The sequence below is a fragment of the Glandiceps talaboti genome, chromosome 14 (assembly GCF_964340395.1).
Source record: "Glandiceps talaboti chromosome 14, keGlaTala1.1, whole genome shotgun sequence".
Taxonomy (NCBI): Eukaryota; Metazoa; Hemichordata; class Enteropneusta; family Spengelidae; genus Glandiceps; species Glandiceps talaboti.
This window is the reverse complement of record NC_135562.1, coordinates 10,537,556-10,670,590: the sequence shown is the minus strand read 5'-3', so window position 1 is coordinate 10,670,590 and position 133,035 is coordinate 10,537,556. Positions and strand designations below refer to the sequence as shown.

Here is a 133,035-nt window from a genome sequence, read left to right as displayed (position 1 = left end):
TATGATTGTAAACAATAGATGTTTTCACTACGACAAAATTTTGCAATTTTAGTCTTCAGCTAGTTCTCAAAGACCAATTTTCACTAATTACCAGACTGGTACATTGTGTTCATGTACAAGAAGGCATTTTAGTCACTATTTATTTTTGCATTTTTTGGTTTTCCAGCGAAAATAGGTCTTAAGCGAAAATGTGCAGGTTTACAGTATATATTAGGATATCAGTTTTTCTAATTTCACATCATAGTACTTATTTGATAAATTGTCATGATGATACTCCTGTACAATGATTTACCCTCCCTTGACACAGACCTATATCGGCACAGACCTATATCGGCACACTGGCTCTCAACTTTAGCCTCATAGAATCAAACAAGCTGCGATGATTGAACCAGCAACATACACATTCCAAGCTGGCCACTCTAACCATATAGATATGGCACCATATAGATTTAAAAGCCAAAAACAAACATGTCCACCTGGCCTGGTGTTCTAAACAGTGGACTGATAACACTTTAGTTTGTTTTACACCCAAAATCATGACAATATTGCACATGATCACACCCCTTTATAATAATAATGGTTCTTGAAGAGTCACAAAATACACATTTCTCATAATTCTAATTGTCAAATACTGGATTAAGTGGGCCTGGATTAGCAGATTAGTTACTAATGGATTAGCAGATGCACTCTACTGTGGTCTTATAAGATCAACAACAGTCCATCTCACTATCATTCCCTCATCTCATTAGGTCAAAGGTCAATGGCATTCAGTGCAATAAATTCTAAGTAAGAGATTTAGGTAGAGATAAAGAGATTGTATTGGAAAACAGGTCAACAAAATCTGATCAGAAGATATTACAAAATATCCACCACCGACATTATTCCCCTATAGTTATTATAATTATATTGTCAGGGGTTATTATGAACGAAAAATTATTTTTTCACTTGTATATTAGTCAACATACTAGATTAATGTACAGTAACCTTGTATGGGGCCAGTGGTCTAAATTACTAGGTAAATGAACTTTTTTCATAAAACTTCTCTACAGGGTTTTGTTTTCCAACCTATTTGTTTATTTCTTTCTTTTACGACCAATCCCAGGGTGATACCTGTGGCCACCTTGGTAGGGGTGTGTGGCCAGTGCTGGAAACCCCAGGCCCATTTTCGACCCAGTTTGACCAAAAATCACTACCCCATTTTAGACCATTACAGGTTTTTTAAAAGATGGAAGTTTAGACAAAATACATTTTCCTTAGGACGCAAGATTTTGGGGCAATTAATGACAGTTATGATTTGGTAAAGGACAATGGACCACATTTTAGGCCAAGCAAAATAATAAATAATGCAAAGTGGACCCTGTTTTAGACTCTTCAGCTTGAAAAAACAGACCCTGCTTTAGACCAAAGGCCTAGAAAACGCACCCCAAAGGGTGGCACATACAAGTATTTGTATATTCAAATAAGGGGAGTAGCCCCCCCCCCCCCCCCCATGCCAATACCAATCTGATCTAGGAGATTGGTTGATTTCTTTGATTATCAACCGTATTTCATGTCTAATGGGTTACTCCTTTGCATTTACCCCCCCCCCCCCCCCCCCCCCCCCCCCTGTTGGGTATTAAAATGGTTTACGGACATTGCAATATTCCTTTTAAGAGCAAGAAAATACATGTTAGTTTGAAAATGGAGCCTGGTGCGTCAGTCTAGAAGCTATATCTATGGCTTTCGATTTCTCCTTCAGAAGAGATTTTTGAAAGCCTGGGGGCGAGTCGCTAGACTAGCTTTGTTACAGTTAATCTATTTCTAATGCAATTTAAAAGACATCGCAATGAACGTAACAAGTCAACCACTGTCTGATTAAAAAACTGATGAAGGAGAAATCTAATTTTCCAATTGTTACCGTCTTTCACATTTACTCTGTTTGCCCTTTACGTTCTCTTGTCTTTACATCAGGTGACTGCCTACCTCCTTAGAGCCATCAAATGAAGTATAAACAAAAATGTACAAGACAAGCACATAGTAGTGAAATACAACAGAGCATTGAACTGTTCTCCTTGATCAGATACTAATCAGAGTGAAGCAAACTATAAAAGGGAACATTCCCTAATTGGCTCTATTTGTAGGTCAGGGGTGGGAGGGGGTGTCTTGAATGGAATGAAGCGGGCAGATTTAGGGTTACCAACCTGTAAATAGGGTTGGGGTATAATCTTACTGGGGAGAATGCAATAACATAAATACTGCCCATTGCAGTTAAGTGTTCACTGTCTGTTTGATATAACCACACAGAAACTGGACATGCAACACTTTAAAGATTAAATGAAGCGTCTTGCTATATTTTGTCTAAATGAAATGAAGTAATGTGCCACCATGCACGTATAGTAGCACACGAGTGTCTGTGTTTAGTTACAGAACTTTAAATGGTTTATCTTGCGTAAACCAACTGTTGCATGAAATGGTAATCTTACTTCTTAGTGTGGAATGTGCCAATTTCTGCATGGTTGTATCAAACAGAGCCAGTGAACACTAACCTGCAATGAGTTATACAGGTTTTTGAAGACATTCAAGGGACTTGGAGCTAGGTAAGTAAAACTGATGAGTAGATGGGTATAGTCTGGGTAGGACTTCACTGCAAAGACTGGAGTGAAAACTGAGCTATAACACAGTGTGGGAACCAAATTTCTGTTTGTGTAAATTGATGAATAGAGGGGGTTGGAGTTTATTTATGTTTACAACACACAACATACAGGTACGCTACTTATTACAAACATGCCGATTAATTATTGTTATCTTGTAAATCATGAATCATAATCACCAGTGTCTGTATTTCACCATTTTCTATACCCCGTGATCTTAGTAAGGTTTGTATAAAATGGGCATAAAATGTAAATTTCTGTTTTGATGTGAATACATTTCCAGCAAATTGTAAATTTTTACATGCTACATTTGAGTCAACACATATACAGAAACATACAGAAATATACCAATACACTCCAAGATCATTTATTAAATCAACGTCTATTTTATTACTTCACCGCAGATTTGAAAAGTGAAAATTACATTTGAAGGTACTGATGTAAATAAAGTGTGATGGAGATCCTGTGTTAGTCTGTTACACAGTACCAACATTGTATTTGACATTTCTCGCTTCATCATCATCATCAGGTGGTTTTCTCACCATCACCACTAGAGGGCAGCAGACATCCAGCAAGCTGTCCTTGCACTAGAGTAGGATTTGCAAATTATACCCAGTATGTATGTGTATCTAAAAAGGTACATGAAATGTTACAAGTGAATTATTTTATCACATTATTACCCCCATAAAAATGCTGTACATTGTGGTTTTTAAGGGCCTTGACCCTGTACAGGCAAAACTACACTGTCCTTCAAGCTATTTTTAGTGCATTCCAGGTCAAAGGTCACATCGTAATGCTGCTTAGGGGAAAGACGCCTTTATCTAGTTCTATAGTGAATTAGAACATTGACTTAACACAAAAATGACCTTACATCACAGAATCAATGTGTAACACAATTTTATTGAACATTTTAGTAAATTTTATATCATTTTTTTTCATCAAGCTGAACAAAATGACTCAGCTATTAAGTAGCACACTCTCAAGGTCATTCGGAATAACTTCATTTCTTATCAAGTGCAAATCTACCACAAATGTTACCCCTTCTTGACTTTTTGAATCATTGAAAATATATAGGTACTTACACATACTGTGTACATCATGCCAGGTCCTCTCTCTATCTGTATTTTTTATCGGGACATTATTTGACAAACTTAATGGAATGTACAAGTAGAAAGATAATTGGCATGCATAGAGGTAGCGTTAGGATGACATGATGTGTTATCAGTTGTAATAATATACATGGGTGTTATCATTAGATGAAATTTATCAAGTAAACTATACACATATGTAGTACAGCAGCTGTAACAAGGATGTTAAAATATCACAGCACGTCATTGTCATTTTAACATGATATAATCTGGTGCATGATCATTGCATACAAATTATTCCTGTACTAGGAAAGTTCAATGTATGAGAAGCTTACGTATGGATTGGGAACTAGCGATGGAGGGGAAAAAAAAAAAAGAATGAACGTAGATTGAATAGGGAATGGCCCCGGCATTGGGAAAAGTACATTTTCTATGAGACTTCAACGTGCTTTTTCCAATACCCGAACCAGCCCCCTAGACTGCTACTCTTGAATCAATCAAAAGTTATGAATATTCATGAATGAATTTAAATATATTAATATTCATGAGTGGTGATGACCAGATGGGACGATTAGATGTCATTCATTGTGATGTTAATTAGGAAGACAGGCCAGGCATTGGGAAGAGTACATTTGAGACATTGTCATGGTTACAATGTGCTCTTCACAAACACCTGTACTATCTTCCTTACATATGCAGTCCCACATGGACAAAAACACTTAATTTACTGTAACTTATTCTGACGTGTCCAAGACGTTGTTCATCCATCACCATGGCAACCAGGTCATTTCTACGATGACAAATGGCAGAAAGTGACCCAGGCATTGGGAAGAGTACATTAGTGCCAGTCAAAATGTGCTATTCCAAATGTCTGCATCACCCCCTACAAGGAAGCAGGACTGCAATGACGTTCAATCATTGATCTTCAGTTTTCTGTAAAAATGAAAAAAAGAAAAGAAAATTAATTTATAAAGAGTTGACGATTCTAAAATGTCAAGAAGTTGGGGGGGGGGGGTTAATTTCATGATTCTTCCTACTTTTATAAGGCGTTCCCTTACCACAGTTACCTGTTACACAAGAGTGGACACTATAAATCAGTCTGAATTCCCCATTTTTCTATGACTCTAGGCTTCAACACACGGGGTAAAAAACAGATAATTTGAATTGACAAATATTAAGGTGATATTTAAGAATTGGGAAATTGTTAACATTCACAAATTATGATTAGTATTTTTTTTTGCTATGGTGTTAAAAGCCAGACTTGTAGAAGTGGGAAAAACCTGGTAAAATATATAAAGTTATTCCATAATTTCTGACTGAAACCATTATCAGATTGTGTAGTGAAGTTTTCAAATTTTACCTACTTGCTGTTCTTCATAGAAACACCCCCAGTTTACTAGGAAACCAACTTGAGAATTGACATGGTTCACTTTTCACAGTGTCCCCATATTTGTGTCAAGCACACAGCAATACATTACATACCTGACATACCCATTCCATGCATTCTATACACCATAACTACCCCATTCACACCACTGGTAACTTTGAGGTGGCAATCTGTGTACACTTTTTCGTTCACCATTTCATATCTCTATCACCATGGTAACAAACTAGTATTGCAAATACCCATACAGCTACCTTAATTAATTTGACTGGATTAACACAAGTTGATATTTCAACTTGACCTTTGACCTAAGTATTGATTAACATAAGATGATTAAAGTTAATTAAGTAATGTGTTATATCAGCTGCCTCATTGCATGTTTTCATTTCAAAATGACCTCCACTCACAACTGCCGTCTTTGTTCCAAAGTGTTAACATATTTCGTTCACAGTTTTATTTAGATTTCATTATAACTTCTGCCACTTTGTAACCTAAACTATAAACCATAGTTCACAAGGTAGCCAAATGAATTTTTTTGGCATGGTCACACTAAGTATATAATTAATTCACTGATATATATAACTTGATGATAAATCCCAGAGATAAATACAAAAGCACAATATATTTTTAAAAATAGCAATTCAAAAATTTCCACAGAAAAACTAATGATGTGGTTGACAAAATGGAAGCAACTGGCCTTGAAATATGATTTCATGAAAAAATGTAATTTGTTATCATGCTGTGTGGTTATGATATAGTTACACTGTTGCAGTTTTTGTTGTTATTAATCAGTACCACTGCAAGAAAACCTTTTTTGGAGAGCAACCAGTTACATTGTAACTGTTTGAGGATATTGAATAAGTTACAATGTAGCAGTTTTAAACAAACAAGGGAAATAGGTTACATTGTAGCAGTTTCCTGGGCTGAATGTTACATTGTAGCAGTTTTAGTAGGACATAGAATGATTAACAATTTTACCATTGGATTTATCACCTTGTATGACCTGTTGATCATAGTCACTTTGAACAATAGTTTTATGACAATATGCCACGGTTTGACAAATTTCTGGTCGCCTTTCTTCCACTCCTTTTATTCGGGTACAAATCACATGAATTGGGTCAATTTAGTTTAGTTTAAACATGGCTGACATAGATTGGGTAACTGAGAGTTTTGGAACGTGTGTGTAGATCTTTACATGACCAAGGCAACACTTTGATTTGAAATCATCACAAATATCCATTACATGACTGGATAAAAATAGAGATCAATAGAAATAAAAGATTGTATGCACTTTGTTGACCTTCTGTGTGAGTTGTTAGTTTCTACAATTCATAAATATTCATTGATGTGTAAGTTGCCTTGACCTGAGTCGGCATGCATGGTAAATATAACTTGCACTAGATGACAATGTACTTTTAGCACGGTAACTTTGTGCAACTCCAACTATAAGTAATACTACATAAAAATATATCCACTATTTACACTAAAATTAAAGTGTTCTTGTCTCAATGTTTCCATTTTTATCAGGCTGTCAATTCATGAAATGTAGTTTTTTGAATAGTCAGCCTAAAGTCACTGATGAGTCGCGCCTTTTTTTCCAGTCATCGATGATAAGTCATAGATGAATAGTGGCTTTTTCCTGTCAAGCTGTGTAACTGGGTTAGCTGTGTGAATTTATGTGTGTAATTGGGTTGGTTCTTATCTGGGTTTTATTTCATGATGACCCTGTCATGAAAGTTAGCAGTTATTTTTGTTCTTGTCAATGTGATTTGTTTTGTCATCAAATTGTTCACTTTACTGCATTAAGGTAGTGTTTTTGTGGAGTACGGTTTTATGTATACAAAATATTCCCGAATTCCTAAGAATTTTTCTAACATTTGTTGTCAACCAAATAAATAATACACTGAATAGAAACAAAAATATTTCAAGGTTTTTTCTTTTCTGATAATACATTCTGTTCAAAACCAGCATATTTTTTTTTGAAGAGTTGTAAATAGCAAAAATTCTTGCGACGTTCCTATTATTGTGTTTTTTAAAGGCTCCAGAAAATAAGGTTATATGTACACATTTTAAACAGATTTCATCTCAATAAAAAAAAGTAAAAAAAATAAAAAAATTACCAGTTAAATCTAAAACTGTAAATTTTCTCAACCCTTGTCATAAGGTTGTAAAAACCTTTGGAAATGCAGCGAGGAAATCTGGATGCCAACATGGTCTCTAACTAGTGAGTGGAGGTGTAAATTGTAACGATACCCGTAAAGGAACTAGACTAGCAGTGTGGTAAATGTCATCATGATATATCCATTCAGCTACACATATCTTTTACAACACTACATCACACAACATACGTCATACGGCCTTGTCATACATCACCCAATCTACAACTTAATAATTCTAGGTATTCCGTTGCCAGCAGTCAAAAAAGATCAGGTCAAAAAAATTATTATTTTAGTGCCGGAAAATTCCTATATTCCGGTTTACTTTGAATACAATCAAATCAAAAATAAAATTTTTTAAGTACATGTGTGTCACGACACGACAACATATTGAGCAGTCTGAGATCAGTTCTATAGGCATGCTGACAACGCCATTGAAATGTAGGAAGTCTAAGAGATTGTAACAATGGAGTTTACTGTCCCATGGTTTAGTGTTAAAAAAGACTTGATATAAAAGCCTTATTTATACATTGTATAGTAGAGTATAATCCACTCCATACTATAAAGATCTTAAAGTTGGTTACGACCATTAAAGGGGTCACTGCGTCAACTTTTTTTCTGAGTGAATTTAGTTTCATAAGATATTAAAGCTACTTATTAAAAGTGTGATAGATTGACCTGTTAATCATACCAAATTAGTTAACAATAACTTTTTTTCCCCTCAGTAAATTTGTTTTCATGAAATAAGTTACTTATAACATTACACTTTTGTGTGACCTGTTGAATTATCTCACATCTAGTATAGTAACTATACATGTGGTCGCTCTCTCTCCACGTATAGTCAAATGGACAAATTCTACTGAAAATCTAGCTAAATCTCCTGCTGGGAAAAGAGGAAACAACACATATCAGTAGTAATCCATCACACACTGACAGGCGGTTATAAATGGTTACTTTGTTCAGTTTACTGCAAACTCAACCTCCTGGCTTATAGTAAGTCACATGAGACCGCGATAACATCATCACGTTTATATCAATACTCCAATAGCATAAAACTACTACTGTCTGATAAGAACAGAATGTGACGGTGGAGAGAGAGATCATAGAAAATGAGCACATGTATCATTTTTTAGAGCAAGTAAATTCTGTCATTGAATATTGAATATGCTTTGTCTGAAGTACACTTTTGGGCAGTGATTAAGATGAAATGTGCCTCAGAAAATAAACTTTCAACTTCTGTTGTTACTTTGTTCTAAAAAATTCTAAGTGATTCTAAGTTAAAATCAAGAAAAGAAATCACAGGTCACCATACAAATTTTTGAAACAGAGGTCAAACTGATATCAAAATTAAACATTTAAAAATCCAAGATGGCCACCAAATCCAATATGGCCACTGAATACATGTTAACGCTACAGGCAACATACGGTTAATTTTCAAAAGAACCTGAAGCAAGATTCCATGTGGCAAACTTTGGAGAGATTTTAAAGTGGCCATATGGATGAGGATTGAGGATTTATTTTGGATTTTTAATTTATAAAACAATTTTATCATGGCTTCCTACTTGAAAAATAAATGTGAAACAACATTGACCAAGCAAGTCTGTGTTTGTAACTCAATACTTTGCAAAAAGCTGAAAAACGTGTAACAACTTTGTTATTATACGTACAATAACAAAGATTTTACATATTTATTAACTTTTTGCAATGAATTGAGATGCAAATAAGGACTTGGCAAATGTTATTTCATTCATTTTTCAAATAGAAAGCCATGATAAAATTGTTTTCCAAATTAAAAATCCAAAATAAATGCAAAATTGTCACCTATATGGCCACTTTAAGAATTTAGATTTTTTTTTAGTGAAATTCATCCCTGAGGCATTTTGCCTTTAACAGCTTAGCTCCTTTATAAGTAGGTAATACAATGTTATTACTTTATTGGAATAAACCATGAGAGATAAATACCAGGTGGCATTCCTTTGAAACTTTGGTAAACTATGAGTTTATTACAATAACTTGTCTTGACGTGTTAATTCCACTAATCTGAAACACAGGTACCAAAATTTATCTACATGGAACCACTTGTACCCCACCGTTGCAAACTACGGCCTGTTTTACAGCACCACTCTTAACGCACCATCCCACTGGCCCATGGATACATTTATCGAAGTGTAGCAGAAGAAATAACAGCTCTGGTGTGCGAGAATGCTTGTACCTTTGTTTGGAGTCTACAGTAAGGACAGACATTTTATTTCTGTTAACAAGTTTTTAAATATATCCAATGGATGTCAGAAACTAATTTTCATAGCCTTGTTCTATATTAAACCTTTTGAAAATAGTATGGTGAAAGCTCATCTGTGCAAAAGCTCAGTCTAAGTTCATCAATTTAACTTTGTATTGCACCTAATTTTTCACTTGACTCACCAAAGCTTTCGCCAGGTATCCACCATGGCTTTGTCATTGATTTCTGAAGTCACGCGACACATACATGACTTCAGACAACTGTCCCAAATTCTCGGAAGTTGGTAATGTCCCCCATCACTGTTCATAGATGGTTTTAAAGTCCAAATATGAATCGCTTCCTTAATCCCTCCCCTAATCCAGTCTGACTCATGATCCAAAATGGTTACATTAACAGGAAATACATTGTTTTGTAGATAGCATAAATTTCTAGTTGTACAGCATAACTTATCATGGATGGATTCTATGTTGTCCTAGCCTATCTGTATTCTTGAAGTACTTAGCATGAATACTATATTGTCCAAGCCTACCTGTATTCTTGAAGTACTTAGCATGAATTCTATATTGTCCTAGCCTAGACTACGGGTAGACTAATATTGTCTTGTTCTGTAGTATACTTAACAAAATAAAGTGAAACAGGACAATACTATAGCAACTCTCTGAAGAAACAACATGGCTGCCATTAAGGGTTCCTGACATATGTATGAATAGTTCTGATTTCCATAAAGAATGGGTACCAAGTCATTAAATAGTATATTGTTTAACTCCAAATATGGTGAATAAATCTAAACCCTTTGATTGGCTAAACCAACACCATGTGACCGATAGGTAGGTTGGCAATTCATTTTAATGACAAAGCAAGTATGTGTGTAAATCACTCAAATATACAATACTGTTTTATTGGCTTCTAAGTTTCCTTTTTCCTTTTATACATCTTCCTAACCAAACATGTTACTTTTTTCCTCAAAAAAAGTTGAAAATAAAGAAAGTCACAACAAGTTGATTTGTGATATTGTTTTAAAGTCATTTTTTAAAATTCTGGAAAGAAAATCTGACGTATCTGTTTAGATATGAACTATTAAAAGCATTTAAATTGTACAAGAAAATCATACTTTTTGGGAAGATACAGTAGCAAGGTGTAAGGTTGCAGTAATAAAACCACACGGCTACTTGTTGATAACTACTGATTTGAAGGAGTCATACACATGATACAGTGACAGAAGTTCATGAAACTAGGACATTATGGATCCAGGGTAAGGTACATCTATGAAAACCCATGTGACCCTTCATCCAACAGGGCGTGTAACCTTTTATGCTAATGTAGGACAAAACTAACCAGAGTGTAACTAGTACAAATCTGGAATCCATACATTCTTACTCTAACAAATCTATTATATGTAGTAAAACAGGAGGGCACGAATTTAAAGCTAGGAATCTTTACAAAATCCATGTAAAGCTCATACAACTGGTGTAAGCTTAGTGCAAATATTGGACATAGTCAAACATTAAAGGTGTGTCCGGATTTCTGGAATCTATGCTGTCCTGTTATGAGTACAAGCATTGTATGATCATACATACCACATCTAAGACAGATTAATAAGTAAAAAAAAATACATCTAAGTTCATGCTAGACTTCTATGTAAAAGTCATACAAATCTCCAACATTTAGTGTAATTTTTAGCGCAAATGTTGTATGCATTCAACAGTAAGAGGTGTCCTAACCTGGATGCCAATGTGGTATTGAATCATCTCGTTCAGTGAAGGATAGTAGTTAGACTAGATTTGTCCTAGCTATTCTATATTACAGTACCAGCAGTCTTCTGTAAGTTCCTTATGTACAATATCACAGCATTGCCACTCCCTGCTACACCTTGACTTCTTGTCCTATCCATGTAAATTTATGTACTGCAAATAGGACAACGCTAATCAAGCTAATCAAAGTTAACATTAATAAACTACTTTACATTGCTTTGACCTATCACCAAGTCAAGTATTTAACCACCATATGCCCTACAAACTTTTCTTACATGTTTGCTTCACAACATTTCATTTCTGCATTGTGTTGAGCAGAACAGAATAGACCCCATGTTAGTTATGATTTTATATGAAATGCTATTGCCATGGCAAATGATGACTGGGGGAATAGAGTGTGCTACTACCATAGTTGCAGTCCCTGAAATTTGAAAAGCATGCATGGTTGAACTTAGTTAAATTTCCTATACATGTGAACTTAATTCTGGACATATGTGGAATTTGAAGGTCGCCATTTAGCAAAACTTGTATTCCACTAAAGTCGTTCAACAGGAGTGTGAGACATCGAATTGGGCCATCAAGCTTGACTTTGATCAAAAAGTGATGAAAAGTTGTACCAGTCCATAAACTTGCTTGGATATATAAATTCATGTTAAATTTCATAAAGTTTTGAATTCAGTCAAGAGTTAGTCTGGAATCCTTGCAGATGGAGGTTTTGAATTCCTTCTTTTCCCCATCATCATGGGGTAATCAAAATTCAAAATCTCCACTTGCCTGGATTCGAAGTTATTCAAGAGTTGAAAAGTGGAATGACCTAGTTACACTTAATACAGCATTGGACAGCTTTGAAAAAAAAAATATATATGTTCAACTTAACTTTAGACAGTTAAATTTGAATTTGTTAATATATAAAGTGATTACTCAAACTTACTTTTTTTTTGAACCTTGGTGATTTGGAAAGCCTTGTGTACTTAGTACTTAAAATGTGTCCAGCAAATATAAACGTGGCTTCAATGGATCAGATGGACAGAGTTGAAATTTGAATGGAATGCTTAAACTTAGCATTGTATAAAGTCAATATGTAGATAGATATATCATAAGATAATGGCTTGTACTTTGCTCCTTATCAAGTCACTCAAACTACAGCACATTTTACAACATGTAATCTGACCACATTACAAAATACAATTTTTATAACTAATTGACTATCACTTTTAATCAACCTAAAACAAGTGTTTTTTAAAAGTAACATTATATGTGTAAATTTAGTCTTAATATGTGTGGGTACAAGGTGACTAGAATTGATATAATGGCCAATCATACATTGAACCTATGTAATTACTTTCTGAAGTACACATACTATTAACCTTTGTAAAAAAAAATCCACACTGTTGGCCATGTGCCATGTGGAATTTCCATCATACTCTAAGCACATACTGGTTTATAACACATGACATTCTACGTTGTTAGTTGCTTAGCACAAAAGTGAGTTGACCTCTGGTCAATGGTAGGCCACAAGGATTTGGGATGACCTAGATAGCTCAAAGAGATAGCTGTGGGAATTGTTCATATATACACAAAATGAACGTACCACGTGTTGATTCTGGGCGTCCTCTTGTACTTTGCTTAGATGAAGTTACTTGCTGTATGTACTGTGTGCCATCTCTACTCAGTTAGGACAGCTCTACTGAAGACACACCATACTGCCCATGACCAGTATCACCATCGCCACATGTAGCAATGAACTGTTGAAATCTGCATATAAAGTTAAAATATGACCAGGTTAAAGTAGTTAATATGGACTTGTAAACATACTTAACTACCTTGGCAGTATTGACATTACTGATAGCAGTTTCTACCACACCTATCTCAACTCCTGGGTCACCTAGATTATAAAGTATGGTGTGAATATACCAGCCAATGGTTGGAGGTCCATTGGTCAAGGTGGGCCATAATGACTAGATGACCACTGGTCAAGGGGGTTCACAATGGCAGATTATGTCCACCACAATGAGTATTTGACCACTGGTCAAAACAGGTTACAATTGCTGCACGACTTCTGGTCAAGACATTATAATTGTAAAATTACCACTTGTCAAGCATGAAGGACACTTTGGCTGAATTTGTGACCCCTGGTCAAGAAATGTCATAAAAAGGATTAAAATACACTGACTACACGGTAACACCAAATTGACCAGCATTTTGCTTGGCTAACTTTATGTTCTTGATTTTTTCTTGAACTGGGAGTCTTATTGGTTATGGTATGTATTGTTTTCTATAGCCTGGAAACCATGCAGATGGGGATTTTAAATTTTGGAGATTTTGCTTATGAGGGGGAAAGCAAAATTTAAAATACCCATCTGCATGGATTACAGGCTATTTTTTCTATGAACTTGCAATGAATTTTTTTTCAAAAATAGTTGCTTGGAGTCAGTATTTTGCTAGCCTACCTGTAGACTTAAGAACAGCTATCACTACACTATTCCACTATCCTAACTGACATTATGAATTTTTGGATCGCAAATTCAAAAATTCAAAATGGAAGTTAGGATAGCATACTAGTGTAGCAATAGCCATTCTCAAGTCTACAGGTAGGCTAGTGTTCTGCCTACTACGTAGAAAGTTAAAACCTGTGCCAACACCACTAGTCTAGAAGATCTAGGACTTGACATAATCATGAAATGATCATGAAACTAACATTAAACCACACTTAATCATGCATATACATGTACGTGCTGTTTTAACTACATATATATTATATTTTATATGTACTAGAAATATCCTCTTATCTGACTTTATACACATTTATGGCCCTCTTTAAAAAAGGATTAAAACATATAGTTGTGAAAAACGGGTGTCTGACAAAGCTATAGAAAACGTAGCCTAGAATGCATTCAGATTAGTCTAGTTCCTATACAGTATCGATACAGTTTATACCTTCACTCACTGTAGTTAGAACCACAGTTAGCATCTTGACTAATGCCAATGGGGGGTTTTGAATTTGCTGTGCATCAAAATTCAAAATCCGCAATCACCTAGATTTTAGGCAATAGAAAAAGTAGTCTGGTGTTATCCATCATCGAATCTTAAGATATCTCTTTCTTGGGTTTAGAGATGATTCGATACCATGTTGGCATCAAGACTATAGAAAAAAGTTTCCTATACATATCACTATGATCATCTCCATTTGGAGAAGGATAGTGATTGTTGAGAACGTAGACAGGTATACGATCTAGACTACAGTAAAAATTGGCGCAGAACAAAAAAATAATCCTAGGTAATCTTCACAGCTCTACAGTGATATGATAACACTAATGTGAGAACCTGGGATTGAAACCTTGGCCTTTAAAACACCATGTTCACATTCTAAGTTTCATAATCGTTGAACTGTATTTTAAATAACAGTCACATTGTCAAACACTGTTTGTTTTCTAGCTTCAGTATTTTTCATTATTATAGAATTACCGTAACAGAATTATGTTGGGAGCCATCCATGTCTAGATATCTAACGGCTAGCATTATTAATGTTTTCATCTACTTCATGTTAGCTAGGTACAAATGAAAATTTCAGAATCACGCAATTTTTGAAGTAAATCCCAAATCAGCAAAAATTGGGGATTTCCTCTAAAAAGTTAAACTATATGAATAGCAATTTTTCATTTTTGCATATTATTATATAATTTCCAAAATTTTGTTTTGTAACCTGGAACTATTTCAGACACAGGGACAAAGTGCCTGTTGCAAATTGTCTTTAACTTATAAGAGCCCCTTAGGTAATTAATTTTTTCTGCATGACAGTTGCAAATGTTGAAAAACATCAATGTCAAAGGTAAATCAACAAATCTACATTATAAAAATTTATCAAACTCTTGAATAGTATGAAGGTATGTGTGTATTTGTGTAAAAAAACCTGATATCAAATGATTTTTTAAATTGTCTAAGTTTTCTTATGTAGATTGATATTTTGCATAATCTATCTATTTCTTCAAGTCAATGTTTTGATTTTTTTAGTTTAAACATTAAATATTAATCGAAATAAAATTTCAGTCTGAATGTAAAGTAGTTTGCATGATTAATTCTTAATTAATATTTGTTGGTCTTTTGTTCCAGAAAATTGAATGATGATAAATAAAAGATGACTGACTGTATGGTTGGATTGATAAATTATGACTGTATGACTGTGTCGTTTTAAAATCTGTAAAACAGACACAAATAAGAGATATGACATAAATCAAGTGATTGATTAATCAATTGGTTCATGAATTATTTGACTTGGAGACGTTTGTATGAGCAAGTATTATGAAGTCTACATAGCTATTTGCCTCTCCTGTGAGACAGTATTTTATGTCAGCTCATCACTTCTAATACTCTTTGCAGCCGACACGTAAAACACAATATTTCGCTGATAATTTGAACAAAAACATTTCACAACAGTTTCTCTAAAAATTAGTGAAAAAAATGAAGGGTCACGTGCAAATGTGTGTGGAGGAAAGTTTCGACAATAAATTTAAAATGGCCGCCACTTTAAATTTGTCTTTTGATTTTCAAGGTAATGATTATGTTAATTTGCTTATGCTAATTTTCATTATGCTAGGTTCTTTCTCACTTTTTGTCAAGAACTTGGACCACGCACTATGGCAAAATTTTGAAACCTTGAATTACCTTGATTGTAAAAATGGAGAAGGAAAACCAATCTTTTTATCAATATCAAATCTGCCACTTGAGCTCCTTCGTGTGTTTTCCATATTTTTTTTAAAATTCACTGATCAAGATTAAAGAAATTCCACGAACGATAATCTTTTCCCTCATAATATGAATATTTTATAAGTACATTTACAATGGCCAATACTAACAGTATTTCTATTTTGTACGTTTATTTCTCAAGACCAAAACAACCCTAATTTTAAACCCCATCACTAGACTGAAAAATAATTTACATTTTTCACCAATTTTTTTAATTTGAAACTGACTTCTTCGCAATAATTTCTCCAAGGATGTGATTCAAACTAAAAGTGAGGCACATTGGGAATTTTATCATTCTTTTCTTCCTTTTTTTTGAAGTGACTTCCGGTTTGAATGATCATTTTGTAAGTATTTTAAGAAACAAAAAAAAAAAAGAAAGAAAAAAGTTGCCCGATGTGATATGTTGCTGTACGGATACATCATGTCACACCAGACTTCAACTTGTGACACATTAGGGCTAATATCTACGTAATTTAACACCAAGGACTTTATTTTTAGTCATCAAACTGACCTTGTACTTGCTACATTTCCTCCTAACCTTGATTGACTGTCTGCACTGAATAATTATTGTGTTCATACCATTAAAGGCCAACCATTAGTTATTTGCTACTCAGCAATACGTATTCTAACAACCCATATGTTCTAATTTATTCACAATTTAAACTAATCATAATTTCAAATTTTTACATATTTAAAACATTAATAGGTTGACAACTTGATGAGCTGCCCACTATTAATATAATCCAGAAAACCATTTTCATGTTGTTTTTCAGTGATACATTTTACATTTGTCCGTTTGTCGTTCAGCTATGTCCCAGTCCATTTATCACTCATGGCCACACAGCAGCCATTTTGTACACATGGCTGTACAGTTATGTTTTTAAACCCCAAAATGGAAACACTGTCATAAAAATAGCAACACTGTCACAAAATGGAAACATCTGTAGGCAACAAAGTTAACTAGTCACAATCAAGGAAACAGGTCTCTCTCGAATTAACACTTCTACAATCATCAAAAAAAATTCGCAACATTCAAATATTTTCAACAACAAAAATGCTGATTAGAACAAATGCTACAAATGATTTATTACATAACTATTAATGACAATCATTTCACTGACTTAGTTCAAGATGAAATTCTCAAAATAGAGTGTCTTCATTTGGAAAAAAACCCACATTTGTGTTAAAAAGACATACAATTCTAAGTTCATTTATTTTGTTGCAGTACACAATTATTTATAATTATTTGGCTCATTCAAATAAATACATGTATAAAATGTAAATTTACTAGCTTTATTAATTAGTTTGACGGCAGTTTTACACAATCCAAGACAAATATCACTTCTCATGGCCGTCTTCTTGTCACAGTCCTCTCATACTTTCTGCATTCTTTCTCTGTTCACTTTTCAGAACACCATTTCCTTTAATTTCATTTTGACCATCTTTTCACATTTCTCAATTTATTTCCTGCTTTATATTCCAAGGTAAAATGTTCAATGACAAGTATTAAACCTTGCAATGTAATAAATTTGTCTAATATTCCATTCCCAATCCATCTATAATACAATCTCATAGGTTCAAGGCCATTCTCTTCTAGTGCTATATTTGTAGCACGTATATTCGATCTGAGTCACAAGCCATGCCTTCCATTACTCATCGTGTGTGCTTTTTGAGGCCACTGCAATTTTAGCCTCATTTTTCTTCTTTTTTCCCCTTTTCTCTTCACAATATGTGTCCAATGTACCATCTTCCATAGGAGATATTTCAACTTAGTCAGGGATTTTTTCTTTCCATCGTTGTGCCCGTCTACAACTACAATGACTGCTGTTCAGCTAACTGCAGCCATCTTGCAAATTGGTGTCATACCTTAAGGTAGCCACATTCATGACTCTAACTTCCCACTGAACTACTCAGATTTTTAACGAATTCAAAAACAGATATATTTTAAATTTATGAGTAACTTTTTCAATATATATTGAAATGAACAAATGAGATCAAATAAATGCTGTAAATTTGTGATAATCTTTATTTGAAAAAAAATCTGTTTTTTTCCCTCAATCATGACTTTTTACAAAAGATAAAAAGGGAGGATTTTTTGAATTATTAACTTCGTAAACTATAGTTAACTTGATCTACTTGAACTTGTAGCCTTGTATGTGACCTCAACTATGCAGAACTTTGGAACCAAACTAACATGATTTATGGGGATACCAGTGTCACATAAAAACCCCGCATTTCATTCTGGAATGTTTAAAAATGCCACCTTGAACATGAATCAAATGTATCTCATAATAACATATTTATAACACATCATGATCAACTAAATCTTTTCATTGTAAAAATCACTCTATTACTCAGCAATTCTTAGGTATTCATGATGGGAAGTGACCCCGGCATAATTTCAAACACATTACAGATATATTTATATAAGATGGAAAAATGAAATATAAAACAATATTTGTCATATAAACATTTTGATGTTTCATTGACATTGATCATAAAAAGTGATTTATAAATGACTTAAGTTTAAGGTCACAATGAGGTCACGGGCCTTAGTAAGGCCATCATATATTAATATAATGGCCCCACTGGCCTCAATTCATATACACAATTTGACCTCCCATTTCAACAGCGTTTTTCACGACTTTTCTTGTCCATTTTTAACGCATGGAACTGGGTAAAGTTTCTCGATTCATCCAACTCGTCAGGTATTTCCAAGTGTACATGGTTTTCATGACGGAAAAATATTGACAATCTTGAGGAACGTGATCGTGAAATGATAAAGGCGTGAAATGTTGAGCAGCGTTACAAGGGCGCTTGGGCGTGGACACGCAACGAGCTAGTGTTGGGTGACCTTGTCGTTACAATCATAGTTAAACTCATCATCAATGTCGAGTTAGTCAAAAGAAAAAAGTAACTTTGGGGAGATACTGGGCACTACACTAACCGTACATGGAAAAAGTACAAAGTTAACAGGTGTAAGGGGGGGATCGGTGTGTATTAGCTGATCGGACAGACAGAACAGCGTTGCTCCGAGTTCTATGCCGTCCATGTCCTTGCATCGAAGTATTCAACAAATGACCTTAGAAAATGTACACTGCAAATACCGCACAACACCCCCGCCAAAGAGAGGGAAAAAATCTTATAAAAAATTATCGATCTAAGCAATTTTAAGTATAAATCGATTGAAAATAGTGATCAAAAGTGTATGACACGGCTATCGACATGTTACCTGTTCATACGTACGTGCTTTTAGCGGCAGTTTCTCCGTATGGATAGTTGGGCTGCACTCGCTCCGTGCCGACACACATGGTGATATGATGACCTCAACTCTGGGTTGATACACTTGTCATCTAACACCTCCTGATCACCTGACCTTACACTCACCCTCTAAATCATGGCTGTTCCGTCAACTGACCACTCGACTCATGACAACACTAATATCTGAATGTGAAGACGTGGCGTGCCCTACTATAAGTCTTCGAATACTGCCGTCCGTCGTCTACAGTTGTTCTCTGCAAACTGTAACACACATCTAATCTAGAAACCTGTGAGTCATGGCTTCTTCTGGGAACAAGTCACTACCGTACCACCGATCACTTCCCATTTCGAACATCCAAAACCATCTATTAAATACAGTAACTATCAAATGTCAGGAGAAAACAAAAAATAAACAAATGTTTTGTTCTTGTTTTTATTTTCATTGGACAAGACTGTGTTTCCTATATAAATTCTAATAACTCTCCCTTTTATCTGATTGGGTATCTTCAAAGACAGACTTTGATTGATGTCGCTTTCTTGTAATTGTTGTCGCTTTCATTTAGTATACATGAATCGCAATAACCACGATATAACAAAAGGTAATAGAGTTATCTTAATACTTCTACCTTAAGTTACATGTGAAGTGAGCGCCGGCTTTTGGAATAAATGAATTTCAATCGAATCTAACAATCAAAGTTACCGAGAAAAGTTAAGCTGATAATTTTTCGAAGCCACCTGTAGGCATAGAAAATACCGGGCATAGTGATAGAACACCTAGCTAGCTATGGAGTCGATGAATCCGCTTATTCTGTCACGCCGCCTATTAAAATGCGATATATTTTCCCCTACAAAATAAAATCCACAAGTGACGATGTATTTATATATTTGCAAAGTGTTATGGGGATTTCAAAAAGTTAAATTTTTAAATGAATTGTAAAAGGGGAAAAAATGTGTAAAAATTTAGACATACCTCCATAATATAATATCTGAAATGTTAAGTGGGATCATTCACTTATACCTACATTGTTTCCTCATTATTACTGAATAGACAATTGTCAATTGCATTATTGACTAAACAATTAGTGACAGACACACTAATGAAAAGACGTAACCGTATCTTTGCATGTAACATGTATCACGTTTCGACCGTCGGTGGCGTTTGTTCACATTCTTTTATTGTTGTTATGGTGATCACACAAGGGCAGATTCCCGGCCGATATTTGTGCTATAAGTTACATATACACCATATCGCATCTGATAGCATTAATTATGATCATAATGCTTTAGTAATTATTTATCAATTTAAATGTATAACTGTGTTTTTTGAAATTTTGTTTTTATATAAAATTGTACAACTGTTCGTAAAAGATACAAGTAAATCTAACTACGTCGGTGGCGGTGTATAAACGGAAAAAATCTTTCGGTATTATTCCTGAGTAAACTATATTATAGTAACTAATTCAGATAGTCGTGTCGTTCTTGTTAATTCAACAGTACAAAGACTATATCTGTACTTTTCACAGTTTTAAACAGAGATTTTCAAATTGGCCAAAACATGGAAGTAAACATTAAAATCACAGATGGGTGCTTGAGTCCACACATGGTTGTACAATTGTATTTTACAGGATATTATCGTCATTAAAATGACTATTTAGAAAAGCGGTGATTCCAAACAGCTTTTTTCCACATGATTTCCCAACATGAACATACCGTATTCCAAACACCACTGCGTCGGACACATTCGCGTGATTCGCATCGCATGACACGATAATATGAGAGGGACTTGTATAGCGCCATCTACGACAATAATAGTTCTTTCTAAAGTTCAGTGGTTGCTAGGTTACGTAATGTACTTCCTGTTACAGGATGAGTGCTTCATCGCGCCCTCCATTTCATTTTTGTATAACGACAAAAAGCCTTGATAAAAATCGTCCTTTTCATTTTTTTTTTCATTTTTTCACAGATTCCTAATAGTCTGTATTTCGTAGATGATATAAATACAAATCAACATATATTACAATAAAAAGTAATACTATTTATTTGAGCTTTCCCAGTCCTCCTTTCCAAATGAAAGAATTTACAATTGTTCTTAACTTTTTTTGACCTTGGAGTACATTTGTTTAGTAAATCATCCTCGAACAATGTATCAGGTTTAGGGATTATGTTTATAATGTTTGCATTACCCAAAAATGGCCTCATGCCATCGATAAATAAGTATTTCTCCAGAGGGAGCATTACCGCGGAAATATTACTTGGAACAGCCAAAGACTGCGCTTGCGTGGAAAGGTAAATGGCGGTACCAGCTAATGTATGTAAATTTTATGCAAATATAGGGCTGCGCTGACTCGTGACTGTAATGGCGCTTGTGATCTGCTGAAAAAACGGTGAGAAATTGGTTTTCAATTCGTATTTTTAACATCAAAACGTCACAAGTCTCAAACACAGTTACGTTTTGAGATGCAATAATAATTGTTCTTCACTTTCGCTGGTTTAGTTTCAAATGTTTTATGGGATTTTAATGATTTTTTCACGATATTGTGAGTTACAGCGTCCATCGTTGAGCTCTGTTTTTCTGAGCTAGCAGTACTTTTCGAAACCTCATAGAGTTCGAAAAACCTTCCAAAACACATGATATTTATTAGTTTTAACGTTCACATCTGGTCGAGACATACATAGAAAGCTAAAGAACGTGTTTATAATAGTTGATAGTCGCTACTGTCATTTAAGAACTTTTTCCTGTTTCGAAATGACGGACTTTTGGTTTCAGGAAATTTGGGGATTTTAGTTTTGAGTGAAGTGTGGCTAGAGTTCAACGGGGGTGCACACGTATAACTTCTTGCGCCATTATATTTTCATGATTTAAAGTAAATTGTGAGGACGTGGTCATACTTAATGAAAAGAACAGTATATAGGGGTATACTTTTATTAACTTCCTTTTGCTTGAATTCAGTTTAAAAGAATATTTTGGAAGTTTGAAGTGCGAGTGAAATAAAAGGTGTCGCTGGCTCCGCCATGTTTCTTTTCTTTCGCGCGACAGACAGACGCTAAAACTGAAAGAGGACGCGTTTTCTGAAACTGCATAAAGTATTGTATTGAGAGCTGTGCAGTCTTTAAAACGAGTGAGCTTGTCGCTCACTATATTTTCTGTCACTTTTCTTGAACATTCAACAAAGTCAAGCCCAACTTTCAAGTTTAATTTTGTAATTCAGAGCTTACCAGATGACCTTTCTGTGTGATGTATTGTCAACTTTTCCCATTTTAATGTATTTGCTTTGAACTTCTTGGTGATAGTTTAAATCACTTTTGATCGAAAGTGAACGACTTTTAGAGAGTGCTACATGTGGAAGTTAGTAGAAAAATTGTCTGTTTCAAATTTTTTCGGTTCTTCCGTATTATTTTTGAATCACATCTGTAAAAAGTTGATGTATTGTAAGAATAAAAGCAGCCTTTTTTCCACAGTGCTATATTTGCCCTTTGCAGCATACGTGTATAATTTGCATATTGGCAAGGATACAGATGATTCTTTGTGGGGGTGGACAGCTTCCAAGTGAGGGACAACAAGCTGTTTATACTACAGCCATGAGTGAATCAGCAAAAAGGGAAGAAAAAAAATATAAATTAAAAGAATCAACAATAAGAATTAAACTTTTTAATTTTTTTCCCGAAATTGATATTAAATTCAAGTAAAGCCCTTTGATGTTAAAGTCATGAGAAACCATTGCATTGTAATATGGTGAGATTATATTTTATGTTATATAATATGTACAGGCAAAGGCCTTTTTGTCTGGAATTTTAGACATTTCTAATTTTGTAGTTTGTAATCATTAACAGCAGTTTGTCACTTCTTCTGTGAGCTTTACTGATATTGTTTTACACTGTCAAAATAGAGTAGATTTTGACCAATGTAGTAAAAAGACACGCCCCTAAAAAGGGGAAAAATGGGTCAGCTTGTGAAATTGATGCAATGATATAGGAAATTTCCCAATGTGTATTCCTGTTAAGCTTTGAAAATGTAGTAGGTACTTATTCTTGGTAGTCAGAGAAACATTTGTCTTCAAACATATTGAAAAGCTGTTTTATGAGAAAAACAAATTTTTGTGGAATTAAAAAAAAATGTAATTAGAAAATTCTTGATGAAGGATATGATATTAGTTTAATATGAATATAGTTTGTTATTATTCGTGATCCATCAATGTCTGCAAATTAAAAAAAGAATCCTACCTGGCTTTTGAAGGTTTTTTCCCCCAATATGTATTGCCCTCAATCACAAACTTAAACAGAAATGCAAAGTGATCAGAGAAATAAAAAACAAACTGTAGAAAAGAGAGTAAAAATAATAATAGCGGTATCCCTTCATCAAATTTTGAAGTGGATTGAAATTGGATTGAAGTCGAATAGTCTCCTCACCCCCCCCCCCCCCCCATATGGACTAAAGCCAGTTTAAACTATCGAATCAGTTTGAAACTGATGCAAAAGCACAAGTAGTCTAGTTCCTATACGATACCATTATGATTTATACTAGTCTAGTCTGTATCGTTACGATTTACACCTCCACTTACAGTCTAGTGGTTTAGTTAGTAACCATGTTGCCATCCAGACTCAAGTAATGATTCAGTTTCTCAGTTTTCTTGGAACAGAAATCTGATTTAACGGAATCCATTCTGTTTGAATCAGTTTTGAACGGATTCAAGATGGGACAGGGCGTTATAAGTCCACTTACAACAATCATTGAACAAAGTTGAAATTGATATAGTTTTGATTATTTCAATAATTACCTAGTTCGTCTTTAAAAGATAAAAGTTTTATTAAAAATCTAGAAATTTGTTGAGGTTTTTCAGGCGATACAGAACAAACTTTATCAACTGAATCATCGAAAATATGATTTGATGTTGCTTGACTAAAAATTAATGAAAAAAACACAACTGTGGCTCAACATACTGAAAATAAAATATCGTACTGCTGGTTATCTTATTTTCCAGGATTTCATTTTTGTCTAAATCGATGTCAGGTTTTTTGTTACCAGTTTATTCTATTCTCGTTGAAATAAAAACAAGTACATTAAAAGAATAAATAAGAATTTATTTTCCTGTGACATTTCTGAAGAAGAAAAAAAGCTGGAAATGTTGAGACATTGTGTAAAACTAGTGTAGTATTTTGTAACTTACTGTACTAGATTTAAAAGTTGAGCCTTATAGTTCACAGTAAGCATTCTTGAAGTACATGTCAGTTATTGTTTGCTCTTTGTTACAGTACTGTTTCTACAAATAGAAGGAAGGAAATAGGATAAAATTTAGTTTCCTGCTTGTACTTATGCAGGGATTCCAGACCCCATAGTAACAGGGAGTTAGATATGTAGTAATATGTACACAGTTTTACATCTAAAGCCATGTTGTGTAAAGAGAACTTGATCCATGGTTTAACAGAGGGATGAAAAACTGTGGGTTTACTGAGGTGAATTGTACTTACTACAACCCTTACTTATAACAAAGATAACAATATTTATCACTTAATTGGATGTTCAACATAATCATTCTGTCCTCGCCTGACAAATGTAAGTTTTAGTTAGTATGAACACATACTTTTAGTTTTCTGTTTGGCACAGCAGTCTGGCCACTCAAGGTCACTCTTTTACAGAATTGTGATAAACATAATCTTTGGTGAGATGGTGTGATAGAATTTTAAAAAAAATATAAAATGCTAGCAGCCAGTAGGGAGGGGGGTGGAGAGGTGTTGCAATGGAAATGGTGTAAATGATTCATAATACTTGGTTTGTTTGCTGTGCCATATGTTTGTAGACCACTGTACTGATAGGGGTACTACAATGAATAGCTTGTGAAAGTGGCTTTGTTGGGGACTTAGAATTAAAAGTTACTAAAATTGCAGCCAGTTTACATGGTGTAGGAGATATAAGGGTGGTTTATCTATCGTAGGTGTCAGTTGCACTCATCCCAGGATCTTAATAGCAGAATCTGATTTTGTAAACTTGATACATTTTAATGATAGTTGATATTGTGTAATAATGTTGTCAGTGTATTTCGGAGAGGAAAGTTAGACAATGGTGCTAGTATAGCATGTACTATTTGTGGTTTGAGAAGAACAATGTATGTGAACAGTGTCACAAAGTCACTATAAATGTATAGTAAATTATTACAAAGTCTGTGGATGTACAGACAGTTTTAGTTTGTCAGCAAAAAAATGACTGAGCAGTGTTAAGGTGTGAAACTGTATATAAATTAGTGTGGCAGCTAGTATACATACTAATTTGGTTTAAATTAAGAACGAGCATTCTCACAAACCAGAGCTGTTATTTAATTCTTCCGTGACACTGCGAAATATTGAAAAGGTGTGTCTTGGATGGTGCCGTAAAAGAGGCTGTGGTTTACGACCATGAGAGTGAGATGAACAGAAGTGTCACTGTATGATTGGTGTCAAATTTTATTACACTGATGGATGTTTTAATAAATCCTGTCTTTTTTTTACCACATGATACAATTATAGGAATCTACTTACTAACAGTTCAATACAATAGTTGTATATTTGGAGGAGCTTATTTGTTTTACACCCTTTGTAAGGACAGTAAGTAGGTAAAAATCTATCTGGTTTCCTTTCATTTTACTGGAGGTTCTCATTCAAGTAGTTTGGATGCCAACGTTGTTTCTATCTAAGTGGAGGTGTAAATTGTAATGATACCATGTAGGGACTAGACTACATCCAAATTTGATGTTGAATGTACAGGAAATTATACTTTTCTTTTTTTGCTGACAAATTCCCAGTTAAAAATGTTGAATTATGTACAGGATACTTTGTAGAATTTACTAAGTTGCAAAAACTAGAATTCTCATTATTTAGTCTTCAACATTTGAGTGGACTTTCACCTGTAAATATGTATGGACATGTTAAACATAGTAACTGTGTTTGGAAAAAGTAAGTTGCTAAGACGGTAAACTATACCAGGAGTATAATTACTGGGATTCCTTACATTTCTTCATTCTAATACTGGGATTTCCCTTCTGGTACTTGGTTTCGACAACTTAGCAAAAAAAAAAAAAAAAAAAAAAAAATGCAAAAAAAAAACCCCCCACTGAGAGACATAAAAAACTACAAGTCAATTCATTAACATGCAGAACAAGTAATATTGTATGAGTAGATAGGGTATATTCTGAATTTCTTGTCATTTAATCTTTTTTGGTTTAACCGAATTAAACAGCTGTGAACAAAATCAGGGTACTTGTTTGGGGGGAAATGTTAACGCAGACAGTGTACTAGGTATTATGTCCAGGTTTTCAATCTAAAATTATGTAGAAATATGGTGAAAAGTTAAAGAAAAAGACATTTTTTGTAGTCTGGTTAAGACAGGAAGTAGTTGTTATTGAAAGGATTAATAGCTTTGTTTGTTGTACCAAAATATTTCATGTTATAGCGGTTACTCTATACTCAAACTTGTACAAAAGAGATTTTCAATAAGGTGCTTACTGAAACTACACAAAAAAGAGTGAAAATGAGAAACATGAAAGGTGTGATTGTTTAGTTTTGTTCTTGTTTAAATTACAATGTCAACACGAGTGAATACCCTCTAAAAAATTACTGATGATAATACTTGCAAAATATACTGATTATGATAATGATATACATATATGGAACATAGGTTTCAGTTTTAATTTACTGAACTGCTGTGAGACTGGTAAAAATAGCATCAGAGTCTAGCCATAAAATTGTAAATTTCTAGTCTTGAGTGTTATTTTCATCTTCATATTCTTTTTTTTGTCTACTTCATCACTATGATTTTTATTATCTTTTCATGAATTTTTCATTTTTTTCCCATTTTCAATGACGAGTCACACATTATTATTGTAGAATTTATTGACATCAGATTCAAGTTTGAATAATTTTATTTCCTTTTCATCTTTTCATTCAATGTCATTGTTAGTGTAGTCTGAAATTTGTAAAAATTGCGAAAAGTAGATTTCAGAAAAAAAACCTTGATTTGTAATTTCAAATACAATGTCAAATATCTTCCTAGTGTAACTGTTCCTTATTATTTGATAATATTTATAGTTTGTCCTTGTTGACATGTTTGACTCTCATTATGTTCAGAGTGGGGGTGTGGAAAGGGGGGGGGGGCAATGATTACGATCGTCATTTCCTGCCTTTAGAACTGAACTATTCCCCTCAACTGTAATGGAGATATATTCTTACATAGGGATGAAATTCTCCTTTTAAAATATTTAAACTGTTACAAATTTTATCGTTGTTATGCTTGGAAAATTGGGTCAAAATAATATTTTCTTTCCTTTTTGAAAAAGGTAAAGCCTCACTTCCCATAATATTATTATTTGTCATTAATCCCTACAACAAAATCTTTCCCCAAAACTGTAATGGAGATTTTGTATTTCTTACATAAATAGTCTTACTTTTATAGACGAGAAATTGTGACCATAGTTTTTACTATGCTTTGAAATTAAACAAGATTTGAAGTAGTTAAAAAAGACTTGTCTCTGGCTTTCAAATCAGGTGATCCACCATTAGAAATGATTTTCAGATTTGAAAGCAGGTAGTTGATTTACTTACATTTAAAGTCCTTGAAATTATTTGAATTATATATATCATAGATATTCCACCACTTCAGTGTTGAACTGTTATATTTCAAATGTGAGTTGAATATAAGTTCAAACATAGGACGGGCAGAACACCTTTTTTTTCTGAAGAATTTTTTTTATAATCATTATTTGATCAATACTCTACAACGTATGTATTGGTTGCGTGGTGATAAAATCCACCATTGCCAAATTGAGATCATTTGGAACAAAAAAACACTGTTTCCTTATTAAAAGATAAAATCTTTTGAAAACATACTTGATATATGTAGATCATGATCACAGATATTGTCTGTGTGATAAGAAAGTGTCCAATGTCAAAACTGACTTCTTGATTCCCATGGTGGTATTCTGTTACATAATTATCATCTGTTATACACCCAAGCAGAAGTCGTGTTTTTTAAACATTTTAATGTTAATTTAATAACTTTGTAAAGAGGTTGATGTTTTATTAACATTTGAGGAAATGCTAATCAGGTGAGATATTCCAACACTTAAGGAAAATTACTGGTATAATACTGCCTTCCTTCAGAAAACAGGAAGTCGACGGCCCTGTATGCAAGATAATGTGAATGTAATATTAATGAGTGGAGAGTGAAGTCTCAGGGTGCTTGATTTTACACAGAATGAAGTCATTCAAATATCAAATCGTGTGAAGGCAAAATCATTTTAAATATCAAGTTGTATTATGAAAAATTGACTTGGAACAAAAAGTAACGATGGTATGGTTTGTTTAGAGAGGAGTGCAGTGACAGCTTTTTTGATAAAAGAAATTTTAGTTAGTCAAATATTAAGTAGCATTCTTAATACTATGAAAGGTTACTTGGAAAGACATGAACAAAAATAAGTGTTTGCTATTTTGAATTGGACAGAGAAAGGAATATAGTGAAGAACATTATTAACAGAAAATTTCACTTCTGCTTGGTTTTATCAAGAGGTAAGAAAATAATGAATACGTGAAACAGTTCAAGGAAATATTCTGTCAACACAACGTCATCGACTCTAGTGTTCAACAGAAGAAATGTGACACAAAACCCACCCCGCTACATAAAATTGGATTTTTAACATTTTAAGAACGGACAATGATATTGGATTCCAAGTAATATCCTGAGAGGAAACAATAATTTAGAATTGATGGACATAAAAAAATGATGGACATAAAAAAAAAAGGACATTAAATGATCAAAAAGAGATTGATGTTGGATGTAATATGTGTAGTCTGTGTAAGGGTGTGGCCTACAGTAAAATTAGTCTGTGTCGGTCACCCTAAACCTGCCTGTGAAAGTGTCTGTTGAACACCTTCAGTCATGTGTGGTTTTTAATTTGTCTATTAAAAGCAATATATTGAAAGTCAGTTTGTAAGAAATTCATTTGTGATGAAATTTCAGAAGTAACGGTGTGAAAAGATTTGATCTTGCTGTTTCAATTATCTTTTCAAAGCAATTCTCGTTTTATTCGCGAGAAATTGTGTTCAAAGTCGACAAATGTACTATTCATATTTGAAAGTGTTTCATTTTACCGTTTCAATTATAATCTCAAAAGTGATATTTTTACAGCTATGATCAAATTCTGTAATGGCAGTGTCAAATAATATGAAAAATAAAGAAAATAGCAATATTTTTTAAGGCTTATTTTAATAAAATTATGTACTATGAAAATATTTGATTTTACAATTCCAATTCTATTTTTAACAATATTTGCAAAGCCATCTTTTAAGTCATCAAATTCTGTAATTTTAGTGTTGAATGCTTCAATAAGGATTCTAAAAAAACAACATGCTTGCATACTTTATATTACATGTTTGCGTATTTTTCTTCTACTTTGTTCTCCAGCAGGCCTTTATAAAATCAATTTTATTTCAAGGCATAACAGTTCTTGTGCTCCTTTAACCCTTTCATGACTAGAGACGAGTTTTAAGTGATATGGGGACCCAATTTATATGAATATTTTCATAATTACAATAATATTACTCTATTAGGAAGTAACATTTCTTTAATTCCAGTCTAAAATGAAGTTGATATATGCCAAAAACTTACATAAAACAAGAATTTTGTCCAAACAATTTTGGCGGGAATGTTTTCAGTATTGAAGGGGTTAATTTCTAAAGTGGTCTGTTTGTCTGCAGCTTGTCCTTTTAGAACACAGTAGTATTTGTGAAATTTTTAAATAAAAATGTTCATTTTGAACACAATTCTTAATGCTTTACTTAATATATACATGTAATGCAAGAAAGTCAAATGAATTTGAAATAAAACTATATCAAGCGTAAAAACCATAGTTTGTGATTTCTCACTTCATGTATGAATATCCTTGAGAACCACAGTGGAAAGAAGTTTGAATTAATTTCTTGAGTTGTCATCTGCAGTACTTTTAGATGTGTAGAAAAGTATGTGATGTTAGGGGTGTCCCAAAGTTATTATCAGGGACTGACATCCACAATTGGTTACTTAGCAGGGGAGGACCACATACTGAAATAGTTCATCTCCTAAACTAATTAAAAAATACAGGTTAGAAGCTTTTCTTCTGGGAAAGAAGACTTTCAAAGTTTAATTTTCCGAGCCATAAATATCACTTTTGTTTTCCCAAACCATTGATAAATTCCTTATCAATCGTAGGCTTTCTGACACTTGGCAAATGAAAGAAGTAACTATTAATATTGTACTATGAAAGACTAACCTTTAATATGTTATGACGTGGGATAATAGTCATAGCAAAATGTGTTTATTTATTTCAAACTATGTATGTATATGTATATATTTACATGTCAATAGTAACTTTAGTGGAATGGAGTGTAGGATGAACTTCTTGAAATTATTAATGTTGTTTCGATACTTCTATTGTAATCAAGTTCTGTGGCCAAGTAAATAAACTCTCTCAATCACAATCTTGTCGTAGGTTCAGCAATAAAACGACCTCAACCTCAACTTGCCAAGTGATCGACATTAATCATTCAGCGTATATGTTATATGTACAGTCTTCTGGCGAACACTCCCTGTTTTAGCTGTAAATGTATGATATGTTATGTACAGTCTTCTGGCAAACACTTCCAGTTTTAGCTGTAAATGTATGATATGTACAGTCGTCTGGTGATCTCTGTTTTAGCTGTAGTAAAACCATTGCAGAGTATGATAATGCTAGTATTATGTGAATTGAGAAGTTCCAGGGCTTGAAATTAACTTTTTTTCCTATGGTTGTCTCAGAGGGCTATCAAGTTCAGAAATTGGTAGCCCAAAGATGGTGACCAGTAGTCCCATATTCCTGAACTGAAATTTGAAAACAGAGTTCCTCTATTGGAAATGTGTGTGTTATTAAAATACTTTCATGTCTGTAAATGATCCATCCTTTGAATCATTGCATAATCAATGGCGTATTGTAGCCTGAGTGGGCTACCAGCTGCAAATTATGGTAGTCCCATGACAAGAATTGGTAGTCTGTGGACTTATAGTTAATTTTGAACCCTGAGAACGCAGGTATATCATCATGTATGGTTTATATTTCCTGTATCTTCACAGGGTTCTGTTATACAATTATAACCACTGATTTTTAATCATTATGAAGTCCCATTGAAAATAAAGTAGTGTATAATAGCATATTAGACTGCTGGTTTTATGTTTAGTCAGTGCAAGGATTACAAGTCTTATATGAATCATTTGTGGTTTCTGTGTGTGTGTGTGTGTCTGCGTGTGTTTGTGCGTGTGTGTGTATGTGTGTGTATTTGTATGTGTGTGTGTCTGCGTGTGTGTGTCTGCGTGCGTGCGTGTGTGATGTGTGTGTGTGCATGTGTGTGTGTGTGTGTGTGTGTGTGTGTGTGTGTACGTGTGTGTCGAGAGTTCTTCTATGGTGTAAACACTGTAATGCCTATATATAATGTACCCTCCATCACCTCAATTATTGTTGTCCTATGTTCTCTGTTATCTGTTCTCTAAGAGGAAACAAGGTCATTTTTGTCAGAAAATTAAGACAACAATAAGCATAGATAAAAATGTAGTCGATTTAATTTAAACTATAAACACAAGACATCGCACATTTTGAAATTGTTGCAATATTTGTAATATAATAATTGATTTGCATATTTGTTCTCTACTCTGTGGTTTAAGATGTCAAAAAAATCTTTCTTATAAAGGTTCTTGTCATCTGAGTAAGAGAAGATATCAATGTTGATTGAAATATAAAATTTAATTAAAATATGAAAATAATTCATGTTGATATTTTTGAAGTATGTATGCTAAATTTCAACAATGCTTGGATCTTTATTGTGTATTAATTGTTAACTTGTGGTTTTCTTTTTCTTTTGAAAATTGTGTTTGTACTAAAAAAAACTGAAAATATATTTTATAAACATAGAATTGTGGAAATCAGGAGACTAGAAGCATCAATTTAGAGTGAAATTTGTCAAATTTGAAACAATATTAATATAATTCGTTTTGATATTTTTGTGCCAAATTTCAGGTCCTTATTATGTGTCTGTTAATATCTAGTCTACAAATGTAGTTCCTATATGGTATTGTTACAATTTACACCTCCACTCACATGGTTTAGTTAGAAACCATGTTGGTATCCAGACTTGTTAATCTGTAACTTCTGGTTTTAAAAAACTCAAAAATATTTCTTTTTACACTGTAATAGCAATAACACGGAAGTCACCAGAATAGAGATATCAGTGTAGATAGAAATTTATGAAAACAAGTTACTTTCATCTTCACTAAATTTATGAATTTACATCATGGACATCAAATTTCGGTGATGGTTATTGTATGTCTGTTAATCATTACCATTTAGTGTGTCTGGTATTTACTTATAAAAAAAACTGGAAATGTTTTCCCACAAGGAAATGTAGAAGTGTTTTTCTGTTCACTTTGTCATGGATCAAATCAGAGAATCAAAAGCAAGAAAGAGGAAGACCATATTGGGTTCAAGGGTCACCGTGTCTTGTTTATCGAAGGAAGTGTATGATTCAGAATATTGTGACATCACACATTTAGTATGTTGGAATGACAAAAGGTCAAAGGTCGCTTCACAGGGCTTCAAAACTCCAAAATAAGTGAAAAATATTTTTCTGTGAAAGATTCTTTTTTGTGTTGTAGAGACAACAACTTATAAATATGTATTGATTTATTGCAATGTGGTACTTTGTACAAGATTCTCAAGTAATAATCTGGGAGACAGATTTTACCACAGACAGGGAAGAAATGTCTGTGATTTTACAGACAAATTATACTTTATAGAAAAAAATGCTGTTATTGTCATTAGTAGATGACGTAGATTAAGTTTATCAGTTTCTCTTCTAAAAGTGTTTATAATTTTTGACTTCTTTGAGATCTCTTTCTTGACTTTTATATATCAACATCAAAATTGGAAATATTTAGTGTATTTCTGTGTGTATGTATATTCTACAGATATGAGTTTTTTTTATGACAATTATGAAGTATAAAATCCTATGCAGTAGGAACCATTGAGAAATGACTACTTTGTTGAAAAGTCAAGTGACAGTTTAACAATTTGTCCTTTGAACATATGTTATGTTTAATACAAAGTGAAATGTGTTTTTAACACTTTTGCGAGTCAAACTTTAAGCATATTTTGCAATCAAAAGAGTGCTCAGAATTCAAGTTACCAACAGACACTGTATTTCCATATCACATTAACTTCACAATAAATGACCAATTCTTGTTCATTGATAAAAATGACCAGTCAACTTTGTCATAGTGATTGTACATGTGGTGGAAAGTACTGAAGGTCAAAGGTTATGCAGTTCTTAGCATTGGTGGCTCTTACATCAATATGTCATCCTCCCACTGGTAGATCAATAGCACATGGACTCACAAGCTCTCATTTTAATTCTGTTAGTGTCTGTACGACAATTATTATAATTATTAAAGATTAATATATGTGTATAAATAATATAGTTATCTCATGCCAAGTGACCTGTTTATTCATTATTATTGTACTTTTTTGTCGTTATCAGTAATTTTATGAGATATTTGCTGTGTAATGAGAAGTATTAAAATCCAGGAATATTCTGTGAAGTGTCATGACTTTTTAAGTGTCAGCTGTGAGATGGTGAAATTCTTTCAACAGAAAAATAGCATGCAAAATAAAACAGTACATTTATATAACCAAATATATAAATGGTACTAAAAAAAAAAACGAAAAGAAAAAAAATGTATGTCAATAGGATTATTTGTAAGATTTAATCCTGTCTGAAATTAAAAAAAAAAAGTCAGTGATTTTATTTGAGGCAAGAATTTTTTTTGTAAAATGATAGTGTACTATCTAGGGCTCCAAACCTTCCTGTGATTTCTGAGTTTTGTCTTGAAAGAATGAAAACCATAGACAATTTCATTTTTACACAAAAATGATATGAAAAAGTGCCTGCAGATCTAAGAATGTCCTTCGTGGTCCCCTACATATAAGTACTAAAGATGTTACTCACATGTGAGCAGTCTTGTGAAAACAGTTTTGAGAAAACAGTGAATTACATTTTCAGGCACAATATTTAATCAAGTTAGATGGCTTGTTCAAAAAAGCAACAAACAAAAGACTTCTTACTATCACGGGTTTTAGTGAGATTTGATCTGAAGGTGGTGGTGGTAATCTCCGTGTTAGAAAGGAATATAGTTGTCATGGCAACATTTCACCTTATATTTCATGGTACTGAAATGAGGCAGTTCGTGTCAAAATGGCAAAGTTGAGAATAAGAATATTTTGCACGTTTTAGATGTATATAGATTTACAAAACAAATTATTTATGACAAATTGTTGGGTTCATACAATATTTTCCAGGAAGAAAAATTACTTTGGAAGAGGAGCTATAGTTTTCACTGATGTTGCATCTGTGGGGAAATAAAGGCCATAAATAAATAATAAATAGTTGCATGCTTTAAATTTGATTGTAAACCCAAAAGTCCTGTAAGGTAGAAATATTGGGGAAAGTATTCAAAATGAATTTGAAATATTTTGAAAATATCATGTAAAAGAGTTCATCGCATGAAAATTAAATATTGTTATTTTGACAAGTAGCTATAAAAATCATAAATCTTTAGATCATGGGATTTCATGTGTAGTGAAAGATTGCATCCTCATTTGCATATCATTTGCATATCATTTGCATGCAGGTATGCACTAATGTTTTTGGTCTTGCACTGCACTGAAAATACCACTTGTGTATGCTACAGTGCATAGGTGATATAATACAAGGTATAAAATGTGTAAAAGTTACAACTTACATAGAGCTAAAGAAGTGACAGAACTAGGAGAGACTGTAATCCTTGATTTAAAATAAAAAAGTTTGGGCTAGCAAAATATGGCATTTAGATGATTACTCTCCAATATTTTTCTTTGTTCAGCCATGGAAAATATGAGTGACCTAAGGGGTCTTTGTCACATTGTGACAACCCTTAGATCAAGAGTATTTTCCTGCTGAATGAAGGAAAATATTGGAGAATAACATAATTATACCAACACCTGATTCCTATGGGCTATAAATGACATATCAAAGAAAAATCAGGGGAAAGTAACATTTAGCAATTTTGAAATATGTCAAACACAGCAGAACCAGTGACATAGACGCACGTTGTGACGTAGGGTGACCACAGTATATATTCCATATTTTTTGTTTACCTTGGTTCATGCATGGTATAATAGAAATTGTTTACCTTTACCACATATAGCTTGTGTCTAGTAATCTTCAGTCTTGCTGTCACAAGATAGTTAACCCTATAGGGACCAATTTGTTTAAAAACCTTTAAGTAGCTTGAATCACCCAAAACTTTGGTCACATGACAGTCTAGATATGGTCCCTGAATTCTTCTCTACACTACGATAGCAAATAAACTTTATGATGGTTTTCCCTGATTCCTTTGGGCTATACTAGAATGACGTGAGGTTTTCTTACATGAAATATTACTCACCTATTTCACTGTGCTAGGTCAAAAAACCCCACAGATTTCTTTATATATGCATGTTTGATCATTTGTTATTTTTGTGTATTGATGGTTGTGATTACAGCAAAGTTGAACTCTGATTGTATACTTGGTTTCATTGAACTTCATAATGTATGTTAAAAGTCAAACAGAATATACATGAAAAATGATAACGTTTTGGTGTTTTGCCTTTTGTTTCTCTTAAATTTCTATGTCCTGAAATGTATTTTCAACAGATCAAGTTTTATAAACATGTTGTCAATATCTCACAATATTGTAAGTGTCGTGAAATGGACATATTCCAACTTATACACTGTGATTTACAACCAGTAACACTGAAGTAAAGCACTTTCTCTATGGGCTACACTCATTTATAGCATTCATATTACAAAGAGTAACACTGAAGTAAAGCACTTTCTCTGTGCTACACTCTTTAATAGCATTCATATCAAGTGTAAAGGTATACTTTTTCATTTGGTTTATTTACAAGCCTAGCATGTGGCCTTTCTAATGTGATCAATTAGCAAATGAAACAGTATACTTTTACACTTGATGTGGATGGTATAAACGATTGTGGTATTATACAGAAAACTTTACTTTGGTGTTATGGGTTGTAAATCTCTCAGTATAGAGTGAAAAACCAGATGTTGTCATGACAACAAATTTTGGAAACGGATAAATAATTTGTTTATTTAGTACACATAATCAATCCCCTGGGGATATTATAAAGGTATAGGCATATATACACCAGGGTACATGGTCAACATTCAGATGCATTATGGGATCTGCTTACATGTAAGTCTTGCAGCAAGTTGCTTGTTGTAGTAGTTTAGTTCCTGTACAGTATCATTACGATTTATACCTTCACTCACTCCACTCTGTGGTTAGACCACAGTTGGCATTCAGACTGTGTTGCAGCAAATGTTTGGTTTGCTGTAAAGACATATACTTCATTTTGCAGTTTGTGAGAGGTACATAGACTTCTGCAAGCTGTGTTTTGGGCTTCTTGCAAACCGTTTAGTTTGCAGCAAATTTGCAGCAGAAATATTTTTTGTAAGGGAAAATAAATGAAAAAGAACAAAATTATAACCAAGAATTACAAATAGTGGTAAGCTAAATTCATAAAGTGGTAATTATTACGGACAAAATACAAACCAGGCAACTAAGGTAGAGATACAAACAAACATACATATATCAAAAGAAGTATGTAAGTATATATATTCAGAATAATTATATTCAGCACGCACTTGAAAAGTTAAGTTCCTCCTCATGATACATTTCTGTGTCTGTTATGTGATCGTTTTTTTTTTTTACTTTTTGTACATTGTAACTTTGGAGATCAGTAAATAAAAACAGTGCTCACAAAATTTGAAAGCCTCTAAAAAGTAATTGAAGCCACTTCAAGTGAGAAGAATTTGAAGTATCTGTAAAACTATGAATTTGAAACTTAGTATGCCCTCAGACTTTTACATAACTGGCATGCTGGTTAACTTGTATATATTATATATTCAGATGGTGTAGGGCCAAAGAATGTGTCAGATTAGAGGGTGTGGCTGAATTTGTACCATGTTGCCATGAAATCTTGTCCGTATACTTACTTAGAGTTATTTTAATACAGAGTAAAGGTCACCACAATGTCTAATAAATCAACATACACGTGTGCTACATGTTGTATACTATCATTTCTGTGTCACATACTGTCCTTTGCATTCCTGTAATGTATTTGGTTGGCAAAAGAAGAGAAATTGTGTGAGTTTTAAAAAAAAAATTGGGGGCTGGGAATTGCACCCAGGGATTTTCTTTTTATGCAGACAAATACGCATGTTTTTGACAAAGGCAGTAAAAGCAAGAAAGATCTACTCAGGTTCCCTAGTAATTTTACCACCTGGGCTACTCACAAAATTATGGTAGATTGTAAATTTGTATGGGATACTATGCAACTTTTTACCCCTTTCCTCCCATTTTGTTACAGGGGTTGTCAACTTTTAGCAAAAACACTGGATGAATTAGCATACCCAAACACCCCCAAAATTGTTGATAACTAACAAGTTCTAGTAAATCCAACTTTAAATAGTGTTATATATAATGACATGTTCCCATCAGTGACTGTTCTTTGTTTCAAGTCCAACTGGTCAAAATTAACATGCATGTAGTTTTCTTTCAAGTTACATAAACAGATTACAAATAGGTAAACACTGAAATTTGTTGTGTCACAAGAAATTCAACTTTACTTTACTGAGTTCGATAGCCTAGCAAGAATCCAGGCGACTGGGGATAGTGAATTTGGATTTCCTATCTCCGAGTTCATTCATGCAGTGACACAGCAACTTGGCTTAAAGTTAATGGGCTAATTTTTCATTGCTTTTGTCACAGCTAGCTTCAAGGTTCACGTGTACCGAGTCACCGTGCATCATTGTAAATGCAAGAAAATGTGTAAAATTTGTGAAATAATTCTGCCTGTTGGTAATAATTGAGTTAAAAACTTTGTAAAACATGATTGTGTCGACATTTGTCTGGATGCCAACGTGGTCTCTGAGAGTGATCTGAAAGATTCGATGAAGGGTAGTATTGCAAGCACTAGTAGAATATGGTGACATTGTAATTAACTTCAAAACAACATCACAAACTATTTTCAGTGCAAGTTATTGTTGTCAATCTTTATTCTTTAGTTGCAGTTACTTTAGTTTCAAAGTTCAAAAAGAGTTAGATTTTGTGAGTGAATTGTAAATCAATATTACAACAATTCCCTGTATTGTGTATGTTGAATTCTTACACAGGGCTGTATCCTTAGATATGCTAATTAAAGGAGTGTCAGGCAACAAAAGTCAATGAACTATTTTACAAGTTAAGTATACATGGAAGAAGTAGAAAATGTGGTCTTTTACACCATTGTATTGGATGTGATGGGGGATGGCTTGAATTTAATTGAACATTTGGTTCTCAGATTTAGCCATGAAAACTGTTTCAACTCATTTTCTGTTGATTTCCATTGGAACAGAGCAACCATTGGTAGTCTAGGTACAGTGTTTAGTAGTCTACATATGCATCCTGGACTACTGCTAATTTGGTAGTCTAGATACAATATTTAGTAGTCTATGTGTCCTGGACTACTGCTAATTTGGTAGTCTAGATACAATGTTTAGTAGTCTATGTGTCCTGGACTACTGCTAATTTGGTAGTCTAGATACAATGTTTAGTGGTCTGTGTCCTGGACTACTGCTAATTTGGTAGTCTAGATACAATGTTTAGTAGTCTATGTGTCCTGGACTACTGCTAATTTGGTAGTCTAGATACAATGTTTAGTGGTCTGTGTCCTGGACTACTGCTAATTTGGTAGTCTAGATACAATGTTTAGTAGTCTATGTGTCCTGGACTACTGCTAATTTGTTAGTTTAGATACAATGTTTAAAAACTGTGTGTTCTGGACTACTGCTGATTTAGTAGTCTAGCTACAATGTGTAGTGCCATGGACTACTGCTAATTTGTTAGTCTAGATACATTATGTTTAGAAATCTATGTGTTCTGGATTATGCTTAGTTGGTATACTCTACACGCAGATACAATATTTTGTACAGTTGTCTGCGTGATTTCTGGGCAACTGTTAAATTTCAAACTAATGTTCATTTTGGGTGATGCAGGGTTAGGGTAGCATGAACTCTTGTCTGTCATAATGTACAGTGTAAAATGATTTAACCCATATAACAAGACCTCAGCATATTATTTCCATAGCAAAATATTAAAGAAAGCAGCTAGGGCTTAAGTTGCCATCGATCAGTAAAATAATTTGATAGCTATAAATTCAAAAGGCTATAAATAACACGTCATGAAAATTAAAACATGTATGGATTTGTAGGTGTTTTGCAAAGCAACATTTTGGATGCCTTTTCATTTTAGTAAAAAGAACAATATTTGGGTCGTCGAACAATTTTTTGAGTGCATCAAATCTATCCAAATTTATTTCAATACTATTCTGAGTGACTATAGGAGTCAACTTTCTGAAAAACTGTTTTTTTTTCTTCCCAGTATGAGCTAGTTTTGTTATGCAGCAGAGTTCAGTCCAACTACACAATGATAGACTTGATATTTGACTTAATATTTGGTGTCTCTGAAAAAAAAAAGGAAGAAAAAAACCGTGACATTCTGGGTAATAATCTTGACTTTTAGAAGTCAAATTTATCTCTGTCATTATCATGAGTTGAGCTGCTTGTTAAATTTTAGTTTGATTTATTCAAATTTACAGAAAGTGGAAAGGACAAAATTCTCTAAAAAAAATGTTATAGACGCGAGAAAGCTTTCCTGATACAGTGACATATGATATAATTATGACTAGACTGTGTTTAATAGATCACAACAGGAGGTGATTTAGGAACAGAGGCAGTGTGTTCTCTAAGTCATTTGACATGCCACTGACACACACAATTTCTAGTTATGCACCAAAATTTGGTGTTCCCCTATCTCTTACTATGTGGTGACCAGTGTGCTCTCCAAGCCAATTTGACACACTACTGACACACACATTTTCTAGTGAACACCAAAACACCAAAATTTGGTGATCTCCTATCTCATACTATGTGGTAACTCTCAAAAAATGTGCGTTTTTATCATTTTGACTTTCAATAACAAAATTTGACTATCATTAGAGGACACACGGAACAGAGGTTCTAATTTTACAATTTTTTTCCACTTTTATCAACCTAGTTTGCAAATTAGATAACAAATTATAAAATATAAAAATTAAGAAAAATATGATCTTTAAATGGAACCCTTTCTATTTAAATAATTACTATTGTAAAAATTTATTCCTCAGTGGATTGTGGGAAAACATCATTGCAGTTAAATTTTTTAGCTGAATTTTGATACATAATATATTATTTTGGTCAACTGCCCTCACAAATCTGTGTATAAAGAATATTTTGAAAATCTGTTTCTATTTTTATATCGTCATTTAAGCTACACTTTGTATATTTTAATTTCATATTTTTCATTGACCAAACACTTTGTATATTTTAATTTCATAGTTTTCATAGACCAGACAGTCTTTTGATGTTACTGACAGTTTAGATGTATGAAATATAAATATTGATATTTCATGTATTGTTCATTGCAAGTGATCAGAAATATCACTGTCATTTTTTCTACATAGCCAGCGGCAAAGGTAACATTGTTTTCTTTGCAGTAAAATTATGCTTGTTTTCGCTTGATTGAATTCTTCTCGGTCAAGTTTGTTTTGTCATTTACGTGAATATATTTAATGTGACAAATTATCATGCTAATGAGGTAGATAATCAGGCATGCATAAAATGATGTGAAATTAGAATAATTATGGTATATTGTAGTAAAATGAATTATTTTGAATGTAAAATTACATACCAGCGTTATGAATTTCTGCAACTTTATTTTTAAAAATTATGTTTAAATATCTTATGTATTCTTAATCAGTAAAAGGACATAAGTCCTATTTTTATAGAGTGATTTACTACATCTTTCCCAAATATGGTACATGTATGTCCAAATATGGAATGTGTAATGTCCAAATATGGAAAATTACATGGTCAAATACATGTATATTTATCTATCTTCATCATGGTATAGCTTAGATTGAACAAATCATTTTGTGAACTGGTGTAAACTGGTGGTCCCCGGACCAGTGCCTTAAAAAATCCAGTGGTCCTGTTGAAAGAATTAGTGGGCCCAGGTCCCGCTAATGTGAAACATTAAACCTTGCCTATGAATCTGTATATTCAGATGACTTTTTAACATAGTTATTAACAGTAAGGTACTGGTCCGACGGACCAGACAAGGTAAAATTTGTGTGGTCCGCCCAAAAAAATCACTAGTCCCGGACCCAGGACCTGTGGATTTGTTTACCCCTGGATGGATAGATGCACAGACAGACAGACAGACAGACAGACAGACACACACACACACACACACATACACACACACACAAACACAGACACACACACACACACACACACACACACACACACACACACAAACACACATTTAGTATTGGCAGACAAGATGGACTATGGAATGGAAGGATGGCCAGAAAAAATAATACTGGACATATATTTGATGTAGAAAATTTACTTTTGTCCAAAAATAAAAGGAAAGTTGATCATTTATTGTATAAACAGTTTGTATATTGTAGTGAATTTAGACTCGAAGGGGTGGGATGGGAAAGGGAGGGTTCTGTCTTAATAGGATGACTCCATATATGAGAACAGTAAAGTGAGAGAACTTGAGATACAATTATGCTAATTAGTGTCTCCTACTCAGTGCAAGGCTGATAACCATGGTAACTGAGGCATAAACGAAACCATCTGTATTTTAATTAAAAAGTTTCATCAATTTGATGGTACCCTTACAAAATGACTGATTAGCTGTGTGTGAACTTTTACCTTCTCGTACACTTTGGTCACATGACTTAATCCCAGGTGCAGCTGTGTGAAATAATACGAGGAGGCTTTGCTAAGACCTCCAAAACACGAACTGTTTGTCACACCGCACATCCCAGTAATTTGAATAAAGGGGACCCTTTCTCATACCAACCGTGATATGTACAGACCTATGGTTTGACAGCTAAAATGTGATCAAAATATGTTTTTGAAAAATGAAATTCTACTCTCAATTAATTGTAAGAATTAGTTTGAAAATTATAGAAATATTCTGAGGTAAAATTGAAGCAAAATCTACCGGCCTATTTGGTCTAGGTTTTCCAAAATCTACCGACTCAGAAAAGTATACCCTTTTACATACCTTCTGACTGAGCACAAAAAAAATACCCCATTCCAGTGAACCCTCCCCTTATGGGAGTTCTCCCCCCCCCCCTCCCACTATATTAAAGTGTAGTGTTATGTATTGACATTCACCTTGTCATGTAGTAGTTACTTGACCATAATAGTAATAACAAGTTAGAGGAGGGAGTACACAGTTGGGGGGGGGGGGGGGCATCACACCCTCACTTATAATATGCCCCCCAAAAAGAAATGGGTTAACATGCTTGATAGTGAGATTTCTTAGTTTGTTGATTTAGGGTATCACTTATGAATCTTTCTTTTTGCTTTGTGGCTTTGTGAAGTACATTGAGACTTGTTACATAATGTGCTGATAGCCAAGAAAATGTCAACCTGCATGTACCTCCAAAAAAATAGAATGCCCCAACCAACCCCAGAACAAATTTTATCAGCCTCCTTATACAAAGTAGAATGCACCAACTCAGGCTCACTTCTCACCCGCTTGAAAAATGGAATGGCTGAGCCAATCCCTGGAAAAAATTATGAATGTCTCTGTGCATGTTGTTGAAAAAAAGCAGAATTATTGAGATGATCATGAATAAAAGACAAATATCACAGAAATGTTATGGGCTGTATTAGAAAAGGGGGAATTTAAGTGTAGTTCAAATGTTAAAAATGCATTAGAAATGTTTTAAAAATTCTATTTTATGTATATAATGCATGTCATTTCTATTTTTAAAAAGTAGAAGAGAAGTGAATTTGGCATTTATTTTTTAACAACAATCAGACATTCATTTGAGATTTGGTATAATTTCTTTTTGTTTCTCCTTTAGATCTTTGGTACTTCATTTGCATATCATTTAAATTCTTTGTTTCAATGTATGATCTTTGGTTCTTCATTTGCATAACTGGTGTAATTTCTTTGTTTCTACGTACGATCTTTGCTTCATTTGCATAACATGTCATTTCTTTGTTTCTATATTGTATATATGATATTTGGTTTTCATTTGCATATTAATTATTAATTTAAACATGTAATTTCTTTGTTTCTACTTTTGATCTTTGGTGCTTCGTTTGCATAACATTTAATTTCTTTGTTTCTACTTTTGATCTTTGGTGCTTCGTTTGCATAACATTTAATTTCTTTGTTTCTACATTTGATCTTTAGTTCTTCATTTGCATAATTGGTGTAATTTCTTTGTTTCTATGTATGATCGTTGGTGCTTCATTTGCATAATATGTAATTTCTTTGTTTCTATGTATGATCTTTGGCGCTTCATGTGCATAACAATGTAGTTTTTTGTTTCTATATATGATCTTTGGTGCTTCATTTTCAAAACTGGTATGATTTTTGATGTTTCATTTTCGTAATGGTTTTGTTTACATGAAATTTAAGAATGTCTTTACATTATATAAGTTCTCCAACTAAACATTCATTCCCCAAGGTCAATATAGACTGAAAGTGACTTTCCCACATCTAAAAATATTAAATGACTTACTAGACGACATGTAGTATTCTTCTAACAAAAACATTAAAAAAATAAATTAAATATTTGGCACTTAGCGACATTGAAATTGGGAAAATTGGAATGAAAACAACAATTCATCAAGGTCATTTTAAAATAAATACTTTGAACAAACCACTGAAGTGTTATTTTCAACAAAAATGCTTTGAAAATAAGGTTTGCTACAATATTACAACATAAAGTGTATTTTTTAATATCTGCTGGCAGTTGATAAAATTGACCTGGTTTCTTGGGAGCAATTTACCAACGTTCCCAACAAAATATATATAATTCATTGAAAAGGAAAAGAAGAATTTTTCCTACAATTTCTATGTGTGCTGGAGGTCAAACAACAAATTAACATTAAACAGCTTTAGTATTTAATTTTTTTTACAGATTTGTTCCCCTGTTGCTGGTATCCTTCCAGTCTAGAATAGTCACAATTAAACTTTAAAAAAAGCAATGAACTAAATAAATTTTATTACTTCTTGTTTTCAACATTAAACTAGTTGTAAAAATCATGACCAAAAATATAAATTTGAATAAATATGACGATTTTGAAATTTCTCTTTCTGTTTATAGTTCAAAATTGTTATTTCGCTTTTCTTCTCCTCTTGTGCATAAAAGTGTGAGTTCTTAGAGAAAGGAAACACTGGTTGGACAAAATTTATATTTAAAAAAAAATTAAATATGATTAATTTGAAAATTTCCGTGTTTGTTTTGTACTGGAGTTATAAAAAGTATACCCTTGAAATATTCAATATTTTCACTTCTGTTATGTGGATTTAGTAAGAGACAATTAGACAAAATATGTGTTTTTTAAAAATAAATATGATTGATTTGGAAATTTTCTGTCTGTTTGTTTAGTAACGGAGTTGTAAAAAGTGTAGCAGACTGTTGAAATACTGAATAATTTGAGTTCACTTCTCCATGTGTGATTGGAAGTCTAAAATCACTAAAAGCTACTATGGTTCTGTTGACGATAGTCCTCCATTTTGCAGACATTTTGACCCCAGAGGGTTAGTCATCTACAGTTAAAGTGAGTTGTGTGTGTGTGTTGTGATAATAATCTGACATCAAATCTCGGTATCGAAACAGTGTACGACAACACAGAGACTGGAGACAAAATAATGAATTCTTAAACCACAATTCTTTAACCACTGTATTTTTGATACAGCTTTGTAGATACATGTACACATGTATTATGAGAACAACATGGCCAAGTACTAAGGAAGAAACATGCTGATAGGAATTTTTTGAAAATCAGAAAGAAAAATGTTGAAACAATTTTTGTGCATTCATTTCTTGGCAACATGACTGATTACCACCTGCAGACTACAGCTCTCAACATATTTACAATAAACACCAAAAAAAAGGGGAAAAAATGATCAGAAAATCTGTACCAGTATATTTTATAAAAATAATTATATGATTTTGATATGCTATCGTTGCACATTGTTGATAAATTAAATAGAATTGTAAATCATACCCTGGAACTAGACGGATATTGTAATCCTAAGAAAATGAAGGACTTTTATTTAAAGTCTACAAATCACGCTAGATAGACAAAAAATAAACTTGCTATGAAATATACAAATGTAGTCCAATCTGTGTAGTCTATACACTTCGTTTAGAAAAATTGGAATAAACGTATATTGCAAAATAGACTTTGGTTAGAAAAATTGGAAAAAACGTACACTGCAAAATTGACTGAACATGTCTTGGTGTTCACCAAAGACTTATTTTATAAAAATAGAAAAAATTGTAAACTATAAAAGTGACCTGTTGTATTTCTTGTGTTTACAAAAGACATACACTACAAAATGGACAAGCTGTATGTATATCTAGGTATTTACAAAAATTCACATACATTTGTACACTATGTAATAAAGCCACCTGCAGCATTCTCACTCCATTTATCCCCCCCCCCCCAAAAAAAAAAATGTTAAAGTCGTTTGCTGTGAAAACAACCCAAGAATTAGTTTTCTTTCTGTGTTTCTATTTTGCTAACTACATGTTAGTGAGTAATACATATGAGTGATAAGACTTCATATCAAATCAGTTAAAGAAAAATGAAATTACTGAGATTCTTAGAACAGATCAGATCAAATACAAAATAAAATGTCCAACACTTTTATTCCATCATACTTTTAAAATATACTGTTCTAGAATTTTCCCTATGCTGAGTGTTGGATTGCATGATTTATACTGGTAACATTGTAGTGTCGGCTCATTGACATATTGACTTGGTTATTTGTCTCATACATTGAACATTTTACCTTTCACCCCCAGACATATGGAGTCAGAAATTTTGCCAATTTTTTTGCAAAAGTTCTTACTATTAGGCAAATATTTTGATAAAAATTTACCGATAATCAGTATTTCTGTAAATCCAGACAAAAATAAAGTTGTCATGTGACAAAAATTTCAGAAAAAAAAAGAATTTTGATCAAATAATTTGTCGAGTAATGGTAGCTGAATTTGTTACCAAGATTTGTGTACAAGTTCATACTTAAAAACTAAGAGTTTCACAATAATTTATAGTGTTTATTCCAGTGAATCAAAACCAAAGTGAAATAAGTTGCTATGTGACAAAAATTTATGAAAAATTGTAAATTTTTATCAAATCACTATCATGAGAAATATTGGTTTTCTTGGTAATTCTAAGTACCTAAAAGTGATGAACATTATTTTATTAACTACAACATATACATAGAGCCAGCCATAAAATCTCAAATGTAAGTAGATGACAATTTTATCGAATAAAAAATAACTGAAAAACAGCAAGATTATAGAAAGTATTCCTAAAATAGTGAAATAACATGAACATGATGAATAATGGTGGTAATTAGTTTATAACATTTGTTCATTATGCTTTTGTGCTTGCTTTCCAATTTGTGAAACCATATTGATCAACTTAGCCTTTCTCCATGTTTTATTAAAAAATATTGTCGAAGTGTTTTATAATAGAACTATAATTTTTTCCTTCTTTGTACAGGCTACATGCAAAATATATTTGTATGTTACGATGTTACAACAGAACAGCAGAAAATCTTGATTCATTATTGTCGTACCAATTTTTTTCCCACCAAAAATTTATTTGGCATATTTTTAGTTATTTTTAGATTTGAATCATGCATATTATCCTAATGATTATGTGATATAAATATTTTCATTTGAAAAAATTGATTTTTATGATTATTTTCGAAAATTGTTGGCTCAGTAAATTTCTTCCATTTCTGTGAAGAGGTTCCGGAATAGGGAAGGTATTGTGTACAACATTTCAACGGATGAAAACAATTTTACAATTCATATCACCTTGTACATGGTTTTGCCATCCTCATAAAAACGTCAAATGGGAACATAAAGATAAACTTTAAATAAATACGTAAAGAAAATTGTATATTTTTTCAACAAAGTGACATTGTTCTCGTGCAAAATGTATTCAATTTAACTATTACACTAAAATTTTGAATCTATCTTGAAAAAAAACTATAGTGATAAAATAATTTTGAAGATAAGCAATTTGAATTGGAGTTCTTTATATTGGGTTGAAAAACATGAAAAATGAATATTAGTATGAAATATTAAAACTAAGGCAATAAGGCACATTTTGTGTTTTATGGATAGTTTTGTTGAAGGTCAATGAACTTTTGTTGTAGACAAGTTTCCCTTAGTTCACACATGAGAGAATCGACATTGGATTAGACTTTTAGAGGATGATGCTAGAATTGACTCAAAAAACATGTAGCAAGGTAGTGTATATATCGTTGGTTTATTCAGCAGCATTCTACAGTATTACAAAGGGTGTGTGTGTCATTAACACATCTCACTTGAATTTTAATCTTACATTAGGCCAAATAAAATAAAAAAAGTTGTTTGGTTCTGGTTACCCAACACCACCTAGTTTTTCACGCTGACCCTAAACTTTTTTTACGTATTCGAGGAAAAATAATAATAAAATCATGAAAATCATGAAGTTTCACAAGAAATAGTGGGTGTGGAAACTGACATCAACTTAAAAAGACAATATAAAACTATTCTTCCAATCTGTAATGGCTGTACCTCTGATAGGAAGAAATAAACAACACAGAGACCATTTGGAAAATAATGGAAAACCTGAACTAGACACTCCCACATGAAAAAAATAATATAATAAAATAAAATATAAAATCTACCTACCCCACCTATTTTAAAATTGAATGTAATCAGAACCACACAATTCTTTTTCAGTAGGTCTTATTATTAGTTAAATTAAGTGAACATTAAAACGTGTGATTTGTTGAAAAATTCAACCAAAATCCAAAGAAGTTACATTTAATATTGTGGGTTTACTGAACATTTTACAGTATTGCAAAGCGTTTCACTGTGTACTTCATTTGAATTGGAATTATCATACCCAGCAAGTTAGTGAACATTGAATTATGCAATTTATGAAATTGAAAAATGAAAAATTGAAGTGCAATGATAAGTTTGAAAATAGCCTTAACGTAGTGTAAAAAAAATTAACTCAATGAACAAGGTTAAGTTAGTTGAAGGCTATTTCCATATCTATAGTTTATACTGTAGTTTTCAATATGTATCTTTGTGATAATAATTTAAAATAAAGGAAGCTAGGAGCCTTGATAATCAAATCCCAAAACCATATTACACTCACTGTATATTGAACCTTATAGGATATCTAAGTAGTTGAAAAAACTGATCATTGCATCTTGTGAAAAAGAACAGTAATTAGTTCTTGTACTACAGCTTGGGGTTCTAATTACTTAGGACTAATAGGAGCAATGTTTCGTTTGTTCAGGTCGATGGGGCTTTGTCAAACTATCCACCTAGTGGTAAAGCCAGGAAATGGCAGACAAAATGTTACCCGTAAGGCCTAACAATAAAAAAAATTGTGAGTTTCCAATGACACTCAATGTTAAAATAAGTGGGGTAGGTAGATTCTAGTTCAAGTTTTCCATTGTTTTCCAAATGGTCTCTGTGTTGTTTATTTCTTCTGTGCAGCCATTACAGATTGGAAGAATCGTTTTATTTGTCGTTTTAAGTTGATGTCAGTTTCCGCATCCACTATTTCTTGTTAGACTTCACAATTTTTGCGATTTTATTTTTTTTTCCTCGGATATGTAAAAAAAGTTTAGGGTCGGCAGTGAAAAGCTAGGTGGGGGTAGAGTAACTGGAACCAAACAATTAATTTTTTTAGGCCTAAGCAGTGTGCCCTCTACCCCAATTTGACATGCCAGTGATGCACACAATTTCTAGTGACACCAAAATTTGGTGTTCTCCTATCTCTTACTATGTGGTGACTAACAAGAAATGCCCGTTTTCTTATTTTTACTCACAACAACAAAATTTGGCTATCACTAGAGGGCACACTACCTGTAAGTAATTGGAACTCTTGGTTGTCATAAAAGAACTATATTTTACAGGACTTGATGAATTATTAAGGATAATATAGAAGTATACATTTGATTTATAACATTGAAATAATCGTTATCAGTTATCACAAAAATTTTATGTCTTTATGGTGGCCTAAACAAAGTTTTGAAGGTAGGTGTTTGGGATCACACACCACACATTATAAATTAGTGAACATTTAGTATATTGTAAACTTTTTGAAAATGTAATACATTTATTTGATACATATAGTATTGATAGTTTAACAAACTATACACATTCTACAAAGAGTTTTAAATTGTTTAGATATACACCTTACGCTAATGATTTATAGTGGTATGGGTTAAAATTGAATGGTGTTTCATAATGTACAGAAACATAGTCCATCAATGCTAACTAAATGAGTTGTGGCAATTCTTGGTACTTGAAATAAAATATTACTGCCTAGGTGCATCATAAAAATAATGAACATTTGATTTCGTGGTTGACATAATAACTTCCACTCCATTGCACTTCACATACATTACTATAGGCATGCATGAGAAGAAGTTGATCTTCTTGTTCTATTTTGACCCTCTAGCATCAAGTAAAATGGTATATTGCATGTACTGAGAGGAAGTCAACCTTCTTGTTCTATTTTGACCCTCTAGTATGAGGTAAAATGGTATATTGCATGTATCGAGAGGAAGTCAACCTTCTTGTTCTATTTTGACCCTCTAGTATGAGATAAAATGGTATATTGCATGTACTGAGAGTAAGTCAACCTTCTTGTTCTATTTTGACCCTCTAGTATGAGATAAAATGGTATATTGCATGTATGGAGAGGAAGTCAACCTTCTTGTTCTATTTTGACCCTCTAGTATGAGGTAAAATGGTATATTGCATGTATGGAGAGGAAGTCAACCTTCTTGTTCTATTTTGACCCTCTGGTATGAGGTAAAATGGTATATTGCATGTATGGAGAGGAAGTCAACCTTCTTGTTCTATTTTGACCATCTAGTATGAAGTAAAATGGTCTATTGTATGTACTGAGAGGAAGTCAACCTTCTTGTTCTATTTTGACCCTCTAGTATGAGGTAAAATGGTATATTGCATGTATCGAGAGGAAGTCAACCTTCTTGTTCTATTTTGACCCTCTAGTATGAGATAAAATGGTATATTGCATGCACTGAGAATAAGTCAACCTTCTTGTTCTATTTTGACCCTCTAGTATGAGATAAAATGGTATTGTCGGTAGAGAGAATTACTCATACAATTTGTCTGAAACCTTAGACAAGAACATAACTGTTTCACAGTATCACATGTACACATGAATTTGTGGTAGTTTACACATGTGTATTAGTTTCTTGCTGTGTTTGGCAAGGTTTGGGAATCTCAGTCACATAAAGGGAATGCAAATCAAATGAAAATAGCATTAATTCCCAAGTAACACAGTGAATCATAATTTTTGCTAAGCCCAGTTTATGGCTTGTGAACTCAGGTAGATTTTACAATGTACCTACCTTGTATTGATATTATACACAAAATGCTTCTTGAAAGGACCACTTTTAATTTCGAAAAATATAGTGATGTGTATTGATAATTGTTATAGAATGGAAAATATAAAATTCTGTTTAAAACAAATAATGTTTATATTGGTAACATCTGTTATTGTATTAACCAATCCATGGATGTCACTACATTCATTGCTAATGATAAGGCCTAAAAAAATATTTGTTTGGTTCTGGATACCAAACTGTTTTTAACCTAGCTTTTCACTGCCGACCTTAAACATTTTTTTTACTTTTTCGAGAAAAAAATAATAAAATCGCAAAAATTTTGAAGTTTGGCTGTGGAAACTGACATCAACTTTCTTAAAAAGACAATATAAAACTGTTCTTCCAATCTGTAATGGCTGTACATCTGATAGGAAGAAATAGATAATTCAGAGACCATTTGGAAAACAATGGAAAACCTGAACTAGACACTCACACATGAAAAAAAAATTAAAAGAAAATAAAATAAAAAATCTACCTATTCCACCTATTCTAAAATTGAGCGTAATTGGAACCAGAGAAATTTTTTTATTAGGCCTAACCAGCTGATTAGAAGAGCTATTATTCAGAAAACAAATGTTTTACAAATAATTAATTTAATCCAATAATTGAGCAAATATGATAAAATGTATTGAGATATTAATCATGGCGGCCAAGAGAACATTTTGTCTGGAGGAAAATTGAATTATTAATTATTCATTTCTTTTCTATACTTTTATTTTTACAGATTTACATAGAGTTAAGTGGTCTATACTAAATCTAGAGATCAATCACCATGGCAACAGTAAGTGTAGTTACAGACAGTAGCTTAGAGGGTCCACCTGTGAAAAAAGCCAAGTTGGAAGATGAGAATGAAAACACAACAACAGAGGCTATTGGTCGTAAGGAGAACGTAACAGCAGCAGCTATTGGTCGTAAGGAGAATGTAACAACAGCAGCTATTGGTAAAAAGGAGAATGTAACAACAGTTGCTATTGGTAAAAAGGAGAATGTAACAACAGTAGCGATTTGTAAACAGGAGAATGTAACAACAGCAGCTATTGGTAAAAAGGAGAATGTAACAACAGTACCTATTGGTCAAAAGGAGAATGTAACAACAGCAGCTATTGGTAAAAAGGAGAATGTAACAACAGCAGCTATTGGTCAAAAGGAGAATGTAACAACAGTACCTATTGGTCAAAAGGAGAATGTAACAACAGTACCTATTGGTCAAAAGGAGAATGTAACAACAAAGGCTATTGGTCAAAAGGAGAATGTAACAGCAAAGGCTATTGGTAGTAATGAGAAGATAGTTCTGTCTAATGGAGATGTCACTGAAGGTACTGTGAAAATGTCATCAATATTTTATAGCAGAGACGTCTTTTGTGCTAAACTGAAATTCTGCTAAAACTACTGTTTTGTTTTAGATAGATTAAGCTTAATATGATGGCTTATTGTAGAACAACACTGTAACTGAGTTTTTTAGAATTGCCAGTTTTTACTGTGTTCAGTTTACACATTTCATTGTTGGTTTACCACCCAGCATAGTTTTGCCAAGTTGTTGGTTTACCACTCTGCATGGTTTTGCCAAGTTGTTGGTACACCACCCTGCACAGATTTGTCAAGTTGTTGGTACACCAAACTGCACAATTTTGCCAAGTTGTTGGTACACCAAACTGCACAGTTTTGCCAAGTTGTTGGTACACCAAACTGCACAGTTTTGCCAAGTTGTTGGTATACCAAACTGCACAGTTTTGCCAAGTTGTTGGTACACCAAACTGCACAGTTTTGCCAAGTTGTTGGTATACCAAACTGCACAGTTTTGCCAAGTTGTTGGTACACCAAACTGCACAGTTTTGCCAAGTTGTTGGTACACCAAACTGCACAGTTTTGCCAAGTTGTTGGTACACCAAACTGCACAGTTTTGCCAAGTTGTTGGTACACCAAACTGCACAGTTTTGCCAAGTTGTTGGTACACCAAACTGCACAGTTTTGCCAAGTTGTTGGTACACCAAACTGCACAATTTTGCCAAGTTGTTGGTACACCAAACTGCACAATTTTGCCAAGTTGTTGGTACACCAAACTGCACAGTTTTGCCAAGTTGTTGGTACACCAAACTGCACAGTTTTGCCAAGTTGTTGGTACACCAAACTGCACAGTTTTGCCAAGTTGTTGGTACACCAAACTGCACAGTTTTGTCAAGTTGTTGGTACACCAAACTGCACAGTTTTGCCAAGTTGTTGGTACACCAAACTGCACAGTTTTGCCAAGTTGTTGGTACACCAAACTGCACAGTTTTGTCAAGTTGTTGGTTCACCAAACTGCACAGTTTTGCCAAGTTGTTGGTACACCAAACTGCACAGTTTTGTCAAGTTGTTGGTTCACCAAACTGCACAGTTTTGTCAAGTTGTTGGTACACCAAACTGCACAGTTTTGCCAAGTTGTTGGTACACCAAACTGCACAGTTTTGTCAAGTTGTTGGTTCACCAAACTGCACAGTTTTGCCAAGTTGTTGGTACACCAAACTGCACAGTTTTGTCAAGTTGTTGGTTCACCAAACTGCACAGTTTTGCCAAGTTGTTGGTACACCAAACTGCACAGTTTTGTCAAGTTGTTGGTTCACCACCCTGCACAGTTTTGTCAAGTTGTTGGTACACCACCCTGCACAATTTTGCCAAGTTGTTGGTTCACCACCCTGCACAGTTTTGTCAAGTTGTTGGTACACCACCCTGCACAGTTTTGCCAAGTTGTTGGTACACCACCCTGCACAATTTTGCCAAGTTGTTGGTACACCACCCTGCACAATTTTGCCAAGTTGTTGGTTCACCACCCTGCACAGTTTTGTCAAGTTGTTGGTACACCACCCTGCACAATTTTGCCAAGTTGTTGGTACACCACCCTGCACAATTTTGCCAAGTTGTTGGTACACCACCCTGCACAGTTTTGCCAAGTTGTTGGTACACCACCCTGCACAGTTTTGCCAAGTTGTTGGTTCACCACCCTGCACAGTTTTGCCAAGTTGTTGGTTCACCACCCTGCACAATTTTGTCAAGTTGTTGGTACACCACCCTGCACAATTTTGTCAAGTTGTTGGTACACCAAACTGCACAGTTTTGTCAAGTTGTTGGTACACCACCCTGCACAATTTTGTCAAGTTGTTGGTTCACCACCCTGCACAGTTTTGCCAAGTTGTTGGTACACCACCCTGCACAGTTTTGCCAAGTTGTTGGTTCACCACCCTGCACAGTTTTGCCAAGTTGTTGGTTCACCACCCTGCACAATTTTGCCAAGTTGTTGGTTTACCACCCTGCACAGTTTTGCCAAGTTGTTGGTACACCACCCTGCACAGATTTGTCAAGTTGTTGGTACACCACCCTGCACAATTTTGCCAAGTTGTTGGTACACCACCCTGCACAGTTTTGCCAAGTTGTTGGTACACCACCCTGCACAGTTTTGCCAAGTTGTTGGTACACCACCCTGCACAATTTTGCCAAGTTGTTGAGAATTACGAAAGGACTGCAATGTAGTTTTAAATATGATATTAGTTATATCGGGGATGAATTTACTAAACCAGATACTTTGTGTTTTCTCTGCGGTTCATTTTCATACCAGGTGCATTGACATGCTACTTTTAGTGTAAATTGTATTTCAGTAGAGTACTTGTGAAATGCAGAAGGAAAAGTTATAAGAATGTTGTAATAAAACACATAATACCACACTAAAGCCAAGATTATGTCTTTGAAAGGAACTATATACCCTGGCCATTCTATGTCACAACAACTTGTATCTACATTACTGATTCTGTGTTCCTTGAAATATAAGTCAAAATGCTCGTAAATGCAATTATTTTTCCCTGAGGAAGTATAAGTATATTATGCCCCAATATTTGTCTTCATTCAGACTGAAACTGCTTGTGACCTAAGGTTTTTGTCGTTACGAGTCGTAGACAAGGCACCTTACTACTTGTATTTTCCGTGGCTGAACAAGGAAAAATATTGAAGAATAAAATATTATTACTAAAAAAAATTGGAGCTACAACTCAACCCTTTGCATTATGTGAGAACGTTTCTGTACTGACTTGAAAGTGTACAATTCACTTCAGAATGTTTTATTTTAGTGTTGATATCTGTGTTCTTGGTTTACCAACAGAGCCAAAAAGTAAAGATGTTCCTAAGATAGCAGTACAGGAAAGTCAGAAAAAGGTGCAAGTTACCTTAAAACAACCTGACACAAAACTTCATGAAAGGAAAGATTGCATTCCCATGGACACATCTGAAAAGAAAGGCCCTGAACCCAAGAAAATGACAGAAGAAAAGGTGAAGGTGATAGAGAAGAAGACAGCTGAGAAAGAAAAGGTAGTCGAGAAAGAGAAGCCCAGTGATAAAATTGAAAACAAAGAAGACAAAACGGAGAATAATGATGAGGACAGTGGTGATAATTTTGATACATTTTCAATGATGGAATGGAAAGATGGTATTGCAACATTGCCAGGAAGTAACCTACAGGTAAGTTTTTTCGATGTTGTGTAAGAAGAGTGTATGGCTCAATAATTTATGAGATTGAATAATGTCAATAATAACAATAATAATAATAATAATAATAATAATAATAATAATAATAATAATAAAAGTTCAATGGTCACCTAGCAATCTTGTTACCTAGCAACAACATCCTGTGTAAGTTGGTCACTTAACAACTGTAGTTTAGAAGCCTGATAGGGATGAACAACACAACATATCTTACAGTAAACTAATAACTCCATCCTGCTATTCACTATCCCTAAGTTTGTCACTTAACAACCACATCCTATGAGGGTTGTTCACCTAGCAACCACATCTTATGTAAGTTGGTCACTTAGCAACTACGTACTATATATAAATACTAGGAATTGTTCTTCATATAAATGTGACAGGAATTGTTATAAAATATGTATTTGATGCATAGTTATGAAAAGACAAGTTGTTGTACATTCTTTGCTTATTAGTTCAAGATGAATGAATTTGGTGCGTTGGAGATAGTGAGTACAGTAGAAACAGATGGAGGGGAATCTGTGATGACTGTAACCAATGACAACCAGACTATGGTGTCATCACCAAGTACATCATCAGCAGCAACAGTTAGTAGTGACAACCAATCAGGGTCAGTGGCGTCAGTGAGTCTACCAATCATGCCACCATTGACCTCCATCTCTGCAATCACTGGTACTGCCACTACTACTTCTACAGTGCCTGCAGGACCTAGTGTTACAACTCATACTGCAGGATCTACTGCAACTGTAGCAACAGTTCTCAGCACCAGTCGACAACAAACTCCAAATCTTATCATAAAAAGTAAGTAGTGAACATGTATATTCATTTCATGTGTACATAAAACATGAAATGTCAAAAAAGTACATTGTAAGTAGGTACATGTATGTTCATTTCATGTGTACAAAAAACATGAAATCTTAGCATAACAAGTAGTTGCATGTATGTTCATTTCATGTGTACATAAAACATGAAATCTTAGCATAACAAGTAAGTAGGTACATGTATGTTCATTTCATTTGTACATAAAATATGAAATCTTAGCATAACAAGTAGTTGCATCTATGTTCATTTCATGTGTACAAAAAACATGAAATCTTAGCATAACAAGTAGGTACATGTATGTTCATTTCATGTGTACATAAAATATGAAATCATATCAAAAAGTAAGTAGTTACATGTATGTTCATTTCATGTGTACATAAAACATGAAATCTTATCAAAAAGTAAGTAGGTACATGTATGTTCATTTCATGTGTACATAAAACATGAAATCTTAGCATAACAAGTAAGTAGGCACATGTATGTTCATTTCATGTGTACATAAAACATGAAATCTTATCAAAAAGTAAGTAGGTACATGTATGTTCATTTCATGTGTACATAAAACATGAAATCTTAGCATAACAAGTAAGTAGGTACATGTATGTTCATTTCATGTGTACATAAAACATGAAATCTTAGCATAACAAGTAGTTGCATGTATGTTCATTTCATGTGTATATCTATAATTGCCGTGTAATTTCATGTATAAAAAATACTGATCAATTTATTTGTTTTGATTGTAGCTATGACAGATGGAGAATTAATTTGTTGCTGTGACAACTGTGGTCGCTATGGTCTGCAATCAGAATTTTGTAAATCGGGAAGATTTTGTAGTCAATCCTGTGTAGCCTTATTTGCCAACAAGTAAGTCAATCCTGTGTAACTTTATTGGCCAAGAGGTCCTCCTGTACATATACTGACAGCCATCTCAATCATTCTGTGTGAATGATTGAGATGAAGTGTTAATGTGTACATTCTTGTACTGACATGAACTGAAATGGGGTCTCAGTTTACAGACTGTGCCACTTTTAATTATATTCCAAAGTTTACAATAAAGCACATTGATCTCTAGGATCTCTAGTTTTCCAAGAAGGCTTTGTTATGGTACATTCCTTAGATAAGCCAGAAATTTGCAACAAAAAATTGTTTGTATAAACAGTCTAAATGTGAATGTAATCGTCTAATCATGCCCCCCCCCCCCCAAAAAAAAAAAAAAAAAAAAAAAAAATGTAAAGTTAACTGAACCCACAAAATATTTTGGTTACCATGGAAATAAAGCAATATCCTAATCTCATTGTTTTGCTACAGACAAGGACTAGCAAAGAAGGATGGAGAAAAGAAGACTACCATCACAAGTATCTTACATCTCAAGAAGCACAAAAAGAGGAAGATTGGTCACAAAGTAGGCGAGGAGGTAAGGCGGTATTTCCTGTCAACATTTTGTTTCTATTCTCAGGACAGTCAAAATATAATGGTGGCTTGGTTAAAGAAAATATTTTGTTGTGTTGGAACACAAAATGACAACGATTTGCTGTTTGTGTTCAACATTGCTGTCACTTATACCACAAGGTAGAACACAAACAACAACAACGAATCTCTCTGTAAGCATTAAAAGTACATTAAAAATCACATCAAGATGTCACCAGATGGGAATATCTACTCAAGTAGGTGTAGTTACAAATTGAAGTCAACTTGAGGAGCAGTTCAAAATGTCATGTGTGAAATATTTTGTCTTGCTATTACAGGAGAGACATGGCGATCTCAAAATGAAAATCCGAGTTAGTCGTGATGGTAAAGATGAAGACTATAAAATTGGTGATAAAACTGGACTGAAATATAGTAAGTTTATAATCCTGTCATTCAGATATACAATGTTATTTTTTGATAATGAGCTTAAAAAAGGACACAATATACGCTTTAGTGTATGTACATCTGTCAATACACATTATAGTGGCCATATTGAGTTGATAGGGTCATATTTGCCTGTAATCCTAGTAGTAGAATGAAGTATGTATTGACTGTGCTCTCACCTGACACAGAGGGCGCTGTTGTTAGATGACATCTAAAATGTATAACTAATATTTAACTTGTGTCCTTGCAGCAAAGAAGAAGGGATTTTCATGGCAGACTTACTTAGAACAGGAAAAGGCAATTGGTTCTCCTGTCAAATTGTTTAAAGATGTGAGTATTTTTGAAAGAATAATAACGACTTAACCTTGAAGATGAAACTTGAAAGCTGAAGTAAAGTACAGTAGAAAGGAGATGTCCTCAGTTAGGTTTTTCGTCAGTATGGAGTTTTATATCATTTTATTTATGGAAGTGTCCAAAGATAAAGAAAATGCTATATTTAATTTGAATTGGTTTTAACATTGAATCACAACAGATATAATCTAATTATAATCAATGGTTGTGCAATGCATCAATCCTGCCTGTAGAGGGCACTGTTACATGTCCATTATATATTGTCAGTGACTTGCCAAAACTGATTTCAGTATTGCTCACATGGACTGCAATTCTCCAGCATGTTTAGTGCAAAATTTGACCTTAGATTTGTTAAAATATTAATTCTTATTTAGCATATATATATGAAAGAAGACAATCTCAAAGCAATAATACAACCCCATGACCAAATCATCATCACAATCAATTATGTGTTTATACCTGAAATAAGTATTTATAAATACTAATACGCAATAAAAGTACTGGGACATGTCAGCTATTATTTATCGCTATGGTAACAGTGTTCACCTGTTGACTAGTATTAGATTATTTCTGAATTGAAGTGTGAGGTGTTGGTTTAATTTCAACTAACAGTAAAAGATTGTAGTTGCCGCTTGCAATGAGTAATATTTTTTTTTATTGACTTTTACAGTATTGATGGATGTATGTAGCTTGAGTTTTGATTTGATTTCTTTTTCCAGCCCTTTCCCTGTACTAAGAATGGATTTAAACAAGGAATGAAGTTAGAAGGCATAGACCCTAAGCACCCATCTATGTTTTGTGTGTTAAGCATTGCTGAAGTAAGGGGATATCGTATCAGACTACATTTTGATGGTTACTCGGAGTGTTATGATTTCTGGGTGAATGCTGACTGTCCTGACATTCACTCTGTCGGCTGGTGTGAAAAAAATGAACACAAACTTCACCCACCAAAAGGTAAGCTCAATTAGACTCAAATGTAACAACCATTACTGTTGGTCAATGATGTAACAGCCATTGCCATTGGTCAATGATGTAATATGCATTGGTGATTGGCCAATGATATAGCCATTGCTGATTGGTCAGTGATGTAACAGCCATTGCCATTGGTCAGTGATGTAATAGCCATTGCCGATTGGTCAATGATGTAATAGCCACTGCTGATTGGTCAGTGATGTAACAGCCATTGCTATTGGCCAATGACACTTACCTAGCTATTCATCAACCAATCAGAAACAGACATGTGTAGGCCATTAATTAAATACTGTATTTTGCAATGTTGATAAAACTTGTTACTTGAGAATTATTATTTACCAGAAGAGGTGAAAGATTTTTGTTCAGTATATAATATTAATGTCAAAAAAATGTGAAATTAAAACAAATTAAGAAAAAAAAATTGAACTATTTTTACATGCTAAATCTATCACATAATATAATTATTTGGCATTTTACAATCACATTTTGCTAACAAAGGAATATCCAGTTGGGGTAAGTTGACAATTTGTCAATTTCACTGGTGTCGATTACCATGGTAACTAAGGTACATTAGCATGTGGGATATTATGTAAAGTGTTCTTTCGATCTTGTGCTTTTACCTGTCACCACTCTTTATGTACCTGACTACCCTATCATGTAGTAGACTCACCCACTGAACAATAGGATCATTCCATTCTCTCAAATGTATAGGGTATATGAAGAAAACAAAGTATTGCTGTCGTACAGCAATAGAAAATGTTAGAAAAATAGTTTTCTATTTTTGAATTGATAAACCTTTCGTGTGACAACTCCATTTTTGAAAATATTCACATAGCCTCTTCCCAGAACTAAAAATAATTACTTCTTATTTGTTCATCCAACTGTATCCATCCCATGCAGTAGTCTAGAAATGTAATAATCTCAGTCCATCACATATCCAAAATAGTGATGTGGTCACTTCACCTATAGACCATTTCTGTTCTTTGTCAAGGGTTGTGTGTTTCTATAGCATGCAGTGTTTTATGTCTGGTTAGATCTGGATGCCAACGTGGTCTCTAACTAAACCACGTCTGGTCAAAGACCCTCAATCAGCACAAAAAGTTGTTCATCCAATCAGTGAACCCCAACTGTTACAGTGATGTAAACAGTGTATAAGTAGCATCCTGAGCTTACAAATATAACCATATTAATAACTGCCCCAATAAACACTAACTTTTTTATGAGGGACTGTGTTATTTTTTAGAATTCTGTGATTGATGAAAACTAAATAACTTCAAAGTTAGTCTGTATCTTGATCTAAATGTCAAGATGACCTTGAGGTCACCCTTACATTATTGACAACTTGGTGTTTCTACAAGTGTGATAACTATATATTACCTTTGCTTTGATTACAGGTTTTCCTCCAGAGACATTTACTTGGAGTAGTTATTTAAAGTTATCCCGGGCACAGGCTGCACCCAAACATCTCTTTAAATCTACTAAATTTGTAAGTATTATTCCACCATTTCTTTCATCCAATCTCTGACTATTAACCAACTAAAGCTTTAGTTTGTTGATGTGTTGTTTATTGCCTCCATCTCTATGACAACATCAGGTAGATACATTTGTCTGAAAGGTCCAGCAGATGGGCCACTTCGCAATCCCGACGTTGAGCGTATTATAAAAGTGGAAACAATACCTGAATCTTTAAGGCTGCCAGTCACTTGTCCTCAGTTCAGTACATGTTTGTGTTCGCTTGTTTCCGTTATCTCATTGACAATTTGAGACAGTCTAACAGCATGATTTCACTTTTTATTTTGTTTTCTGTCTCATTTACAATATTACATTCTCACACAGACTGATTTCAGTTTTAGTAATTTTACTGTTCCATCTCAATGTCAACAGGAAACAGTAACACCACATGGTTTCAGGAAAGGAATGAAACTAGAAGCTGTAGATCGGAAGAATCCATCTTTGATCTGTGTTGCCACGGTAGCAGATGTGATGGAAAACAGATTTTTAGTTCACTTTGATGCCTGGGATGATTCCTATGACTATTGGGCTGACGCTACATCACCATACATTCACCCAGTGGGTTGGTGTGAGGAGAACACGAAAGTACTAACACCACCAAATGGTAAGTTTTAAAATAATGTGCACTCCAATCACTTCAAGGTAGGCCTAACAAAAAGAAAATTTTGGTTCCGTTTACTTGACCCCATCTAGATTTCACGCCGACCGTAGTTTTTTTTTTTTATGTATCGATGTCATAATGTTTGAATTCATTTACTTCATATGTGTTTTCATGATATCTTCTAGATTATCCTGACCCAGAGACTTTTACGTGGGCTGAATATCTAGCAAAGACAAAGTCTGTTCCTGTACCAGCTAGAGCTTTTAAACCGGTAAGTCCGCAATGTTATCATCAAATCTATAGAAAATTGTGTTTTTATTTGTAAACAAAAATACTAAGTAAACATGTCATTCAACTATGGTATGCAAATTAGATGTTCTTTATTGCACTTCTATAGACTTACTGAAAATTAGATCAAATTTATAGTTTCATTTATGAATTATCACAGAATCCATAGTTCTGTTTCCATGCCAACAGAGTCAAGGAATTCATTTCTAGGTTTTTGTCACAAAATCACCTGTCAACCATTATTTCTGTTTCCATGCCAACACAAATAATGAAATGGTTTACAAGTGTTTGTCAATAAATCATCCCTTAATCATTGTTTCTGTTTCCATGCCAACAGAGACAAGGCGTTGGTTTCCAGGTTGGAATGAAAGTAGAGGTGGTCGATAAACGTAACCCAACGTTGATACGTGTAGCAACAGCAGTAATAGTTGATGGTCACCGTTTAAAATTACATTTTGATGGTTGGTCCGATGATTACGACTACTTTGTGGAGGATGACAGTCCTGATATTCATCCACCTGGTTGGTGTGCTAAGACAGGACATCCACTACAACCACCAATCAGTCCAGTAGACCTTCTTGTTACACCTGGGTAAGTAGCCAATCACATGTCAGTCCAGGTGATCTTGTAGTTTCACCTGGTTAAGTAACCAATCACATGTCAGTCCAGTAAGACCTTGTTGCACCTGGGTAGGTATAGCCAATCACAGATCAGTCCAGGTGATCTTGTAGATTCACCTTGGTAAATAGCCAATCACATGTCAGTCCAGGTGACCTTGTAGTTTCACCTGGGTAAGTATCCAATCACAGATCAGTCCAGGTGACCTAGTTACACCTGGGTAAGTATAGCCAATCATATATCTCATCAGTCCATCTAGGAGTCCATGTAAGGACAACACCTTGACACTACAGGTATCAAATCACATAGCCAGCCTCCTTGTAACACCAATCACACCTCGTCACACTTTGCTGATTAACCAATAACATACAACTGTTTCTTTAAGTCCACCTTGTATACATGGATGAATAACCAATCACATATCAGCCTATAAAACAGAAAAAGAATGGAAAATATAGTAATTTATCTGAACTTAATCAGTTGATATAAAGACCCTAAAGAATCCAACACACTTGTGTAAGAGAGAGAGAGAGAGGCAGTTGGAAAAATCAGAATCACTAGATGTATAGCCATGTATGTCATTTAGCACAGTACATTATTGTATTGTTTTGTTTTGTTTTGTTTACAGACAATCTGGTTGTCCCACACCAGGATGTAAAGGTATAGGGCACATCAAAGGTGCTAAATACATAGGCCATCACAGGTAAGCATTAACATTGCTTCCTATACCCAGCATGCACATCTCAGCCTATCCCGTTTACAACCTGTGAGGGCGCACTGCCCAGCGACCATCTCAGTATGCTTGAAACTCCTCCCATCTAGGATCAACGAAATAAATACGCCCAAATAATGTTGTGTTGTTATCACCAAGTAAATACAAGCGTTACACCAGTAATGAAATGAATGCAAAACACTTTAACTTATTGATAATTTCATCTGTAGTGAAGGGTACTGGAATATCACTACAATGAGTGACTATATAGTGATAACTGATAGGTGATTGTCTTCCATTACAGTGCATTTGGATGTCCATACTCTCAATCTAATATGAACAAGGAGTCAGCATTACAAGATCGTTTAGGAGTCAACCCTAAAAACCCTGATAACAATATAGAGAAGAAACCAATTTTACCCATACCACAATCACCAGAACTCAAGTAAGTTGGATATACTGTACACGCTGTTGATCTCAGTGTCTTTGTCTCTATCTCTCTCTGTCTCTCTGTCTCTCTGTCTCTCTCTCTGTCTCTGTCTCTGTCTCTCTCTGTCTCTGTCTCTCTGTCTCTGTCTCTCTCTCTCTCTCTCTCTCTCTCTCTCTCTCTCTCTCTCTCTCTCTCTCTCTCTCTCTCTCTCTCTCTCTCTCTCTCTCTCTCTCTCTCTCTCTCTCTCTCTCTCTCTCTCTCTCTCTCTCTCTCTCTCTCTCTCTCTCTCTCCCTCCCTACCAACCTATCTATCCATCCCATCCCATCCCATCCCATTTGATTCCTATGCACGAAGACAATAGTAAATCAACAAATAACAACCATCAAATGTTTGTATTATAGAAAATGTCCAACCCCAGGATGTGATGGGTCTGGTCATGTGACCGGTAAATACACAGCACATCATAGAATCTCTGGATGCCCATTGGCTGAGAAGAATGCTAATAAGATAAAGGGCAGAGATGATGAAGGACCAGTGAAAAATTTACCATCACAGAGTGTAGCTACAGGGAGAGGCAGACGATCCAAGTAAGTAATGATTTGATTGGCTGTTGCTCAGTCATGTGATTATGTACTCATAGACATGTATGTATGATCATTGGTAATGGCTTCAATTTGTCATGTGACTATTAAGAAACAAGACCATGATATTCTTTTCTGATTGGTTTATATTTATCATGTGATCATATATTTTAGTCATGTGACCATGCTATTCTTTTCTGATTGGTTTCAATACATCATAAGTTACTCACACTAATTACATTGTAATGTCATTGCATGAACCTTGTCTCATACCTGCTATACCACAAGCAAGCAAATACATCAATGTTTATTCACAGGTTGTAGCAGATTTGTTGTATATTTGAATCATTGATACACACAAGAGTTTTACCTGCATCACTAATGTGCATTCTTTTTCTCTTTTTTCTTGACCCTGTTCAGATTTAAAATTAGGTGAGTCTTTCATTGTTCATCCTTTATCAGTGACCATGTGCAGCTAATTTTGAAAGTAGTCAGTCAAACCTGAAAAGTTGGTAGTAATGTCTATGAACAAGACAAGTATGTATCTATGTATGTATGTATGTATGTGTATGTGTGTGTGTGTGTGTGTGTATGTATGTATGTATGTATGTATGTATGTATGTATGTATGTATATTTATATACATACATACACACATATATGTAAATATATATTCTTGCTACTAGTACTAGAAGTGGATTTCATTCTGGTATACAGAGATCATATGCTTTGATTTAACAACGAAGTCCTAGCACTGTATATCTCAGAGGTTGATGACTTAATGGTTCTTGTATTGTGAATTTCAGACACCACGGAGACAAAACAGTGCATTCATCTGATGATAAGATGTCTGATCAATCTAAAGGTAAATGTTGTGTTTTATGAGTTCTTACATTGATATGTTGGATTGGGCTGAAATGTGTTTGGTATTCATAGAAATTATACCCTCCTGGATAGTTTCTGGAAATCCTAGCATTCCTACCCACTTCTGGAAAAGTGACTTTTTTGTTTTCCAGTGTCCAGTGACAATCTAGTTGCTAGGCTACAAAACATTCCTAGAAAATGACACTAATGTGTTCTTGAATACTCAAGAAATTCTATGGTTTAAATTCCGCTGTGAATGCAGTGCAGTGCCCTCTAGTGTCAAACATTGAAACGGAAAAGTTTTGGTGACACACAAACGCTGTGAAACAATGTATTTTATGAAACACGGGACTAACAATTTGTTAGTAAAATATGTTTGAAATTATGTAGATGTGACATTAATTGACCACAAGAACTGGCTTGCAGTGTTGAAAATTTGAGTGAACTTAGCCCAATGAGCATCAACTTATGGTTTCTCTCCTGGCAAAATATAGTAAATAATGTGGTTATATTGTATCATTTATTTTCAGATGGTTCTCCGAACAATCTTCATCATCAGCTCCATCAATCTGTCTTTATGTCAGCTATGTCCCCCTATCCTGCCAAAGATTTGCCGCTCTGTTGGGAGCAGCATTCAAAACTCTTACCTGGGGTGTCTGGCATCTCAGCCAGTGAAGTAGCCAAGTGGACAACAGAACAAGTATCAGAATTTGTTGGCAAATTGCCAGGATGTGATGAACACGCCAAGAAATTTGCTGAGGAGGTGAGTAGAGCCAATCAGCTCGAAGGTTTCATCATTCATGTCCTGGATGTCATTTTTAATTCAGTTTCAGTTACTGTTGCTAATTGGTTGATTTATGAAAAATCTGGAGTTCATTGTCCTGTTGTCCAATCAGATCATGCGTATCATGTAAACAAAGTATAATTTGCTTGTTTGTTATTTATTTACTGTGCCATCTTTTTGTTTGCCTCGGTATGAGGTTCTCCTGTCTTCCATTCAATGAGACTAAAATATTCATTATTTTTTGGTGTCCATGTTAATTGAAGGAGTGGCAATTGTCTACAAAGTGTAAACAAGTGTTTATGTATGTTTCTATGACAACAGTATATCATGCACAATCCATGGTGAAATTAATTTTCATTTCCTTTCAAATCAAAATGAAATCTTCGTTTTTAAAATTGATTTCCTCTTTGGTTTGTTTACAGCAAATTGATGGTGAAGCATTCCTACTGCTAACACAGACTGACATTGTGAAGATTATGAGTATCAAGCTAGGACCTGCTTTGAAGATTTATAACGCTATACTTATACTAAAGAGTTCTGATGACACAGTCTAACATTTAGAAATCAAAACAATTTATCATATTAAATGTATATATATAAAGTGAATAATGTAATTGCTGGCAAACCAGTCATGTAGTCTGTCTGTTGGTATATATTTCAAATTATGTCTTGAGTTCACTTTTATTTGGGCAAGTGTAGCACAATGACCATTTGCTAGTGGGTCTAATCATGCTGACTCCCTAGCTTTAATACAAAATTTGTCTTTATATTTGTAATTGGTGGATGATACAAATTGACTTATGCTAGGGGGTCTAACCATATCCCAGACCCCCTAGCTTGAATACAAAATTTGTCTTTATATTTGTAATTGATGGATGATACAAATTGACTATGCTAGGGGGTCTAACCGTATCCCTGACCCCCTAGCTTGAATACAAAATTTGTCTTTATATTTGTAATCAATGGCTGATACAAATTGACCAGTCAATCCACTGTTCTGCAGTCCTGTTTTTGTGTCAGGAATTAAACTTGTATGCTGGAAATAACTCCAGTGTGTGTCACTGAGAATCTCAACATAATGGGAAGAACTCAAATATGTCCAGGATAACTACAAAATGTTGGGAATAATTCCAGCATATTGAGGAGAACTCATCTATGCTGGAAATAATTCCATATCTTCTGGGAATAAATCCAAAGTTATACGAATTTGAATCTTTTAGAAATATTGAAATTCTGTTTTGTCTGCCATAAACTTTTTCAAATGACTGTTCTGTAACATGGTCAGACCATGCTACAATTTACATTTATTTCATTCCCATGATGCAGTTCTTTGGTTGATAGGATGTTTACAAGTAGTCAAGTTCGATATTTCCATTTGGGGATTTTAGCATTTCAACATATATGAATTATTCATGACAAGAAGTGAACAATAGCTGAGATTCAATTATCCTGAAATGAATGGTGCATTGTGGGAAAATTGCTCATTGCTTTATGAGAATAGATCAAAAAGTATCTTGAATTTCATATGGATTTTAGTCGAGTGTCCAAGTCAGATTTTTTTGGCAACTTGACCACAAATATAGACATTATGGATATGTTTATACGTCTTAGCTTAATCGATTAGTTTCATAATCTGATGTGCTTTGACAGAGTACATTGTGTGGATTTATTACTAAGTTAAGGGGCCAAATGGACTGGCTAAACATCAGTCAATTCACTATGTGACCAAGGTAAGATTTCAGTAATTTAGCTTTTCAGTACTTTGGTTCACATGGAACTCTTCGTTCAGATTGAAAGGGGTGGGTAGGGTATATATGAGGTGAACTAGACAAGACAGGTCCATATACTACACATGGGAACTCTTCATTCAGATTGAAAGGGGTGGGCAGGGTATATATATATGAGGTGAACAAGAGAAGGCAAGCTCGTACAGTTTTGTGCTAATAGAAATACTTACAGTGCCAAATAGAATTATTTGTTCTTTAGCAGTCACCATCAGAGTGTAGAAATGTGTGTAGTAACTATTACCACTGTGGAGTTACTGGAAAGGATTTGACATATTCCTGTCATTTCAGAAAGTGACTTTTTGTTTAATTTTCCCGTCTATAAGTCAGCTATTAAGTGTTATTTATATAAACTGTATTGTTTTATACTTCTTTACTTGAAAAATTGTAAAAATGATTGTCGGAGAATGGAAATTTGAAGAGTTTGTGTGTGGGCATTGAATACAACATCTGTAGCTGTATTTCATATATTATGTATGAGAATAGGCCTTTTCACAATTTGCCATGGTGGCGCTCTACTTCCTGTCTGTGTGTACCTTGGTGGTATACATGGTATATAGGTTACTCAGTTAACCATAGAGCACTGCTGCTTTCTTCGATGTCTGAACAATACGAAAAACGTCCCTAATTTACACATCTACAGAATACCAAGGACAAAGCTCTTAAAAAACTCTACTTTGAGGTGATGATACCCCCCAATTTGAGTGAGGGCGCTGTATTCTCAATTTCCTGTTTGCAGTCTGGAATGACCTATTGTGCAAACTGTGTCTGCTTTTGTATCATATCAAGTGTGGTTTTGTGTGATTTTGATGACAGAAGGAAATGACAGTTTTAGAGATTTTATCAGATAAATAGCAAAATGTTGTGCTGAGTTGTCAGTGAATTCTTTTAAGTGGCATGGACTGAGGTTATATACGCCTTGTTTAATACACAGGTGAAAATACAGACATAAAGCCATGGTTAATCTCTACTGGTATGACGAAACATGTCTGCAAGGTTATAAAGTCATTTTTTGAAGGCATTATACTAAGGGTACCCTTTACGTTTTAGTAAAGCTACACTCACTGATTACATGTGTACCAGTAGTGATGACTTGCACCAGTGTTCATACAAGTGGTATTTGCACTGTACTACAACACCAAAAACATTACTGCATATCTACATGCATATGAGGGTACAATTATTCCTTGCACACAAAACCATGTGATTGCACAATATGTTTTTTTTACGGAAATTTGGTGGTTCAGACAAAGATATGTAAAAATAACAGAATCGCCATGCCATGTGAGAAACAGTGTGGGCACTCAGGGGTACTTGCACTCGCGCTTGCAGTATTTTCTGCTGCACTTTCATTCGATCACTACACAAAGTTTGTCTGCAGAGAACATTGCAGGCACTCGTGCAAATACCCCACCAAGTAGTCAAGCATCATAGGGTAATGTCATTGTATAATCAGGTTTGAATACCAGGTTTGCGTTCTAACAATAGCAAGTCATGGTATGCCTGAGTAAGATAGAATTCTACAAGTACCATTAAAATGCAGGAAGTATGTACCCCCAAACAGTTAATGTATAAACACAGCCTATGTCATTTCTATACACTGGACAACTGTAAAAGTTTCTTTCATTGTAATTCTGTACATATTCAATTATTGACTTTACCTGAGTGTCTAAATCAGAAGACCATAGTAATTAGTTTGTAGTGTTTTCAATATCGATGGTAGTAATGTGAAAGTACCTGGCTTTACATTGTGTTTACAATCCCTGGTACCAATCCCAGTGTGTCAAAAGCAATAAAACGGCTGAAATTATTAAAAAGATAACTTACTTTTTGAAATCCATATGTATTTACTTATACATGGAATTGTCTGCCAATTTTTAAAGTTGAACAAAAACTTAACAGATAGAAGTGCATGTGTACTAATACTTTAGTAGAAGTACAAAATATCATATATGTCTAGAATCATGATATCAATTTAGAACTTCTAGAGTTGTATTTTTTCAGTGTTAATGTGTACATTGTGATGTACTTTTCAAGACTCTCAATTGTTAAAATATTATTTTATGACATGATGTGTAAGATGCAACATAGACAGTAAGATACGTTGTATCGCCAGCTCTATGGTTGACTGATGTGTGAGGGCGCCCTTCACCGGCATACCTTACAGACTAGTTTACAGTATGGTTCAGCCATGAAGCTGAGATTTTCTATTATCAAATATGTGAAATACACTTTATCAAGTACTAGAGTAGAATTCATAATATTGTGGTGTACAGAAAGTTCAAAACCCACTAGTATACTAGAGAGTGCTGAATACACTTTTATCAAGTGCACTAAGGAGTTTTGAAATTTATCAATTATACTAGGGAGTTTGGAATACTCTTTATCAAGTGCACTAGGGAGTTTCGGATTTTATTAATTATACTAGGGAGTTTCAAAATATTCTGTCAAGTGCACTCGGGAGTTCAAAATACTTATTATCTAATGAACTAGGTGGTTCTGATACCCTTTCTTAAGTGTACGAGAGAGTTCAGAAAATGTGTTGGTATGTACTTGTGTCTTTTAGTTTACAAGTAATCATGTTTGTGCAATTTTTTTCTCCGATTTTATTTTACACACATATCAAAAAATTTAAAGTACCAACGCTTTTGTTTCTGTTTGGCATCGTTTAAAATCATGATTTTATCAAAGTTTCAAAGTGTTTTCTTTTTGTTGAAAGTGTTCAGTTTCTGAGAAGTTATGAGGCACATTGAGTAGTTTACCAGACAAAGGGACTTGGTGCTAACACAGCAATATCAAAAACCCCAATTCATAATCATGTATGTGAGATTTTATTCTAAACCAGCAATTATTTTCCAATGTTTTTTCTATTCATGAGAGATGTCCAGAAAGGCAGTTTTACTGGATTCACCCTAACTTTACGATAATGTATAACTTTAGTTCCACGGCTATTGTGCAAATGATAGCATTTGAGTATCTGTATGATCTATGACATTATACCATGCACAAGCCAAAAATATGGAATATATACTCTGGTCATTCTACGTCACAGCAACATGTGTCTATGTTATGACAACATGTGTCTATATATGTCACTGGTTCTTCTATGTTCAAAATATATAAGTCAAAGCATTCTATATTGCCATTACTTTCCCTAATTTTTCTTTGATATTACTGGTGCTGGTATAATTATGTTGTTCTCCAATATTTTCTTCATTCAGCCGGAAAATAATTTTGACCTAAGGGTTGTCACTATTCGTCTAGCGACTTGTAGTAACAAGGGCCCCTTAGGTTACTCATATTTTCCTTGACTGAATGAACACAATTATTGGGGAATAACATCTAATCATTATGTGGCAACCAGGGAACAGAACCTGTCCACTAGATTATCAGTTTATACTGAATCTCTCGTGTTAAACCTCAATTGTTAGGAGGATTCCATGCAGTTTTAATTTGTAATTAAAAGTTATTTTTTATTTTGTTTCATTTACATAAAGTATTAATTTCTGAACACACTCGTTGAAAGTCCTATTTATTTTCTGTTACTGATCACAGTTTTGTTCTACTGTGGGTTCACCAGCACTGTATCTATATTGGCTTCACCAGCATCATAAGTATGTATATGGGGGGTCACCTCAAAATGTATGCATGAATATCAGGTTAGAGTTCATATGCACCAGATGAGTATTGGGTCAAAGTTCACATTATGAGTTAGAGTTCACATATATAGGATAAGTAGTGGGTCAAAGTTCACATGTGGGGTTAGAGGTCATATGCACCATATGATTACGGGGGTAAAAGTTTGTAGTACTGGGATTAGCATTCACACATATCGAATGGGTATTAACAAGTTCAAATGTATTTGTATGGGGTCAAAGTTCACACCTGGGTTTGCCATTCACATGCACTTTATGTAATGTAGGGTCAAAGTTCACATGTGGGGTTAGAGGTCACATGAACCATATGAGACAAGCATGGCAAGGTTCACAAGCTCCGGCTAGCTGCATTTGTAGATAATATATGAAGGACTCCTTTTACAGCAACTGCTTGACGTTATGAATTTATCCGAGGACACAATGATCAGTCATGAAATATTTTGTTCTATAACCATCATATTTGTTGATAGTATTTTGTCAGATTTCTTTTTTCAAATGATGGCATATTTTCCAACATGACAAGGTTTGTGATGAGGGCGTTATTTTCAACCAGGAAATGTTTTGATTTCAGTCTTTTATTTCAGTGTTATTTGTCATGTTTTTATTTGTAAATCTAATATCAGTCATTTCATGGAAATGAAATGTAAAATGAAAATAAATGCTTTTAAAAGAAAAATGTGTGTAATTATGTTTTTCATTTGAATTAGGTTTACTGACACCCCCCTTCCCCTCCCTTGTCACACAGAGAAACAATAACATGTATATGTAAGTGTGCACATGTATGTACACACACACACACACACACACACACACACACACACACACACACACACACTGGACACACACATACATACATACATACATACACACACACACACATACATACATACATACATACATACATACATACATACTTACATACATACATACATATATATATACATACATACATACATACAGACAGACATACATACAGACACGCACACACACTTTCATGTACAATATTGAAAGTAATCTAATATCTACCAATCGTAGTACCTTATTTTCATAGTCCTATTGCAGTGGAACCGGAGATGGCATGAATATGGCCAACTCTCAGCTGTTTTGCACCCCTTTTTTTCAGTCACAGTTTCTATCAAATACAGTCTACAGCCATAAATAGCCATTACAGCCACTTTCCAAGTCAACAGCCAAATTTCAGCCATTTCTATAGCCAACTTACATTTAGCCAACATTCTGTATCAATTTTACAGTTAATTTAATGCAATTCAGCCAAGAGCTGCAGCTCGCCATAGCAACCAGTTTTGAGCCATTATTTGGCTGCTGGTTTTGAGTAGGTTACATTAAAAGTACCGTCATCATTGAAAATGCATCCTATTAAGCATCACGACTCAAGATTTATTCCAACGTTATGAGTCTGTAAAGTGACTAACGAATTGCACAGACAAATGTCTAGATGTGACAGATAAGGAGATATTAGTGATGATGTCATGCAGACAAATTAGTGATGAAATTGTGTGGGGTAAGACAGGAAACTTGAATTCATTGGTTGCCAATAGCAATTTCACAACAGTATAAGCACTCCAGGTCATATCCCATCATCCATAAACCATAGCCTCTTTTATACACAACCAACAATTACCAACCAGACAAGATCAATATTTTTATTACGAATATAGGATTTTGGGTTGATGAAGCAAACGTTGCTACACAGACTCAATAACAGGATGAAGGGTGGCATATTTAAAAAAAAAGTGATAATAATTTAGAAAAGGAAATAGAATTTGTCTTCCTACATTCTAATGTAATATATTCTAATAAATGATTAATGAAAATCTACATCATACAGAATGGAAAAAAAGTAATTGCTCAGTTCTTGCACCTGATCCGAAGTTACAAATTCTGGAAATATCGTACAATGAAGTCCCTGTATGTTTAAAAAATATTGATAATTTTATTTATTAATAACAATAATTTGCCTATAGAGTTGAAAGTCATACATATTATATCGGAATTGTAAGTTAGCGTAAACATAACACACATGCAACCACGCATATCAAATTTGTCTGTCGAACGAGGAGATACGTGTTACTGACAACTTGCCCATACCCAGTACACAATGGAATCACCCACGGAATGTGGTTGTCATGTGACCACATGCAAATAACCAGTGACATAGTAATCGAGTAAAGGCACTGACAAATTTCACTATATTTTACAGGCCTTTTTGTAAGATTCTGCCATCGTTATCGGGAATAATAGGTAAGTTTTATTATTTTGCATTATCAGAACTAGTCGACTTTAAATTATGGACTTGGAATATTCGTCCGATCTCTCATGAACGAACTTTATGCGCGAGACACTGAGACCATACACGACAATAAGCCGCTATGGAGTACCATGGACGCACCTCAGCTGCCTTGGGAAACCCTTATAAACAAACCAAAACGTAACGATCCAAGTAACACGATCGGGGAATTGAAGTGTAAATATACCTCGTTTAGTTATGAATTGTATCATACTTTCTTAGTCGTAGTTAGAAATGCACGATTTTGACATATTACTGGTTAGTGAAAAGACGTGTGAAAACCGACGTTCTGTTCATTTGGTTGCTATTTATGTGACAATGACAATATCAACAACGAATGGTCAATTTCAACGTGATGTCACCTTAGTACCTGTAATAGTTTCAGTGGATCGCGCAGTATTCCAACGTTCCGGTCATGTGTGTTTAGAGACGAAGATAATAGATTGTCACAATTTGCACGGTCAAAATCTTAATGTAGTGTAGGGCTTCGTCGGTTTATCACAAGGTCGACCCAGGTGGTGGTGACTGACATCACAGTCCACAGACACTGTCTATGCATAGACCAACTATCTAAACGTGTAGACTTATTGTGACACACTGATACATAGTATCAAACTCCAGTGATGAGCTGTGTCCATTAATGCCAGAGATTATTAAAAAATATCGATGATTGGTATCTGATTCATCACACATATATAAATTGCTGGTATATTTACTACTCGATATGACTCAGGGAATAAATCTAACGGAATGTAGAGCCAACTACTAAAACAAGATTACGTATTTTATTGATTATTTTTAATTGTCCATGAATGGTTAGGAAGAAAACCACCCCATATTTTTATCAGTTACCTTATGTTAGTAAACTTTCATTTCAATTTATAAAGAAATATGTATGCAGTAGACAAATTCATTGTTAGTGATAGTTATTTTCATTTTATATTGGGTTAATTACGTAAAATATAAAGTCTAATTCAAAATGTTTCTTGTTTTTGATAAGCCATAATGACAGTTTGGATACAAACACTGTGTTTTAAAAAAAAAGAAGTCTATATTATTAAAAATTATCTTGTGAAAAAAAATATTTAAAACTCAACAAATCATGTTATATTTTTAAAAAATTTCCTTGCCTTTCCCCTTTGCTGTTTAAAATTACCAGGCTTTTATACAACAAAGAGTATCCCATCGCTGACATTCTAACTCTGTGTGAGAGGAAAAATGACCAGTTCACGGGAATGGATTTCCTATACATTAGTACACATGCTTTTAAGGTGATACAATGGGGTTATTAATGGTGACAATTTGGTCAGCCCTTCTGTATTAAGGTTCATAATAATTATAAAAAATATCTTGACATTGACACTATAACAATTAATAAGAGAAAAGACCATTTGACCTACCAAGCTGATCAACATTTAAAGAAAATATACTATAAAGAAAATATGCTGCAGAGTTCTAGAAAAGTTGTAGATCCAAGGACCCTTTACAAGAAAGTACAAAATTTGATACCTATTCTAAATAGAGATTTGAAATTAAACCCATGCTAGTATTAATAATGAAAATAAAATATTATAAATTAAATTGAAATGCGAGTAATTGTATTAACACTTACTTTGTGGTAGGATAAACACATTGTTGTACACTTGATTATATAAACACACCTTTAATAGCCTGTAGGCTGTAGTTTGTTCATTTTGTTTTATTTTGAAAACTATCTTCTTATATATATAACAATTTGAATATTTAAGACAAAGTGCTCAGCATTTTTTCACTTCCTGCTCGGCACTGACATCAAGTAGAAATCAATATAAATATTTCATTTTATTTTTATTTTTTTACGCAAAACCATTTTATATTGGATTTCGTAGTGACAGCAGTTATGTTTGTATGTATTCATGATAGCCGTTCTTTTCTAATTCTGTTATCTTCTTTATTTGGTAATGCCATTGTTTATTTGGGTTGGGTTTCTCTTTACATTGTAAATTCCCAATATTTGAATTGACTGTATTAAGACATGGAGGTATAGTCAATAGGTGTAGTGTGTACAGTGTTACAGCTCACCAAGTAGTGCTGTATAGACAGGAAGATTGTGAACCATCCCCATCTGTCAGTCAGTGTGATACATGATGTATAGAGAAAAACAACGATGCACTTCATGAAGTCAAGATGACACACTGACAGACATGTTTATGGAGACTAACTTTTCTACGCTGTTCATTCACCCAAAGCCTTCTACATGTATGTGCGTGAACGGTGATGTCATTAATGTTGTTGTTCAGAGAATACCATGGAATTTATTATTCATCATTTTAATTTGTGTGATTAATGTTTGTCATGTTGTTACCTTTGTACTCATTGTGATATGCAAATTTAAAAAGAGGGAAAAATTGACATCTCATTAATCAAATTATAATTATTGCTCTTTGCAAGATGATAGTGGTTGAGTTTTTTCTTTTAGTTACTTTCCTGCCTACAAACTGGCAATCACTAACTTAGGACTACTCTTTGTGATATAATGTGGATGAGTCAAATATATTGCAAATGCTAAAGTCTTAAAGTGGTCATATAGATGGGTATTATTTACAAATGTATATTGGATAAAATCCAATAAAATCCATGAAACTATTTTATCATAGCCTCCGACTTGAAAAATCAATGTGAAACAACATAAACCAAGTCTGTGTTTGTAACTCAATATATTATAAAAACAATGTGTGAAAAGTTTGTTATTGTACAAACATTTTACACATTACTAATCTTTTGAAATTTATTGAGTTACAAACAAGGACCTGGGATATATTGTTTATTCACATTTATTTTTCAAGTAGGAAGTCATGATAAAATGATTCTATAAATATCCAAATAAACGCCATTTTGAGGCAGTTGACCACTGGTCAAAAAGCAATCTTATGAAAATTGTATTCAGGACAAAGAAATATAATAATTGTTATTATTTACAGTAATAAAAAAACTTACTATAGTCCAGTCAACATATAGACATTTATGGATTTCCTGAATATTCTTGGTGTGTTTGTTATTTATTTCCGTTTCTGTAAAGCCTGACATACTCACACAGTCGCTGCTCCAAAATTTGCATAAACAAATATTTTATGATCAATGTCAAATTTGTTCTAAAGTTACACATTGTATGTTCACCAGCACATAGTATACATCATGTACAAACACAAATGTACATAGTTACTGAAAACCAACAATGCTGTGTCCCTATTTCCATAATGAACCCACCCTCTGTGTAAAGCATTTGTTACAGATATTTTAATTGTCAGACCGAAAAAAAGTGTGTACGATACTTGGCTAAAAGTTCTGATGACCCAACTGTATGTACATTTAGTGTTACCAGGCTAATTTTTCACTGTAGTTCAATAATTTGACCAAAAAAATTGTAAGAATTTCTAAGTCATGTAAAGAATTTAGGAATTTTATGACTGTGGAAGAGTCATACTAAAATTGTTTCTTCCCATTTTGTCCTAATTCGGGTCATTGGCCGACATGTATCACAACTGTCCTTGAGAACAAAAAAGTGAAATCACAAATAAGTTCAAACGTTACACTGCACCAAAATGCTTGAAAATAAATCATGGCTCTCATTGTACCCAAGTCCTCAGGTCTTCTTCTAGGATCCATTTGGAGTCTTGTACAAGTTTATCACTGTTCATTGTCTGACCTGTATCATAACTATACTTAAGAACAAAAAGTGAAATTACAAATAAGTTCAAAATTTACACTCCACTAAAATCCTTGAAAATAAATCCTGGCTCTCAACCCAAGTCCTCAGGTCTGCTAGGATCTGAAGTCTTGTAGAATATGTACCACTTGCATAGATAATTCTTCAAAATTCATCATGGTAAAATGTTATTTTGGGAACCAAACAGTATCCGAGAGTAGTAAATATGAGTTTTCCCATGAACTCAAAGATTAGAGTGTAAAAAATATGTATGTTAGGAGAGAGTAATGGTCTGGTATGTATATTTGTTGAGTGATTATGAGTGGCTTTTAATTGGTCGTAAAATGTAGTACTCCCACCCTTCAAAACCATATGTTCTTGTACTTAGAAAGAAATGATGTAAAGAGTAAAACTGATGTACATCGATAAATTTTTTGTTTGAAAAAATTTTATGATATAGTTGAGAAAGTACAGCATTAAAAATCTGCCAATCCCAGTAGTTTTGGAAGACATGTTATTGAACTCACATACATTATGTATGATACATTTTCCTTGCGATGTGGAATTTTCAATAAATCCTTTTGTACTGGCCTCATTGCATCTAGTGGGGAAGCCATGCTGTCCAGTTCTCAGGAAATTAAATGTCAGTTTGATCATTGAAAGCATGGGTTCATAACTTTCTAGTCTTGTGGTAAGACCTGGATTTGCGCTCAGAGAGTTGCTAAACAAAAAACGAGGATGACAGTACATGTACCTCTGGTTTGTTGCTGTAGCAGCCTTCGACAGTGCCTTTGGCGCTACGTGTATGGATGCTTTTAAACTTTAAAGTTACCTGGATTGGCTGAGGATCTAGGGGAACACCAAATTTTGATGGATCACAAGAAAGCACTATGTAGTGTGTCAGTGGAGTGTCAATTTGGCATCGGCATTATAGAGAGCACAGCACACTGTCAGATGTTCAAGCACGGAATCCTGCTCCATGTTTTACTCTGGTAGAACATGGCTGCATGGAGTCCCAGGCTACTGTGTATATAATAAATACCACATTTTCATTCGAACGAGCGATAACTTTAATTGTGTGTACTATATTATTATATGCGTGTACTATATTAACACATATGCAGGCAATGTATAGGATGAAACATCGGACTGTGAATACATGACATGTGGGATGAAACATCAGACTATGAATGCGTGACTAGATATTAGTATAATACAAATTAACCAGTTGTGGTACCTTCTGCTTCTTAAAATAAAACAACTCTGTTAGTTTTGTCAATGAGGTGGGAGGTAAAATGTAGAAATAAAATCATGATGTCAAATTGACAATTCAGATCACATCTGTGTGGATAGCGGACATTTTTACGATAACACATTCCCTGAATTGAATTAACAGTATAAAAAAGTCAAATAGCTGACATTGACATGTCTACCTTAGTTTGTGTACAGAATGGTGCAATATTGGTGTTTGATTCAAGTTGACACATACAATGTACTAAAGAGTTGACTTTTTTGGGATCACTTTGCTCATAAAATGACTCGCACCTTAACAGCCATAGTGGCTTTGTTAGGGGAATTGTATAGTTGTATAGTTGAACCCGTAACAATCTGAGTGGAAAATGATGTTATCGTACATAACCCTGTCAGCTTTTACACTAATAAAAAACATTGTTGAATGAAATCCGTCTGTGTGTCACCTACGTGTGCTGTACGCTTACAACGACGGAGGTCTGAAAGAAGTCAATTTAGAGACTTGTCTGTATGTGTGCAATGGCCTTTAAAAAACGTAGGTCGTGATGTTCAGTTAAAATTAAATCTGTGTGTGTATCTCTGTGTCACAGATGTGCATTTTGATAAAATTCCACCTAACCAGGAAATCAATAAAAATAACAGTCTGTAATTACAGATAGAGTAATCATAATTTTTGGAGCATCTCGGTCAATAAATATTAATGCTATGTTATGTTACCATGGTAATTGTGGTATCGTAAATATTTTAACATGACTTTAGTTTTATTGCAATGATATTGTCTTCTATTTGGTAATATTGATGTTGTAACCATAGCAACAAAGAGAGCAATGAGTACAGTAGCACAGGTTTTATTTTATTATGACAATGTTTTCTTTTATTTGCTAGTGGTGAAGTGTCTGTTGCCATAGCAACTGTGATGCCGTCGTTGCCACAATACAAGTTTGATGTTTGTGTAGATAAATTCTTTTATTTGTCATTGTGAATTTCTCTTAAGAATTACGTCTAGACAGATATGTTGTATCACGTCATTGTGTTTGTCTGATTTCACGAATCCTCATTCTAGTCGTTGTCAATTCTTTGCATCTGTTGACGACGGACAGTGATTTCTTGACAGTGGTTTCTTGACAGTGGTTTCTTCCGCTGTTGTTGCAAATTGTCAGGCAGTTAAAAAAAAAGTAAAGAATTGAAAAAGGTTTTTTTTTTTATTTATTTATTTATTTTCTTTCTTTTGTCGTAAAATTACAATGTTACAGTTTATGCATTTTATTTACATGTATGCTTACATCAAAGAAATGTGAATTTGTGCAAAATTTGTTGAAAAAATAACATTAAATTTATGATATAAATAGCATTAAAAGTGATATTCTTACAATGATTTTTGTACAGTTCTGTATGAAAATGTTATTTCAGTGTATTTTTTTACCAGTTAGGTTTAAAATTAAAGAAAGTCATTGAACAATATGTCCTTCCTCTATTGTTGCAACTTTTAGATTGAAAAATAAAAGAAGTAATATTAAAAAGATGTAAAATTGTGCACGTTACAGCTATAAGTATACAGTAACTGTGTTATTTCAGATTATTTTATTAATTTGTGTAAAATTAAGAATGAAAAAAATTCATTGAACAAAAGTTCCTTTGTCTGTTCTTACAATTAACACAGTTTGAAAAAGAAAGAGTTAAAAATTTGGATGTCAGTATCGTTACATATTTGCAATGTGAACTATTTACTGCAATTACATACAATTATGTACCCTCTGTATAAAAGGTTAGGAGATATAATTTGTATGAAATGACATTAAAGTGTGCTGTACATCTAAAATATATGCCATCATTATCGCTAAGGGCGGCCCTTTTTATTTTTCTGTTTCTCATCTCCCGACCGACCCTAATTTGCAGCTCCGACATCAGAAAAAAAAAAGTTTTTTTATTTCCGACCGACCCCTGAGCACAGCAAAATTGTAAGGTTCCACATGGCGTCTTAGACCAGTTCTGCCGAGGCCACGATCTTGCGACATTGGCCCCCCTAAAATTACAAATGACGCAATAATTTTCCCACCTTGCGTCGCTTTGGCGCATTCATTTTACGACATCAAAATTATCTAAGTCCACGTGCACGGCCGGACCAAGCCAGGCTCTGACTCGACGTCAATTGCAATCCCACAAGAAGTATACTGACTGCGTAAGGGAAAGTTTTGTTGACATCATATAAGATACAGTGACAACGCGCAGTTCTATTGTTAACATAAAAAATGGCACAAAAAGTTCAACTTTGATAAACTTAATCTACAAATTGAAACATTAGAGGGAGTAGATGAGACGTCGAAATGAACGTCTCTCGTCACATGTTTAGTCTACCGTCACTATCGTGACCTCTGACCTACTCACTGACGTGTGCGAAACACTGAACTTGCTACCGGAAAGCGGAACATCTATCTGCCACAGCTCAGAAGCCTGAGTAAACCAAATTTATGGGACAGGTTGTGATTTTCATTTGTTGATGGGTTAAATTAAATGAGTACATGTGTATTTTGATTCCGAAAAAGCTGTGTTAGGGGATCTTGTTGCATGATGTTGACAGTGACACATGTGAATGTTGGGCATGTGAATGATGGGCTGAATCAATGCGTAATCACTGGCATGGCCGCTATAGACGGCCGATGCATGTGCGCCCGGTCAGACATGAAGAACGAACTTGTTGTGCAAATCAGAAAAAAAATTAATGTGGTATTTACAGAGCATCCCAACTTTGACGTTGTTAATAGTTTTAGTTAAAGATTCAAGTTCTGAGTTTCAAGGACACCTAATGTCAGCTTTCCGTATCAAGTTTACGGTATGTAACTCTGCTGTCATTTGATATAGCAGGACCAAATCATGATACACAGCCAGTAACGGTTAATTAAAATAAATTATTTTAAAGTTTGTTTGACTATTATTTGTAAGTTTTTCGTTCACAATTGGTACTTTTTAAAGTCAGGGATTTTTTTCTTCAAAATGTCATGAATTTGAAGAGGGAATGATACACACAGCAGTGTACTACCAATTTTAAAAATGAAAAAATGAAACAAGTGGTTACAAGTTTAGGATTTCTCAAAGTTTTTATTCAATCATATGTTCACTATGACTTATTTTGAAGTTGTCCTTTGTCCTTGTCTGAAAAGAAGGAATTATAAATTTTGAGCACTGCTATTCATTGATATTCAGATTAAAAATTATGACTACCTGGCTGTCCAATCTTTCTAAACAATATATAATATACTCTGTAGAAATGACTTAAAATTACATAATCTTAATTGCCTTCTTTTTATAAGGTGTAATGTGTAGTACACAATTTTCAAAAAATAGCTTACTGGGAACTGTTATTATGAATGGAATTTTTTTATGTAGTTAGGTAATGGTCTATACGTAATGGAATATCTCAGACCACAGTATCTCTGTAGTGGTCTGAGATAATTTATATGAATATTTCATAGACAATAATAATTGACCCCACTCCCTGTCAAATGACACCACTTTTTGCAACCAAGGGGCATTTGTCCCCACTTGTTGGAAACCTTGGCAGAACACTGCCGTCTACCCCCCCCCCACCCCCACCCACCCCTTTGTTACATCAGAGCAGCATGTGTCTTTCATCATGGCTGAAGCTGTTGAGGTTTGATGAGGGACTGGGCTCGAAATTAATACTGTCGCGCAGTACATTTTGCTGCAATGTAATAATAGCTCAGAATATTTCCATCATTTTCAAAATTATGCTTAAAATTGTTAAAGTCATACTGCATTCCTAATTTCTTGACCAGTTTTTAGCTTTAAATCAGTTGTATCATCGGGGAAATGATCGACTCCATAGCGTTTCATGACCCATGACATGCATGATTCCGATGTTTACATTATTACTTTTAATTACTTTTAAACAGTAAATCCCAAAGGAGTTCTGAGTTCTAGAAATGTTTACATGTTATCTGGTGGATTATTTTGACAAGTTCACAAAGAAGAAAAATGTTTCATAGAAATTATTTATATAAATGAAAATCCATCTCGCACATTGATGACAATCACGTAAGTGTTTCAAAAAGTTACACACTGGATATCCGTGAATAGTTTCATCAGGTTAGACAATATCTTGAGAAAAATAGTTATATTTCACAACCAAGGTAATTTTTCATACCAGAGAACGTTGACGTTTCGACTACCATCGGCAGCCATCTTCAGAACTGTTTGCCTCGTAGTGGTATCGGCGAAATTACCTTGGTTGTGAAATATAACCATTTTTCTCATTACACACTGGAGTTCAAATTTTATAACTTGAAAAAATTGTTAGCGATGGCAATGCCACTTTGATTAATAGGACGAATGTATTAGTACTCCTGATAAAATCATACAATAGTTCATGGCTACAGATATACACCCATCAGGATGATAAGTATTCAATCATCTTCTTACAAAGTTGTTCTACGGACTTGTCAACCTTGCTAAAATGAAGGAAAGAGACTTGTAACAAGGAATTCAATAAAGAGAAGAGAAAAGAAGTTGTAGAGAGACTGACAGGACAGAAAGGACAGAGAATAGAACTGAAAAAATACAGATTTTTTTCTTGCCCCCCCTTTTTTTTTATTTCGCCCGCCCGCCCCGCCTGACTATTCCATTGGAGATGAGAAACAAAAAAAAAAAAAACCTCACCCTAATGAAAAACCTGACACACAAAAATGTTAGTACTTGGACCTCTAGCTGTCAGTTACAATGTAAATCTTTGTGGATTTATCTACAGTGTTACAATCACTTTGTTGCCAAATGAAGCCCATTATTGCCATTAAACCAAAATGTAACTAGCTATATTATTAAGTGCAGCCATATTCTTTATTGAAAGCAAGATGTATGTATACCAAATTGTATTTGCTTTGTACTGGTAGTTTTAAGATAATTTTTTCCAGACAGACATTCATACATACATACACTGTACACATACATACACATATGTATGTACATAGTCACACAAATGTACGTATGTACATATGTACATACGTACGTACGTACGTACGTACGTACGTATGTACGTACGTACGTACATACATACATACATACATACATACATACATACATACATACATACATACATACATACATACATACATACATGTACACACACCCACCCACCCACACACACACACACACACACACACACACACACACACGCACGCACACACACACACACACACACACACACACACACACACACACACACACACACAAAACCATACAGCTACCTCCCTGTTACCACTGGGAGGTAAAATGAAATGTAAAAATTAAATGCAGAGGTTTGGCAGACAAAAGTGAAACTATTCCTTAATGAATTGTGTACTCTGCAGTAACAGCTGGGTTTCTAGTACTAAAATTATTTGATTGTCATCAGAACTGTCAATCAACCTCACAAATGAATAGGATTGGTAAATACTTCACTTCAAACTCTCAACTACTAACTTTTAGGTACAGATAATATATATGCTAATGAAATGAATAATGTAATTTGCATATTTAATTACACTGGGCTAATTTACATATTTAATTACACTGGTCTAATGATAAGTGATGATGAAATACTTTGTTATTTTGATACGAATATATTAAATTGTTTTACTGTAAAAAAAAAAAACACTTTTGAAAACCACGAATGTCACAATTTTTTGATGGACATTTAATATTTATTTGCTGTATCATATGTCGTATCAATTGAAGTCTATTAGAAATGAAATAAAAAGATATTAAAAATGATTAAATAAAATATGTGTGTCATTGGATTATTTTTACTGATGATCATATTCTGACTGCATGTAGCTGTTACAGATAGCAGTATTGATTGATCATTATGTAATGTCTCTTTTTAATATGTTGATGCCATCATTAAAACATCATTCTGTTATCTGCGTCAGTCTGACTCTTCATGGTATGTTGGATGGTAGTCTAGACAGATCATCGGATAGAAAACGAACCCACACATACAAAAAAACACTGAAGTAAAGCGCTTTCTCTATGTACTAGACCCATTTTATATAGCATTCATATCAAGTGTAAAATATACTTTTTCAATTGGTTTATTTACAAGCCTATAATATGGCCTTTCTAATGTTGTCAATTAGCAAATGAAACAGTATACTTTTACACTTGATATACCAGTAGATGCTATAAATGAATGTGGTACATACAGAAAATACTTTATTTTATGGTTTCGTGTGTATAGTTGGTGGCGAGAGAGATCATAAAAAATGAGCCCACATGTTTAGTTCTTCGACCAGATATTCTATGTTTTCTATATATGTTTTCTAGAATTCTAACATCTCTGTTTTTTCTCTTGCAGAAAAAAGACAAATTGCTGTTGGGATATTAGACCAGCCATTCCAGTGTTGATTCCATCCTTCTATCCATCCATTTAGTTCCAGGGATTCCTCATTTACACAGAATTTTTTTAACTGAGTGTTTTCCACTCGATCTTTATCTACCGATATGGATATGTACAAAAGGACTAGGTAGAATTGAATAATACTCTTGTGGAATCGAATTTGAACTTAACATTGTGATAATTTGGTAATCTGGACAGTAATACACCATGAATCGATACCAGTTTATGAAGCAACTAGGAGATGGAACCTATGGAAGTGTTATACTTGGAAAGAGTAATGAAACAGGGGAGATGGTGGCCATTAAAAAGTAAGTTACATGAGAGAGAGAGAGAGAGAGAGAGAGAGAGAGAGAGAGAGAGAGAGAGAGTGAGAGAGAGAGAAAGAGAGAGAGAGAGAGAGAGAGAGAGAGAGAGATGTCAGACAAAGAGTGTCTTTGTCTACATGTCTATGTTTTGTGTGTCAGTGTATGTTTATGCGAGTGTGTACATGTGGCAATCTCTCTGTCCTGAAGTTTGCCAACGTCATATGTGGTTGTATGTTTGTGTGGACTCTTCTTTCATATATTGCCACATTTGTGCATTACCAAATCATTTTTTTTAGAATTTGTGAAATGAGAAATTGATATTGCATGTGCATTAAATTGATTTTTAAAAAAGCATCGATTTGAAGTCAACACTTTGATTGCTATCAAAGGAATTGATGTCTTCTTGATAAAGGACTAATTGCAGTGTGTATGTACAATGTATTTTTGTGTTACATAGTACCCTTGGTAGTAGTAATTACTGGTGTATCATTGTCAATGTGTAGCCTAGCTAGCCGGAGGCTGTGATTGTTGCTATGCACGTCTATATCTACGTGTACTATATCTGTTTCCTAGAAACACACACTATTATAAATAGAATGAAGCAAGTAGTAAATGGCCACTCAGCAGTGAATCTTACAAGTGGGGGCTTTGGAAAACAAAAAGCCAGGAAATCTCCCTATGTGAGAATGGTTCACCTGATATATTTTTAGATTGCAAGGAAAAAAATAACTTAAAAAAAACGTGGGTTTTAATTACAAATGTTTAGTTGTGTCTGTGTACAAAATGTACAGTGGGTTGTGGTGAAAGTAATTAAAGCACCTGATGTTTGTAGAAAATTAATTATCACTCACAAGCAGTCCGTACTTTGTGAAGTTCCATGAACATGGTCTTCACTTCATGCTTCATATACAGAGTGTTAAGTATGTGATAATAATTGAAATCATAACAATTCTGTTCATAATGTTTTTGCTAAGGGTTGGGAACCCTGGTAACAGATAGAGGGAAAGGGGTTAATTTGGCAGTGTTTCTCTGTACAACATACGGTATTACCATAACATTGGTCAGGAACCCCTGTAAAATGACTAGGGAACCCCGGTAGATTTTACCTACTTACCACAATTTAGTAAAAACTCTGCATAATCAGCTTCACTGTTCACTGCTTGATGGAGTTATTGACAAGTCAGTATCAATGTTTACTGCCTAGTGACTGAATGGCAAGTTACCATCAATGTTCACTGCTTAGTGCTAGTGATTGGACGGCAAGTCAGTATCAATGTTCACTGCCTAGTGATTGAATGGCAAGTCAGTATCAATGTTCACTGCCGAGTGACTGAATGGCAAGCTGATGTCAACATAAAAAGTACAAATGTCTCATGAAGGAGTCTTGACTACAAAGCTGTATACAATGTTTATATACTGCCATGACTTTCTGTGTTGATATACTTTTAAATGCTGATGATGTACAAATATACTGTATGTCTGGATACACACACAATTCTCTGATTTTCTTTCATATGATTCAACTTCCAGTGATTAAAATATCTGAATGTTAGCCCGCATGTAGCCTAGAAGGACTAACACTATGACACTATTTCAGCTATCCCAACTGCCATTTTAGAAGGATGAGCAAAAATTCAACAAATGAAAATGGCAGATAGGATAGCTGAAATAGTTTAGTAGCGTTAGTCCTCCAAGACTTCTACAGGTAGACTACATGTACATGTATTTGTATATGTACCACATTACCATATTACGAAGATAAAGAAATGGTGCTGCTCCAAATTGCACAATTAAGATTGGGGGGGGGGGGGGGGGGGGGGGGGTATTACAACCCATAACACCAAAGTAAAGCATTTTCTGTATATACCACAATCGTTTATAGCAACCATATCAAGTGTAAAAGTATACTGTTTCGTTTGCTAATTGACCATATAAGAAAGGCCACATGCTAGGCTTGTAAATAAACCAATTGAAACTTGAAACAGTATACTTTTACACTTGATATGAATGCTATAAATGAGTGTAGCACATAGAGAAAGTGCTTTACTTCAGTGTTACTGGTTGTAATCCCGTAAGTACTGTAAATTCAAGGAATTGAGAAAGGTTTCATAATGTCAATAGTTGTGAATGAGATGTTGGAATCCTGACTTCTGGTGGAAGGGTTTGAGAAATGGTAGGCTGAGCTCAAATTATAAATAGTAAATTTATTGTTTTCAGTTTGTACAAGTCTGTGATTAATTTGATGTGTGTTATTTCCTACAATGGTAATTCCTGTGTTGTCAGGAAGTGTAACCTGGACAGGATAAACAAACTAAATTGTACAAAGCAAAGATCACGTAGCAGTACTTGACATCAAATATATGAAAACTTGACATCAAATATACGACAACTAGATCAGATAACAACTGCTATATATATATATACCCTTGATGTCAATTCTGTTATATACATGTAGTAGGATATTGAACATTGTGATAGAACTTTGTCAGATTGTAGTAATATTGATTGGAAACTGTCATCTCACAAAGTCCAACATTTGAACTGAAGTACATTTCATGAGTTGGCTACATGAACAGTAGTCTAGTTTCTATGGTATGATGACGTAGAGAACAACGACAGGCTTACGATCTAGACTACATGTACATGAACCAGTGTCATGCAGTTACATTTTGTAGCTATACATGTACTGTAGATATGCGCAGTGTTGTGAAATTACTGTCGTTACCAACTTTATTTCATTATCGTAGAGTCAATGTCTTACATGTAGTTATCTGTATCAGTGATAAGTTAACTTCATCACAAAACAATCCATAGAAAAGCTATAGTTTGATGATCATAGAAACTGTATATAAACCAGGAGTGGTTTGAAAGACGTACGTGTTGTCCATCTAAGAGCATGTCGAGGTTTGGATGCATGGTTATTACTATCTATTGACATAGCAATGTCATCACTTTAGTATGATCAAGTTTTAGTGTCTGTTCACTGTCTGCATTTATTAAGATTACACACTAAATTCATCAAATTACACAATCATTCATCAAAATTTGTTGAAATATAAAAATTTTGTAACCAAAATACACACAGATTATTTGTGTGTGTGTTTTGGTTACGAAATGCAAATTGTGGTAAACAGTAATGAAACTATACGTGTTGATTTACGTAAAGTACAGTCAATAGATAACTTAGAAGAAAACATAGTTACAAATGATCATAGATATACATAAAGGTCAGGGTATCAATCCCAGGTTTTTACATTAGTATTATCTTATCAGTTAAAGGCCAAGGTTTCAATCCCAGGTTCTTACATTGGTATTATCTTATCAGTGGAATCATAAGGATTACATAGAATTAATCTTTTGTTCTCGGCCAACTTTTCTGTAACTCTGCCAGACAACTGTTTTTTCACACCTAGATGTTAATCCTAATCTGTACTAGACCTTGCATCATCAAAAATAAAGTTCTGATCACAGTCTAGGTTGTGACACGGAAAACAACAAAATAAAACAACAAACGACACGAAACCAAGGAAGTAGTCTGCAGTAAATACATGTATAGTCTGTAAGATGGAGACATTCATGCCACGCAATCAGCCAGCACTCTGGTTGAGAAGCCTGATAGGGCTGAACAACACGACGTATCTTACATTCTACAGTAAATACAGAAATTGAGCATATTTACCACATCAGATTCGAATGAGATTGACCACAACTTTGCAAGACTACATAGATGAGTCTTAGCTAATACTACTGATGTACAGGCTAGCTGTCAATTATATTTGGTCTACAGAATCAGCTGTGTCATTGCCATCTGTGATTCTATCGATAATTAGTAACTGCAGTTCTCACATTATCGACAAACCATACTGACAAAACCCAGTCTGTCTGTCAACAGCCGACTTCTCACTATATTCTCGATCACTATTCTTTTGATATAAACTGTAACCAATGTATTGATTTTGCAATTCAAACACTAAGGATATATCAATATTGTGTTTCTTTATTTCAACAACTTTTTATCTTGTTCCACAATTTTCATCAACTACTAAAAACATGTTCTTTTATCATTTTGCAAGTCTCCTATATTTCCCCAACCTAACAAAAACAAAAACAAACTAAGTGAGGGGTTGCCTCTTACCACTGTGGTCAGGGCTCGAACCCATTCAGGGTTTGATTAAAATTTACCATGCTGTAAGTAAGAAGAGTGTTGTTCAGTTTGAGCTCTACCGAACAATGTAGGTTTTCCCCGGGTACTCTGGTTTCCTCCTGCACTAACACTGAACCAAAGGAGCCTGTGAATGGGACTAGCTGACATTGGTGATCCTGGAAATAAATGAAATAAATAAAATAAATAAATAGATATGTTTGTGCAAACTATGTAAATTTTACCATATTTCAACATCTGTTTATAAAGTTAAAAAAAAACAACAACAACAACAAAAAACCAGTTGTAATGAAATGTACCTCCACTCTGTATATTGTTTACAGTTAGCAAAACACCATGGTTACCAATGACGATATAGTGAACTGTTGTCTCAAGTAACAAAACAGGGTTTTAAAATAGTTCTACCTTGTCCTGTCCCAGTACATCAATACTATTACTATGGTATTACTTCCTACATAAAGGCATACATAACATGCTTTGTATAGTGTCAATTTCACACATACACACATTGCTACTTTCTCAATCAATTTATTTTATAAAGCTCGTCCATTTCACTACTTTGTTCTTCAGGCCATTTTCAACCATTGTTCACCTTCAGTGACTTTACTTTAAAGAGATCTGACGCAGTCTGCTGTAGAACTCTAGATAATTCACCTAGGCAGGTTTTCTGGAGGGTATACCATGTATAGGATGGAACACCCACACTAACGAGTTTGGATAAATTGAATTTAACATTACAAACTAATAGTATTAGTTCAAGATATAATCTTTCATCTCAACTAATAATATTAGTAGTAATTTATAAACAAATGAATAAATTAGAAGCCTAAACAAGCGAAATCAAATAAACAATAAAATAAATAAAATGAAACGAACGATAGCAGATAGATTACACCTGCTTAGCTGCAAAAAAATGTCAGTTATTTTAAAACTTTTTATTATATAAAAAATAAGTTAAATTTATGATGGTAATTTTATCACTACTTTAAAAATAATTTGCAAATAATGCATGGGTTAAAGAAGTTATAAATAAGTTGTGTGTATCGTTAAGTAGATACTTTAATTTTAGCTACTGTTACCTGTGTACTACTAAGATTTTCTGCACTCTGGCAAGCAGCCATACTTATTTCCCACTCTCGTAAACTAGACAGTTGATGTCAAGAATTCAGTTTCCGTTCTCATAATAAACTCTGTGATATGGAAGGTATAAAATAAAATAAAGTTGTATATGTATTTATTTTACTATTTTTAGTTTTAATCGCATTTACTTTTTCATAAGTAATGACTGATTGCATCCAGACACAAAGGGTCTATGGGCACTCATGGATCAATTGATTTCATACAAAAGATGAAATGAAATCTACATGTAAAATAATTGCAATGTAATAGAATAACAGCATTGTGTGGTTGTCAGTGGCCAGGTGTTTAGTTTGTTTGTGTCATAGGTACGTACCACACACACAGCCAGACTTCAAAGTCAGCCAGGCCTGACTGGGTAATAGGGTTTCATGGGGCAATGTGCCCTTTAATGATAGCCAAATTTTGTTGCTGTGAGTCAAAATGATAAAAAACTGGTCATGTGATGATACTTGTGTTGATTGGATGGAATCAGTCATGTGGTGTTCAGTTGAAACAGGGGAAATTGACTTAATTTTGAAGAAATTGCTTGACAAATTGGTTGAAATATTTATTTCCCTCACTATCATTCATGCAGTTTCATTCACTTGTCAAAACTGATTGGTAAACCATCCCCAGGTGATGGGTTATTATACCAGTATATTGATTATGCTAATTGAGATATCTGAATGGTCTAGACATCAAACTAAGTGTTCTAAAATTCTTAAATAATTGGGCTGTTCTGTAGATTATCAGATTTGATATAAATAAATTTAAAAAAAAAGATATTGTCTCAACAAATCTCAACTTATCAGGTTACTAAACAGTAATTGCATTTCCAACTTCACATATGTGGAATCATGATGATTGAATGGTTAAAGTGGTCGGCTTTGAATCTGCAGGTTGAAAGTTCAAGACCTGTCAATGTCATTTGTTTCTGAATCTCTAAAGTCCTTGGGCAAGATTTGAACCACGACTGTACCTCAGTCAACCCAGCTGTATAATTGGGGACCTGGTAGGATAGAGGTTGCAATGTGAATGTTTTAAACCTATGCACAAACAGAGGCTGCAGTGGATTGTATGCAGGGTGTGGAGGAAATAAAGGACCATTGTGCCACTATAGATCTGTGCCAGGAGTAATAATTGTAAAGCTACTTGAGCATAACATGGGAAAGTACTACATGTACATAAAAACCAACATTTATACTATATCATCATCAGACCTGCAAAAAAACCAGATAATAAAGATTTAATAATTGAAAACAAATAAACTAACAAATCTTTCTCGCTCTTCTTATTCCAGAATGAAAAAGAAGTTTTATTCATGGGATGAATGTATGAACCTCAGGGAGGTCAAGGTAAGATATTAGTAACTATAGCAACAAGATATAAATATCTATAAAATAATTATTTCAATGAATATAAGTACCAGCATATATGATATGTATCCCTCTACAGTTCAAGTCCATGTAAACGATAATGACTGTGGCAGGATTATGTACATATACCTGAATAACAATATTTATGAATCGGCATGTCCATTACTACCAAACCAGAGTGACTATAGACTTTCTATTAGGGGGCACAATAGTTTTTACATCTCACATGTTTTTTGTTACAAATGACACAAACAAAAAACAGACACTGATAGCACACACATAAAATGTTACATTGTATCTCACTGAACACAAGTAAACAGTTTTGAGTTTAAATTTCCTTGTTTCATCCAACAGTGATGTTAATTTGTTTTCGCAGTGAGATAAAATGTATCATTTTATATGCTGTGTGCTATCAGTGTATTTTGTTTTCTGTAATTTGTAACAAAACGTGTGAAACGTAAAAACGTGCTGTGGTAGTACATGTACATGTATGATTCAATGTTTAGTAATCTTGTACGCTCTACTTCTGAAAGCAGGTCTCTGTGAAAGCCCCATGTTTGAATCCCACTGTCATAGTTTAGTCTTCTCTTATATGCATTTTATAGGATTATTATCTTGTCGTGGACAAACTTTTCTATAACTTTGATTGACAACTATTTTTCACTCCCAGACTTCAATCATAATCCAACAGTGATCTTTAACCAGCTGATCAAATATTTCAAATGTTATTTTCTGTCTTCCTTCACTTACAGTCACTAAAGAAATTGAACCACGCTAACGTGGTCAAACTTAAAGAAGTGATACGTGAAAATGACCACCTGTATTTTATATTTGAGTACATGAAAGAAAACCTGTATCAAATGATGAAGGATAGAGATAGATTATTTCCAGAGTCTAGTATACGGAATGTAATGTACCAGGTACTGCAGGGATTGGCATTTATGCATAAACACGGTAAGTTGTACCTACCATAGTATTTGAGAGATTGGCATAAGATGTGGTTGTCTTGTACTACAAGGATTGACAATCATTTATGTATAAAACACTTGGTAAGTTGTGGTTGTCTTGTAACAGTGTCCGCCTTTGTAAAATGAACCAGCTCCAAGATGTACTGTACACCACCACTTAGAACATCATGTATTTTGTATGTGTTAGGAGTTGTCTGTATATTCTTCAGGGTGGACGGCATGGTGGTAGTGGTCACCTTACTGTACCCTGGATTTTCATGTATTGTACATGTACTGTTGGATGTTTTGTTTTGTTGATGGTGTGCAGTCGTGTTACTATTAATCTCACACAATTATAGAGGTCAATGTTGTCCCTGAGTTAAACGGAATGAAGACATTATTTCATATGAAAAGACAAAATAAGCCAAAAAGTAACTTCCGAAATGACTTCCACTGATGAAACTGCATCTTAAAACCGATTCAATATATTCTTGTGGAATAACTTCAAAGTGGATACAACTCCAACCACGGGTGGTAGATTATGCCACCCTGTAGCACTAGTGTGTACCCACCAGAATGAGACAACTTATAGAAGGCATTACTAAAAATACAAGTACAACCCAGTATTTGAATTGTACATGGGAATTATTCATGTTATAAATAGTTTATTGCCCCAGTTGAATTCTGAATATTTAGATATTAACCAGTTGAAGGAGAGGGGTAATAGTGATGTGGGGGGCATGAGTTTCATCAGACAGAAGAGAGAGATAAGGGTGATATATGAGGGACATTTTTTCATTGGAGGAGGGGGGGGGGGGGTAATTAAGAGTGATGTATAGATGACCTTGTCAATAGAAGGCACGACACAGTGTCAATTTCATAATTTCATTCTGGCATTACCAACCAGCTATCATATCATATCACTCCACCATAGAGCTCATACCACTACCCATGTGACTAGATGACACAGTGTCTATAAATACAATTATCTCGTATCTACATGACAGTGAAATCAACATGCTGGTAGGAAAACAAAAGGGAAGACTTCCTAGTATAATTTACTGGATAATTTATGATGGCTTGTCAACCAGTATAAACCATAGCATACAATATATGCCACTTTGTAAGCTGTAAACTATACTATAGTGTATGGTGGATGGTTTCTAGAATAAACTGAATAATGAAGTCTGATGTAGATTCTATTATCAATTTAAATGTATCAGTAAAGGAATTAATCAGTTAAGTATTCGTTAAAATTTAAACACATTTTCGCTGCAGTGATAAATTCGTTTGCGAGAATATGTAAAGAAATATATGTCGTATTCGTAACCTTGTAACACCATGCACACCATACAGTATAACACGCATGCATCATTTTGGTCGTAGTCTTCTTAGACTTTTCAAGTACGTTTATTTTTGCTTGTGAAAAAAGTCAACTGATTTTTAGCTAATACAGAAAGTATCAAACAGATCCCAAAAAGTCTCTATAAATCAGATTGTTATGAAAATTTTGATTTTGACATTATGGAAACTCCAAAAGCAATGAAATAACAACACTAGGGGAGGGGGGGTGCAAATGTCGTTCTGTTGTATTTTGGCAAGGCTGAAGAATATGCAAATATGCTATTGGTAAGAATTTCACCAAAAGTTAATATTATGCAAATATATTCAAATGTGAGTAGGTACATTATATGTGGTGTAGCGTGTATCTGTAGTTGGGTCTAATTCTTACAAAAAATCCATAGGCTGATATAAAGATAAATTTTAATGCATTCTACAGTTATAACGACAAAAATGTTTGGGTCCTTATTTTTGTCGGCAATAAAATGTGCAGTGTAGTTCACAAATTCTGTAGCTGATGTAAATTCCATCAGAAAATGATATTAATGTAGTCTGCAGTAAGTGAACAGTATCCCTGGTTTTGTTAACAACATAACATACTTTTTACGATATCCTGCAGCTGGTCTCTCAAAATCCTGCAGAAAGTGGACCATAATACAAAACCTTGGACTAATTAAAGTATTGTTAGCCGATATCCAGCTGTTGTACCAGACTGTCTGTAAAGTAACTCCCTAATTCTAGATTTTGAGAGTAATTAATTCAACACGAATAACAACAGTCGTCTGATTTGTAGACAATATTGATTACGTATATCAGTAAAAATAGAAATAAAAAAAGACGAAACTGTCTGTATTTTAAATTAAATTTCATTTAAAACACTGACCATTTTTCCTATATGTGCTTTAGGTTGTAAAATATATAGTTTCAAAAATCATCAAAAGTTGCAGGGTTTAATTTTTTTTTTTTGTAATTTTTGTAATTTTTTTAATTTTATTTTTTATTTATTTTTTTATTTTTTTATTTTTTTTTTGGGGGGGGTCAGTTCTTCAAATGGCCTTCATCATGTTCATTAGGATAATCTTTGGTCTAACACATGTAATGCTAGGACAGTTTACTAGTTTTGTGGTTTATGGTTTATTTGTTTGACAATGTGCTTAAAATGAAAACCCTAATTTATGATGTTTGTTTTCTCAATAAATATTGTCCTAAATTTTCTTTTTCTTTTACTGGTATATTTTTTACACAAATAGAAAATTGAAGGTTTACGAGAAGTGTGTGAATGTTGTAAGTCCTACACAGTGACTATGTTCAGTTATTGGTCAGTATTATACATGACTTGAAATTTGTATTAGTTAAGGACACATAGACCACTAAAACATTGTATCTAGACTACCAAATTAGCAGTAGTCCAGGACACATAGACTACTAAAACATTGTATCTAGACTACCAAATTAGCAGTAGTCCAGGACACATAGACTGTTAAACATTGTATCTAGACTACTATATCTGTACAGTGGTATCCTGGTAGTCAACTGAAAATCAATAGAAAATTTCAGGTTAAATAGTGTCAAAGCTAATCCTGACTATGAAGTCTAGAAGTGAAATTCAAGCCCTGGTATATTCAATCATTTGTGTATATGGAAGACAAAACACTTGAAGTAATGAGTCCAGCCAAGGTACTTTGTCTAATGAAATATTTCATCTTTTTAAAAATTGATGGAAAAATACAAAATTGAACTGAGATGAAAATAGTGTACAGGTCACCTGTCTACATTATGAGATGAAGCCATTAACAAAGCAGGTGGGGGTTCACAATTAAATAGTTTTTATTATACCCGACTTGCTGCCTCACCAAGTCAGGTTTGTAGCACTTGAACAGCTAATGGGGGAAAACCGTCATGAGTAACTTGCCATATTTCATGCATATGAATTGACACTTTAAAACTCAGAACTTGACACGTTTGTGAACTTTTGTGACCTGTGTGAGTAGCTGGTGTTGAATAATAATAAACTCAAAACACCTCCATTAGTGTACAGGTGGTGCAGTGCAAAGTTTCTAGTTTTTCACGGTGAACGCTTTTTCTATAACAACAACAAAATTCTTGAAATGATTCTGTGGAATGCAGGAAAATAAGAACCAGTCACCCAAAATGTAGACTCACCTTTACTATAGTAACAAGAATATTTTTTGTACATCGGAAATACTAAGCTGACTGTGATGTTAGCTAAGTACTAAGAACTACGTGTGTGTTATACAGAAACCATGGCAACACGGTCACTTCTGGTTCATGTCCGTTCACCTGTGACGAGGTAGAACATATTTTGCGAGAGTAATGAAGTAGTAGAAAGCTAAAAAGTGAATCATTTTCTGAGGAAGTACACGAGGCAGTAAAAATAACATGGGAATTGTACGTGTCTGGCATACAGGAAACCATGACAACGAGGACAGTTTTTGACAGTTTGACAAGTCCCAGACTGTTTAGCTTCTAATAGAGCTTTAGAATGTTGAAAAAGAAGAGAGAGTACATGTGAATTATTTTAAATGGATGTAAGCCGATAATACATAAGAGTAGAAACCTGGATCATTGCCCACTCCTAAACACTTTAGGCAGAAAAGAATGTCTGTCACACAGAAACCATGGCAACAGGGTCAAATTGTGAACCATGTTGGTTAGGGAGTCACGACACCATAGCTTGAAAGTGAAAAAGTAAAAGTAGAAATGCAGAGAGCTTTAATAGTAAGATTTAAATAATCTGTGAGATTCAGCATGTCAATGCTGATTGCCCTGTCAATCAGCACTCACAAGGAGATTGTTTAGGACAATAACAACATGATGTATATCTTGCTGTTAAAACTAATAAGCTGGCTGCAATTCAGGTGAATATGTCCATCATACAAAAATGTCAGTTGTGGACTATTTTGGTTGAAAGAGTCATGACACACAGACCAGGAAATAGAGAGCCCACAGACTTGTCAAGTTCACTGTCATAGGCTGTTGATATGGGGGTGGGGGGGGGGGGGGGGGGGCTACTCCCCGTATTTGAGTATACAAAGTATATATGCCACCCTTTTGGGTGCGTTTTCTAGCCCTTTGGTCTAAAATGGAGTCTGTTTTTTTTCTAGCTTAAGAGTCTAAAACGGGATCCACTCATTGCATTATTTTCGATTTTGCTTGGTCTAAACGGGGTCCATTGTCCTTTACCAAATCACAACTGCCATTAATTGGCCCAAAATGTTGCCTCTTAAGGAAAATGTATTTAGGTCTAAACTTTCATCTTTTAAAAACCTGTAATGGTCTGACTCTAAAATGGGTATTGATTTTTGGTCAAAGTGGGTCTAAAATGGGGTCTGGGGTTTCCAGCAAGAAGTAGAAAACTATGAAAAATTATAAAACTGAATATAGTGCAGTGTCGTACAATGTACAGAAACCATAGCACTGTGGTACAGTCAGCTTATATTTGGCAATCAATATTACAGCCTGTAGTATTGTATCACTACATAATACCAAGGTAATGAGTTCTTTGTAAAAATGTCAACAGTTTCAACATCGTATTAAGTACATAATGACGTCTTTTATCAAGTTAATGTTGATCCAAGTCATACAGTATCCTGTCCTATATATACCATATTACAAGTTGATAATTAAACATGAAGTAGGTCTACACAGAACACGTAAACAGTACGATTGTAACCATGGCAACAGCATGTACATTGTCTACGGAAGTGTCATTCTTTCAGAAAGAAATGGGTGGCTTTCCTACTCTACATGTGTACATTGTGTGTGTAGGCAGTTCCTTAATACGGTGTAATATACGACACACACAAAATGTTGCTTTCATTTTTAGTGCAACTGAACTACATGCTTCTATGTTATCATGTGCAATTTAGGCTGCAAACTGAATCTGTCTATGTAGGAAATGAACTAATATGTATTCAGTTGTGCTACGATACCTTTGGCACTATTTGTAATTTGCGTGTTTGAATAACATTGAATGTAAAGGGGAAAAATAACTGTTGATATTACATGTAGTGTAGTTGTAATGTTTGTTTTGATCCTTGCTGGCCCTTATGAAAAGACAAGAGCATAAAATGGCGTACAGGGCAGAGTGGGTTCTATGGTAGACATGAAAGGGAACACAGAAATGATAAAATTAGTTATCAGTGTTGTCATGCTTCTGTTGTACACGACACAATATAAGGTACATTTTGTGTTCATCTATTATGTATTAGTTGCTAATAAATTATAGGCGCGGCGAGATATCTTTTTGTGACAATTTCTAGTACATAATATGACCATCTTTTACACTGGTTTGTTCACATCGTGTCAAAGGTTTCCTTGGAAACAAATTCATTGTTTGGAAATTTCTTTTGTTGTTATTTTAAATAGTGATAAATGCAAACATAGCTACATGCGTATTTTGTTGATGTAAAGGTCACTTTCAAAGCATTGATCAGAGATCAATAAAAGTGTTTTCAAATTATTGTCCCCGAAGTAATTATCCTTACATGCATAAGTTTGAACAATTTGGTTTTTTGTCTGTTTTACAATGAAGGTATGTATCAATGATGAAATGGAAACTCGTTGTGGTAGGAAAGCTATGTTTTGTTGCAGGTTGGCATTTCAAAGGTGCAGTCAGTAAAAACACAATGTCGAACAAAATACAGAAGAATTTCTGTTCATTCTGATGTAAAAATTTTGGTCGGGGAAAAATTCATTCTGACAAAAAAATTTTGGTTAGAAAAAAATGTTCATTCTGAAAAAATATTTTGGTCAGAAAAAAATGTTCATTCTAACAAAAATATTTTGGTTAGCAAAAAATGTTCATTCTGATGAAAACATTTCGGTCAGAAAAAAATGTTCATTGTGATAAAAAAAATTTGATCAGAAAATTTGTCAAAGTTCAGATAAAAAAATTTGAAGAACGTAAATTTCATTCTGACAAAAAAAATTTTGGTTTGTATTTTTGACAGGATTTTTCCATCGTGACATGAAACCTGAAAACTTACTATGTTCAGGTCCAGAGTTAGTGAAGATAGCAGATTTTGGTCTAGCTAGAGAAATCCGGTCAAGGCCACCATATACAGACTACGTTTCCACCAGATGGTAAGTGTGAATTTATAACACAATAACTTTATGGTCAGGTTTATGTTTGTTTTCTATTGTTAAAGGGACACAAACTGGGTTTATGGTTTTTTGGGGGGCGTCATTTTTGCTGGTACTCACAGTATTCTACTTACTGAAGTCTACCTATCCATCACTTGTAATTGACTGAGCTCAAACCTGGTATTAAGATATAACTTAGAAACCGATCCGATGATATAAATTATTATACATATAAAAAATGTCAAAGAAATCCCAGCAATATAATATTCTATTCCAACAATACGAGAGACAATTGTAATGTCATAGAAGGCATGCAGTATTATACTAGAATCAAGATTTTATTTGAGTAATTTCACTTGGGTAAAAAGTTTTTAACCTAAGCGCGTGCCACTTTAATTTTGGCATCAAATATTGATTCTGAATTTTGTTGTTGTAAATTTGTGATCAACACCACAATAATGCTTTCAATTACAGTTATTATAAAAACGTGTATATTTAGGTATTTTTCCCAAATATTTTCTACATTCAATCAAGGAAAATACAAGTGACCTAAAGGCCTTGTCACTGCGAGTTGATAGACAAGTACTGACAAACCCTTAGGTCACAAGTATTTTCTGTCTGAACGAAGAAAATATTGCAGAATAATATAATTATATCTCTTTAAAGCATAAATTTTGAAAAATCAAAAATAATAATTTTGGCAATTTGTAACATTTTGACAACAATTTTGAGTACCACTGCTTGTGTCTACATCACCGGTTATGTGCCACAGAACAGATGATGTAGACACAAGTTGTCATGACATAGCATGACCAGGGTATATAAATCCATATTTTCTGTTCAAAGACAATAACTTGGCTTGTACATGGCATAAGTATTGAATTTAAAGGAAGTGTGTTAAAAATTGTTATGACTAAATTAGTCCATAACTATTGTGAGTATCAATAAGCCGTACACTTTGTGTAGGGTCTATGGCTGTACACATGACCTTTTGTGAAGGGTTACATCTGTTTATGTCTCATTCCCAGGACTGTTGACAAAATAACATATTACAGAAAGATGTTTACCAAAAACTAGTACATGATTAAGAACAGCATGGCCGTGTTAGTAATTGTTACTTTATTCACTACACTGTCTCATTAGCTACAGTGTTATAATGTATCATGTATTTGTTAATTGCGTTGTCCAGGTATCGTGCGCCTGAAGTGTTGTTGAGGTCTACCAACTATAGTTCACCAATAGATATTTGGGCATTGGGATGTATAATGGCAGAACTTTACACACTCAGACCATTGTTTCCGGGAAGTAGTGAGATCGATGAAATCTTTAAAATATGTGCTGTACTAGGAACTCCTAAAAAGGTGAGTCTTTATAATGAGCTCAGTGCTGGTATACTGTACTGTACTGTCCATCGGTTGATTTCTTCAAAAAAGCTGCAATGTGTTCTGCTTTATTGTCGTTCATAAGACTTTTATTGGAAATCTCACAACTCAAAGGTGGTCATGGTTTGTGGAATCAGTGTATACAGAACGTGCACGATGACAACCATAATGATGGAGATGACTATGATGATGAGAAGGTAGCGCAATGACGACAACCAGGATTACATGATGGTGTGGTGGTTGGGTTGCTGGTGAGGGTGGTGGTGGTGGTGGTGGTGGTGGTGGTGGTGGTGGTGGTGGTGGTGATGGTGGTGGTCGTGGTGGTGGTGGTGGTGGTGGTGATAGGATTATCATCATTATGATAATTGTCGGAAAACTGTGATTGTTTATTTGATGTATATAATTATATTTTATACTCACAGGATGATTGGGAGGAAGGCTTTAGACTGGCCAAGATGATGAATTTTAAATTCCCTCAACTTGTAACCGTAAATCTCAAGACACTCATTCCAAATGCCAGTAATGAAGCTATAACATTGATGAAGGATATGATGGCATGGAATCCACAGAAGAGGCCCTCAGCTGCTCAGGTAAGACTCTAGAGGGCGCTGTACAATCTGACAATCACACAGGTGTGGGTACAAGTCAAGGCTGGGGTATATGTAATGGTGTCAAGTCCATGCCACCAGGCAGAGAAAATGATGCTAAGATAGTTGTTAAGCAAATTTTCCTCATTCAAGGCAGTGCACAATCTTATAGGAAAAATGTTGGAAGCTTCAAGCAAGTTGTTATGGCCGTACGATAGTTATGATGTCATGAAATTTTCAAAAGTTTTGAATTGAAAAACAGAAGATTTAAATAGACTCATGTATCTTACTTTCCATTTCAGTCTCTACGCTACCCTTATTTTCAAGTTGGTCAGAATTTGTCTTCTAAACCAATTGCACAGTCGTCCATGCAAATGCCGGTACCCCAAAGAAACTCACCTATGGCACAGTACCAGCCGGCCCCACCTCAACAACAACAACAAAACTCATACATGGGTCTACAAAGACAGCAACAACAACAACAGCAGCAGAAGAAACCACAGCCGTCGTTATTTGATGACGACGATGACGATGAGTTTGGATTCTCTATGAAATCAACAAAACAACAACATGTGCAACCACATCCTCCAGTGCAACCTAAATATCAACAACAACAACAACCACAAAAGAAGGACTACTTAAGTGACATTTCTAATCAGCATAACAACCCCTTACCTGGTATTGGTCCTAAAACAATATCAACAACATCAACAGTCGCTAAGAAAGACAACTTTAATAAACCACTTCAAGCAAAGAGTGGAAGGAAAAGATGGGGGCAACCCAAAGTCAAAGACAGTTTTGATGATTTTATGGATGATTTTGAACCAACTCTTGAGTTTAAAAAAGCAGCACTACCCCCGGTGAAAGACAAGAAGCCAACGTTAGATTGGGACGATGACGACGATATGTTTGGGTTAGTATGCACTGTGTTGTCATGGAGATCCTACAAATGTATGGTTGAGTTGATAGTGTTATTCAGAACTGATATATCAAAGTATGATCTGATTGGTGCTGTGATGTCATGTGATCAAACATCACATGACTATCACATGCTCTCAATAGGCCAATTGGAAGAACAAGAATTTGTAATTTTGCAAAATATACCACAAGTTGTGTTCTCATAGTATTGAAGGTAAAATCTTGAGATTTTCAAGTGTTAACTTTTTATGTATTTTTGTTGTTGTTTAATTGTAGATCACCTAACACAAAGAAGTCAGGATTTTCACTGATTAAGAAACCAGCACTTAATAATAGGATAGACTCAGGAAGATCATCGATTACATCGGCAAAACAACACTATCTTAGACAATCTAGGTACTTACCAGGTAAGTCTGTGATGTCACTTCCTTTAAATGGCTGTTTTGCATGTAAGTGTAATGTCACTTCCTGTTAATAGTTGCTTTCCATGTAATTGTGATGTCACTTCCGGGATGGCTGCCTTTAGCGTGTATGAAGTTCAATGCGTGAAATGTCAAACAAATAAAATGACTACAATTTTCATTCTCCCTAAAATGACAATTTCAAGTCTTGAAGCAGTTATTGTAAGATTCTTTTTTGTCAAATGATTTTACCGTAGGAATGAATTCCAGCAAGAAAGACTACAAAAAGGACCAAGATTCATCACATGGACGTCCACTAGGTTTCTATGCAGGGTCACGACCCTCACTGGGTGGTATGTCATATTACAGAAAGAATGATTTGTTTGGCAAGTGTTTGTTTAATGTCATCTATCCTTCTCTTTCCTTCTTTCACTCCACAAACATTTTGATGAGGTCAAAATAATGCAACTGGAAAAGTCAAATTTCAGTAATGATTTGACTTCAAGTATTGAAAGATAACATTAACAGTTTCAGTGGCCTAGGGAGCTCAAATATTGAAATACAGATGTCAGATATTTACTCCGCTGGGGAGTTCAAATTTTCAGTAACCTAGAGAGGTCAAGTATGTAATGAAACTTGCAACCACGTCAAATTTGTAGCTTACTGAGGTGTCATTCCAAGCCATATTATAAAATATCCAGTTACCTAGGGGGTTAAAATGTTATTTCTGCTGTAATGTTTGGAGTCAAGTTTGCAGGGAAAACCTATCAATAATTGGATATTATTACCATTAGATAATTTTGAGATCACAGAATGAAATTTAAGACAGATACAGAAAGAGTTCATTGTAAACATACCTATATCAAACTTATTTTGACTGGTGCTATATTTGACTTGTGTTACAGTGGTTACATCATGTCAGATTTTCAAGCAGATATATGAAAAACCTTTCCTGTTGTCAGCATAACACAGTGCTAATAAAAGTGACACATAATTGTTAAAATAAAAACACTGCATTGATGCGATATTTGCTTCATAGTTACTACAATGTTATTTAGAATGGAACATATTTACACTGCGCCAGTTTATATCGTCCAAGATCAGATCACTTCAGACTGTGCCATATTTTAGTTCAGAAGTATGTCTCAATTTAATGCATTATTTTTGCTTGGTATCGGTAGAAGGCAGAACCCCGTCGTAGTATTCAAATATAGTGACTGGATTGGCAACAGGTTTTATAGGGTGCAAGTTATTTTTGCCATTATGTTGTCTCTCCTTTTCTTCTTTCCTGTATTGTAGCATTGCTATGTAGTTTAATGTTGTCAAATTGTTACGCCATTACTATGTAGTGTCATGCAAGCACTCTAGCGTTCTGGTAATATCTATTGTCATGCAAACATTGTATCATTCTGGTAGTATCCATTGTTATGCACTCACTGTAGTGTTGTGGTTGTACGCATTGTAATGCAAACAGTTTATAGTGTGCTGGTGTTTGTAATCGTAGTGTAGTTACAATGTCATGTTATGAAAGTTGTTGTTTTGGTAATGCATGCCAATACCGTGTAATATTATTGTTTGGTTATTTACCTAGATGTGTTATATATTTATTTCGAAATATCTTAATATAGTATAACATATACGGAATCCTGTAGAAGGAATTAAATGAAATGGTACATTTTCTTTCAAACCAACAGCGCCATCTAGTGGCGAGACATATAAACTTATTGCTCCGCTCATGAACAGCGCCATCTAGTGGTGGTTGGTGATTAGTGACACTCCTTTCATAAACAGCGCCATCTAGTGGTCATTCTAATTGTTATCTATTGATATCTTGACCACTATTAGAAATCAATGTACAGGGAGTTTTGGAATAGGATTGTCAATGGAGTTAACCCAATAGCAATGCATGTTGGGATTTTGGGACCTGTCAAAAATTGAGATGCTGCAATGCTCTCTCGCAAGTTCCTGAAAAGGCTTACAATGTAAATATGTCATTCACCAATATGATGATTGTAATTTTTTGATGTTGACTTTCTTACTACAGGTGGTATTGGTGCTGGTATCGGCGGTGGTATCGGTGGCGGTGGTTATACGTATGGAAGAAGAGCAGTTCCAGCAGCTAACGATGACTTCGGCTCTCCCAATGCTGCATATGTACCAACATTCCAAGGAAGAAAAGAGAGTACATCAAAACTAGCGGGTATATCAGGTAAATAGAACAGCATTCGGATCCAGTGTAGGAAAGAAAAGAAAGCTGTCGGTTGCAAGGTTTAATATATGTGCTAGTATGTTGAATTTTCTGTATCAGGTTCTGTTGGCCAGTATGTGCCAGGGATGACACACAAATGAACTTCGAGGTTTAACTAAGAAATAAATCTGAAAATATTTAAATATTCTCACTGAGTATACCACATTCACCAAATTGTTTGATAAAGTGATAGTATCCTACGTCATAAAAAGCTAGCCAAGGCAATCAGTGAAACCCAGTATGATGTGTACATTGCCGAGGACTGCACACAAGATATTTTGGATGACTTTGTTTGTTTGTGTGTTTGTTGTTTACAGACTACAGTGGATGGAAGAATACACGCGTAGCAGGGGGGTTGAAGGGTTCACCAGGATTGAGAGCACAACCTATACACGGGAGGACAGACTGGGCAGCCAAGTAAGTAACCATGACAACCATCAATCAACAGACTTCTAACATGTAGATATCATTTGACAGGTAATTACCATGGCAACATCACAAGTTTAGTAATTAAAGGCAAGGTCAAGGGAGGGGGGTTAAATTTTGCATAAAAATCTGATGAAACTATCTGGTATTCTAACTACTCGATTTTAACTGTGATCTCTTTTATCTTGTGATTGACAGATATGGAGGCCATCGGTAGCTGTTCCATCAACACATCATTTACATCTCAGACGACACATCGTGATTGTCACAGTAAAAAAAAAACCCAAGATACCTGTTGTAATTATGTTTCTTCAGTTGTGTGTGTCAGGGAGTTTGACATCAGGATTATCCAACCAAACCATTCAGCACTTTACCAAAAAAAGAAAACAAAAAAACCACACAGTGTGTAACTTATCCTTAAATGAATCGGTAATATAGAGTTTACAGACATGTACTACCGTTTGGTGAATTTTTCATCAACCATTCACCTACCAGCAAGTTTTACAAAGCTTGCATGATGGCATGGATTTTTACAGTTGATATTCAACAATGCAGTGTAAGCACCATATGAATGCACACAATAGTGTGTGACCTTTAAACTCTATTTTTGGAATATCCTTTTTGTGTGACCTTTAACCCTTATTTTGCTAAAGTGTGTAACCTTTGACCCCTGAGTTTTCCTGGCACTGCCTAAACTGATGTCAGTGATGCTCGTTTTTGTAGATATTCGAGGTTCGGCCAAAATTGAACTTTGCCAGGTGTAATGTATATTATTATGTCATTCCATTTACTCAGTTCTGGGCACAATTATAGACTCTGGTAACCACAGAATAAAAAAAGATATGATACGATAATTTTGCTGTAAAATAATAATATGAAGTAATATATTTTCACAGGATATCAATTTTCCGGGTTTGCTGGGATTTCTTTTTTTTTGCAAGTATGAAGGGAAAGTCTTTGTGAATAGTATGCACACAGGAATTGTAGTTTAGTGAAGAAATATCAGTGGACATTACAAACTTTTTGAGTCTTGTCAAGTATTCAAGGGTTGTACAGAAACCAAATGATCTGTGATATAGGAAGTATTTTTTGCTTGTTTCTGTGTCGGGGTTTATTAGTTGCATGGTGAAATAATTTCAGTATGTGCCTCATTAAGTTGGAATTTTGTTCTGTTGAAGTGACCTGTTGTGATTATACAGTATTTGTCAACATGGTAAAACATATTGTACAGTCAGGACAACATAAAGTCAGGACATGTTGTTTGTAATAATTCTTTGGCAGTAAGATAGATTCTGTTCCAATACACTGTTTATTACTATCATACATAGTTAATTCTGCTGGGATGGTAGTCTGTAAGATATGCTGTGTTAGGGCGCCCTCACACAACAGCCAACAGAGAACAGGCGGCCGAGGGCAGGACGACACGATATATATCTTACTGTCTTACTAGCTTGACTTAAAGGAAAAGGATACCTTGTGACTTTCACTGTGTTTATTAAACACTTGGATGTTAAATGGGATAAAATGTGTTGACTTCATTCACTTGCACTATCAGTACAGTATAGCGCTGGCATTAATCAGAACTTTGAGAGAAGTGATTTACGAGCCTGGGTAAGGAACTTCTGTCAAACATATTGTTGACTGCTTGTATTGTTATACAATAGCAATAGAAACAGTTGATAACACGTTTAACGAAATTTGCATAGCAGCGCCGGACAGTACTTCCATTTAAATTCTGATAAATGAAAGTGAATGAAACCAATTCATTTCATTTCACAACCAAGTTTTATTAAACATAGTGACTTCTCAAGGTAACCTTTCCTATTAAAGTCATTTACCAGTAAGAAACTTTTGTTTTGCCAGTTCCAAACAAAAACACCTGATAGTAAGACAAGCAAAGGTACTGTTTGACAATTTGTAAAATTTGTTACTCGTCAGTAATATAGCCGTTGGTCATACCATCAGATTGATTGAAACACATTCAGGGACATTCACTGCAGTCATTGTGTTTGGACAGTGCTTTGAACAGACATGTATGTTTTGATAGGTATGTATGTGATGGAACCCAGCGTTTAGTAGATATATACACTTGAAGCACTCTCATCAGATCAACAGACTTTCACCGTACCAAATCACAGATAAGGTAGACATTCTATTCTGCCAAGGGTTTGAACATACATGTATTGTATAACTAGAATAACCCTTATAATGCACACCATACTGAAATCCAGGAATCCTGTAATAAACTAAAGTACATATTAAAAATTGACATTGTTTTGCGGCAACAAGGATACATTTTGAGGAATTATATTGAAGAGGGGTGAGATTTTATTAAGGGGAGGGGAGATTACAATAAGGAGAGGTGATTATTTGTGAGGGACATATACTTCTGGAAGGATGGGTATTGGTGAAGGGGAGGGGTTAACTTTCAGAAGAGGGGGCCACTTGTGAAGGACTTGTACTTTTAGAAGTATGAGTATCAGTGTAAAAGGGGGAGGGAGTTAACCTATAAGGAGAGGGGATTATTTGTGAGGGATTATGTTTTTAGAGGGGTGAGTATTTTGGGGGTCAGGGGCTTAAACATGAGAGGTGATTATTTTGGTGAGATGTATACTATGGGAGGGGTGAGTGTTAAGGGGTGTTACTTGAGGAGAGGGTCATACTAGAGGCAAGGGAGGGGGGGAGAGGGGGTATACCTGGATGAATACGTTAAATTCAAGAGTTTTATATTCAGAAACAACAGGTCACTATGGTAACCCAGAAATCATTTTAAATTTATATGACTTAATAGTAAAATGTCCAAGTTGAAAAAAATGAGAGATTGTATTTTATGTTCAAGTTTGTACATAATCTAGGACATTTTGTACAGCTCATTAATTCATTAATTAGTACATCATAATTTATATGTTATTAATCCGATACTGCCTCACTATATATAACACAGTAATAATTGTATTATAAAGATCACAAAATAATTGTTATCGCACTATTTCACTACCAGTAGAATATTACAGATTCACAAACAGTATCGAAACATTCCATTTATTCCTACAAGGGGTGGATTTTTGAGTGAGATGATAAACTGACACATGTTAGTCTCACTATCTCAAGTACAACTTGGGGGGAGGGGGATAGGAGGTGTTACTTCACTTATCATCATGTTAGTGGGTCAAATCAAAGAATATCATGTTAGGGGGTCAGAATATTTGCATGTTACAGTCTGCCATCTTATAAACAGGAAGGATGATTTAATAACTATCCTAGGGGGTACTGTTGTACTTTTGATAGCGACAATAGAATACTGTACTTTGTTTTGCTGGTTCCAGGATTTTGTGTTGGGTTTCCATCGTTACATTTTCATCACAATGGTTTTTTTGTCAAGAAATGTAAAAAAGAAACATTGAAAAACTCCAATGGAAAAAAAGAATTTCAAATTGTTACTGACAGCATTTAATTTTATACAGAAACAAAACACTGACAAGGAGACGCGTATTATTTATGTGGAGTCTGAACAGGACACCCTAGCTTATAAAGAATATACTTGTGTATCATAGTGACAGTTTCCTCCATCTTGGAACCAGCAAAACATGATTTTATTTGAGTCTAGCCTTTCATTTCAAACTAACGACACAACAATGCATAGTCAGATAAGCCATGTTATGGCGCCCTCATGCATCAGCCTGCATCTCTCCAGAGAAGGCTGATGAAACTGAAGATCACAATGTATCTGTAGTAAATCTACACAACACACCACACCACATTGTCAAATTTTAATATCCCAAAAACATAAACAGTAAAATAGATGCTTTCTTGTCTGCAAGTTTTGTAGTCTCAACAATTCTCGTTTGAAAGTACTTTTTTACAACGATCTGCATTTTTTTAAACCCATTCTCACCACAAACGACAATATTGTACGGAAATGTTGGAAAATCTACATTGTATTTGTTTGTTAATTAAGTTCTCCAGAGAGCTATATTTGTTTGTTTATTATTTTAGACACAGTCAACATCCAATTGTAAATAGTGTTATTTTTATGTGGTCTCTGGTAAGAAACCATTGACCTTTGACCTGTACAGTAATCAGTAGCATTTTTACTAGAGGATTCTGGGATTTGTTGTTGTATGTAAATCTAAAGTGTAAAATATTACCAAATAAAGAATAAACACAGATTTGAGCCAGACAATAAATTGTGTTATTTTAATGGTTATCTTTCTTTAGGGTGACCATATTTTTTTTTCTGTTTCTCATTACCCGACCAACCCAAATTTTCAATTCCAACATCAAAATTAAAAAATATTTTGTGGAGCAGCGCCCTCTTTGGCAAGAAAAAGCCAGTGTGTAGACTGTCAATGTCATCTACAGTCATGGTGGCGATGACGACACTTGTTCATGAACAGAGCATTTTTTTCATGACGGAAGTTATTCAAGTAGGGGGGCTGAAAACATGTCAATTTGGTAGAGAAGCTGGAAAAGGGCTTGTTACCAGGAATCCAATAAAAAGAAGATAGAGAGGAGGAATAGGTGATACAGAGAAACATGAAGATGATTTTTTATTTTTTTATTTTTTTTATTTTTTTTTTTTAAACAACTGACAGACCTATAGTTGCTATGAAAAAGTCCATGAAAAAGTAATGAGAAACATAAAAAATAGGGTCGCCCTTGTCAAAAATGTTGAGTGAAAGTAGAAGATGTAATGAGTGTTTTGATGTGTTTGAGGTATGTGGTATAAAAATTGGAAATTTCAATGAATTCCCTGATTATGTAGTCACTTGCAAGATTCAAAACTGCCATTCTCACAAACTACCAGATTTTCTACTGATGCAGCAACAACAAAAATTAAACACCCTATTTGTGGGTACATGAATTTACAGTACTTCCATATTCAATAGAACAGTAGTTTACAAAGTTGTCTAGTTTCAATTCCAACATCAAAATTAAGAAAAGATTTCCATTTGTGTCCACCTGTAATATTTTGTGGAGCAGCGCCCTCTCTGGCAAGAAAAAAGCAAGTGTTTTGACTGTCGATGTCATCTACAGTCATGGTGGCGATGACGACACTTGTTCATGAATAGAGCATTTTTTTTCAGGACGGAAGTTATTCAAGTAGTTCCTATATGGTATCGTTACGATTTACACCTCCACTTAGAGACCACGTTGGCATCCAGACTATTTACAAAGTGACGTATAACTGTTTGTCAACATTACCATTCAGAACCAAATTGTGAATTTCTGGATTATCTGAAAGACTAAAATGCACAAATTTCTGAACTACTCTGACTGACTATATACTTCATGTCCTGTGTATAAAATATGAAATATTACATTTGTATACACAAATCTCCGTAAGTACTACAGTAAATAGATAGTCAATCAGGGTACACCATTTGATAGGGGGGGGGGGCAGGCAGATTTTCGAAAACTAAAATTGTTGCAGCCAAAAAGTGACAAGAAATATTTGCTGCCCAACTCAAGGCAAGAAACAATTATGCTTGCAGGGTATATGAGGTAAAAAATTTGTTATCATGCAAGTGCAGAAACTTGGGTCCAAATTCTCCATTGTCACCAGTTATCAAAATGGTTCAGCCCTTATGTTTATGGAACTTGATCTGCAATCAATTTTTTTTTTAATGATGCCCTCTATGGCTGGAATAGGAAAATCATGTTATTGATGGTACAGTGGTTGCACCACAAACACATCTGGACAAAAAATTATTGTTTATCACTGAAATTTGGGGCTTTTATGGAATGATTTATAGTATCCTGATGACTAATAGATTATCATTTCAGTTGTACAAGTTTGGAAGTATCACCAACATGTGCATACATATATTTTTTCTTCTTTGCATGCCTGTCAGTTTCTTAGTTTTGTACTTCTCTCGGCTTTTCATTTTTCTGGCTCTCAGAACTATACCTTTATATATATGAAATATGTCAAGTGGTACTAGATGCCTCTGGTGAGAATAATCCGAGATAAAAAGGTGTTAAAATAAAGTAATGAATATTTATAAACTATGGACGAAAGCGCACATTCACCCCTGATTGCTGCTCCACCCTGCCATGGTGGTGGAGGCACATTTTGACATGAGCGTAATTTATCAATATTCATTCTTTACTATGTCAATTATCCAAATTAAATTTGAAACCGTTTGAATAAAAAACGTTGCTTTTATTATTAATTTTGCCCTATCATTTTGACATTTTAGTGCACGTATCACACAGTATATCAATCAATACTAGTATACATTCAATATTGAACTCGCGCTGAAGTCTCGTATACCTCGAGATTAACATCGCTACTACGTGAGCTTACAGAACGGAAGTCACTCTCCATGAAGATGACTGGGTTGCTGTACGGATGTATTTTTAGAGAATTTTGTCCCAAGACATTTATAGAGACACTTCCGAATGGTGGTGTGTTTCTACAGTAAGATGTAGTATCGTTTTATACTACAATCTTTCTGCTTAACTCCAAAAGCCGTCCATTGCCGTCGTTACGAAGGTACGTAACGTTTACGTTACTAGAGCAACACACAGGAGACAGTATCAAAATCGTATTGTGCGAGATCTATGATAGGGCACGTTTGTATGAAAGCTAACCACGTTTTAGTACTTTCATTATCACGTGATTACCTTACACCTTTAACTATTAATGGTGATCGTTGCTATCAGCATTTCAGATGTTAATTTACAGTCCGAGTGCGTGCACAGTTTTCAGAGACAGGTGTGTACAAATCGAAACGTTTCTAATGTTCACTGTTCATTCAATTTCAATATACGTGTGTATCAGAAAAAAAAATGCTTTCTACCATTTTCTGGACTTCAAAAGCTGCACAAATATGGTATTACTTTGTAATGTATGTCACGAACAAGGATTAGTGTATTGCCCACGAAAAAGGGATGAAATCGAGAGAGGGGCTTGTTTTCTTTTAGATTAACATTTTGACCTACGAGACACCACGACCGTATGTAGTAAAGTTACAAGAATACAAGTATTCTAAAAATGGTTACGTCATTTTTTTGTATTGATGAATATGTATTCGATACATTTTATATTTCGACAAGAATTATTTTTTTTCCGTTTACGCCCAATACATTGTAACGATAGCTGTACATATTATGACATAATTTTTCCCAGATATGAAAGTGGTGATGATACTGCTAGCAAAACAAATCACTGACAGAAGGACGTGAACTGTAGTTGTACATCATACATGCATTATTGCTAGCTTCAAGCTTTCTCACATACCTCAGTGACTCAAATCAGTCAATCAATGATGTGCTTTCACACACAATGAACTACGTATTGAACATAGAGTTCAAATTCATTTATTGTCACCAGCACATGTATTGCCATCCATATTTAATGCAAGTAGCAGTGTTAACATATGCATAATGTATTACATGTAATACATACCCATATTTATCATATATGATTTCCACTCTTTTCTCTTGCTCTTTTTTTAAAACAAATACATTACTGGTATGGTATGGTATGACCACCATTTGTTACTCATAATAAAATAGCCGCAGCGTCCAAAATAAACTGAGTCCACCGTCTGCTGCATTTATTCCGGGTCACCTACGTGTTAGATAGACTGTGGACATGGTAATCTAAGCATGCCTGAAGCCATATTGTAATCTGTTTCCTCAGTAAGCATATTTGACATGTCACAGCCAGTCAACAAATTTTCCTTTTTTTTTTACTGCTTTACAACAGCTTAACCTCTTTAACCTTTTACAGAAGCAAGTAATTCCGTGTCTGACATCCATGATTAAAATTTTGGGGTTTGTCTGTGTACTTTTGGATTTGTCTTGAATTTTGAGACAGTACATATTTATATGTGAAGAAAAATTACAGATATATATTTGTGTTATGAATTAAAGTGGTTGAAAAGAATAACAGCATCACCATGATACATGTTGTCTTAGACTCAGAAATCAAAGTGCTAAATCATTTTTTCATATCTGAAGGTATGTGGTTACTGTTCTCAGGCCTTTGAGTGTTCCGACTTTCTATTGCTTGACAACTACACTATGTGGTCATCATAAAATGCCCCTGAACAAGGTAACAGGGTCCACAGGAGCACTAAGCCACTAATTAATTTCTGTGTTCTCTCTGAACCTCCTTTTAACACTATATACAGGGTATTGAACTCTTGTAATTTCTGTGTATTCCTCGAACAAGGTAACTCAGGAACTTGGCTTTAATATTAGCTGCTGTGTAATTTGTATGCTCTCTCTGAAAAAAGTAACATAGGCACCTGAGCCTTCTTATAATTCACGTGTTCTCTCTGAAAACAAAATTACATCATTTGGCACCAAGCCCTCATTTAGTTTGTGTGTTTTCCCTAACTAGAACTGTGGTACTGAGCCATCTTGTAATTTCTAGACTGCTGTCTTTATCATTGGTTTTACAGAAAGTGCTCAAAATATGAGTAAATGCATTCAAAATCAACATTCTTTTCCCCATTCTTTTTCATATATTATACTTGTGGATGTATTTAATTCCCCAATATTTTTCTTCATTCAGGCAGAAAATACTCATGACCCAAGGGGTTTTGTCACAACTAATCTTTCGACTTGAAGTGACAAAGGCCCCTTAGGTCACTCATATTTTCCTAAGAAAAATGCTGGGGAGTAATATCTCAAGGTAAATTGGTAGCAAATAACAAGTAATTCTGATGTGAAAGGGGATTGAATTACTAATCTTATTATCCAGAACACACGATAACATAGTCAACTCCAATTCATGAACATATTGTAATTTGGCACTTTTCCAACGTGGGAGATGTTATGATTTGAAGTCTAGCCACAGTAGAAATTTAAGTTACTTGTTTTAATTGATTGTTATAGTCACAGACACTCAGCAAACACAAAATATACTAAATTGCAAACAAATGTATTGACTTTGTTAATACTTGGTTTGATGGTGTGTTTAATTAAGTTAAAAGTGTTTTCAGTTTTAGTAATATGACCAACAAAGCTTATCTCATAATATGATGTTAGGTGCACAGCGCGATAGTCTTTACTCGGTGACGATAAATCGTCATCAGATGTTAAGGATAATTTTAACAATCAAAAGTAATGGAAGTGATAAATGATAGTGTAAATATTTCATAATCGTATAAATATATCACGTTTCCACACACTGCTCAACGTGATTTAAATTCCAATTATTATTCATGGCACTGTGATAGACCAGTGGTGACTATGGCCCTTATATAAGTTATAACATAATTAATGTTCATCATGGAAGCACTAAGATTTATACACAAGTTTTCTTCTTCCACTTTTGATTGAGAAACAGATAAGTTTCCAACAAATTACTTGTCCTACTGCAGTGTCTAACTCAGGGACCCTCCACTCGGTGGTTGGTGGTGGACGGCCCCCGACCACCACTCGTGGAAAATAGCCGGCATTAGCAGGCTGCCGATCGGCTTTATTGTTTTTCGGCAAAATACAATATATGCAAAAGAAATGGTCAAAAAGGTTAGCAACACTTTGGAAAGTATGTGTTACTGTAGTGATGGCGAGCATATATCGGTTATGAAATGCATAGAACACAAAACAAGGTGTAGAGGTGTTTAGAGGAAATTGACATGTAATGACAATGGTCGGGTGATCATACATAGAACACGGACACAATGATAACAGTTAGTAACTGGATCTAACAATAATCTAAATGTTCACACCTCTGTTTATTCAACACCTCCATCAAATTTGAATTATTCTGTCAGATCCAGTTAGACACTGAAGAAGGACAAGTGATTTGTTTGAATAAACATGTCTGTTTCTCAATCTAAAGTGGAAGAAGAGAACTTGTGTATGAACTACATCGTCACAAACCACGGGCTCTTTTACGACACCGTCCAGAGGGTCTTTATTTCGAAGTGTAGCAGAAGAAATAACAGCTCTGGTTTGCAAGAATGATGAACTACGGCCCTTGTCCAACTCCACTAGTCACTGGGATCATACAATCCATTGCCCCACTCCTCCTAACACGTAAATGCATTGAATTGAATCCTTCACATAGCAACCCCAACCTACCAGGTCCCCATTTATACAGTTTGGTTGACTGACTCAAAGGTTTGGTTGCACAGTTTAAACGTTACCCAAGGACTTTAGGTATTCAGAAACAAATGGTGTCAGCTAGGCATGAACCAGTAACTTACAGATTCTAAGCAAGCCACTCTAACCATTCAACCATCATGACAACATCATCATTTACCATGTTGTATAAGATTGTGTTCACACAAAAAAACAGTCTGAAAGGCTAGGTTAGGGGTTACTTTGAGTGAAAGGTACATTCACAAAGTCCTGTCTGAAAGAATGGGCTTATGGTTTGAATAAAACACAATCACAAAATCTGTCTGAAAACGTGTGTTTTGTAAAATATATCTGGTCTCAACCATTATTTTCGTTGGTAAACATAGGAACATATCTGGTCTCAATGCAATTATTATTTTTCAGTGGTGAATGTAGGTGAAATGGAAATTCCAGAATATAGTTTACAATCCAGTGAAAGGATGCTGGTAGCCTGTTAGCCACGTCATTCATTGTCACCATGTCAGTCTGAAGACTGGTTTGGACAGAACAACACAATTAAGCTATACCATGCACAAACCAAGTTATTGTCTCTGAACAGAAAATATGGATTTAATACCCTAGTCATCCTACGTCATCACAATGATAGAAATAATAGTCAAATCACCATTGTTTTTCCTGATTTTTCATAAATAATGCTAAAGGGTATATAACTATATTATTTTCTAATATTTTTCTTCATTCACTGATTCAGACAGAAAATACTTAGACCTAAGGCCAGTAAGGGTTTGCCACTGTTCATCTATCAACTCATAGTTACAAGGCCCCTTAGGTCACTCATATTTTCCTTGACTGAACAAAGACAAATATTCGGGTACAATATTTAAATATACAAACTAGGTTGCATGTATGGATACTTCATTGCATGGACAATTGGTCTGTTCATGTGGTTTTTCTATTTGCCCACCGACTGATTAATATTGACTATTACTGTGCAGACCAATTTATTGAAGTAAAAGACACCCTGCATTGTAATTAAGCTATCAATCACGGAGTTTAATCTACCATTGATTACTCTCGTTTGAAACTTTAGACATGTAGGTAATGTAATTAACCCTTTCATGATTAGATACGAGTTTTAAATAATATGGGGACCCAATTTATATGAATATTTTCATAATTACAATAATATTACTCTATTAGGAAGTAATATTTCTTTAATTCCAGTCTAAAATGAAGTTGATATATGCCAAAAACTTACATAAAACAAGAATTTTGTCCAAACAATTTTGGCGGGAATGTTTTCAGTATTGAAGGGGTTAAACAAGTAATTAAAATACTGATTTTCAGTGGAATTTGGATGGCTGCATACATAAGACATAATTGAACAAATACAACATGTAATTTTTAAAACGTTTACATGAAATTACTGCATCAGTCACTGTATGTCAATAATTCTTATTAGATTCCCAAATACAGAGTGAATTATCATCAATTTGCACAGTTATCTGTATGTTTACATTTGGGAATGATTTTTAGTAATTATGTTTCTATTTTCGTTGATATATTGAGTGATTGATATTGTATTTTTTTGATGAAGTTTATGTAAGTAGTCACGAATGTAATTTTTCTTATCTAGAGAATGTATTATTATGATAAATGTTGTGTTTTTAAAGATATTTATGTGGTACCCAGAATAATGGTGTCAGGAAATTCTGATAAATATATTTAAAAACTAGATTAAAAAACATGATTTATGTCTAAGAATTGTCATGAAGTGTAATTGTAGATGATTAGATATTATTCTGAGATATTATATAAAAGTGTGAACTGTTTACATCAGTCAAGACTGTATATGTGCGTAAGGGTGGCCCTTTTTTTTTCTGTTTCTCATTACCCACCCAACCCAAATTTTCAGCTCCGACATCAAAATAAAAAAATGTTTTTATTTGCACCCGCCCATAAAATTTTGTGGAACAGCGCCCTCTAAGCAAGTGTCTAGACTGTCAGTGTCATCTACAGTCATGGTGGCGATAGCTGACACACAAACAAAGCATTTTTTCATGATGGAAGTTATTCAAGTACATTTGTAGGGGGTCTAAGAACATGCCAATTGTGTAGAAAAGCTGGGAAAGGGTTTGTTACCAGGAATCCAATAAAAAGAAGCTAGAGAGGAAGAAAAGGAGTTGCAGAGAAAGATGAAGAAGATGATTTTTTTTTTTAATTGACCGACTGACCCTTAGTTTTTGACAAACATATCCTAATACTATGAAGCCATACTCTGGAAGTACAAAGCTCACAATGATACTTCCATACATGGTGCTTAGACTGATTCAATACACGCAACTTGTGACATTGATGTTAATTTTGACGTCAGTTAATCTGATTCTCTCAAACACATGACTACTCTGCAGAAAAGATGAAAAAAAATTGTCATATATCAAACGATTTTGTGTGTTTTTTTCTTCAAATTTGTAATGTTTGACTGAATACCGACATTAATAACATTTTAGTCGGGCAACAAAATATTTTATAAAGACGATAACATATTGCGGTTCACGTTGTTTCGTACCCATCAATATCAGCTTATAATTCTAATGACATATCATGGGAAAATGGTGTATGAATGGTTTTGGGACAGGTCTCTCAAAATATAACTTTCTCATGCTATCATTTCGATTTTCTTTACATGAAACTACGTGTATATGCATTAATTATCAGTGTACGCACTGTCCCTCTATCACCCAACTTTGCGATTCAGATCTGAATGGCTTCCATCTATTTACGTTTACGTTTAATGCAGGAATTGTAGCTTTGCTTCCAGTTAAACATCGGAATGAAAAAAAGTACAAACACAGAAGAAAAATTGAGATTTGATGCCACAAATAGCACAACACTACATATACATGTATAGTATAAGAATACTTCCTTGGACTCTAAGAAGTTTTGTTAGCGGTCGGATAATGTGTTCTAATCAGTACAAATAAACTGTTGTTGTATCTACAAGTGTCAATTTATGTGATAACTACTACGAAATCTGATTTGACATTCACAGTTCACTATATACATGTACACATGAATGTATAAGGTCACAATATGATTTAGGTGTTTCCTTGGTATTCAATTAACAAAGGTCAAAACGTGTTGAATGGTGTTTGCGTGGTGGGTGATTTCCTGTTTTTTTGAAGAAGTCCAGATTGGTATGTTACAATGTTATACATGTCAACATCCAGGGTTATAAAACCTCTAGCAACTGTATTGATCGCAGTAAACAATTAAGACAATTTGTTTGGCATGTCTGCAAGAATAGCAACAACACTGACCACAGCAAATATCCAAGGCCGTTTGTTCTGCATCTCTGTAACTATAACAACTACACTGACCTTTATAAAATATCCAAGAGTTGGTTCTACATCTCTGTAACTATAGCAACTACACTGACTATACTATATAATCGCATCAATGATCTGTTATTTGTGTGAGGGACAGTTTGTAAGTAGTAAGTTGAACTCCCCACTCATTCTATCAGTGTGCTGATGCTGTATGCCATCATTGCTTTGTTGAGAATGTAAGTACAAGTATATCTGTTACTAAGCGTGAGTTTTGTCTGGGGGATATTTTCTGATTTGGTGGAATGAATTAAAAAATATTAGTGGCGCTACATGTATGTCCACAAACAGTTCTACATGAAATTTGTGGGATTCGTCACTGTCCGCCGGCGATGAAACCTGTTGAGCACTACTCGTATGACGCGATTTGACTTATTCGATTTGTGGTCGACCATGCCATATGCCATATCATACTAAGTGGCAGTTTTGTCCCGGGGTATTTTCCGATTCGGATGAATGGATTAGGCAAATATAAGTGAAGTTATGTTCACAATACATGAAAATTGCGAGATTTGTCGCTGTCGATGAAGCCTGAGCACTACTCAAGCAATTTGAATGTGGTCATGTCATATACTAGTTTTTACCCAACAAAATATCATGTATACTATCCTGTATGAAGCATGGGCCATTTTCTAGTGTAGGTCAAAAATGTACCCACAGCTCTAGTCACTGCTTCTTCTTGGCCCTGTGCACCTACAAATTCCGCTAGACATTTTCACCACTAAAACAGGAAATGTCATGTGTACATGAGAGCTCGAAAGTAACAGTAGTCCCATGCCCACAGACTACCAACTTTTGTCATGTGGCTACCATAATTTGCAGTTGGTAGCCCATTCAGACTACCACTGATTATGTGATGAAGATGGAAGATTTATGGACATGAAAGTATTTTAATAATGCACATATTTCGAAATAGAGGAAATCTGTTTTCAGTTCAGGAATATAGGACTACGGGTCACAATCATTGGGCTACCAATTTCAGAAATTGGTAGCCCACTAGGACTACCAAAGAAAAAAGTTAATTTCAAGCCCTGTACATTCTTTGTTGTAGTTAGCACAGATAGTTAACTATCAGCCATCCCTTGCTTACATTTAGCCCAGAGAATTGTCTCATGTTACTGTCTCAAGAAATGTGGAGAACTTCTTGAGATACAATAAACATTGAGACAGTTCTCCTGGCTTGTATGCATTTTAAACTGATAATGTACTTTTGGTTACATTGAGTGGATTATTCACTCTCATTTCGACTTATAAACCTAAATCACAAGTTGAGCTGAGCTTCTGCAATTACGTATAGGATTAATCGCTTTATTGTTACCATGGTTTCTAGAACCCTTGTCACGACATTAATGACTCAAAGTAACCTTTTCTGTATGGGAGAGGTATTCAAGAAGGCCATTTTGTACGTCACCAGTCGTGCACCAAGGTTCCCCCGTAAAGTTGTGACCAGTGCACCCACCAGTGCACACAATTTCTAGTGACACACCAAAATTTGATGTTCCCTATATTTCTTACTATGATGTGGTGACTCACAAGAAATGCCAGTTTTTATCATTTCACCCAGTACAACATGCCAGTTTTTATCATTTCACCCAGTACAAAATGCCAGTTTTTATCATTTCAACCCAGTACAAAATGCCAGTTTTTATCATTTCGACCCAGTACAACAAAATTTGGCTATCATTAGAGGGCACACTATGTGGGTTGTGATTTAATGTTGAAGATGCTGCAAGTCTTACTAGCTTTCCTCTAGTATAATATTCAAAACTGTAGAAATGATGTAATCATGTGTTTGTTGAAGTGGATCATAGATCATAAAACAGTTGATGACATAGAATTTTAGCTATTCAATTTGTCCCATTTCGCTACCATATCATAATTTTAATTGGCAGTTTGTTCGTGTTGCAGGATACTGTAACCATGAGAATGACTGACTTGTTGCTTGAATTTAGCCTTGCATCTCTCTGTTTTCAGAAATAGTGGCTAATAGACACTACCTTTGTTCTTGTTACTAGAATACCGTAACCATGGCATCAACTGGTAGTGGTTGTACAGATTTAGCTGTTGACCCCCTAATTTCTTGTAAATTGTGCCTACTAGAACATCCGCTACAAGATATGCATCCAATGCAACAATGTTCTTGTATATATTGCATTATGGTAAGTCAATGTAACTTTTTATTATAATTTGTTACACATATTGTATTGTATGCAATTTGTTGCAATATTGTAACATTGTATAGTTTGTTACATGACAGTATTGTAACGTAGACAATGTGTTACATAGTATTGTAACTTTTGTATACAATTTGTTGTATAATGTAACTTTGTAGACATATTGTTGTATAATATTGTAACTTTGTAGACAATTTGTTGCATAATATAACTTTGTATGCAATATGTTGTATAATATTGTAACGTTGTAGACAAATTGTTGCATAATATTATAACTTTGTAGACAATTTGTTGTATAACATTATAACTTTGTATACAATTTATTGTATAATATTGTAACTTTGTCGACAAATTGTTGCATAATATTGTAACTTTGTAGACAATTTGTTGTATAATATTACAACTTTGTGTACAATTTGATGGATAGTATTGTAACTTTGTATACAGTTTGTTGCATTGCATTGTAAATTGGTACATAACTTGTTTCATAGTAATGTAACTTTGTATACAATTCATTACACATTGTATTGTAAAACTATGCAATTTGATACAAACTTGTAACTCAGTATGGACTGTATCCCAATAGGGAACTTGCAAACCCGCCATGTTGAATGTTGCATCATGGGAAGTGTGATAATGAATACTTCATTGTAGTCAATTAGTATCGTAAACAATGTTAATACATTGTTTGTAACCACAAATACTCAATTCATAGTTACCCTGACAATTGTGGGAGGTTTATTTTATCGGTAGCTCTAGATTAGGTATTACGATAACCACAGATAATCCCATGTCCTTTCCTTTGCATCTGAGCATGCTCAGTCTGGATTGCAAGTTCGCTATTGTCCATATAATGTTTATTTGTCTCACACATTCTTTTAGACAAGTTTTACCAGTGTAGTGACTTTCCAGGGAAATCCTTATATTGAATAAGTTCAGCTTCAAACCATGTTCATACTGTTGTTGTTGAAAACCATCCCTCACAGTAGTTTTTGATGTAGTTCATTCACCTTGTGTTATGTGTCATCTGTGCTTCGATGCCATTGGCAGTGTTTTGTCTTTTTTTTCCCCTCAGTGTTTAAAGCAGTACTTATCCCTCTTAATCAAAGAAGGTTCAGTGGCAATGATCACTTGTCCTGATGCAATGTGTAAAGAACAAGGCAAGATAGACAAGAATGAAGTAAGTGCTTAAATTTTGTTTATATTTTTAGGCCAAAAAGAAGAAAAAACAGAATTGTTTCTGGTCAGGACAGTTTGTCAGTTTGTGATGATGTGGATTTTTTTTTTTTTTTTTCTATTCTCAAGAAACCTGTCACTTAAATAGTCTACTATCTATGGCAGTTACTGTTCTTTTTTATTTACTATTTTAGAGCAGGTGTGTATGTGGGGCAGATGTCATTTGCTTGTTCTTGATTGGCTCTGCAGTTGTCTTTACTGAAGTAGGGAGGGTTATTTTTGTGTTTCCCCACAGACCTGCAGACTGCATGGGCTGGACAAACACAAAAAAAAAGACCGATGCGAGGGTATTTAAGTGATGAGTGCGCTGACCAGAAACAATTCTTTCTTTTTTCGGCCTTATGCCCTTTGAGTTGAAGGCCTAGTCTAGCTGCTAGACCGTTCGGCTATCTGTTGATGTTAGATGACTAAAGGTGCATTGAGGGTGCTTACACTCAAGCCAAAGATACCGCCATCCTTGGCTTTGTTTGATAACATTCCGCACACAGATTCAAGGTCTTGTTACAGTACTATCAGCTTGAATGAGAATTGAAATTTAAATGTGACTTGTAGTTATTTGGTGGAGCTATACACGTAGGAAATAGTTGGTTCCAAATAAAACATCAGTCATACATGTTTGTATTCCTTACGGCTCCATCCCTTGGAGCTCCACAGATAAGATAATGCTAATGCAGGAACTGAATCATGGGCCTTTAAGGAATTGTTATCGTACTTTTCCATATGGATGAGGATTGGGGTATTTATTTTTGATTTTTGATTTATAAAATAATTCTATCACAGTAAAATAACAAACTTTTTACACATTTATTAGTGTTTTGCAATTTATTGAGGACTTGGCATATGTTGTTTCACACTGATCTTTTCAAGTAGGAAGCCATGATAAAAAAATTTTTCTTTAAAATTAAAAGTCCAAAAATAAATACCCAATTCTCATCCATATGGCCACTTTAATTCAACACAACTACACAAATATGGTGTCATTGTTAGCCAATAACCTAAAGTTGGCATGTACATGATTTCAAATGTGACATCAACTTTGAGGAATTTTGAACAAAAATCTGCCAATGTTTCAATATCTTAGCTCACCTTGATAGTTGAAAAATGTTGATCTGTGTTTGGGGGGAAAGGCATTTAGAATAACATTTGTGAACAGAATAGTATATCTATACAACAATACCTGGATGCAAAGTCCAGGGTTATACAGAAGATCGTGAAAATAGTTACCCTGTACCACTTGACCTCGTTGGCTGGCCATCAAATATTTGTTATAAACAAAACAACCTTGTGAAGTTGTGTGATGACTTTGTAACACATATTGTTATTATTCATATGTGTGTTATCAAAAGTTAGTTTTGTGTTTATTGTCATTTAAAATAGTTTAGAATTTAATATTAAACACATTTATGAAAAGTAAAATATTTCAAAGTCAGTTCTTGTACATGTTTAAGTTTACTTTGTGAACAGTCTCTTGTATTTCACATGAAATCAACCCAACCTTAATCACCTAAAAGGGATGATATATTAATGAAGCTTAAAAAATTAACTTTATCTGTTTACCAAAAGTAGGTTCAAATTATGCTTGAGTAAATTGTAAAAAAAATTATGACAAGGAAATTTTCTGTGATGCCTGCAAGCAGATGACTGCCCTCTAGTGTTCAATAGTTTAAGAGTGGGTAAGTATTTCCAAAGGGCGCCCTCTGATGTCAGAAAAATATTGCAGTACTATTGATGACCTTGACTGTAAGATATGTTGTGCCCCTCCATCTTCAACGGTCTTGACATTTACAGGTTGGTCAATGTGTGAGGGTGCCATGACACAGACCTATTGACTACCAAACTGTAGAACTCTATAACAGAAAACTTTTGAAATAGTCTGAAATTTTCATAATTTTACTTTTCAGATTAAACAATTGGTTGATAAAGATACATATGAAAAATATTTAAAGTACAAGACACAATTAGGTAAGTTGTTACAGAAAATATTTTTTTTTTAAAAATGTAGTTTTCATGGGTTTGTAAGAAAACAAGACACGACTTCTACTGTTAAGATCTTCATTTCAATGTTTCAGCGTCACACTGGAGCCTTCATCAGGATACTAAAAACTAACAGAAAAACACGGACAAATAATGAATAAAAAGTTACAAAAAAACTTATATTAAGTGATGCTCTAAAATATACAAGTAAAAGATGAAAACTGCTAGCTGGCCTAAAATGAAAGCAAGTAGATAAAAAAGGATAATGAAACTAGAAGCTGGAAAACATCGTATTATGATAAAAATATGTGGGAGAACAATAAAAAGCTGTTGTCATGTTGGTGTGGACATATTTCTATGTTCTGATGATCTTTGATTTCATAGTAAGAATTTGGTGATATCAAATGTCCTTGGTCCGTAGAAGTTCAATAAAAAGGTGATGTTTTGGGATAACCCTTTATTCAGCATTTAGTGTTCACTATACCGTGGTTTTCATTTGCAATTTGGAACTATTTTCTTGCAACAGTGTTTCAACTGTTGGTTCATAGCAGAATATGATTGACATTATATCGTATTGATAACACCGTTTCTCTAATTCTAATATTAAAGTTCATACTATGGTAATTTCTGATAGTTTAGCATTTGGATACTAGAAGATCAGTAGACATTCACACCCTGTTATTGCAAATCTTGCTATACGTAGTTGTATGAAAACAATAGAAACAATATTAGCCTGAATGTAAAGTGTGGTATGATACATCTCAACTACAGCTAAAATGATGTAGGCTTGGTGTTTCACTCATGCAACATGACATTTATAACCACACTCAGACAACTTCTAATACAAAAGAAACAATTATATAGGTGCTGGGCACAGTGGGGTGTAGAAGTAGTCAAGTTGATATGTTGATTATCAGTTAGAAAATAAACAATTGCAGCCAATAAAATCATCAAATCCATGTCATGTTGTCATTAGAAGCCTGTTTTTACTGCACTGTGAAAGAATACTGTTCAATATTGATTGGGCAAAGGATCCTTCTGTGTTTATTGTGTCTCAGTTATTGTTAGTCTAGGGTCGAAACATATGTATCTTCATGTCAAAAATGTAATGCACCAGGAGTGAAACACCAAACCAACATCATTTTAGCTGTAATATCATACCTGTACAACATGTACCTATGGGTTTCAGACTTGCAGTCAGTGTTCTTGATCTGTTTGAAGTCAGTTGTACTGCAAACATTTTCATTTAATTAATTTTAATCCTGTACCTGGTACATGTATTTCAATCCTACCAGAAGCAATCACATCAGATTATATCATATTGCATATCGTCATACCATATTTCAAAATATGAAATATGCAATTTTTAGATTAATTTTGATAATGTAGCTGTTATTTCAATTCTACCGGAAGCAATCACACCAGATTATATCATATTGCATATCGTATTTCAAAATATGAAATATGAAATTTTTAGATTAATTTTGATATGTAGCTGTTATTTCAATTCTACCAGAAGCAATCACACCAGATTATATCATATTGCATATTGTCGTACCCTATTCCATAATATGAAATATACAATTTTTAGATTAATTTAATATTTTGATATCTATTTGTCATTTATGCAGAGGTTGATTTAGATCCAAACAGAACGTGGTGTCCTGAAGCAGGCTGTGAAACTATCTGTCACGTTTGTACAGGGGATACTGCCAAAGCTAAACCAGTCCACTGTCCTACAGTAAGTACCCCACCCCCACCCACCCACCCACCCCTTGTAGTAAAGCAGAACTGTGTTTAAAATCTATATGAAGCTGATCAAAGTTATCATGGTAGCACTCTTGAAATTAACTGTGTCGATAAAGTTAATAATAAGCTTACAGGGCTGAAATATAACTTTTGGGTTTGGTAGTTAAATTAAGCCATGTGAACTGTTTGAGCTACAATTTTCAATTGGTTTTCATTGGTTTAACAGACTACCACGTCATAAATTTGGTTGTTGAGATACAATCCTTATGTGCTGTTATCTAAGGCTAATTTTGAGCCTTGGCTTACAGAGGCATAGACATGATACATGTACAGCTTTCTTGGAATTAAAGAAAACTTTTATCCAACACAGGTATGCAATGATACAGTATATCATGTATATCAGTATTCTGTAAGATACAACATTCATGCCATACCTGAGAAGCCTAATATGACAGGGCTGACCAACATGACGTATCTTCCAGTATAGTATGTCAAGGGATACTGTCAAACTGTGACAAGAAACACTTAGATTTTTGGTAGAATACCAGTGAGTTACACTGAAAATAACAATTTATTTTTGTGCATCAAAAACAGATTTACTGACCAGTCATTATTTTGATTTATTTCAGTGTGGACTTAGTTTTTGTTCTCTGTGTAAGTCTAAATGGCACAGTGATCAAACCTGTGATGAGTTCAGTAAAGACAGTGAAGCTACTGGTGGTGCCGGCACATCATATCATTATTCAACGTCCGAGTCCATTGGGTAAGTGACGTATCACAGTAACTTATTCCGTGTTAACCCTGGATTTGTACTTTAGAGATCTCTATTTATTGAATCCATTGGGTAAGTGATGTATCACAGTAACTTATTCTGTGTTAACCCTGGATTTGTACTTTAGAGATCTCAATTCATTGAATCCATTGGGTAAGTGATGTATCACAGTAACTTATTCTGTGTTCACCCAGGATTTGTGCTTTAGAGATCTCTCTATTCATTGACATGCAATACACAGATATATGATACTGTAAACTGTAAACAATGGGATCGCCTACAGTAAAAATCGCACTAAATAGGGGATTCCAATGTAGGAGATCACACTATTTACAATATCATACTTTCTAGAGAGGCTCCCATTTGTATAGGAGGCCCCACTGTTTACGGATGGGGTCACAATATATAAGGGATCCCACTTGTGAAGGAGATCCCACTGTTTACGGGCATACACTATATAGGGGATCCCTCTTGCAAATGAGATGTTCAAAAGTTACAGTTAATGTCTGTCATATTAATTTTTATTTTATTTTGTTTTGTTTCAGCATACCTTTCAGCAGTGATGAGAATGCCGTCATCAAACGTTGTCCTGTGTGTCATGTACCAATAGAAAGAGATGAAGGCTGTGCACAAATGATGTGTAAACGATGTAAACATGTCTTCTGTTGGTATTGTCTGGCTTCCTTAGATGTAAGTATGATGCCTTTTCGTACATGTACAAGAACACATGAATTGTTGCAAGACAGATTGTACCTGCTGTGTGTGCTGTGTTGGTATTGTCTGGCTTGATTAGATGTAAGTATGATGGTGTTCTGTTATGTAGAAGTGAATCATTGTGAGACAGATTGTACCCACTCTGTGTGTGTGTGTGTGTGTGTGTGTGTGTGTGTGTGTGTGTGTGTGTGTGTTCTGTTGGTTGTCTGGCTTCCTTAGATGTAAGTATGATGGTGTTCTGTTATGTAGAAGTAAATCATTGTGAGACAGATTGTACCCACTCTGTGTGTGTGTGTGTGTGTGTGTGTGTGTGTGTGTGTGTGTGTGTGTTCTGTTGGTTGTCTGGCTTCCTTAGATGTAAGTATGGTGGTGTTCTGATATGTAGAAGTGAATCATTGTAAGACAGATTCTACCCACTCTGTGTTTTTTGTTGATATTGTCCAGCTCCTTAGATGTAAGCATTTAGGGGTTAATTACATGAAAGTACAGTATCACAAAAGGTGTTTCATAGATATATAAGTGAATTGTTGCACCCACTCGGCTTGTATTTTGTCAATATTGTAAGGCTTTCTTGGATGTAAGCATTGAAAGTGCAATATTACCGAAGGTGTTTCATAGATGTACATATATATCGATACACATGGGCATTGTTGTAAGATACATTAATTTTGTAAGTTGCACCCACTCTGGCTTGTATTCTGTTGGTACTGTCTGGCTTCCTTAGAGACACAAGTATTGGGGCTTTCTTAGAAGTACATGTAATGAATAGACTGACTTGTAGTTGTAAATTGTTGTAACACATATTGTACCTAGACAGACTGTGTTCCATTGATATTGTTGACACTGGATTGTGTAAGTAAACTATGGTAAAGATCACATTTATTTTGCTTACTTAGTTGAAGGGTATTTTAAGTGTGACATTTGCATGAAATACTCAGGGGTGGTTATCACCTGACTGTAGCCAGGATTTACCAGTACCCGGGTGTGCTGAAAATCTGCTCATCCAAAAATCCTGTGTCATCGGTGGTATTTAGCTTTGTTCTGCAAAATAACTCAAAATTTAAAGAGGTCAACATGCCTTTCCACCATTTCATAATGAAAATGTTATTTCAAATGTAATAAAGACAAAACAAGTCTAAACATAAAAAAAGTGACAATGCCTCGCACAATCAATGTAACCAGATAATCAATGTATGTACTAAAGCGTTGTGTTGTGTTATTTATTGGCAGGATGATTTCCTACTACGCCACTATGACAGAGGACCATGTAGAGATAAACTAGGCCATTCCAGAGCCTCAGTTATCTGGCATCGAACACAGGTAAATATTCTTAAATACTTGTAAAGTGTAAAGTGCAGTAGTCGTCTATTTCATGGATGTGTGAGGTCCCATGCCATAATACTTAGTCATAAGCTTTAGGTGTGAACCCAAAAATCAATTCAATTTAAGTTATCATGTATACAGCTGAAAAAATATATTTACCCACAGGTGATTCAATACTGTTCAGTGTACGATATTATGAGTAAGTTATTGTACCTAACAAAAAACTTTCAAAAAACGTTGCGGATGTGTGGGTTCCCATGCCTCAATACTTAGTCATAAGCCTTAGGTGTGAACCCAAAAATCAATTCAATTTTAGTTATCATGTATATAGCTGAAAAAATATATTTACCCACAGGTGATTCAATACTGTTCAGTGTGCGATATTATGAGTAAGTTGTTGTATCTAACAAAAAAACTTTCAAAAAAACAATCCAGTTGCTGCTAGTGTAGCCTTAAATGTTTACTTTCTCTTGTAGGTGGTTGGTATCTTTGCTGGTTTTGGTGTGTTGTTACTAGTAGCATCACCATTCCTTCTGTTAGCAGCACCGTGTATTCTATGCTGTAAGTGTAAAGTTTGTCGATGTTGTGACGATGATGATGACGGAATCTCGGGTCTGCCTTCATGATGACTCATTTAGTATGGCAACTTTTTTTGTGTGTGTTTTCTGTGTAAATGGTGAATATTTTGACAATGCTGTTGACTATACAGAGGAACAAGCTTTGTGAAGAACAGCAACTTTATACTGGTGAAATCAGTGCTTCTGATATGACTACGATGATGACGATGATTGTCATGTACCAAGTCTATCTTTGTAACTATGATGATGATGATGATGATGACGTTAAAGACAACGACAGTGGCAGTGACGACTATGATGACGATGACCACAATGACATCAATGGCAGAGGAGAATAATGATGAAGAAAGTTTGTTATTAAGTCATCCTCCATCACGTTTTGACTATTCCTGGAATAGACATTTACACAATTATTCACATAACAAACAAATCTAGATTTGAGATATACGCTAAATTGTGACTGCAATTTACAAGTCTATGTCAAACAACAAGTTTTTATGTTTCAACGCATCCATGTAATCAATGCCAATATGCACACTATACACCATATAACATATTCAACCACCTGCGTGTACCAACATGCAACATGAACTGCATTTCGTATTCAACCTTCCATGTAATCAGTGCTAACACACGCAAAGTAACTGTATAACTTATTCAACCTTCCATGTAATCAGTGCTAACACATGTACCATACACTTCAATATATGTATTCAAGCTTTCCATGTAATCAGTACCAACACACGCACCATACACTTCAATATATATATTCAAGCTTTCCATGTAATCAGTACCAACACATGCACTGTACAAGTTATTACATTCAACCTTTCTGTGTAATCGGTGCTAACAAACGCACTGTACACCTCATTACATATTCAACCTTTCTGTGTAATCGGTGCCAACAAACGCACTGTACACCTCATTACATATTCAACCTTTCTGTGTAATCAGTGCTAACAAACGCACTGTACACCTCATTACACGTTCAACCTTTCTGTGTAATCGGTGCCAACAAACGCACTGTACACCTCATTACATATTCAACCTTTCTGTGTAATCGGTGCCAACAAACGCACTGTACACCTCATTACATATTCAACCTTTCTGTGTAATCGGTGCCAACACACGCACTGTACACCTTATTACATATTCAACCTTTCTGTGTAATCGGTGCCAACAAACGCACTGTACATCTCATACACATTTGACCTTTCCAAGACAACATGCACTGTTTTATGTGCTTACATTTGAAACCATCATCTCTATTCATGTCTATACAAATAAGTTGCCTCACAGAGAAAAAAAGAGACATGGTGTTGCCATAGCAACTATAAATAGAAAATCCTTAAACATCAAGATCTGGATATACTTGGTGGTTCATTTTGTTGAGTCATCATGTCCTTAAGGCTTCCATGTACAGTAAATCCTTCAAAGTTGTGCTAGTGTTGTAGATTTCACCTTGAGGGATATATTGGGTTTCTTTATTTGTGACAGAATGTATTGAGTTTCAGTCAATGAACCGTCGTTTTTTGACAGGCTGTGGAAATAATCTATTACCCATTGGGATATTCTATATGAAACATATAGCATAAAATCATATTACTTTATAAAAGATGTACGTGCAATAGATAATTTAACTCGCAGATATTTTCATAACTATATTATATTTATAATGTGCTTTGTATAAACGTGATGTGGAAGGCAATTGACACAAAAATGTATTTGAAATTAAGCAACTGGACCTTTTTCGGTTTGTACAGAATATTCAAAAGAAGTTGTCTTGCCTACTATATAGAGAATTTTTACAAACAGTTTCCTTCAATTGACTTTCTGCAATATGTCCTGGTCTCCCCAGGTGAACCACAGGTAATATGCTAAGTAGTGACCTGGTCTTCCCAGGTGTACCACATGTATATGCTAAGTAGTGACCTGGTCTTCCCAGGTGTACCACATGTAATATGCTAAGCAGTGACCTGGTCTTCCCAGGTGTAGAGCAGGTAATGTGGTAAGCAGTGACCTGGTCTCCCCAGTTACACCATAGGTAACGTGGGAAGTCATGACCTGGTCTCCCCAGGTGCACTGTAGCTAATATGCTAAGTAGTATGCAAATTAGACATGTAATTTTGCCTAGGCTTCTCAACATAAGCTAAATGGTATATACCCCGGTGTACTAGTATGCCAGATGTTGAATTTATCCAAAAGTGTTATATTTTGCCTCTTTACTTTGATTGGCATTGTGCAACTGTTCATCAACATGTACTCTCTGCAAACCATGTAATACCAGAATGTGTTATATCGATATACTTACTTAGCCTTCAGAAATGGCCAATGTCAATGATGTCTATTTATCTTATCTTCCTTCAAGCAGTATTGTTGGCATGCTATCATGTTCACTCCTTTGCATAGATATAGATTTGTACCATTCCTAATTTTGTCACAATGTGTAATCAAATATGTAGTATCAGCCGAGATCTCTCTTATAAACATATCTGGTTTCAGCCCAATCTGATTAAAATCTGACGTAGATGTCGGCTAATCGTTCATTGTTATTTTACCTTCGTTATTTTGCCTGAATTGAACTTCATGGTACATGTTTACGTTTTTATCCTGATCGCCCCTCTACATCTGTACTGGCGCCCATGCCCACACCGTTCTGCTAAGTGAGCCACACAGCCAATCAGGTTGCATCTTACTGAAGACAGTTTATAGTGTATGCAACGCAATGCAATGCGAAGTGACCGAAATTTTCACGATAAGGACGTTTTTTAGAAATTATTTCTAACATTTCCCCATTTCTGAGTTCATATAACACAACTGTGGCAAATATTTCTATGAATCGTACAATACTTCATGACTACTTTACGTTTGAGAAGAAGCGTACTACAGAGAAAGTGTACACGTAAACATGAACACTACCTGGGAAACGTGTTCCAATGTAACTAACATGTACATAAGACAAAATGCATAGAGGTACATCTAAACAAGAATTCTTTAATTACCGTAAATATATAGTAATACAATCACTGAATTTTATTACAGTTGAAATACTTCGTACGTTGTCAGTTGCCTGTGTGCACAAGTAATACCATGTTGTTTGTTGATATTCAATGTGTATGCTCATGACAAGTAAGACGCAACCTGACTGGCTATGTGGCTCACTTAGCAGAACGGTGTGGGCATGAGCACCAGTTCAGATGTAGAGGGGGTGATCAGGATAAAAAAGTAAACGTACCATGAAGGTCAATTTAGGCAAAATAATGAAGGTAAAATAGCAATGAACAATTAGCCGACATCTACATCTGATTTTAATCATATTGGTTTCAGCCAAGATCCCAGTATAAAAACATGTACAGCTGAGATCCTTCTTATAAGGATGTCCAATATCAGCTGAGGTTATCAGTTATCAAAATCTCCCCCGCAAACATGTTACATAAACTGTAATCGGATTATTAGGTGCCAGCGTTGTCATGACAATGATATTTAATCTTTAGTATACACAGCATGGTATTTACCCCACAGCAGTACTTTAAAGATGTGGTGACTCAATAAACAACAAAGTCATGTTATTCAATATTGAATATCAATCAACAGTGGAGATGTTTTGAACAATGCAAATACAAAAACTAGGAATGTCAAATTATCTTGTCATTAAGGTCTAACTGTTCATAATATATGATAGAAAGTCTGAGGTATTGGGAGGCTTGTTCATTAGCTACAAAAAAGTGACAGGTTTATTAATATAATAGTGTTCATTAGTAACAGAATGACAAGTTTACTGACATTCATGAGGTACAGAGAAAATAGCAAACTTGTTTATATCAATGAACAGTGGAGATGTTTTGAATAAAGCAA

General features: G+C 34.5%; 3 protein-coding genes across 4 annotated transcripts; all 3 read left to right on the top strand.

Moving 5' to 3' along the window:
- The first annotated feature begins 21,525 nt into the window (after positions 1 to 21,525).
- LOC144445176 (lethal(3)malignant brain tumor-like protein 3) lies at positions 21,526 to 71,894 on the top strand. The gene is given in 19 exon segments (XM_078134718.1): positions 21,526 to 21,636; positions 51,670 to 52,261; positions 55,072 to 55,427; positions 55,907 to 56,252; positions 57,017 to 57,137; positions 57,582 to 57,695; positions 58,024 to 58,112; positions 58,375 to 58,454; positions 59,195 to 59,429; positions 60,842 to 60,933; positions 61,332 to 61,586; positions 61,745 to 61,831; positions 62,186 to 62,439; positions 63,095 to 63,169; positions 63,483 to 63,623; positions 64,011 to 64,196; positions 64,996 to 65,054; positions 65,584 to 65,816; positions 66,260 to 71,894. Coding segments are annotated over 18 exon segments (3,399 nt in total). The 5' UTR covers positions 21,526 to 21,636; positions 51,670 to 51,717; the 3' UTR covers positions 66,392 to 71,894.
- Positions 71,895 to 73,451: 1,557 nt separating this feature from the next.
- LOC144445179 (serine/threonine-protein kinase MAK-like) lies at positions 73,452 to 107,828 on the top strand. Of its 2 annotated transcripts, XM_078134720.1 has the most exons (13): positions 73,452 to 73,539; positions 84,868 to 85,217; positions 91,796 to 91,850; positions 92,624 to 92,825; positions 99,133 to 99,265; positions 100,455 to 100,626; positions 101,070 to 101,237; positions 101,537 to 102,147; positions 102,429 to 102,559; positions 102,811 to 102,906; positions 104,598 to 104,762; positions 105,119 to 105,218; positions 105,426 to 107,828. In XM_078134720.1, the coding sequence occupies exons 2-13, from the start codon at positions 85,117 to 85,119 to the stop codon at positions 105,442 to 105,444; spliced, it is 1,953 nt and encodes a 650-aa protein (XP_077990846.1). In that variant the 5' UTR covers positions 73,452 to 73,539; positions 84,868 to 85,116; the 3' UTR covers positions 105,445 to 107,828. The 2 variants fall into 2 exon arrangements, with proteins under 2 accessions (XP_077990846.1, XP_077990847.1); XM_078134721.1 differs by lacking the exon at positions 102,811 to 102,906.
- A 2,067-nt stretch (positions 107,829 to 109,895) lies between these two features.
- Positions 109,896 to 129,228, top strand: LOC144445244 (putative E3 ubiquitin-protein ligase RNF144A-A). The gene is made up of 10 exons (XM_078134787.1): positions 109,896 to 109,943; positions 118,600 to 118,631; positions 120,705 to 120,819; positions 121,910 to 122,014; positions 123,972 to 124,032; positions 125,676 to 125,785; positions 126,423 to 126,556; positions 127,111 to 127,255; positions 128,510 to 128,599; positions 129,079 to 129,228. Exons 1-10 carry the CDS (start codon positions 109,896 to 109,898, stop codon positions 129,226 to 129,228), a joined length of 990 nt encoding a protein of 329 aa, XP_077990913.1.
- Positions 129,229 to 133,035: the final 3,807 nt, after the last annotated feature.

What these genes read in the sequence shown, in the direction of transcription:
- LOC144445179 (XM_078134720.1), top strand. Translation starts at nt 85,117, where the DNA reads ATGAATCGATACCAGTTTATGAAGCAACTAGGAGATGGAACCTATGGA. An exon ending in TGAACCTCAGGGAGGTCAAG is followed by an intron (nt 91,851 to 92,623) that starts GTAAGATATTAG and finishes CTTCACTTACAG; the next exon opens with TCACTAAAGAAATTGAACCA. An exon ending in GATGACGACGATATGTTTGG is followed by an intron (nt 102,148 to 102,428) that starts GTTAGTATGCAC and finishes GTTTAATTGTAG; the next exon opens with ATCACCTAACACAAAGAAGT.
- LOC144445244 (XM_078134787.1), top strand. Translation starts at nt 109,896, where the DNA reads ATGTTGAGTGAAAGTAGAAGATGTAATGAGTGTTTTGATGTGTTTGAG. An exon ending in AACCAGTCCACTGTCCTACA is followed by an intron (nt 125,786 to 126,422) that starts GTAAGTACCCCA and finishes GATTTATTTCAG; the next exon opens with TGTGGACTTAGTTTTTGTTC. An exon ending in TTATCTGGCATCGAACACAG is followed by an intron (nt 128,600 to 129,078) that starts GTAAATATTCTT and finishes TTTCTCTTGTAG; the next exon opens with GTGGTTGGTATCTTTGCTGG.